Genomic DNA, 123,712 nt, shown 5'->3' with positions numbered 1-123,712 from the left:
GAGCCGGCCGGGGAGCGTTCTCCCGGCCTCGCACGCCGGGACACACGCACCCGCCCGCCCTCTCTCTCCATATCAGGACCGGAGCCGCCCGGGCTGGCCGCCAGATGTGCGTACTCGCCGCTGCGTGTTCCAGGCATGAGCCAATGGTGCCCAAGCCAGCGGCATGACTCCACCGCGCTGGCATCTCTCCCTCCGCTAAGTTGCGGAGGGGGGAGTTTGGAGAGACGGGTCCTGGCCGCTGCCCAGACTAGGTGAGGCTGGAAGCGAGCAGCGACCTTTCTCTAAAATGCGTGGTCATTTTCTGGCGCTTCGTGAAAATACTCCCTTCGCAGTCAAAAGCCTCCTTCTCAAGTAGGGGACAGGATAGGAACAGAAGGATTATTCCCCAGTGTGGGAGAAGTGCTCAAAGGCACCCCTACGGTGAACCCACGCCGTTACCCGCCGGGGGTGACCTCTGTGGCGGGGACCGTGAGAAGTCTGTGATTTAACTCAAGCGCGGAGAGCTCCGCGGGCTCTGTGCGCCCACGCCCGCAGCCCCGGCACACCCCACAGGGGCGCACACGCGGAACCGTCTCCCGGCAGGTTGGGAACCCGACTCTGAGGCCAGGCCTAGTGGTAGGACCCTATGGGGTTAGGATTTTTTTAACAACCCCAAAGCGTTTGAAATTGACAGCGAAACGAACAAGCCCGTGAAAAGATTAGCGACCTGGAAAAATCAGAGGCAACTCAGAGAGGGGCTAAGAGTAAGGCTGAAGCCTAGAGGCCAGGGAGAGGAGTAAAGAAAAGGTGCTTTAGTGTCCGCGGGCGGGACGGGGCGCGGGTCGCCTCGCTCTCTGGCAATGTTGAGGGAAAACCCATCTTCGGCTTTCCTGTGTTTTTCTGCGCCCAGAGAGGATTGGGTTGGGACCGGACGGACTGGACTGGGGACGCACTAACTGCAGCGGAAATAAGGCCCCGCAGCAGAAATCCTTTTCGCCCTAAAGCCGGTGGCGGGAAGGGCGGGGTCTTGTGGCCCAGATTCTAGCCGAGCCTTCAGCGGAATTGGATTTGAAACTTAAAATCGATTTCCCAGTTCCGATTCCCCGACCTCAGCTGTCTAGGCTTCGAGACCGGCAGAACCAGAGACCTTGTCAACTGCTCACGGACTAATATAGATGAACGCGAGTGTGGCCAGCCATGTTTCGTTACCGCCCGGGAGGGAGACCCGTGCGCGCCCGTGGGGTGTAGGGGCACCTGCTTCCAGCTGCCTTTAGGGAGGGAGACGGCCCAAGGCCATAGTTTGGTAATTTGGGGTAGGAACTAGAAGGCTCTCAGAGCCCAGATCTCTCCCGCAGCCCCGCCGCACCTGCAGCCCTCGGGTGTTAACAGTCGTGAAGGAGGGGGGCTGTCTGTCTCTGTCTCTGTCTCTCTCTGCCTTACACACACACACAGTCCCGCACCCTCGGGGAATCTGTCCCTCTCCCCAGCCTCTCCGATTGCCCAGCAGCCTGGCATAGATACCCTCAGAGTTACAGGTAAAACTGAGTCCCCCGCACCCAGGTTCCTCTCCCCCGAATCCGAGCCTCACCGGGACACCCCCCAAGCTTCGGGGCCCAGGACAACGCGGAGAGCCGCCTTGGAAGTCCCCCCGCCCCCGGGCCGTCCGGGAGCCCAGAGGTTCCACGCAGGATCCCGGGATGTTGCCCGGGACCTCACCGGGTTTCCAGCGAAGTCACACGGCCAGAGCGGGGCCGTTGTTTTTGCTTTACTTTTCACCCTGGTAACGGGCCTCCTGGCCTTACCCCACGCTCCTACACTCCGCCCTCCTAACCACGCACCTGCAGGTAAACCCCGGGCTGGCAGGTAGACCCCGGGGCGTGTCGGCACAACCCCTAGAACACCGCGAGAGCAAAAGGAAAGGCGTTTGTAAATTCACATGAAAGTTATTTGAGGTTATCTACATATCTTTCCTATCTACTTGTCCGCTGCCCTCGAATAAATTGCACCATTATAAAGCGAAACAAGGAAATGGGGGAGAACACTTGAAAGCTACCCCCGCCCCCCCCCCCCCGGCTTTTTTTCCTTTGTGAAATGCCTACAGGAATCTTTAACCAGTTTACATTTTAAACTAGGATTCCATTAATACACCCAAGCCAGATTTGTGGAGGTTTTGGTCCTGTCGTTAAGGGGAAATTCGGCTTCGGGTGTAGGTAAACAAACAGCTAGACCAGCCTCCACAAAACAATGCACGAGAAGGGTAATTGAGACAGAGAAGTTCACAACCGCTGGTATTACCGTGGTGCCTCCCGTTCCTCTTATTAAATCTGCTTCATTCTAATAATTCTTGGTTTTGAATCCCCAAGTCACACCTGGATAGAAATGCTGTCAGCTGTTCGCAGAAGTCTGAGCCTCGCTCTCCCACTGAAACTCCGAAAGCGATAAGAATCTTGACAGAGAAGTCAGTCCACCCCCTTGTGAATGGGACTCCTATCCAAGGAAAACAAAAACGGCCGCTGCCTGCCTCCCTGCCTCCAGCCCCCAGGAGAGCCGTGAAATCTGCCTAATCGAAGAGAGACTGGGAAAGGGCAGGGGAAGGGAGCCCCAAGGTGTGTGCCCCCGAGGCGTGATCAGTATGAGTTCTGTGCGTCCTCATTTTACCCTGACTTTGGACCCACGGTTGTCCAGCCTGCATACTCGGTATCATCTAGAGGAGGGGCAAGAAAAGCTTCCCAGACCAAACTGCTTCTCTACACAAAGGAAAAGAATGCCTCTCCCCTCCCTGAGAAGCAAGCCCTGGGTAGGGTTATTTCAGGGGTTAATCCTCAGTGAAAGAGGGTTAAGCAGAGACTTGAATATTGCTGAGGTTTTACGCTGGAGAACTGCCTGGGGAATCTACATTCAGACCAGCCCCAGTATGTTTTGCTGAGTGAGATAAGAATTGGAAACTTCATGTTGGGGCATGTGCAAAAGGAAGGGAAAAAAGTTAAAAGGGGAGGGGATGGAACTAGGCAGCTAAAAACAGCCCACTGTGGCAACCGAATCTCAACATCAAAACATTGCAGGGAGCCAAAAGAGGAAAAAAAAAAAAGTTCAAGAGATATTTAAAGGTTTTAGCAGTTTCTTAGTCCAGGGAACAGTCCCTTCCCACTCCTTCCCCCACCCCCATTATTCTTCATCAAACCTCAAGATTGTATTTGCTCACAGATCTCTAGAGAGGCAAGTGAAACACAAGTTAAAATCAGTCAGGGTACTAGCAGCTCTATCCTCCTGGCTCAACCCACTTCACCCCAGAAAAGGTGTGGGGTAGACTTTTTTTCTTCTTTCTTCTGCTTTCCAAAGCCCACACTTTCTATAAAGTGAATTTGAATGCGGGGATTACTAATTTAAGAGTCTGCTTCCTCAGGAAACATGGGGAAACTCTGAAAATGTGGAAGGTGGTGCTTTGATTCTGGATTCAGCACATAGTGGCTGTGTCATCTTGGATAAGTCATTTCACTGAGGCATCTAACACATAAGGATTCACTGAGGATAAGGCACACAGCCAGTCCTCAGTAGTGGTATCATGAATCATGAATCAAAGGAGGCATGCTGGGGATACCCCTGAAATCTCTCCCAGAGCCCATTCTGTCCCCGTAGTCAGTGGCAAAGAGTTGTGGATGAAGCTGAGCTTCATTCAGGAATGACCATCTTCACGGGAGTGGGGTTCGGACTCCACAAAGAAAACAATGAAAGCAATCCCCATTTTCCTTCCACACAACTCTGGCACACATCTGGGGCTCTCCTCAGTGCAGGACGGACCAGTGCTAAGTGCCCCAGGCTAGGATCTGGGAGTGCAGGGTGGGCTGGGAAGGGTGGGGGAAGCTGGGTTCTGGTCTGATTCTGCCTTTGGTATTCCTGAGCAAAGGATCTTCCCCTCTCTAAGGCCCCATCTTTTCTGAAGTGAGGAGCCCTGGGCTGAGCTCTAAGGGTCTTGAATGGAGACCTTCTGCAGAAGCCATCCTACAAGTCCCTGGCAACCCCTCCTAAGAGAGCTGGAGGGAGGGAAGGCGTCAGGAGGAAGGCATTGGAGAGCACGAGGAACAGACTCATTTCAATCATCTCTCTTCCCCTCCAAAAACTAGAGTCAAGAAAAGTTGTCCAACTTTACTCTCAAACACAGCCTGTGGTCCTGACAACCTTCCTTCCCCCCACCCCCTCCTCCTCCTTCTTCTTCTTCCCCTTCTCTCTGAACATCTCTAGGGAATTTTACCCACGGACTTGGTGCCTTGCTAGGTAGGAGGGGCTGTGAGAGGAGCACCCCAGGCAGAGAATGCATCTTTGGGGACCTTCTGGTGTGTAGTCCATCTTCTATGCCATAGAAACCCACTTTGGACCACAGGACAAAAGCCCAGGTAGCAGCTTTTCCCGTTTAAGAGTGGAGATCCTAGAGCCCTGGGGCATCCAATTCCCCACAACCAGGGGATGAGCAGGGCTCAGGAGACCTGGGAGCCACTCGAAGTTTCCCCTCCAGGCAACGGAGTGACTTGGTGCAAGTCATAAACCCTTCATCTGTGTTCCAGTCCATAAACTTTATTTCATATTTAATATCGACTATTTAATACTGACTCCCCCCAAAGCATTGTTGTAAGAAGTAATGAGATAACAGGTGTGAGAGTCATTTGAAAATAATTAAAAGACTCATACTTTTAAAGATTCCTTTGGGGGATTCAGTATAATGTTTTTTTTTTATCATTATGAAAATTTGGGAAATGGGCAACAGAAAAAGATTACCTGTAATCTCAACACTGTTAGCAATCTGGTGTGTTTCCCTCTGATCTTTTTTCTTATGCATATGATTTTTAAAAACAGAGTTGTGATCGACATTGCAAGCAGCTTTGAAATTTGCTTATTTCTGAATTATATGTGGTCCTTATTACCATAATTTTTTCTTCTAAAAAATGTTCATTTTATTGTGAAATGTAGCATACATACAGATGATTATAGAACATATATATTCATTTTAATAGTAAACCAAGGGCTTCCCTGGTGGCGCAGTGGTTGGGAGTCCGCCTGCCGATGCAGGGAACGCGGGTTCGTGCCCCGGTCCGGGAGGGTCCCGCGTGCCGCGGAGCGGCTGGGCCCGTGAGCCGTGGCCGCTGGGCCTGCGCGTCCGGAGCCTGTGCTCCGCGACGGGGGAGGCCGCGATAGTGGGGGCCCGCGTACCGCAAAAAAAAAAAAAAAGGATAATAGTAAAACAAACTTCAAGAACCTACCATTCAAGTGAAGAAGTAGACCACCACCTCAAGTACTTAGAAGCCCACATGCGACCGTTCCTGATCACACCTGCCTCTCTACCAACCAGAGGTCACCACTGTCTTGACTTTTATTACCGTAATTTTTAATGGGCTATGGTCGTGATATGATTTACTTAGTCATTCCCCTACTTTTAGCAGAGTGTTGCTAGAGTGCTGTACAAATTTAAATCTTTATTTTGGGGAGAGGCATCAAATTCCATCATTGCCCAGGTTGTTTACATGGAGTTAGAGAAAGGGTCTTGATATCTATCTTCAAGTGCTGCACGGGTCACAGTGGAAGATGGAAGGATCTCGAATGATCATGACTACCAGTGCATTTTCCTTGTTTCCTAACATCCAAACAAAAAACCCCTGCAGGCAATTTTCCCATGAAGCATCTCCTTTAATCCTTCCTCTCTCTATTTTCCCATCGCCCTTCATTTTCTGTTTGTCCACCTTAGACAATCTAGTCTGTGGCAGGGGTGAGTAGTACAGAGGCAGAACAGCTAGAGCAACGCTTCTGCCTGTGCCCTCCAGGCAAATGCTCACTGTGGTTCAGGTAGCAGCTCGGCTCTGGCATCTCTGTGCCAACTCGGTGGCATGGATGATGCCAGGTTGGTGGCCACTGGAGCAGGTTCCTGGAGCCTGGTGGTACTGATTCTCCGAACCACAAAAAGCCAGAGGCAAGAGGACCCTGGAAATCATCTACTTCCATCAAAATGGGCATAAGCATGTACACGGGTACGCCGTTGTGCACCAGAGCCAGGAGATACATACAGGACGTCTTGCTGGAGTGTTTGTCTTAATTAATACGTGCTTTGAATATTGTTTTATATTAAACAAATATGGATATGTTGAATTTAAATATGTCACACAAGACTTTTTAAGGAAAGGAAGAAGACATCAAATACATTTTGGGCTTGGGATGGGCTACCAAAACTTATACTCCTAGGACCCTGGGGGGATTAGTTCCCTCTCTTCTGCCTTTAAGTGTAGAATAATGTGAGCCAATGCCGTTGTATAGCACTCACAGCGTTCCAGACTGTAAGCTGAGCCCTTTACGTAGAGTTAATACCTGTAATCGTCATGACAATCCTATTAGGTAATTACTGTGGACATCTCCATTTTGTAGATGAGGAAACTGAGGCACAGAGAGGGTAAATGATTGCCAGAAGTTACACGGCTAGTGAGTGGCAGAGCAGGATTTGAGCTCAAGCAGTCTGGCTCCCAAGTCAGGGTGCTTGGCCACGACACCTACTGTCTCTCAACAAATGCTCACAGGAAAACTTGGGGAGTTCTGACACAGTTCAGTGTGCTCACTGGATAGGTGGGGATGTTGAGCTCACAGAGGAAAAGTGGCTCTCTTACAATTCTCCAGATTCATAAATTCTTTTTATTTTATTGAAGTTTAGTTGATTTACAATGTTGTGTTAATTTCTGCTGTACAGCAAAGTGATTTAGTTATACATGTATGTATATTCTTTTCCATTATGGTTTATCATGGGATTTTGAATATAGTTCCCTGCGCTATACAGTAGGACCTTGTTGTTTATCCATCCTATACATAATAGTTTGCATCTGCTAATCCCAAACTCCCAGTCCTTCCCTCCCCCATTCCCCACTCCTCCTTTGCAACCACAAGTCTGTTCCCTCTGTGAGTCTCTTTCTGTCACATAGATATGTTCATTTGTGTCGTATTTTAGATTCTACATATAAGTGATATCATGTGGTGTTTGTCTTTCTCTTTCTGAATTACTTCACTTAGTATGCAGAATCATAAATTCTTATACCAAGGGACTTCCCTGGTGGTCCAGTGGGTAAGACTCCATGCTCCCAGTGCAGGGGGCCCGGGTTCGATCCCTGGTTGGGGAACTAGATCCCGCATGCATGCCACAAATAAGAAGCCCAAATGCTGCAACTAAAAGGCTCCCTAAAATCTTCCCGCAACGAAGATCCCGTGTACCACAGCTAAGACCCGGCGCAGCCAAAATAAATAAATCTTAAAAAAAAAATAAACAAAATAAATTCTTACACCGAAAGGAAGCTTAGCAGCAGACTTCTGAGCCCCCTGTTTGCCCTTTGCTCCAGAAGATGCTCCATTTGCTAAGATGGGGCCAAGGTAAAGAACAGGTGCTTGTGAGAGGGATGGACCACCTTTCAGGGGTGTCCTGTGCTCGTGGCTGACCACATACAACATCCCTGGAGCTGAAAGGGTGAGTGGCAGAGGGGTGGGAGCCAGGGATGGCGGAAAGAACCTTAGATCTGCACTTTTGTCCTTCCTCATGCCTTACCCTTGAAGCTAACACATCATAAAGAACCCTGATACATCAGAAATGTCTAGAGACCAATGGAAAGCGCCATCTGTCAGGCCGACTTAATGACTGATTTTAAAACAAACAAAAAAAATCAATGCAAGTCTAGGTCATATTTAGTAATTACTATTTACTGAGCACATGCTACATGCCAGGCACAATGGTAAGCACTTTTAAAAATACCCAGTATCTTATTTCATCCTTGTAATAACCCAGTGAGGTAGGTATTATCATTTCAGTTTTACTGATGAGGAAACCAAAGTTCAGAAAGGTTAAGAAAATTGCTCTTAGGCACTTGATTCAAACACAGGTCTGATTTCCTTCAAAACCTCCGTTAAGGTCTACTATCCCCCAAATCTTAGAGAGCTTTACACATGCTTACTTTCCTTTAGCCTTGCCTTCTTCTTGAAAAGGGGCACCCTCCTTCCCTTTACCAAAGTCTTGTTGAATGCATGGAACCTTCTAGTATGCACCTTACCATACTCCTAAAGTCTCGGAAGACTCCCACGTGACAAATTCCAGATCCCTGTGCCCTCGTGATACTATCCTGTCTGCCAAATTTGCAATTATTCCATACTTTGCTTTAACCACAAACATAAGCCCTGCTATTGACTGAGTAAACCGAGTAGGGCTTTTTGGACTTTTATTCTGTTTCCCAAAATATGATGAACTGAAATCATCTGATGATGAACTTGTACTTGAAACTGGAGTGGCTGAGGGTGGAGTGAGTCACTCCGGTGAGTTTATACCTACCAGTCAATCCTTCAAATTCTGTCCTGTTGCCAGATCCTGTGCTCAGCAGTATGTTTAGACATCTTGGGGTTACAAGGGCAACATAAGAGCATCCTTTGCCCTTGAGGAGTTTAAAATCTTGTTTGGGTGGCAAACTAAGATGCATGAAACAGTATCCAGCACATTGCAGTCGCTATATATATATATATATATATATATATATATATATATATATATATTTCAGCAAGCATTTAATGGACACCTACTCTGTGCTGGTATGTGCTGAGTGGTATGTTGGGAGTTGCAGATACACAGTGATGCTTCCCTGCCTGGAAGATGCTCACAGGGAAATAGACTAGCTCATAGGGAGATAGACTTTTGACAGCAGGTAGGCTGATGTAATAAGGGCTAAAGTGGTGCAGGAAAGCTCTACCCAGGAGAGCTGGCAAAGGCTGATAGACAAAGTGACTTTTGAGCTGGATGTTGAAGCTGAGCATTTTCTGGGCAAGGGAGGAGGGCAGGCATTCCAGGCATAGAGAGAAGCATATGCAGAGGCAATGGGTGCCAGAAAGTCAAGGACTGTGCCCTGCTCATCTCTACATTCATTCCCAGCTCCTTGCACTGCTCCAGACACATGCTTGTGCATGTAAATGTGCATGCAATGTGAATGTGCATGCAATGAGTGAAAATACAGAATTGTGAAAACCTGTAGCAGGTCTGGAGAATGGTGAAGCAGCTGTTGAGCAGGTATATATATGGAGGGGAAGGGGATTGGGGAGCAAGTGGGAGAGGATCAGACTGTGATAGGCCTTGAAGGTTGTGATAATCAGTTTGAATTGTGTCCCAGGACACAGGGGAGAGGTGGGCCACAGGGTCTTTTGGCAACGGATGGACACAGCAGATGTTGTTTAGGAAAATTGCTGGTGCAGGGTTGAGGGAGGACTGGATGGGAGAGGAGGATGTGGGAGGAGGCGTCAGGAGGCTGCAGCACTGGTCAGGGGAGGCGATCAAAACCACATGAACTGAGGAGATGTTGGTACCCCACTCTCATATGTTGTTTATTCAAAGTAAAAATTATCCATGAAACATAATGCTTTTACGTGTGCTGAAAGTAAAGGAGCTGTTTGTCCCCTTGATCTTTTCATTGCAAAGTTCAAGATTCCTTTTCTAAAGTCAAGCTTCTCCCATTTGAGGGGCTGTGCCTCACTTTACCTCATATATATTATATATATATATATATGTGTGTGTGTGTGTGTGTGTGTGTGTGTCTGTGTGTGTGTGTCTGTGTGTGTATATGTATATATGTGTGTGTGTGTGTGTGTGTGTGGTGGTATTATAAATTGTGAAAGTTTTTCACAGTTCTTCAATTCTCTGATCTTAAGCTCTGTGTCTGCAATCGATGATGATGAAGATGATGATCATGATGGGGATGTTACACTTTAAAAGCCCCTTTTCTCCTGTTGTCATTCCCTGTTGACCAAGGGTTCTACAGAAGAGGCGTGTACCTGGTTGCATAAAAGTTAATCATGGAGGAAGCCCCACGTTACCTCCGTCAGCCTGGGACACACCTGCCTGGATAGACTATCTCTTTTCCTCAATTTCCAGCACATAGTCTTGGCCTCTGTTTCCTGATCTGAAAAGTTGCCATAGCCCCATTGGATTACTGTGGGGAATAAATTCATTCACTTATTCATCAAATATTTATTGAGTGCCTGCTACATGCCAGGCATTGTTCAAGGTGCTAGGAAGACAGAAATGAGCAAGGCCGACAAAGGCTCCACACTGGGCACTTAGCAGATACCCGAACATTAATTATTCCTCTTACATTTAATTTAAATTAAATTAAAGTAAGGCTGGTGTGGAAACCCAAAAAGATTCTCAATTCAGAAGGACCAGTGTTGTCGCTTTCGCACCCTTTTAATGAATTAGGGAAAAAATATTGACCTTTACCAGTTCATCGTCCATGTGTTAGAGGGAAGCCAACATCTTCTTTTCCCTTTCATTCTGGCCTTGAAAGGGGAGAGCCTGGGAGAATGGGGACCATGTACTTTCATTTTTACATATAAAGCTTTAGTTTTAATTTTCACATTCCCCACAGCACACTTCTGCATTGGCTCCACTTCATGTACTGACATGTAGAACTAAAAGGAAACACAAAATGAAAATGAAACAATGTTCCACCTGAGTCACTGTGTTTCTCCTTTATCACCAAAGCAATGTACTCCCACACAATTGAGGCTTGTTCTATTTAGGTTTTAAAACGTCATCTTTGTAATTAAAGCACACTATTATTGCTATAAAGTAAACAAGTGGAAAACACGTTCTTAGAAACATGTTTCTGATTCATAAATATTTGGATGGTGAAGTCACAGAGGTGGAATGCTAACCTTGCTAACACGCTGATGATAAGGATCAGTAGACGCTAATATTACACAGTGAAAAGTTAGCCTTAGTCTGGAGCAGAAAAATAAGGTGGAAAATTGGGCAGTTATTTTGTAATGCTCAGTTGGAATAATACAGGTTTTAAAAAATAAATACTCTTTTCTGATGTTGTAATTCACTTGTATTTATTAATTCATTTAAGGAGTATTTACTGAGTGCCAGCCTCCTGGCTTGACACACCAGGTCCTTCTCTGCCCCTCTTTCCAGCTCAGCGGGAGCCGCTCCCCACCAGCAGTACAAGCCTCAGCCACTTGAGGCGCTAATACTTTCAGTTTCTCACTGAGCCTTTCACATTGCTACATTGTTGCCTGTGCTGATCCTTCTGCCTGGAATTTCCTCCTCCTCCCCACAACCCAGCCCTCTCCGCCTGGAAAATTGCAATTTTATTTTATCTTTCAAAATTGAGTTCCAAAGTCACTTTCTCATCTATGTAATTTTAGTCACAACCAGGATTAGCTCTGTCATTTGTAATGTAAATGAAAACATGGATCCCCTTGTTCAAAAATGATTAAGAATTTCAAGCTGTTGACAGCAGCACATTAAACCAAGTGTGGGACCTTTAGAGAGTGGGACTGCAGATCACATGCTCATGGAGCCAGCCCTGGTCACACCTTTTCTGTGTTCCCATAATTCTTAGTCGATATTGTATCTTGGCCATTCAACATCTATCCACCCCAATTTAGGTACTGGTTTCCCAGTTTTCCACTGGGAAAGCCATTCCCCTCACACTCCTGGTCCATGTGCTTTGAGGGATCAGTTCGCAAACCATGCCAGGGCCCAGGGTGATTGGTCCAGGAACGGGCTTGGTATCCAGTCGAAGCCAAGGAGCTGCTGGGAGCATTTGGCTGGGGCTGCTGGAGACTCACTCCCTTTCCTGCTGGACTCGAATGTGTGAATGGGGGGGGTGGGGGGTGGGCTGTGAGCCAGAGGTTGCTGGGGGAGTCACATGGAGCAGGAAATAAAGGGCAGAGCCAAGACATGAGAGGCTCTGCCGCAGGGGGGCCTGCAACCACGTTTCAGTTATCTGAGCTAGTAAATCACCCCTTTTTGCTTAAGCCGTTTGGAAATGGGTTTTCTGACACTTGCAAACAAGAATCCTAGGGGATACACACCTATCTGGTCCTTATACATTTTTGTATGTGTTCCCTCACTGTTCTATGAGTTCCTTGCGGGCAAGAAGCTTGTTTTTTTCATCTTACCATCCCTGGGTCTTTGGAATAGTATTAAAATATCCTTTCAGTTTTAAAATAAATAGAATGATTGTGGTAGTGGATGGAAAAACAACAGTTGGTAACTTTATCTCCATTACCCCAATTTTTGTTGTGCAATAACTGGTCTTTAACATCAAGATATCTGTGGGCCCCTGCCACATTTTCATTCAGTTCAGTACATGCCGAGTCCAGGTGAACAGGTGATAGGTTGGTAGGTAAATTCTGCTCACAGGAGCTGGCCACACTCTCTTCTTTCTCCTAAGGTGGGAGCCTGTGAGGAGCCTACAAAGCACATGCACACTCATTAGCTCCAGCGTATCCCATACACCCTGAGAAGGGATCAGGGCAGGGAGAGTCATCTCTGCTTTAGAGAATGGAAGTTGAGAGAAGAGTCTGAGCAGTTTTGTCAAGAGCATCGCTGTCCGATACGATAGCTACCTGCCGCATGTGGCCATCGAGCACTTGAATGTGGCTAATCCAAAGAGAGACGTGCTGGAAGTGTAAACTACAACTGGGTTTCGAAGACTTAGGACAAAAAAAAAGAAACAATGTAAAATAGCACATTAAAAATTTTTACAGGGCTTCCCTGGTGGCGCAGTGGTTGAGAGTCTGCCTGCCGATGCAGGGAACGCGGGTTCGTGCCCCGGTCCGGGAAGATCCCACATGCCGCGGAGCGGCTGGGCCCGTGAGCCATGGCCGCTGGGCCTGCGCGTCCGGAGCCTGTGCTCCGCAACAGGAGACGCCACAACAGTGAGAGGCCCGCGTACCGCAAAGAAAAAAAAGAAAAATGTGTGCACAAGATTAAAATTTTTCCAATAGTTTGGGAGTCTAAGAAAACCAACGTTGTTCACCCCACACTCATGCCAGTTTTCAGAGACCGCTACTTTCACCTGCCTGTTTTAAAAATTATTTTAAAAAATTATTTAGATTAAAAAAAAAACCAATTTCTTGGTCAGTTTAAGACATTGTCTATTGACTCATCTCCATAAAATATGAGGATGTTAGCTTCTTACTTCCCTGCCCCCAGCTTTCTGATTTATAATTTAGTTCTGCTGGTTCCCTCTGTACACTTATATGATATATCCTGTTTCTCTTCCATCTATGCAGTACCTTTTAACTCCCCACTATGTGAGCTGAGGATATTAGCACAGTTCCCTTCTTTTCATCTCTCCCTTCTACTTCCCATTATCTGCCATTTGTGCCTGTACCTTTACATCAGGAAGGAAAGCATCTACAATCAGCTCTGTCACCATCATTGTCATCCTTGCTTTGTGGGTAGTTTGATTTCGAGAGTGAAAAGCTAATAGACAGGGTTTGCATTATTATGACTATGTAAATTGGGGTTACAGATCTTCCTCAACTTACGATGGGGTTACATCTCAATAAACCCATCATAAGTTGAGAATATCGTTAAGTCAAAAATGCATTTAATACACCTAACCTACCAAACATCATAGCTTAGCCTCACCTCCCTGAAATGTGCTCAGAATACTTACGTTAGCCTACAGTTGGGCAAAATCATCTAACACAAAGCTCATTTTATAATAAAGTATTGAATATCTCATGTAATTTATTGAACACTGTACTGAAAGTGAAAAACAGAATGGCTGTAAATGTATCAGTTGTTTACCCTTGTGATCATGTGGTTGAGGAGGTGCTGCGGCTCACTGCCAGGACCCAGCGTCTGGAGAGAGTATCATACTGTGTATCACTAGCCTGAGGAAAGATCACAATTCAAAATTTGAAGTACGGTTTCTATGGACTGCGTATCACTTTCAAATCATCATAAAGTTGAAAAGTCGTTAAGTGGAACCAACGGAAGTTGGGACCGTCTGTACTGCGATGCCCAGGGTCAGGCTAGGATTATATTTCCTTCTCTGCCAGGTCAAAATCACCACCTCTCTGCCATTAAAAGTAGAACATGCTTAGCAAAACCAGTCGCCTGGATTTTCTCTTTTGCTCAAAATGATGCTATGTTTTAGTTGGCTTCAAATTGGGACAATCATTTTCTTTTTAAAAATATAACTATGTCTACATATTTTTGAAAAGGAAGCTTTGACCACCTATGAAGACTACCAAAATGTGGCATTGTATTGAGCATTTGAAGAAGAGATTATGCAGATGGTGGAAGAAGAGAACTAAATCCAAAATGTCCAGAGTTGGAATCAGTAGATAACGTCCAAAAATGGAAAAATCAGGAAGTCAGCAGAGTAAGCGTATTATTTATAAATACAGAGAAGAAATGGCTAAAAGAATGGAAGACAATTGCCTTCAAGGAGTGGAAATCAGGGGTGGAGCTACCTGGTCTGGGAGACTGCTGCGTTTTTCATTTTGGAGCCTTGTAGTGTTCCTGGACTTTTAAAACTTTGTACGTGTATCACTTTGATAAGAATTACAATTAAATTTAAAAAGAGAGTAACTATCCCTTTCATCCCACTCCCAAGATAATCACTGCTGACCCAATCTAACAGCTGAGACTGAGACGTTAAAAAGAGGATGGGGGCTCTTTGTGTGTGGGTGAGCCTCATGGTCTGGTGGTAATGCCCCAGGGTGATGCGATGGGATTCTTCATTGGAAGACCTCAATGTCATAAACCCTATCTTTTCTCTAACTTCCCTTTGATGGGGACTGATGGAAACCTGCCTGGTTGGGGGCTGTCTGTGAGCAGGGTAGGAAGTGTGCCGAGCATCCCAAAGTTCAGAATGTGCAGAGTCTCGTTTAAGCCCCTCATTTTCATCCAAGTCCACACCCTGCCTGGAATCTTCATGTCCTGAGCCTCTCCAGTTTCAGTTTTCCTTCAAGAGAAGCTTCTCAGGGTGGGAATGTAGTCATCTGGCTGCAGAGGGTAGGGTAAGCTACTTAGGGGGTCACTCTCTTGATTCAGATTTTTTTTTAAACATCTTTATTGGAGTGTAATTGCTTTCCAATGGTGTGTTAGTTTCTGCTCTATAACAAAGTGAATCGGCTATACATATACATATATCCCCATATCTCCTCCCTCTTGCGTTTCCCTCCCACCCTCCCTGTCCCACCCCTTGATTCAGATTTATAAGTAGTCTCCCTGGTTTCAGCCTCACCCCTCACCTCCTGCAGTTACTGGTGCCCCCAGATCCTGAGCCCCACAGGGGTCTGTAGAGAGAGCTCCATCCCCCGGCAACAGGCACCTCAGTTGGGCTCCTTCTGCTTTGCTAAATTAGTTACATGTGCCCCAACCCATGCCTGCTTTTCCATCTTCTACAATTCTGCTGATATCTCTCGTCTGTTATCTATGCTCCTGTCCTTTCTGTTCTTATAAGTTAATACAACTTTTCATTTTTTATCCCTTTGGTGTTATTTTCAAGGAGCTTGTGGAGAGAGAGATACATGGAGATACCCATGGTTTTGGGGTTTTTTTTTTTTTTTTGGTTTCTAACAACAATCAGTTATTATCTCCTGCAAGTTTTCAGGGTTGGTGGAACTAGATAAGACAAGGAAGGGAAGTTCTAGTCCAACTCACATATATGCAGACAGTTGAAGATTGGCTCTCTGGGTTGGGTTGGAGTCCCTGAGTGGGGCTCGCTTTCATGTGTCTTTTTTTTTAATGAGTGTGTGAATGAACGAATGGTTAATGCTCCATTTTAACTGAAGTTGCAATTGATTTTAAAACAGCGAGGCTGGATTTTATTTACCATTTTTTGCTCTCCGTTGTGAGTTCACATTCTGGGATATTACCCTGTTAGCAATACTCTGTCCCTCAGCCTACTTCCCTGAGCTGAGCCTGTAGGCTACTAAACATGTGGGTTGGTCACAAGAGGCCAAGCTAGAGACTGTGGTTTGTGTCACGTAACCCACCCTTATGGAAGAAACCCTAACTTCTGTAAAAGTCCAGTTGAAGTCAGTTGTTTGGAATGCAAAACGTATTTTTCTATAGAAACAATATAATAAAGGAATATTTTAGTTCCCAGGCCAGCTTTCAAGAGTCTTTTTTAAGCTCATAGTTATGAATATTCTTTATTTATTAATGTACTCATGTCATAAATTTATTGAACACCAGTTATGTGTGATTTGAGCTTTATATTATTATAAGAGCCTATCAAACACAATCGTTTAAATACATCACTTTGCTCAATTATTAGCCTCCACTGATTTTAACTTCCAAATGGTCATACCTTTTCTAAACCTAACGCTCTTCATCTCTCCTTCCCCTGACTCACCCACCCCACCTTCAGAGAAAAAAGCGAAGCCTGTGTCAGAGTCAGTGCAAGTGTTCATTTGTCAGAGATGGAAAATCCCCACTGATGCTCGCTGCACCCAGAGGGCTCCTCTACCCAGGGAAGGGCCCTCCTAGAAAGTAATCATAATGCTTTCTCCAGGGCACTGCAGTGACTTGGGCGAAACTGGGAATTAGCTCTTCATCAACTGCCTTTGGGATTTCTAAGTCTGTAGCACTGACATGAACAAAAAATCACTTTTTGAGGCTTATCACCAGTAACTGTGGGTTATTTTTTGCTTTCCCGTAAAATTCAAAGGTGATTGGAGCATGTTGCCAGTGCAGCACTTCATATGTTTATTTTCTTGTACTCCGATTCACCCCTGGCTTGCAGAGAGCAATGCTCTCACTAAAGAGGAGAGGGGACAAACTATTCCGCAGGGGACATTTGAATCTCTCACCAAACTAAGTTCTTTGGCACTTTCTCCAAGGTTATTCTGGGCAGGAGTACCATCCAAGATAGAAAACATACTGATACAGTCATTTGTTCATGTGTTCTTTCACTCACCAAATACTCACTGAAGGCTTACTGTGTGCCAGGCACCGTGCTCAGGGCTGCGGATGCCCTCCTGGATCTACCTCTGCACCATCAACTCTGCACCATCGGCTCTGTACCATGTCTCAAGAATAGTGTTCCTTCCCACTGACCTCCCTCCCACCCCAGATAAAGCTCTACCAGCTTGGGAGAGAAGGGAGACTCAGGACAGGGAGAAATGGGGGGAGCTGCCTGTGTGGGTCTCCCTCCATCTCCAGTCTGGCTCCGGGCTCAGAAGATCACAGAAGCCCCATGAAAGTTTGAGTAACCTCAGAACAGAGGAGACTTGTATCTCCTACCACAAGTAACTTCCCAGAGAAGCCTGTGTGTGAGGGTAAAGAGGCATGGCTGAGTGACGCATCCAGGTAGATGGACCCAGAGCAGCCTCATGGCATGGTGCACAAAGAGTAGCCAAGACCCCCGCTGCCCACAGGCGGGACCCCGGAGAGTCGAGAGAGGCTGGAGAACCCAGCAAGTTTGGGGAAAAGGAAGATGCAGAGGGCATGGGAAGCCACAACGAGACCTGGGTCATTTAGGAAGAAGTCAGGGGGACAAATGCCAACGATCAAAGGCTAAGGGGACCCTACACCTTAGCAAAATCATTATTTTGAGAAAGGGACCCAAGGGCAGAATGTTGAATTTGACTGAATGGATAACCTGAAATGATTCCATAATCATTAATCTGGCCGAGTTCATCCCAAGAAGACTAGATTATGATTCCTGTGACAGATTAATAATTACAAAATATAATTGATTACATTTTATGCATAAGAGTATGAAATTTGCTCCTGCTTCACAAACAAGTAAATTGAAAAATCACACATCTTCATAAATTCTCTGGGGGAAACAAACAGGTGGTAAAAGAGAGGCTGAGAGGGAGGATCTATGTTGGATGGGTGGTGTGAGGAGGGCCCTTTTTTTTTTTTTTGCGGTACGCGGGCCTCTCACTGTTGTGGCCTCTCCCGTTGCGGACCACAGGCTCTGGACGCGCAGGCTCAGCGGCCATGACTCACGGGCCCAGCCGCTCCGCGGCATGTGGGATCCTCCCGGACCGGGGCACGAACCCGTGTCCCCTGTATCGGCAGGCGGACTCTCAACCACTGAGCCATCAGGGAAGCCCAGGAGGGCCCTTTAAAGAGGGCTCTTGGTAAGCTGAAGCCTGAAGGATGAGAAGGAGCCAGCCACACAAAGAGGTATAAGAGGCAGAAGGAACAGCATGAGCCAAGGTCCTGAGGCAGGAAAGAGCTCTTCTGTTTGAGGAACTACAGGAAGTTCAGTGTGACAAGCATAGTGAGCAAGGGAGGGAGCAAAGACGAGTTTGGGGTGGTGGATAGGCAGGTGGATCCAGCAGGGCCTTTGGGTCCTTCTGTACTTAGCAGCCCCAAAGCCACCACAAACAGAAAAAGTCCTTCTTCAACCCCTGGTTTCATTAATAAGCCTCCCTCTTTCCCCACTATGCTTGTGGTTCTGCCTCACTGTGGAGGCCCATCTCCCCTGTGCCTTTGGAGGCCTCCCTGGACCTCAGAACACACCTTCCCTTGTGGAGTTCTCTTCAGCTCCTCCTGTTGGTTTCCAGCAGGTTGGAGAGGGGGCACCATTAGGTGGTCAGAAGGATTAAAAATGGGCAGATTCCTCAGTCTCCCTCCCAGGCACTCTCATGTAGGAGGCCTGGCTGGGGCCCTGCAATCTGCACAATTGACAGGCTCTCACAAGAGTTTGATGCAGGTGGCCTGGGAGCCACACCTGGAGAAACTCCAGGTGAAAGAGAGGAGTCAGATTTAGGCAGGAAGGAGACAGAGAGGGGCAACTTAATTTTTGACCCTAGGGCAATGTGATGTTTAATTTTGTTTGTCAACTTGACTGGGCCACAGGGTGCCCAGATATTTTGTCAAACATTATTCTGGATGTTTTTGGATTAGTTTAACGTTTTAATTAATAGACTAATTGCCCTATTAATGTGGGTGGGCCTTATCCAATCAGTTGAAGGCCTTTGAGCTAAGACTTGAACTGACACATCAGCTCTTCCTGGGTTTCAAGCCTGCTGGCCTTCAGACTGGAACTATACCACCAGCTCTCCTGGGTCTCCAGCTTGCTGACTGCTGATCTGAGGACTGGCCAGCCTCCATAATTGTGTGAGCCAATTCCTTATAATAAATCTATCTATTTATCTATCTGTTATCTATTTATCTGTCTATCTATCATCTATCTATCTATCATCTGTCTATCTATCTCCTGTTGGTTCTGTTTCTCTTGAGAACCCCAACTAATACAGGTAGTAACAGCTGTTTTCTCTTTTCAGTATGGTCAGAACTTTGTAGTTCGGGGGGAAAACAATGCCTGATGGTAAAGGTTGTTAATAAATATTGTTATGAGAAATTGAGAAGTGCTATGTGAGATGGGTTCTTCGGGAGACTTTAAAAAATAATTGTAGCTACTATTTATGAATACCCTCTCGTGGTGTTTTATCTCCTCCCCCTTTTAAATACTTATGTAACGTCTGGCTTTTTTTTTCCCCCCCGGTACGCGGGCCTCTCACTGTTGTGGCCTCTCCCATTGCGGAGCACAGGCTCCGGACGCGCAGGCTCAGCGGCCATGGCTCACGGGCCCAGCCGCTCCGCAGCATGTGGGATCTTCCCGGACGGGGGCACGAACCCGTGTCCCCTGCATCGGCAGGCGGACTCTCAACCACTGCGCCACCAGAGTAGCCCTGACTTTCTTTTAAGTATAATCTCCATGAGGGCAGAGATCCTGTCTGTTTCAGTCAACACTGTACCTGTGGGAGAGAGCCTGGTACACAGTAGGTGCTTGGTAAATACTTTCTGAGTGTGTCAGTCGATTTATTTCTCATCTTCACAGCAATGCCACATGCTCGGTGCGGTGATTTCCATTTTTAAAAAAGCAAACTGATGCTCAGCTTGAGCGCTGTTGCTCTCTGATTACAGTGCCCCAGCCCCACCCCTTCCATCCATGTCCGCCCTGCTCTGGGCCCTGGGAGGCTGACCTCTACAGACAGATAACCTGGGCTCCTGGACAGGGAAGGAGAGGCCAAAGTTAGGACCTCTGTTCCAGGGTATGGTTCCGACAGTGGCTGCGTCCTCCAGAGCCACAGCTCCTTTTAGGCGGGCACTGTTTTATGGTTCCAGCTTTCAACAGGATCCAATAAAATATTCCCTCCTCTTTCCCTTCAGGCCTGGGGTGGTAATGGCTTCCCGCTATAACTGTCTCTCTGTATTTCATCCTCCCCTGTTGGTTGCCTTAATGCTGTCAAAGCCTCAGTTAAAATTCCCTCTATTAGGGCTTCCCTGGTGGTGCAGTGGTTGAGAGTCCGCCTGCCGATGCAGGGGACACGGGTTCGTGCCCCCGTCCGGGAAGATCCCACATGCTGCGGAGCGGCCAGGCCCTTGAGCCATGGCCGCTGAGCCTGCGCGTCCGGAGCCTGTGCTTCGCAACGGGAGAGGCCACAACAGTGAGAGGCCCGCGTACTGCAAAAAAAAAAAAAAAAAAAAAAAAAAATTCCCTCTATTAAACTCTCCTCAGTTAAACCCCTTGTCTCTGCCATCATTTTCCTGCTGGGATCCTAACTGATGAAGAGAAACTAGATAACAAAATCACACAGCTAAAAGGTGGTAGAGGCAGGATTTGAACCCAGGTGTGTCTAGGTTTGAAGCCTGTTTTCATTTTGTTATACTTCACGACCTTTCCTCTTCTCTCAGGAGTTGGTTAGAAATAAACCTGCTCCATGACATCCTATGATCTCTTCTAGAACATTCTACAAGCCTGGCATTCTTTAGCCATCCCTCCTCCCAGAGAGGAAGACTGGTGGCATGGAAATAGGGCTTGGCCTTCTGTGGCCCCAGAGACCCGAATTTGAATCCAAGCTCTGCTAGGAGCTATGTGACTCTGAGCAAGGGGCTTGACTTCTCTGAGCCTCTGTTTCCTGGTTTGCAAAGTGGGTCCATACCACAGCATGCAGGAATGAGAAGTAAATAAATCAGTGTATTTATATCACGAGCTTGGTAAAGTTGGTGTCTCCCGTCCCTCCTCAGTTCGGGTCTTGTGGCAGCGCCTGAATACCTCCCTGAAATCACTCAGTCTCTTTTTTTGGGTTAAAAAAAACTGCTGCTCAATCTCTGTGCAGGGAGAGCTGTCAGGGGTTCTGACTGCTAAAAAAATGTGGGCATGTTTCAGAAGGATGTTTCCAGAGTCCTCAGCTCAGGAGACAGATCTTTTCTCCCAAGCTTTCTTTCAGCATTTAGTTTAGTTTTGTTTTGTTTATAAAGATTTTTTTCTTTAATTTTTAATTTATTTTATTTTTGGCTGTGTTGGGTCTTCATTGCTGCGTGCGGGCTTTCTCTAGTTGCGGTGAGCGGGGGCTACTCTTTGCTGCGGTGCACGGGCTTCTCATTGCGGTGGCTTCTCTTGTTGCGGAACACGGGCTCTAGGCGCGTGGGCTTCCGTAGGTGTGGCACACGGGCTCAGTAGTTGTGGCTCGTGGGCTCTAGAGCGCAGGCTCAGTAGTTGTGGCGCACGGGCTTAGTTGCTTCGCGGCATGTGGGATCTTCCCGGACCGGGGCTCACACCCGTGTCCCCTGCATTGGCAGGCAGATTCTCAACCACTGCGCCACTAGGGAAGCCCCAGGCATTTAGTTTTGACTCTCTCGTGACATGGCCCGAGGTGAATCTCATGACCAGTGTGTTTTTTCTCCAGCGCTGACTGTGACTAAAGTAGGGCGTTATGGGGCCAGCCGACAGAGCCCTCCTCTTGGAGAATTTCTAGAGGTTGCACTGCTTTACAGGGGTGCAGTGGGTTTGAGATCCATTGGTTGGTGATCCTTGTCTCTTAATAAACCTCACAATGTGTAATTGAAAACACATTATTGCAAGCTCACTAGTACAGAATCCCAGAGATCGTGCAAAATGAGGGTTAAAAAAGTGAGGTGAGGTGGGTAAGGACTGCCAGATAAAGTACAAGATGCCCAGGTTAATTTTATTTCAGACAAACAACAAATAAATTTTAGTATAAGTATGTCCCATGCAATATGTGGGATATACTTATACTAAAAATTCTTCATTTTTATCTTAAATTCTCATTTACTTGGGCATCATGTATTTTTATTTGCTAAATCGGGAAGCCCTATAGGTGGGGGGAAGAGAGATGTTTCACCAGCCTAGGAAAACATTGTTTTCTGGCTCCTCACACACGTTTTAGAAGCTCTCTTTTACTCAGAAACCACTGTGCTTTTTTAAAATTGCTCCATTAAAAGATGACTCTATATAACATTCTATTAGCTGAATTCTAGTGTCTGTGTTCTTGAAAATAATAAAACTGTATTGCCTTAGGAATATGTAACCACAATATATTCCTTATCTAGAGGCCATGCATCTAGCAACTTCAAATATTAAAACACTGCCAAGCTTTCATTGTATATATGTGTAAGATAGTTCACATCCATGTATTAAGTATTCCTCGAGATACTAATTGTTTTACGCTTTAATTCTTATGGTTTGTATTTTCATAGCATAGGTCATATTTTGTTTACGCTGTTTATTTCCCTTAAGTCATTAATAATTATATCATAAAGTTTAATATTTATAGCAGGACAAACATCTGTGGAATCACAGTATTTTTTGCCTTTTAAAAGTAATGAATCAAAAAACAGCAACAATAACAACAGCAACAAAACAAACCTCCACGATACCCAGAAGAGCTGCCATGGCCTTTATGCACTTTTTTTCAGGGCACTGCTGAACTTTTTGTAGATATCTACTCAAAACTGAATTTTGTAGTCATTGTCTTTCTGCGTTCTTGGTTTTCATGTTTTCCACCTCGAGGGAACAGTGGGAAGCAAACTAGGAAGGTGGTTGGGCTTTCCACTGGAGGCCACACGCCATCAGCAGCATGAGGAAGAGCAGAAGCCCCACGGAAACCTGTGACCAAGAACTCAAAGAGTATCACAGTCAGAGGGCATTTCCTGTTGGGGCCAGTAGACCCAACACATTGTGTCGACCGCTGCTGCCATCACTGAGTCACTGAGGCTTATGATAATGTTGCATGTCATCATGCAAAAATTAAATTATGTTCAGGTCAAAAGTTTTGTCTTCCCATCTCCAGAAAGAGCACCATGACACTTCTAAAAATAGTATTATAGTTTTGAGGATTCTAGACAAATGTCACAGTTTTCTCAGAAAATTGGAAGACTGCAAATGTGGGATAATTACTGGCTTTTAATGTGTTTGTCCTTAGTAGTGAAAATAAAATACAATTATCATATTTACATACTAAACTGGAAATTGGGAAATAGTAGTGCAAAAAAGGGGATCCTCCCCTCAACAGAGCTCAAAATCTGTGGAGAGGAGGGATACAGGTAAGTAATTGTATCATCAGGATAACCAAGGTTACTTAGGTAACAACTCTAAAAATCTCAATGCCTTAAAAACAATGACTTTGTTTCTCATTCACACTACATATCCGTAGGCTGGGGATTTGCTCTGTTATTCTCACTCTGGAATCTAGGCTGATATAGCAAGACACCGTCTGGATAGAGCGTTGCCATCCAACCATTGATGTTTATTTTATAGAAGCGGAACTCTGGGTTTAAGATGATTGGGTAATTTAGCTAGGCAAGGAGCAGAGCTAAACTGAAACCAAGATCTTTTAACTCTTCCACCAGTGGTCCTTCTCTTGTATAGATACAAGTTATCCTCTGAATTAGATGATCATGCTCCAGCGGGAGTGGGAGTAAACAAAGCTCCAGATTCAACTCCAAAGGTTTCATCATGTTTGCGACATATTAGTCACCATTCATTCATTCAGCTTACTGTATGTTGGCATTATCTTACACAGTGGGTATACAGTGGTGATCAAAATACATACAGTCCCTCTCCTAATGGAGCTTATGATTTTATGACGGGGAGGTACATGGAATTGAGTTTCCCAGGCTTGGGAAGAGAGGCTGAGGTTGCAGAGAGTTGCCTGGACTTTAATTGCTAGAAGTTGCAGGCCTAGGGGTATAGGAGGATGCAGACACAGCCTGCTGATTGGGAGTGAGTCAGTGATTGTATCTGCTGTGTCCCTATCATCACCATGTGGCAGCAACCCACTGAAATGCCACCAGAAACTCTGGTTTGGGGTTGGGGAGCTGGAGGGCTAGGTGGGACAACTGTAATACACTAGTGGAAGAAAAGGGAAGTATGAGTGAGGAAGAGAGAGAAAGAAAACAGCAACAAAACAAGCATGATTTCCATCTGAAATGAGCCTGCAAACCAAATTCCAAAATACATGGAGAAATCTAATGCTTAGAAAGACGGCCAGCAAAGTTGATAATCAGGACAAGATTTTACTCCACGTTGAAACTAATTTTATAGATCAGCCTAACAAAGACTTTAGAATAAGTACATCTAAGGTGTCAAGAGAGAGGGATAAAAAATATTAGAGATTATAAAACAAACTAGGTGAAAACAATACCAGGTTTATTATTTTTAAAAATATTTATTTGGCTGCGTCCGGTCTTAGTTGCAGCACACAGCATCTTCATTGCAACACGCAGGCTCTTTAGTTGCGGCATGCAGGATCTTTTAGTTGTGCCATGTGAGATCTAGTTCCCTGACCAGGGATCGAACCTGGGTCCCCTGCATTGGGAGCATGGAGTCTTAGCCACTGGACCACCAGGGAGGTCCCTATTATTTTTTTTTTAAAGAGTCAAGTAGAAATCTCAGAAATGAATCATACAATCACTGAAATTTAAGATGCCCTGGATGAGAAAATTTCTGGGGTGAATAAAGTTGAAGAGCACAGTAGTGAGGTGGAAAGGGGTGCTAGGAACATGCCCAGAGTCCAGGCAGAGAAGAGAAAGTATTCAGAGATGTGGAGGATTGATTTAGAGACACCGACTGACCGTTATTTAAGGGGAATTCTGAAGGAAGAGAAAGGTGGGAAGGACAGTCAAGCAATATTTAAAGAGATCATTGCTGAGACGTCTTCAGATTTGAAGACTTCAAATCAAAAGTACATTTGGGTACCAAGCATGGAAATAAGAATAAATCCATACCTAAACAGATGGTAGCAAAATTGCGGAACATTAAGGAGAAAGATAATCCAAAGTTAACAGAGATAAAAGATGGATTCCCTACAAAGGAATGAAAATTAGTTTGATGGCAGCCTTCTCGTGACAACAATAGATTCTAGAAGACAGTGAGGATAATATGTTCAAAGTGCAGAGGGAAAGTAACTGTCAGTCCAGAATTCAATACCCTGACAAATAAAGACATTTCAGACATGCCAAAACCAAGAATTTACCAGTCATAGACTATCACTAAAAGAACCACTAAATTATATTTTAGCAAATATAGCTAACTATTGATTGTACAAAAAAAAAAAAAACTTAAAAAAAAATTTAAAAAGAGTGAAAGTACAACTCTGAAACAAAAATAACCTGATAAGAAGCAGGGTTCAACAGGTAACTAAAAAGTGCTGAAGCCTTTGTTGTGGTCAAGAGAACAATGGGTACTAAATACCTTAAAAATGTATTCAATAAATAAATAAAGCGATTGACTTAGGAAACTAGCAACAGTAGAAAAATATAAACTAGAAATAAGAAAATAATAAATATAAGAGAAAAAATTAAAGATATAGTGTTTAGGGAAGATGAATAAAACCCAAAGTTGATTTTTTGAAACAACTTACAGAAATAGACAAACCCTGAGCAAAATTTATCAAGAAAACAGAAACAACAACAGCAACAAAACCCCACAAACAGAAAATTGGAATAAAAAGTGGTTAGAAATAGATTCAATGGAGATGTAAATATACATAAAAGAATGCTATTAAAAACTTCTTGGCAATAAATATGGGAATGTGGAAGAAATGGATAATTTTTAAGAAAAAATAAAATTTTGGTAATTTATTCAGATGAAATCAGAATAAAGCCTTAACCATTAAAGAGATTAAACTGTTAATCAAAAGGTTTCCTTCTTCCAAAGACACAAGGCCTAAATGGTTTTACCAGATCTTCAAAAAATAAATAAACACTGTTGAGAAACAAAGAAATAAACTGTTCCACAGAATGAGGGAAAAAAGGAAGAGGATTATCTAACTTATTTTTTGAGATACTGAAGTCAGACAAGTAAAGTACAAGTAAAGAAAATTATAATTTAATCTCACTTTTCATGTAAATACAAAATCTTAAGGAAAACATCATGACCAAATAGGACTTAATCTCAAATTGAAAGTATAATTCGAAATTAGAAAACCTACTAAAGACTAAAAGAGAAAAAAATTTCTCCTTTTTAAAAAAAATTTTTAGTGTCGTTTTGATAAATGCAGAAAAGACATTCCATGGAATGCAGAATTTATTCATGGTTAAAGAAAAATCTTTGCAAACTAGGTATAGAAGGCAACTTTCTTTACCTGACAAAGGTCACATACCAAAATTCTACAAACAAATACTGGTTATATTCTAGAGGCATTTCCATTAAAGTCAGGAATAACATAAGGATACCAGTTATAAGTCTGTATTCAGCATAGTGCTGAGGGTCTTGACTGATCTTCTTTGCAATAGCAAAGAAAGGAGAGAGACAGGGACTGGAAAGAGAAAGAAAACTATTCTTGTTTGCAGAAAATGTGACTGTCTACATAAAGAATTCAAGAAAATTCACAGAGAAAATCTTAGCATTAAAAAGCATTAAGCTAGGATGCTAGATAAAAAAAAATCACACAAAAATCAATAGCACTCCTAGTAGTAGTCACTAATTCGAAAATATAATAGAAAAAAAAAGAATTCTATTCACCGTAGTAGAAATTATGTGGCACCTAGCATTAAACTTATTGAAATGAGTATAAGACCTCTATGAAGAAAACTATAAAAAGTATTATTGAACTATATAAAGAAAGACCAAAATAAATTTAGAGGAATATCATGTCCATTGTTTAGAGTATTCAATAACATGAAAATGTCAATTTTCTCCATATAGATCTATGGGCTTACTGCAATTTTTAAAAATTTAAAAATTTTAAAAATCCTCAAAATGTGTGTTTATTTGTGTGTGATTCTTAATAATTCTGAAATTCATGTGAAAAGGACAAGAAGAGTCAAGATAATTTTGAAGAAGAAGAGAGTAGGGAGACTTGTCTTATTAGATATTTATGTATTTTTAAAGACCATGCTGGTATTGACCTAGGGGACAGATATATAGATGAATGGAACAGAACAAGATCCCAGAAATAGCCTATACACATGAAGAAACTCTCTGTACAACGAAGGTAGCATCACAATGCAATGGGGGGAAATGGTAGGACTGAGACAACTGGTTATCCATGTGGGAAGAAAGAGAAATCAGACTCCTACTCACCCAACCATAAAGACTAAAGACCTATATGTGAAAGCAAGCTTGCAACTTTGAGAAGAAAATATAGGAAAGTACATTTATCATCACCAAGTAGGGAAAGATTTCTTATATAATATACAAACAACCATAAGGGGTATATATTTAATTACATTAAGACAAAAGCTTATGCACAAGAAAAAAGACATGTAAACAAAATGGAAAGGAATTATAGAACAGGAGAAGGTATTTGCAATGCATATAACCATAAATAGGAGATAATTTAAGATGCAGTAATTACACAAGCTTAATTCTTTCATCACAGGGCAATAACACTATTAATAAATAGAAATTAAAACAAAATAACAATTGAAGTATAAGAACATGGCAGTTAGAAGATAACTAACATAAGAACACCCTATATTAAAAGTTATGAAATGTTATTAAAGTATACTGAAAGGGGAAATTACAGTCTTCATGTTTTCATTATTTTCAAGGAAAGGAAAAATGAAAGTCTTCAACCCAAGGATTTATAACAACAATAAAATCCCTTAAAAATCAAGAGAAGGAAAAAAAATAAAGGCAAAAACAAAACTAAATGAATTAGAATATAGGAAAGTTTATAAAATTAATTCAAGAGCTTATTTAAAAAAACAATAAAATAGACAAACTTTAGAGAAAGTAAAGAAGGAAAAACACCTGTGAATAATAAAATTAGAAATATAAAAAAGGGGTTCAACATCAGCTGAGGAGGATATAGTTTAAAATAAGAGAACACTTAGCAAAATCGTTAAGTTGTAAGTTTGAAAATATAGATGAAATGATCTTCTGGAAATACACACATTACAAAAATTAGAAGTATTAAACCTAAATTCAGTAATCACAGCTGAAGAAACTAAGGGAAGAAAAGAACGAAAGAAATCCCTTCAGAGAAAATATGCTTAGGCCTAGAAAACTCTATAGGGAAAATCTTTCAACTCTTAATGAATAGATAATTACTATGCTTCAATAATTACTTCAAAACATTGAAAAACTTTGAAAGTCCATCTAATTTACTTCACAGAGATAACCCTGATGTCAAAACCTGAAAAAGACAGCTCAAAACAAGAAAATAATAAACCTATCTAAATTATGAACATAGAGAAGAAATCCAAACAGATAACAGAGTATCAAAAGAATAACCCCAAAAGGATTTAACCTAGAATGAAAAGGTTTTACATCGAATATTTGAAAAAATCCAATAGTATAATATATCACATCCACCAGTTTAAAAAGAAGATCCAAATGAGATTCTCTCTCAATCCAAATGAGATCCAATGAGCTAGTCCTTATTAAAAAATGATCATAAATTTAAGAACTCCTCCTTAACAGTAACAAAATATTTATTTCAAACAGTCAAAACCACCTGTGAGAATGAAATACTAAGGCAGTATTATTAAAATCAGGAATAAGGCAGGGATACAGTTTATTGCCAATTTTATTTGATTTTTAACTGGAAGTTCTGACCAATTAAATAGGATACATACTGGCAGAAAACTGCTGAATATACAAAGGAGAAACAAAAGTCAGTAGCTTTTCTGTATAGAAATACTATCTAGTTAGAAAGTATAATGAAAAAAATCAAACTGCAGTAGTAAAAATTAACAGTAATGACACTGAAAACCTCTATTAAATGCCTTGGAATAGCTTTAATGAGAATGTGAAGGATCCACATAACAAAAACTACAAAATGTTACTGACAAATACGGAAGAAAATTTGAATATTGTTCTGTGGCAACAATGTCAGTATTTTTCAAATTAGTTTGTATCTCAATATACTTTCAACAAAAATCTCAATAAGATTCTTTTAGAATTTGACATTATCATTCTAATGTTTACTGAAAGAATAATTAGGTATAAACAGCAAAGAAAATGTTGAACATGAAAAGGAATGATGGGACAGTGGCCCTGCCAGGTATTAAACAATTTTAAGAAGCAAGTATCAATAAAACTGTGTGGAACTGACAAAAGAACAAATGTATAAATGTTCAAATCAATTGCACAGAATAGATATTCTGAAACAATATTATACACAAGAACTTAGTCTATGATAAAGAAAGCATCACAAATCAGTAGGGAAAAAAATTATTACTTAATAAACTATCCTGGGTTAATTGGTTATTTAGAAAAAATAAATTTAGAGATTTACCTCAAACTATAATAAAAATAACTTTAGATGGATTAATAGGTGTAATTAGATATAAATACAAAACTATTAAAAAGACTAGAAGCACATGAAAAAATGTTCAGTAATTTAGGCATCAAGGAAATGTAAATTAAAACTGTAATAAGCTACCACTGCACACCCAACAGACAGACTAAAATGAAAAAGGTTGACAACATCAAAAGTTGAAGAGAACACAGGGACTTCCCTGGTGGCGCAGTGGTTAAGAATGCACCTGCCAATGCAGGGGACACAGGTTCGAGCCCTGCTCCGGGAAGGTCCCACATGCCGCGGAGCAACTCACCACAACTAGAGAAAGCCCGCGCGCAGCAACGAAGACCCAATGCAGCCAAAAATAAATAAATAAATAAATTTATTAAAAAAAAGAAAAAGTTGGTGAGAATACAGAGCAACTTAAACTCTCTTGCATTGTTGGTGGGAGTAAAAAATGATACAACCACTTTGGAAAAAAGTCAGTTTCTTATAAAACTAAGTATATGTGTATTCTATGACTCAGCAATTCCACTCCTAGGTATTTCCCCCAAAGAAGTGAAAGCATATGTCCACACTATGACTCAGCAATTCTACCTCTAGGTATTTGCCTGAAGGAACAGAAAGCATACGTCCATAAAAGTACATGTACAAGAATGCTCATAGTGGCCCCAAACTGGAAATTGTCCAGATGTCCATAAATAGAGGATTGATAAACAAACTGTAATATCAGCACATAATGAAATATTACTCTTGACAACCAAAAGAAACTTGAAACACACCAACACAGATGAATTTTTTAAATATTATGTCGAGTGAAAGAAACTTTACACCAAAGAGTTCATGCTGTATGATTCCATTTATATAAACTTCTAAAACAGGCAAAACTAATTGACAATGAAGAAACTAAACACTGTGGTTGCCTCTGGTGTAGAGTGGGAGTGAGGATTTATTGGGGAAGGACACTGGGGAACTTTCTGGCATGATGCTAATTTCTCTCTCTATATATACTTTAATAGCTTTATTTAGATATAATTCGCATGCCATACTATTCACCCACTTAAAGTATACAATCCATGATTAATATTATGTTAATATATTAATATTAATGATTAATATATATTCATCAATATATGCACCCATCAGCTCAAAAAAACCCTGTACCCTTTGAATTTCTAAATCTTGGTAGGTTTATGACTCTGTCATTCATCAAGACTCACTGAACAATCCACTTAAGATTTGTGCATCTCACTGTAAATACGTAATATACATAAACTTTACCTTTAAAACTTTTTTAGAAAAAAGAAATACTAAACAATTTTCAAAGTTCTATGTGGAAAGGGTCATTCTTCAGAAAAGAAAATATTGATTTGATTACTTTAAAACTAAAACCTTTGTGTGTCAAAAAGTATATAAATATAGCCAACATTAAAATACAAATATCAAGCCAGAGGATGATGATTATTTTTTTTTAAATATTAGAAAAGGAGGGTTTTGTCCATATATTTGATACATGCATAGAACATTCTAAATCATTGCAAATATTAAGATACCAACAAATATGTGGGCGAAGGCTCTTAACAGAAAGTTTATAAATAGGAAATAAAACCTAACAAACAGGTGGAAATTTCATGTTTACAGAAATTAAGATTAAAATTAAAATTATATCAAGAGCAATATATATATATCAAAGGCCCTAGAATTTGTATACTCTTTGATTTATTTTCCTTTGAGAAATATATTCTCCTTTGAAAAGAGATATTTAAAGTGAATAAGAATGGTTATGCACAAAGATTTAGCTACAAGAATATTTATTTATTTATAAATTTAATTTATTACAGCACCATTTGTAATATTGACAAACCTGATATTACCCAAATGTTTAATACAGAGTACTAATTAAATAAATTACAGTACAAAGATAATAAATTAACTCAGCAGTCCTGTACAACTATTTAAGATGATGTTGTAAAACACTTAGTGATGTGGAAATATGTTTAAACATATTTTAAACATCTTGAGTTAAAAAAAAAAGAAAAAAGGCCCAAACTTCCTTGATCCTGTTAAGCTAACCCATTCCCTTAATATCTGTGCTGTGGACACACAGGCATTTAGCTCCTGTCAACGTCCACCCTTCTCTTCTTCCCCATTTCCCTTTGGAGGCTGTTCTGGGAAGAAGAAATAGGCTGGTATCAGGATTGAGGGAAAAAAACATTTTAAAAAATGAAAAGAGAAAGAGTATAAAACACTGTTTTGGTTGACCATTTTTTTTTAATTGGGAAAAAGTATATGTGTACATGATTAGAAACTGAAACAGTCAAAAAATGCATATGATGAAAAGTCCCTATCCAGTCCTAGGTGCCTTAGTTAGTTTTTCTTATCTTCTTCTAGATATATTTTTTAAGAAAGATATCTATGAAAAGGAACAAACAAAACACAAGAAAGAGAAAAGAAGGAAGGGAGGGAAGGAAAAATAGAGGGAGAGAGAGAAAAATAGAGGGAAGGAAGGGGAAAAGATATAAAGGGGGAATATGGGGAAGAATTAGAATGAGTTTATTCTATGAGGGGTCTAAACAGCTGAAGTTTATTTTAGAATATACGTTAAACATTTGGATCTCAAATGTTCAGCAACCTGCTACTAACTTAATAACACTATTACATGAATATTAAATTATTTACAAATATTTATAAAATAAATCAAGGTCAAAAGTGAAGAGCCTTTTTACTTGAGATGCCTTAATGAACAGTGACTGTGTCATCCAACCCCAAATTAGGGTTCCTAGCCTGGCAAGCATTAGTGTACAGGAACGGTGGAGTTGAGCATGTGAAATCAAGACTGTCCTGGACTGGCAGCTCTGATAGAAAGAGCAATGGAAGTTCAGAACCTTAGAAGCGCTCCCAGCCTAGATTTACCCCAACTGGAGAGCGTGTCTAGGGCAGAAGCGCCAAATGACAGACACTGGGAGCCCACATGTTTTCTTTCCTAGCATCATCTTCATATGTTAGGTATAGGACCACATATCCTGACTCTCTTTTACAACCATTTTGGATTGATTAGACATGAATGTATTGGTTTATATTCACTGCTTGAAGTAAGCCTAACAATATTATTTCAATGGGTGGGGAGAGGAGAAATCAGTCAATCCAGATAGTCCACCAAAAACACATCTGGGCTTCTCAGTTGAGGGCAGGTTAGGATTCTTAGTGTGTGTCTCTCCCTGGGGGCCACCCCCTTTTTTTCCATGATGCAAATGTAGAACATTCAAAGGTAGTGTAGTCAAGGGATGAGATTTGATAAAATTAATTTTTACTGCTTCATCAAAGACATTCATTCCTAAGTGAACAGAAATATTTCTGTGTGTGATCAAGCTTGGTAGCTTAAAAATAATTAACTATTTGCAAACAATTTATTTATAAGTGAGCTTATAATTAGTTTAAGACATGTTCTTTTTACATTAAAAAAAAAACAAAAACCCTTACAGTATTGACCATTCACCATGAGAATGACAGTTGGTTAGAAACCGTAAGACAGTTTATGATATGAGAAGGAATGCCTGGCGGGGGGAAGCAACATGGGAATCAGAACAGAAGGAAGGAGTTAACTTAGGTATGGAGGGAAGAGGGAAAAGAAGGAGACAAAAGCCCTAGAAGCTGAAGCAGGAACAGAAAGAACAAGAGAACAGAGCTATCCTTGAAGTCCTTATCAGAATTTGGAAATCTGTTCTCGCATGTAAAATCAAGTGAGTGTTTTTCCCATTAAAAAAAAAAATAGCAGGGTTAACCTTTCCTGATTTCTCCTTTTCTTTTGTACCTTTAAGCGTGTATCTGAGTGGAACTTTTATTTTTCAAGGGTTTATCCAGTCCAACTACTTATCTTTCACCTGCCATCACAATGTCCCAAACTAGGTTGACTTTATTGTTATTACACCTGCAGTGATGATTTCAGTTCAAGGTTCAGCAGGTGAAATTAAGCCTGACAGTTCTCCTGATGTACCTCCAACATATAAACAAATTAAATTTACTGCCATGTTTTTGAGTGAGCCTTTTCTAAAGGGGTTTCTGACTTGAGCGTTCTACTTCCATCTGATTTTAGCAGTTAGTCCCAAGGATGTGAGCGGTTATTTTTCCTTATTAGTGCTGGTGCCTCAGTAGATGAGTCTCTAAGCGTGGCCCCACTTGCTGAGCCCCCCAGCCCTGGGCAGACGGAACTAAAGGCAAGAAGATAAAGCCAAGAAGACCAAATAAACAGAAGAACAGAGTTCTGATGTCCAAAGCTTTTGTGTCATTTATTAATTCTGCAGATACTTACTGAGCACTTACTATGCACAAGCTCCAGGTTAGACACTGGGGGTACAGTGGTGGGCAGATACTGTTCTCCTACCCTCCCAGAGCTCAAGGCTCATCCTCTCAGGTAGGCAAAACAAGTGTTATTAATATTCCCATTATGAGACCAGGAAACAGAGGCAAAGGACAGACACAGCTTTGGAACAGGAATGGAGCTCAGCTTTTCTCTCCTGAGGTCTAAATTGTTGGCTAACGGTACTCAATGGCTCTCAAACTTTTCTCTTACTAATTAGACAACGGAGCTTTAAGAAGGTATTCACCATCCACCATGGGCTTTTGCTCCCCATCTTTAAAATTCAGGAAATGATTTGTATCCCCATTCCTGTCTTAGAAGAAGTAGCCCATTTCTTCACACAACTTTAGACGATTATTATTATGATGATTAATACTGGCAATAAATCGGCTTTAAGAAATAATTTGCTGAAATCTTTAAATCCATCTTTCCCTAGAGTTGGCTATATAAAAACTAAGACTATGAAAAAGTTTGCTTTCATATAAAATGATCAGACATCCAGGTATTCAGATTAAAAAATGCCAGATCTGGATCCTTTCTCAGGGAACTCTGAGTTCACCTGCCTTTCAAGAAATCTGAATCCTTTCCAAGGAAGAGGAACCCAGAAAGAAAGGTTCTTTTCCTGAGAGCATTTTCTTATTCTTTCACTCCTTTCAGCTGTTAGCAGCAGCTGGTTCCCTCAGTGTGCTGAAATGCCCGCTGCCTTGTAAACATTCTCTCTAATACCGCGCATTACTCATAGTTTGAAAATCACTTTGACTCTTGAAACATAATTATGTTAATGTCAGATGAGTCAGCAGGGGGACAGCACGCTGCTCCTACGGCAGCGGCGCCTCCTCCCAGCCTCTCAGCGCCTGAGGCTTCAAAAACAAAAATTTCAAAAAGAGAGAAACGCCCTTTTGGTGGGAGAGAAGAGAAATTATGAATATGGCTCAAAGGACGGCTTCAAAGGAGTCGTCGATTTCATCTTCGCTGCAACATGAAAGGGAGAGTCGAAGTAAAATCGCCAACCCTAGGTTAATCCGTTTACGTGAAGAATAAACAGGAATTTGGAGAGTTTCTCTAGAAGAGCTGTGATTTTCCCGCAGGGATGGGTTGAGACAGGTCACTCTGGTGAATATACAGCGTGATGTTATTTCCAGGGTTCCCCTTGGAGCTGTTTTCACACGCATAGGAGGTGATGCCGGGCAACCCAGGAGGTGCTCGGCGCAGGACTATTACGCTGGGGCATCCATAGGAAATGGGAGGGGGCTCATTCGTACGCGGATTCCAGGCCCTGGCCCGGGTCCCCTCGGCCTCTTTGCTTTGGCGCTGTGCCCACCCCATCAGCGCGACCCCTCAGAGAAGAGTTTGCAGCCACTCTCTTGGGCTGTCCTCAGCATCACTTACAACCTCTCAATTGTTTCCCCGTCCCCGAGCTGCTGGGAAGTGAAGAGGAACCGAGCAGGACAGGGTTGGAGGTTTCAGGGCCTGGATAACCACACCACCACCTGCCCCTGTTCCCAGTCCCAGTCCCAGTCCCACCTGCCAGTAACCCCCACCGACCCCTTCTCGGCCTGCCTTCCCCCTGGGAACTCAGAAAATCATTTAAATACATTTACATGGTGCCTCCCGAAGAGGCTTCCAGGTTCATTATCTCACCCATGTCTCATAAATACCCCTATTTTATAAGTGGGGAAACTGAGGTTCAGAGAAGCGGTGTCCTTGTGCAAGGTCGCACAGCGAGTGGCAGAGCTACACACTCAGACAGTGGGGCCCTTTCTACTCCACCAACAACAGAGCAGGGAATCCACACCTAGAGGCCTGGAGAATGCCAGCTAGGGTTAAAGGACCCCCCAGAGTACATATCTTTACAGACAAGAAGAGTAACCAAAATCTACAGAGAGGCAGTGACTTGCCCAAGGTCACAGGCTCAGAATGTGACAGAAGCAGCTGCCAAACAGGGTCTCCTGACCCCTGGTCCAGGGCTTTTTCTCTCCAGCCTCCTTATTTCCTCACTCTGGACTTATTCCAGTTTAGACACACAGGAAGAGTCTGCTCTCCGCAGTGAACCTAGACATCTACGCTGCTGATACAAAGCATTCTGTTCCCAAAGCACAAGGCTGCACAAGAGGCAGAGACATCAAGGAGGAGAATTCACTGGAAGGAAAGGGTTAACCACATCCAGTGGCTTTCCATTATGGTATGACTGATCAGTACCCCAGATTAACTACAGCACTGATCAGTGGTACTGTCAGACCATGGCTTCATCCAGGCTCATTTCAAAGGCTGAGACAACATCACTGCCTCAGTGGGCTGCTGATTTGGCCCCAGTGTAGTTATGTAACCTGGGAGGGTAAAATGCCTAATCCAACCTAGAGATTCTGCAACACCCTAATTCCAGGCCTTTTAATACCCTACCCTCGGACCACTTCTTTGGGTGGCATATAGATATCATCTGGTGGTGTGCAGAACTCACTTTCCCACTCCTCTCCAGGGTGGGGCTGACCCTGGCCGTATTGGGTATCCCTCCAGCTAGAGGCTTCCTGACCAAATACCTTTTTCCCATGGCATTTCCCCTGCTTAGCCCCCCAAAACAAAGAAAAGTCAAGACTCACATTTTGAGGTGGGTGCCGAAAAGCCTTAGGAAGCTGTGGAACACCCTATTTAGGGGAGAATTTCTCCTCTTGTCATGTCTCCCTGTCTGGTCCCATCCAATTTATCCTTGAGGCATGGTTGGTCAAGAAAAGCTGACCCTGCCCCCTGCTCCCCAAAGCAACCAACAGCTGCTTCTATATTGAGTGGCAATATGATGTCATATCATAGGTGACTAACCCGTCGAGGCTTCCCTACGAGCCATCATCTAAATATGACAGCCTTCCATCATCCTGACCTTTTCACGGGAGAAAGCTGAGTGGGGGGCTTAATGTGCATCCCTGGGCTCAAGGCCACGTCTGGCATTCTGTGGCCAGCATCTGTGACTGAGCATGTGAGAACACACATGCCCACTCCCACACACAGATCCCCTTCCTAGTAGAAGGTCACTTTCACTCAAGGCAGCTTTCCTCCACTGGCCTGACTTTGAAATTAGTAACCATCAGAATGTTTAATAATCATAATCATTAAGGGAGGAATTGGGGAGGGGTTGTCTATATTTACTTGTATATCCCAAGTACTGGCTTAGACACTTTACATATAGTTTTTCATTTAATTTTCAGAATGCTCTGAGGAAGGCAGTACAATCCTGTGGAGTTAGAGAAACTGAGGTCAGGGGGGTTAAGAAACTTTCCCACAGTTACAGAGCTGGTCACGGTGGGGCTCAGATTCCAGCCCAAGTCTCTGTGACTCCAGTGTGGACTGAACTCTACATACAGAAGGGTGTTATCACCTCACCTGGATTAAAAAAAAAAAAAGACTTTATTTTGTAGAGCAGTTATAGATTTATAGAAAAATTGGGCAGAAGTACAGAGAGTTCCCATATGCCCCTTATCCGCCCTTACCCACACTCTCCCCAGCTAGATGTACCAGAGTAGTACATTTGTTACAACTTACGAACCTACACTGACACATCATGATCCCCCAAATCCATAGTTTACATTACAGTTCGCTCTTGGGATTGTACATGCTGTGGGTTTGGACAAATGTACAAAGACACATTTCCCTCATTGGATATCATACGGAGTAGTTTCACTGCCCTAAAAATCCTCCGTGCTCCCCCTATTCATGCCTCCCTCCTCCCTAACCCTTTGCAAGCACTCACATTTTTACTGTCTTCAAAGCTTTGTCTTTTCCAGAATGTCATGTAGTTGGAATCATACAGTACGTAGCCTTTTCAGGTTGGCTCCTTTGACTTAGTGATATGCATTTAATGTTCCTCCATGTCTTTTCATGGCTCTATTTATTTATTTTTGGTGCTGAATAATATTCCATTGTCTGGATGTACCACAGTTTATTTGTCCATTCACCTGCTGGATCACCTGCGGTTAAAACTTCATTCTACGGTGGTTCATATTAAAAATAGGGATAGCTGCAGGGCCCGGTCTTTCTTTTCTGGACCTCATACCTGCTTCCTCACTACTGCCACCCACACAGCGCCTGTCAGGGGGTGCCACTTTGGCATCCCTTGTCTATGCATCATTTCGGCAGCCTGGGAACCAGCTATTCCTCCAGGACAAGCTCTAGGGCAATCTAAGGAGAGCTCACACGTGCACATCTGCCCAAAAAATCACACATTCCCTTTTCCCTCCATGCCAGTCATACTCTCGTGTTTGCCCTAGAGCCCCCAATACAGTCATTCCTAATATGTCTCACCAGCTCCCACATGGGTTTTCTTTCTTTTTTTAATTCCAGCCATCCAACCACCCACAAGTATTTACTGAGCACCTACTATATGTTGGTCCTAGATAGTAAGTCTTCAGAGGACATTGAATGTCATTATGTGAGTTTGTATGCAGAGTCACACCCATCACAGCACCCCACTCCGTTAATAAAGATGTTTGATGGGGCGTGTTTGTGTGTGTGAGTGTGGAGGTAAAAACAAAGACAAACATAGTGAGCAAATCAAAATAAGCCTGTGAGACGATCTGAATTAGCATCATCAAATTATAATATATTTATTACATATAACATTATAATTATAGAATTATTATGATGATAAAAACCCTTATATAGCACTTTCTGTGTTTTGGTGCTTCTACATAGATGGTAAACCTACTTGTTGCCTGAAAAGGCTGTACAGGCTGAAATAAAAATAGATTAAAGAAAGTTTCAGATAAATTCTTGGAGGGCAGATCTATAACAAGTCATTAAAGTGGAGTTAGGAATAACCAGGGTGCATTCCTAACCAATGAGCATGATATCACGAAGGGCAAGGGCCATACTCTGGCCCAGCCATCTTAGTGGCTCCGCTGGAGGCTGGTGCTCAAGTGGGACAGAGCTCAGGACTAACCCCGCAGCCATTGCTAAGCAGTCACCATGGACTTGGGTCTACCCAGGGACCCCTGAACTTCCACTACCCTGGGAGCCTGCCCAATGGCTCCCTACCACGCCCCCTCCACCTCCGTCAGGCAAGAAGATGTGTGTGTTGTTCCCTGTTTCTCCCCCCACAAAAGAAGCGCTTTACTTTGTGTCATCCAGTGAGTCACTTGCACGGTTGGGAACAGACCCAGGATTCCTGCTCCTTTCTTTGCTAGGGCTGTTTGCTGGAGATCACAATCCTTCCACATTAGTGGCCAATTACATTTACGGCTCTTAACAACATTTAATGGGGCTTTGGGGATAGGAAAATGATGGGAAGTAAAGGCTGGGAGATAAAAAAATCAAAACCTGAAATGACACACAAGATCTTGATTACGGAATGTTTAAAAATGGCAGTCCAACTCATCATGTCGTTCCATTGGGAAGTGTTCCTAGGTCTGAGGAGGAATAAACCCCTCACCTATCTTGAGGCTGGATAGGAAGGAGAGGAAAGGAGAAGAGGAAGTAGTCAGAGGTCCTCAGAAATTGTATTCTCCAATCTGCCCTACAATTTTATCTCTATTTATTTCAAGTCACTATTTGTCTTCCCTCCCATCATGTATATGATGTATTACAGTTTCTCACACACATATATGCTCACTGTTCCACCTGAGGCTCATAACAGAGGTGTGATCCATGAGAAGAGCAGCGAGCTGGAAGTCAAGTGATTAGGACTCTACATAACAGGCCATGTGACCGCAGGCACATCACCTCACCTGGACCTTAGTCCCCTAGTTGTAAAACAAGGGCTGGCCTGGTTGGCCTGAAGGTCTCATACTGCTCTAAGCTTCCTTATCTGTGCGTCCAGGCCCAATACAGAGGGAGAAGCCACTGCCCACAGCTGAGGCCGCCTGTGGTTTTTTCCATCTCCTGCCAAGGCTGCGATGGGAGCACACACAAGGTGTTTGGTCACAGGCTCCAGGAAACCTGGAGAACAGGAAGAGCAGTGGGCAGTGACTTCAACAGCATGATTAAGGGGAAAGGCGCAGGGGACCCAAAGAGAAGAGAGCTTGGTGGTGGCTGGAGCCCTGGGATGCGGGGAGAGGGGTCAGTTCGAAATGTCACTGAGGGGTGAGCTGGGGGGAGGAAGGTACTCCTGGTAGATCTGGCAGGTGTGGCCTGAGGATGGGCTTGTGACACTCAGCCAAGGACCAGTAATGATTGTCCGAAGGTAACAGTGGCTTCATTTCCAGTACACAGGCAGCATTATTTTGCTCAAAACTTTAAGAAGCTGTTGTCATCTCATTTGTTCTTGGCATGACTATACTGTTCCAATAGGAAATTTTCTGTTGCTTTATAGAGAGGGAATTATGATGGAGGAGAAACAAGGTTTCTTCTGCACTTGGGTAGAACTGGCCACTAGTGTGCCAGGCCAGGGCGCAGTAAGCGGGATGTCCTCTCTAGTTTCAAGAGAGAAAAAAGTCAAGGGTGGGTGTGGCAGGGCTGGGACTAGGGTGCGGTGAGTGAGGTGCCTAGGGCGAAAACCTCAAGAAGGAGGCACTTGCTCTCAGGGTCCTGCAAGTACAGGACAGGCACTTGAGAGGCAGTGCCTTCTCACTCACCTGACTGTCTGCCAGGCCTTGAGGCCCAGCCCTCCTGCTCTTGGCATCTTCAGGCAGGGGTTACTTGTGAGTTACTTGTTCAGAAGCACTGGGATTGCACTAAAGGGTGAAAGCTGTTCTATGGGACTCAATACACCCAGAACAAAACATACATTTCACAGCTCACCTTTATCACCAGAAACATTGACTTGGAGTACAGCTGACTTGGAAGTGACTTTCAGTTTGCTAGTCTTTAGCTGTGTAACCTAGGGAAGCATACTTAACCCTGCTGTGCGTTGATTTCCTTCCTCATCCATAAAATGGGAACAATAACATCCACCTCAGAGAGGAGATATGGGAGGGAGGATAACGAACATATCTGCCACATAGTAAACCTCAGTGAATTGTTAGCTCCCTGTGAGGATGCGATAGTGCTGAATGATGAAGCACTGGACAGGGTTCCTACCTCTGGGAGCTTCCACAGGCAACATAGGCATAAAAGGAGGATTGGATACCAGTTCACAAATTTCACATCTAGAGTTTCTTGTTTCAGGTCACACAACTAATGAGAGAGTTTGGATAGAGTCAAAAACAGTGACAAAAGGGCCAAGCTGGCCCAAGTTGATGAATTACATCAATAAACATTCAAACCACAGCCTTTCTCATCAGTAGAGGTGTAAGCCTATGGACAGGGGCTATAAGTGAAGGGGTAGGAAGTCAAGGGCCACGGAAAACTTCCTGACTTTTGGGTCAAGATCAGATTCTGGTTAATCAAGGAGGGCTTCCAGGAGGAGGTTCTGGGGCTTCTGGGAGCCTCCAATGAGGCTCAGTTGCTCTCGTTTTTTCATCCCTATCTCAACAATCAACTTTTCTCAGTACAAAGGGATATAAAACGGGCTCCGACTCTACGGATGGGTGATTGGGGTCATCTCCCCACGTTTTTCACGATCTGAGGACTGGTCCCTTTAAGGCATCGAAACTCAGTGAACGTTCTACGGCCGGCCTAGCGGCCTTCCCGAGGCGCGCTTACGTCACCTTTCGGGGAAGCGGCTGACGTCAGCGCGTCCTCGGCGGGTGGGGGCGGAGCCATGACTCACCCGGCCGGCGGCCCTGGCCCGGCTGCGCACAGTGCACGTGAGCGCGCGTCGCGCTCGTTTCTAATTTTAGCTCCGGCGGCCCTGGTGGGGTCCGGCGAGGTAAAGGCGGGCAGAGGGTACATGGGGGCTGGGGGCGCGGTTCTCCCCGTCCCTTGCTGCCCCGCTGTTGGTCCTCCTGGAGGACGGGTCCCGGCCCGAGCCGCTGGAACGCCGGCGCTTCCTTAGGCCAGGGCGAAGGGTCTCCTCCGCGTGCCAGCCCAGACCTGAGCTCAGCGTAGGCGTTCAATAAACGAATTGGGGTTCCCTCCTAAATGAGACTCGGGACTTCCCAGAGAGGGCTAGGGTTCTGTAAAGTTCCCTGGTGGATGGGGTGCGGTGTGGACTGAAGTCAGAACGGGAGCGGGGCTCGGCGAGGGCTCGGGCAGGCGGTGTGGACCGAGCCCATCGGGGCGTCGGTCCTAGGTGACCTCGGTGGGGCGGTCGCTCAGCCTTTCTGAGCGGGGCCCTGGGCTTGTCCGGCGTCGCCAACAGTGGTTTGGGGGGGGGGCGGCCGGGCCCCCACTGAGCCGCCGTGTCTGAATCAGTGGCAGTGGTAGGGATGGTGCCTTCGGTGGTGTGAAGGCTGTCCAGGGGTCGGGCTAAGCACAGAGGCCTGAAGGTCACCGGTTGAGGAGACAGCGCCCAAAACAGGCGCTGCATCCTGAGCCCTGGGAGTACCGAGGTGACCTTCCAGGAATCAGATAAAAGCTTCATTTTAAAGGAAGCAAGGCCAGACGTTTTATAAAATCGACACTTTCCCGTTCTTTGGGGCGGGGGGAGGCCGGAGGCGGGGAGGGAGTTATGGAAAGAAGCTGTCAGCGTAAAGTGAACTACAATTTTGACTTTGCAGAGCGGTCTGACGTATCACAGTGACCTGCATTCTGTTGGTGTGGCATCCTCAGGTTTCACAGGGATTGTCTGTGTAGGCAGCTTATAAAACTGTTCAAGGAACCTTTGACCTTATTAGGTGAAGGGTGTTAGATGTTACAAAAGAATATTAAATAGAATGATAAACTGGGAATATCAGATGGTAGTAGAGGAACATTTTCTAATTGTTGGATCATTCAAATTTGTAATGCAAGTTTTTGAAGGCTATAACCTTAAAAAAAAACCTTTTCATATGCCCTTTTCTTAGAAAGAAATGGTGGAAAGTTGTGGAATAAAGGTAGCTTTTAGCATTATGACATGAATGAATGACAGAAATCCATAAATCAAATGTGTAGTTTTCATTTTTTTTTCCAGAAATACCACATTGGCCTTGGTAAATTGGAGATTTTTCAGATATAAATATGGAAACTGCAAGAGTTTAGGGCATTATTCCTTATTCGGTATCCATCTTAACAGTTTAAAAAGGACTAACAGTTTACAATCCAACAACTGAATACATCCAGAGGTATGTGTAGTGTTTTATATTGTTCTATAGCAACAATAGTCTCTCTGTCCTAATTTTGGCGAGTTGCTACCACATATTCCTCAGTGTAATGCGTATTTGGGGAGGGACTTAAATTGAGCAGGTGTGAATGATGATGAATCATGTTCTCAAACTGAGCTAATTTCCCTTTGTGTGGGTTATTGTTGTGTGTGTATATAATAGATTATAAGAACCTGAACGTAAAGTTTTCACATTCAGAAATTAAGGTTTTTAGTCTGGAAATTGAGTTCTTGCTTTAAAAATACTAACCTTGGAATGGACCACCTGCATCCTGAAGACAGCCTGTTAGCGTTTCTGTGAAGTCTTCTCTTTCCCCAAGTTGTCCCTGCTTTCTTTGAGTCACATCTGTTATTCGGTTGTTCACTGTGCTGTGATCGTTCACTTACGTGTTTCTCCCACTAGACTAAACTCTTGGGGCTATGAACTAGTATCTATCTTTGTATCTCTAGCATCTAGAATAGGGCTAGCATGTAGTAAGAGCTACAGTTTTTGTAGTTTTGTTTCATTGAGTAAATGTGAGTTTTCCAAACCAGATTGCCCATTTGGGGAAGGGAGAGTTTTTTTTTATAGTTGAGAGGACTGGGCAGTGGACCTATATTGCTGCTGTAGGGGACATGGTTCCCTTCTTTTCCAGGCCCACCTTAACCTCTCCCCCAGTCCCACCACCACCACCCATGAGGAAGGAGCCAAGGCAAATAAAACCAACGACCAGACTCTTAAGTTATTTTGGGATCTCAGTAGTGTGCTGTAGTTTTAGATGCAAGATGATAGAACTTTGTCTGCTCTCCAGGCCAGAACTAATCCACACACTGGCATTAGTCAGGTTCTTTTCACAGAGGAATTGGCCAGTCTTTACTCTTTTAAAAAATGGGAATTTCAGAACCTCCACTGCATCTGTGGATAGTTAAGACTGGTTGCTAAATGAAATGTTTACATTTGAAATGGAATCAGTTTCTGCACAATGATATTTCATGCTTATCCTGAGAAAAGATTTAAGAATATAAAATGAAGATATTATTCTCTTCCTTAAAATTGTCAAAAGGAGGGGATATTTACAATAAAGCGTTACTAGCCAAAACTCTTAGTAAACTGGAATTGATGCCACACTTAATTTTATGAAAGGCTGACAGCAAAATAAATTGCTATGAGAGATTTAGTTTTGAAAATACATCATGCATTACAGTGATTACTAGTATTTTCTGTAAAAACTCAGTACCACTGCGACATCCTAAATCAGAAGGGCCACATTTTTACATCCACTGTGTTTAAGTCAAGAAAAAATGATGTATATTTGGAAGATTTTTTAACAAGATTTTTTTTTTTTTTTGCTGTACGCGGGCCTCTCACTGTTGTGGCCTCTCCCGTTGCGGAGCACAGGCTCCGGACGCGCAGGCTCAGCAGCCATGGCTCACGGGCCCAGGCGCTCCGCGGCACGTGGGATCTTCCCAGACCGGGGCACGAACCCGCGTCCCCTGCATCGGCAGGTGGACTCGCAACCACTGCGCCACCAGGGAAGCCCTTTTAACAAGATTTTAATTAGGGTTTTAGAAAGTGGTTCAGCTGAATTTTCCCATACAAAGAGTTACATGAGAGAGATGAAACAGAGAAGTAGCTTTCGTGATAATAGGGGAGAACACTAGAAGGAAAGAACAAGGGACTCTTTGCTGTTGACTAGGTAAAGCTTTGACAATTCCTACACATGTTCCTACCACCCTCACCAAAAATACGTCTTTAGGTCCTGTTTTACCTGCATTTTTTCCTCAAAAGAGAGCCTTCTGTAATAATAAAAATAATGTCGACAACAAGTTCTATTTATTGATCACTATGTGTCAGATACTGTGCTCAATGCTTTGTGAAATTATTTCAGTTAATCCTTGCTACAATCCTGTGCTAAATGGATTTTTAATTATTTCCATTTTATAGGCTCAGGGAGGTTAAAGGGCTTGCTTAAGGTCACATAGTTATTAAGAAACAGCCATGATTTGAACCCAGGTTGTGTTAGGGTTCTCCAAAGAAACAGAACCAATAGGATGTGGATATATGTGTGTGTATATATAATATATACATATATAGAGAGATTTATTATAAGGATATAAGGAATTGGCTCATTTGCTTATGGAGGTTGGCAAGTCCCAAAATCTGCAGGGTGAATTGCAATCTGGAGACCCAGGAGAGCCAAAGGTATCATTCCATTCTGGGTCCAAAAGGCGGGAAAAAGCCGATGTTCCAGTTTGAAGGCCATGAGGCAGGAAGAATTCCCTCTTACTCGAGGAGTCAGCCTTTTTGTCTCTTCAGGCCTTCAACTGACTGAGGGCCACCTACGTTATACAGGGCAATCTACTTTAGTCGTCTACCAATTTCAGTGTTAATCTCATTGAAAACCCACCTCACAGAAACGCCCAGAATAATATTTGACCAAATATCTGGTTAATAAATAAGTTATCATTCAGATCCATTTGATTTCCAAAGCTCATGCTTTTAATGTTATTTCACAATGTCTCCCTCCCACTCTAGGTTTCGCAAAGTAGCTTTAACCCTGGATCTTTTCCCCTCTCACCTGGAATGTCTATCAAAGTTCACCCCACTCATACCAGATGAACACCTAATTAGTGCAGGTGTTTGAATATCAGTAACCAACTCAGAATCCCTTTCCCAATAGCACACACAACACAGCCATTTTCTTCCTTACAATAACTTCCCAGCCTCCTGATTATACTCCAAGCGTTCTGATTTTCTATGCATGTAACTCTGAACTAATTCCCACCACACTAGCAAGTCTTACCTGACTCCTTCTTCATCCTCTTCCTTGACATCTTTGAAGACACCAAGCCCTGATGGTACAGCCCAGCGAGCCCATGACCTTCCCTTCTCTCAGCTCCCTCCTTAGGACCAACCTTTCTTATCGTTTACTCTTGACTCCTGCCATCATTGTCACTGTCATTTTAGAACTCTAACCTCTACCCCTCCCCCCAAAAGAAGGAACTCACTGCAGGGATTTCACTTGGTTGAGTCTTGTGAACCCACATCCCAGAGATTGCTTATTTAAAAGTACTTCCATGATCTATGTACTTTTAATAAATACTGTTTATTAAATTTATTTACTTGGTTACCATTTTAGAAAGAATAAAAATTCTTAGGGTAATTTTTGCCTAATTGGCACTGTTCTCCTGCATCCTAGGACATCTTATACAGTTATCGTGGATATCATTATGCCAGTCCTTCAGCATTTTTTCATGAACAGTTTCAGAGCATTTGTTTTTAGCAAGTTAATTGTCCTTTAATATCCAGATAGTCATTCCTAACAAAGTAATGCTTTGCATACTTTCTGTCTCATAGATATTTATGCTGTTTTTCATTGTTACGTATTATTAAGATAAAAACATTAGAAAACATTCAAAAAAACACATGGACAAAATCAGATTTTTATTGACATTCAAGAGATACAGTCAAGCCTGACAAGCTTTTAAAACTGAAAATTTTAAGATCGATTTTGGAAGATGAGCTGCTTTGAGAGAGGGCGGTTGTTACAGAGAGTTGTCACATATTATCACTTAGGGGATAGTTCATTCTTCCAAAAGTTAATTTACCAAGCACAACACACTTAAAAGGGTATTTTGATCAAAGCCACAAATAAAAACACATTCCTCTCCCATATTAGAAAAAAATCAGGTATGTATTTTTTGATTGACAATTGACATCTGCCACAGATATATTACTTTAATCAAGGCAAGAGAACTCTTCTTGTTAAACAGTATATTTCTTCTAGGTTTTCCAGGGCTTGGAATTACATTACCTCTCCTAATTTAAATTGACTTGGTGGCCTTTGGTATGTCTGGGAGAATAAAAACAGAGGGTATTAAAGTAGGAATCATAAAAATCTGAGAAGTTTGATGTGTAATTTGGTACTATTTTTACAAGCCAAATTCCAGTGGCAGGGAAGTGACTTTGGTCTCTAAAACAATTCTGAGGCTGGGTCCTTTGTAAATAGTTTATTGGGTGTATTTGCTTCTATTGAAGCTTTAATAAAGAAGAGACATCACTTAATTACCCTTTTCTGTGTTCTTAATAGTGTTTTTTAAAACCCAGTTTTGTTGAAAACAATCATTTCTTTTTCTTTGCCTTTTTGGAAGCTGAGCTACAATTATGTTTTAGAACACAGTTGAATCTATCAAGTAATGAAGCTATCTGGTAATTTTTTGTCCTTAAGTATTAAATGAGGAGTTTTCAGCATACTATGAAAGCAGGATTTATGGTAGTATTCTGGAAGTTTAAATCTTTGAAATTTTTAAGAGACTTAGATTGTTATTTTCTGAGATTTTAAAAAAAATAGCATTGCTTTAACAACATTATGGTTATAATAAATGTTTTACAATCCAAATCCTTATTTTTTAAAAAATAACATTTTAATATCCTATTTTAAAATATTGATATATTTATTGAATTATATAACATTGGATTATTAGCATTATAAATAAATACAAAAACTTACTAGACCTGCTTTACTTATAAAAATAAAATTGGTCTTGTAACCTAAATTGTAAATTGTGTTTTAAATTTTGTTTTATTTTTAGCTGGGTAGTTAAGAGTTCAGGCTTGTTTTTTAAGTCGGGTGTGTACTGAGGTAATTTACATGTAGTAAAATTCATCATTTTAGGTATAAAACCTATGAATTTTGACAAACACAGTCATATAATCATTTCCACAATAAAGGCAGAACATTTCCGCCACCCCAGAAAGCTGACTTGTGCCTGTTGTAGTCAATCATTTTCCTGAAAATAGAATTTAAAAGTAAATTAATGAAATAAGACTTTAAAAAACATAGCTGGTACACTGGTTTGGGGGTCATTATTGTAAGCTGGATGATAACTTTAGTGGGAAGGAAAATGTAATGGAAACAAACCTAAGATTTTGAATATATTACTCTAAAATGATTGAGTAGAAGTGTTACAAACAAAACATAAAGGACTGATTTTATTGTGTTTTAGTCCATCTCCCTGATGTATGTTTACTTTTCTTCACTCTATGTCCATCTCCCCAAATATCCTGATGTGCCTAAATCCTTAAGACATTTTTCTCTTGCAAGCTTGTATTTTAGTCTTTTCAGTGAATATTAAAAGTGGAATATTGTTTCTGCCCACCTGAAATAAGCAACGGCAAGGACCATGTCATCTTCATTTGTTTATTACCATCTCTTCCATAGAAAAGAAGCTGAAATATTTGTTAAATGGATGAAATTTTACTTTCACTTGGATGGTTTCAAGCTGAGCAGAGAGTGATCTGAGAATGACTTGGATTTTCTCAAGTAAATTTTGAGAGTATTGTTAATACTAGATTAAAACTTAAAACTCATTTAAAAACCTAGGTTTTAGAGTTGGATCTAAATTTGAATACTGCCTTTGTCATTTAGCTATAAAACTTCAGGCAAATTCATTTCTCTTAACATTGGTTTTCCTATCTATAAAAGTTAGAATAAAAAAAATGAAACAAAATACATGTCTCATTAAAACTCTATGAGGGGGCTTCCCTGGTGGCGCAGTGGTTGAGAGTCCGCCTGCCGATGCAGGGGACACGGGTTCGTGCCCCGGTCCGGGAAGATCCCACATGCCGCGGAGCGGCTAGGCCCGGGAGCCATGGCCGCCGAGTCTGCGAGTCCGGAGCCTGTGCTCCGCAACGGGAGAGGCCACAACAGTAAGAGGCCCGCGTACCACAAAAAAAAAAAAAAAAAACCCTCTGTGAGGGAGAATTTGAGATTAAAGCACTTGACACAGTGTCTTGCTCATAGCCTAATTCTTTAAAAAATTTTTTTCATTGAGGTATATAGTTGACTATAGTTGTGTTAGTTTCAGGTGTACAGTGAAGTGATTTAGTGATATGTATATTCTTTTTTGGATTCTTTTCCACTATAGGTTATTACAAGATATTGAATATAGTTCCCTGTGCTATATAGTAGGTCCTTGTTGTTTATCTATTTTAAATATCTTAAAAAATATATTTATTTATTTACTTGGCTGCACTGGTCTTTGTTGCGACATACGGGATCTAGTCTCTGACCAGGGATCAAACCAGGGCCCCCTGCGCTGGGAGCGTGGAGTCTTAGCCACTGGACCACCAGGAAAGTCCCTATCTATTTTATATAGACTAGTGTGTATCTGTTAATCCCAAAGTCCTAATTTATCCCTCAACTACCTTCCCCTTTGGTACCATAAGTTTGTTTTCTATGTCTGTGAGTCTGTTTTTGTTTTGTAAATAAGTTCATTTGTATCATATTTTAGATTCCACATGTAAGTGATATCATGTAATATTTGTCTTTCTCTGTTTGACTTCATTTAGTATGATTATCTCTGGGTTCATCCATGTTGCTGCAAATGGCACTATTTCCTTCTTTTTATGGCTGAGTAATATTCCATTGTGTGTGTGTATATATGTGAATATATATATATATATATATATATACACACACACACACACACACACACACACACACACACACACACACCACATCTTCTTTATGCATTCATCTGTTAATGGACATTTGGCTTGATTCCATGTCTTGGCTATTGTAAATAGTGCTGCTATGAACATTGGGGTGCATGCATATTTTCGAATTAGGGTTTTTGTCTTTTCCAGATATATGCCCTGGAGTGGAATAGCTGGATCATATAGTAGCTCTATTTTTAGTTTTATAAGGAAGCTCCATACTGGTCTCCATAGTGGCTGCACCAATTTTCATTCCCACCAACACAGTGTAGGAGGGTTCCCTTTTCTCCACACCCTCTCCAGCATTAATTATTTGTAGACTTTTTGATGGCCATTCTGACTGGTGTGAGGTGATACTGCATTGTAGTTTTGATTTGCATTTCTCTAATAACGATATTGAGCATCTTTTCATGTGTCTGTTGGCCATCTGTATGTCTTCTTTGGAGAAATGTCTATTTAGGTATTCTGCCCAGTTTTTGATTGGGTTGTTTGTTTTATTGATATTAAGCAGTATGAATTGTTTGCATATTTTGGAAATTAATCCCTTGTTCACGTCATTTGCAAATATTTTCTCCCAGTCTATAGGTTATCTTTTCATTTTGTCTATGGTTTCCTTTGCTGAGCAAAAGCTTTTAAGTTTAATTAGGTTCCATTTGTTTATTTTTGCTTTTATTTCCATTACTTTAGGAGATGGATCCAAAAAAATATTTTTGTGATTTATGTCAAAGAGTGTTCTGCCTGTGTTTTCCTCTAGGAGTCTTATAGTATCTGGTCTTACATTTATGTCTTTTTAAAAAATTTTTATTTATTTATTTTTGGCTGCATTGGGCCTCATTGCTGCACTGGGTCTTTGTTGCTATGTGTGAGCTTTCTCTAGTTGCGGCAAGCAGGGGCTACTCTTCGTTGTGGTGTGCAGGCTTCTCATTGCAGTGGCTTCTCTTTTTGTGGAGCGTGGGCTCTAGGTACGCGGGCTTCAGTAGTTGTGGCGTGTGGGCTCAGTAGTTGTGGCTCGTGGGCTCTAGAGCACAGGCTCAGTAGTTGTGGCACACGGACTTAGTTGCTCCACGGCATGTGGGATCTTCCTGGACCAGGGATCAAACCATGTCCCCTGCACTGGCAGGTGGATTCTTAACCACTGCACAACCAGGGAAGTCCACGTTTAGGTCTTTAATCCAGTTTGAGTTTATTTTTGGGTATGATGTTAGAGAATGCTCTAATTTCATTCTTTTACATATAGATGTTTAGTTTTCTATTTGTAGACTTTTGTTGTTGTTGTTGTTGTTGTTTTTGGCGGTACGCAGGCTTCTCACTGTTGTGGCCTCTCCCGCTGCGGAGCACAGGCTCCGGACGTGCAGGCTCATCGGCCATGGCTCACGGACCCAGCTGCTCCGTGGCATGTGGGATCATCCCAGACCGGGGCACGAACCCATGTCCCCTGCATTGGCAGGCGAACTCTCAACCACTGCACCACCAGGGAAGCCCTATGTGTAGACTTTTTAAGATGGCCATTCTGACCTGTGTGAGGTGATACTTCATTGTAGTTTTGATTTGCATAAGAAATATATTTTTAAAATAGATTTTGAGCTAACCTTTAGAAAGATAAATTTTTGTGCTATTATCTCTTTTGTGTCCAGTAGAATATGTTTATTTACACATAAATAGCTAAATCACTGACATCCTAAAATTCAAAACCTTAAAAGTAGACTTCTGTTTGTATAGTATTATTAACTGTTCTTTTCCAGGAAGCTTATTAATAAGATTATTTTTCAAAGTAATAAACTGCCTGCCTGCCACTTACAGGCCCGTTATTACTGTGCTAGCATTTCTGTTGTCTTTAGGAGAGTCTAGAAATGTTTGAAATTGAAGCCTGGAAAATGCCACGGTAGTCCGATAGAGTCCTTGGTAACATTTTTATTCTCACTTGAAGTAAATTACTATATATTAAATGGAGATTCAATGAAATAATATTTCTTCACAGTTATATCTACATTTAGCATTGCTATAAAAACATATCTAGCCAGTTTTTTTATTTTTCATGACTACTATTAATTTTTGGCTCTCTTTAAAAATAGAAAAATGTTTTTCGCAAATTTAATATGACTTATAAACAATGGTCTCTGAAGTACTGATTGACATGTTCCTGTAACTATAACTCATAAATTTAGAAATAATCTTTGTAAGTGAGAAAATGTCAGATTTTAAAGAGCTTTTTCCTTTGTAAAGTTTTCCCCAAATTTAGCAAACTATTATGACTTCAGAAAAATCTATACATTAAAAATTTTCAGGAGTGACATCAGCAAGATGGCGAAGTAGGAAGCCCTGGACCCTTCTTCCCCTGCAAACAAACACACCAATTCAGCAACAGTTCATGAACAAATTCACTTTGTGAGAAATCCAGAAATTAAATGAAAGGCTCTTGTACCCTGGCTGAGTGCAAAACCAGGCTCACCTAAGCCAATAGGGAGATTCAGGACACCTTCTCACCATCATCCCTGCCCCCAGCATAGTGCCATATAATCAGGAAGAGACCCGATAGCTCCCAACTTCTCCCAGGAAAGGGAAGGCACTGGTTTGTGTATCCAGCACCCCAGCTTTTCAAAGCGGGCTCCCCAGAGGGGAGGACTGGCTTCTGTTTTGCAGGTCTTGGAACTCTGGGGGGTCTGGTACAGTCTAGCTACCCGATGGAGAATAGAGACAGAGGCTTGGGCTGGTAGATGTCATAGATCCTTTTTCCTCCTCAGCATAGAGTGAACAGATGAAATATTCTAGCTCTCATCTACCCCTTGGGAGGGAAAGAGTAGATCCATGTGTACAGAGAACCAACTTCTCTGGGGTTGATCAAAGAACTAGAATCTGTCTTGCCAGTCTTGGAACTCTGATAGATCTGATGCAATCTAGCTGCTTAGGAGAGAATGGAGATAGGCTGTGGTTTGGGCTAATAGATACAATTGCTACCCCTGGCACAGCACAGAGCAAGTGGACAAAGCTGTAACTTCCTGCTTCTTCTTGGAGAGGGAAAGCGGTGGTACAGGTCCCCAGAATCTCTGGAAGGGCTGACTGATGGGAGTCTTCTCTTGTACAGGGCCAGTCCATGAGGACTGGGAGAGATGCCTGCTTTGTCTATGCACATACACCAATATAGAGAGACAAGGAAAATGAAGAATTAGGCAAAGGTTTTCCAAACAAAGGAGCAAGATAAATCTCCAGAAACCAACCCTAACTAAATGGAGTTATATATTTACCTGACAGAGAATCCAAAATAACTTTCATTAATGATGCTTACTGAGGTCAGGAGAAAAATGCATGAACAACGTGAGAGTTTCAGCAAAGACACAGAAAATATTTGAAAGTACCAAACAGAAATCATGGAACAGAAAAACACAATGATTGAACTGAAAAATTCACTAGAGGGGTTCAAGAGCAGAAGAAAGGATCAACAAACTCAAAGACAGGTCATTATTGGAAATAATTCAGTCAGAGGAGGAAAAAAAGAATGAAAGAGAGTGAAGAAAGCTTAAGGGGCTTAGGGGACTTATAGGATAATCAAATAGATTAATATACACATTATGAGAGTCCCAGAAAGAGAAGAGATGGGGAGAGAAAGGACCAGAAAGCTTATTAAAAGAAATAATATCTGAAAACTTCCCAAATCTGGGGAAGGAAATGGATGTCCAGATCCAAGAAGCACCCTGCCCCCCCCCAAAAAAAGATTAAGATAAACCCAAAGAAATCCACACTGAGACACATTGTAATCAAATTGTCAAAAGTCAGAGACAAAGAGAATTTTGAAAGCAATAAGAAAAAAGTAACCTGTCACATATAAGACTATCAGTGGATTTTTCAGCAGAAACCTTGCAGGCCAAAAGAGAGTAGAATGATATATTCAAAATGCTGAAAGAAAAAAAAGAAAGCCAACCAAGAATACTCTTTTCAGCAAAACTGTGCTTTAGAAATGAAGGAGAGCTAAAGATTTTCCCAAATAAAAGCTGAGGGAACTCATGACTTCTAGACCTACCTTACAAGAAATGCTAAAGGGAATTCTTCAAGTTGAAATGAAAGTGTGCTAAATAGCAACATAATAGCATAAGAAAGTATGAAACTGTGGTAAACATAAATGTAAATGTAATAAATGTAAAAAATAATAAAGATACTTAGATATAAATTGTGACAACAATAACATAAAGTGTGTGTGGGAGATGTTAAATTATGCAGTTTTTGTATGTGATTGAACTTAAGTTGTTATCACCTTTATTTTTTAATTTTTTAACTTTTTTGTTCTGACAGAAATATTTTTCTCATAAAGTGAGACCAGTAGTATGCTACTGTGATTTAAAAATTTTTTTTATTAGATCTTTATTGGAGTATAATTGCTTCACAATACTCTGTTAGTTTCTGTTGCACAACGGAGCAAATCAGCCATATGCATACACATGTCCCCATATTCCGTCCCTCTTAAGCCCCCTCCCATCCCCCGATCCCATCCCTCTAGGTCATGGCAAAGCACTGAGCCGATCTCACTGTGCTATGCTGCTGCTTCCCACCAGCCAACTATTTTACATTCGGTAGTGTATATATGTCGATGCTACTCTCACTTTGCCCCAGCTTCCCCCTCCCACGCCATGTCCTCAAGTCCATTCTCTATGTCCACCTCTTTATTTCTGCCCTGCAACTAGGTTCATCAGTACCATTTTTTTTTTTAGATTCCATATATATGTGTTAGCATATGGTATTTGTTTTTCTCTTTCTGACTTACTTCACTCTGTATGACAGACTCTAGGTCCATCCACTTCACTACAAGTAACTCAATTTAGTTTCTTTTTATGGCTGAGTAATATTCCATTGTATATATGTGCCACATCTTCTTTATCCAGTCATCTGTTGATGGCCATTTAGGTTGGTTCCATGTCCTGGCTATTGTAAATAGAGCTGCAATGAACATTGTGGTACATGGCTCTTTTTGAATTATGGTTTTCTCAGGGTATATGCACAGTAGTGGGATTGCTGGGTCATATGGTAATTCTATTTTTAGTTTTTTAAGGAACCTCCATACTGTTTTCCATAGTGGTTGTATCAATTTACATTCCCACCAACAGTGTAGGAGGGTTCCCTTTTCACCACACCCTTTCCAGCATTTATTGTTTCTAGCTTTTTTGATAATGGCCATTCTGACCAGCATGAGGTGATACCTCATTGTAGTTTTGATTGCATTCCTCTAATAATTAGCGATGTTGAACATCTTTTCATGTGCCTCTTGGCCATCTGTATGTCTTCCTTGGTGAAACGTCTGTTTAGGTCTTCCACCCATTTCTTAACTGGATTGTTTGGTTTTTGGTATTGAGCCCCATAAGCTCTTTGTATATTTTGGAGATTAATCCTTTGTCTGTTGTTTCATTTGCAATTATTTTCTTCCATTCTGAAGGTGCTCTTCTTGGCTTCTCTATACTGTGCAAAAGCTTTTAAGTTTAATTAAGTCCCATATGTTTATTTTTGTTTTTATTTCTGTTACTCTAGGAGGTGGGTCAAAAATGATCTTGCTGTGGTTTATGTCAAAGATCTTTCTGTGGTATATGTTTCCTCTAAAAGTTTTATAGTATCTGGTCTTACATTTAAGTCTTTAATCCATTTGGAGTTTTTTTTTGTGTGTGTATGGTATTAGGTAGTGTCCTAATTTCATTCTTTTACATGTAGCTGTCCAGTTTTCCCAGTACCACTTACTGAAGAGGCTGCCGTTTCTCCATTGTATGTTCTTGCCTCCTTTGTCATAAATTAGGTGCCCATTTGTGCATGGGTTTATCTCTGGACATTCTGTCCCTTACCATTGATCCATATTTCTGTTTTTGTACCAGTACCATACTGTCTTGATTACTGTAGCCTTGTGGTATAGTTTGAAGTCAGGGAGCCTGATTCCTCTAACTCCGTTTTTCTTTCTCAAGATTGCTTTGGCTATTCGGTGTCTTTTGTGTTTACATACGAATTGTAAATTTTTTGTTCTAATTCTGTGAAGAATGCCATTGGTAATTTGATAGGGATTGCACTGAATCTGTAGAGTGCTTTGGGTAGTATAGTCATTTTCACAATATTGATTCTTCCAATCCAAGGACATGGTATATTTCTCCATCTCTTTATGTCATCTTTGATTTCTTTCATCGGTGTTTTATAGTTTTCTGAGTACAAGTCTTTCACCCCATTAGGCAGATTTATTCCTAGGTATTTTATTCTTTTTGTTGCAATGGTAAATGGGAATGTTTCCTTCATTTCTCTTTCTGATTTTTCCTTGTTGGTGTATAGGAATGCCAGAGATGTATGTGCATTAATTTTGTATTCTGCAACCTTACCAAATTCATTGATTAGTTCTAGTAGTTTTCTGGTGGCATCTTTAGGATTTTCTATGTATACTATCATGTCACCAGCAAACAGTGACAGTTTTACTTCTTCTTTTCCAATTTGTATTCCTTTTATTTCTTTTTCTTCTCTGATTTCTCTGGTTAGGACTTCCAAAACTATGTTGAATAAGAGTGGCGGGAGTGGACATCCTTGTCCTCATCTTAGTAGAAATGCTTGCAGTTTTTCATCATTGAGTATGATGCTTGCTATGGGTTTGTCATATATGGCCTTTATTATGTTGAGGTAGGTTCCCTCTATGCCCATTTTCTGGAGAGTTTTTATCATAACTGAGTGTTGAATTTTGTCAAAAGCTTTTCTGCATCGATTGAGATGATCATATGGTTTTTATTCCTTAATTTGTGAATGTGGTATATCACACTGATTGATTTTCATATATTGAAGAATCCTTGCATCCCTGGGATAAATCCCACTTGATCATGGTGTATGATCCTTTTAATGCGCTGTTGGATTCTGTTTGCTAGTATTTTGTTCAGGATTTTTGCATTTGTGTTCATCAGTGATATTGGTCTATAATTTTCTTCTTTTGTGATATCTTTGGTTTTGGTATCAGGGTGATGGTGGCTTTGCAGAATGAATTTTGGAGTATTCCTCCTCTGAAATTTTTTGGAAGAGTTTGAGAAGGATTGGTGTTAGCTCTTCTCTAAATGTTTGATAGAATTCGGCTGTGAAGCCATCTGGTCCTGGACTTTTGTTTGTTGGAAGATTTTAAATTATGGTTTCAATTTCATTACTTGTGATAGGTCTGTTTATATTTTCTAATTCTTCCTGATTCAGTCTTGGAAAATTGTACCTTTCCAAGAATTTGTCCATTTTTTCATGGTTGTCCATTTTATTGGCATATAGTTGTTTTTAGTAGTCTCTTATAATCCTTTGTATTTCTGCAGTGTCAGTTGTGATTTCTCCTTTTTCATTTCTAATTTTATTAATTTGCATCCTCTCCATTTTCTTCTTGATGAGTCTGGCTAAGGGTTTATCAATTTTGTTTACCTTCTCAAAGAGCCAGCTTTTCGTTTATTGATCTTTGCTATTGTTTTCTTTGTGTCTATTTCATTTATTTCTGCTCTGATCTTTCCTTCTACTGAGTTTGGGTTTTCCTTGTTCTTCTTTCTCTAGTTGTTTTAACTGTAGGGTTAGATTGTTTATTTGAGATTTTTCTTGTTTCTTGAGGTGAGATTGAATTGCTATAAACTTTCCTCTTAGAACTGCTTTTGCTGTGTCCCACAGGTTTTGGGTTGTTATGTTCTCATTTTCATTTATTTCTGTGCATTTTTTATCTCTTCTTTGATTTCTTCAGTGATCTCTTGGTTATTTAGTAGTGCACTGTTTAGCCTCCATTTATTTGTGGTTTTTACAGTTTTTTTTTTTCCTGTAATTGATTTCCAATCTCATAGTGTTGTGGTCAGAAAAGATGCTTGATGCTACTTCATTTTTCTTCAATTTTCTGAGGCTTGATTTGTGACCCAAGATGTGATCTATCCTGGAGAATGTTCCATGTGCACTTCAGAAGAAAGTATATTCTGCCACTTTTGGGTGGAATGTTCTATAAATATCAATTAAATCTATTAGGTCTATTGTGTCATTTAAATCTTGTGTTTCCTTATTTATTTTCTGTTTGGATGATCTGTCCATTGGTGTAAGTGAGGTGTTAAAGTCCCCTACTATTGTGTTACTGTCGATTTCTCCTTTCATGGCTGTTAGCATTTGCCTTATGTATTGAGGTGCTCCTATGTTGGGTGCATAAACATTTATAACTGTTTTATCTTCTACTTGGATTGATCCCTTGATCACTATGTAGTGTCCCTCCTTATCTCTTGTAACAGTCTTTATTTTAGTCTATTTTATCTGATACAAGTGTTACTACTCCAGCTTTCTTTTGATTTCCATTTGCATGGAATATCTTTTTCCATCCCTTCACTTTCAGTCTGTATGTGTCCCTAGGTCTGAAGTGGGTCTCTTGTAGACAGCACTTATATGGGCCTTGTTTTTGTATCTGTTTAGCCAGTCTCTGTCTTTTGGTTGGGGCATTTAATCCATTTACATTCAAGGTTATTATTGGTATGTATGTTCCTATTACCATTTTCTTAATTGTTTTGGGTTTGTTTTTGTGGATGTTTTTCTTCTGTTGTGTTTCCCACCTAGAGAAGTTCGTTAGCATTTATTGTAAAGCTGGTTTGGTGGTGCTGAATTCTCTTAGCTTTTGCTTGTCTGAAAAGCTTTTGACTTCTCCATCGAATCTGAATGAGATTCTTGCTGGGTAGAGTAATCTTGGTTGTAGGTTTTTCTCTTTCATCACTTTAAGTATATCCTGCCACTCCCTTCTGGCCTGCAGAGTTTCCACTGAAAAATCAGCTGATAACCTTATGGGGATTCCTTTGTATGTTATTTGTTGTTTTTCCCTTGCTGCTTTTAATATTTTTTCTTTGTGTTTAATTTTTGTTAGTTTGATTAATATGTGTCTTGGTGTGTTTTTCCTACGGTTTCTGCTGTTTAGGACTCCCTGTGCTTCCTGGACTTGGGTGACTATTTCCTTTCTCATGTTAGGGAAGTTTTCCACTATAATCTCTTCAAATATTTTCTCAGACCCTTTCTTTTTCTCTTCTTTTTCTGGGACCCCTGTAACTTGAATGTTGGTGCATTAAGTGTTGTCCCAGAGGTCTCTGAGATTGTCTTCAATTCTTTTCATTCTTTTTTCTTTATTCTGCTCCTTGGCAGTTATTTCCACCATTTTGTCTTCCAGCTCACTTACTCATTCTTCTGCCTCAGTTATTCTGTTACTGATTTCTTCTGGTGTATTTTCATTTCAGTTATTGTGTTGTTCATCTCTGTTTTTCTTTTGTTCTTCTAGACCTTTGTTAAACATTTCTTGTATTTTCTCAATCCATGCTTCCATTCTATTTCTGAGATTCTGGATCATCTCTGCTATCATTACTCTGAATGCTTTTTTCACGTAGATTACCTATTTCCTCTTCATTTATTTGGTCTAGTAGGTTTTACCTTGCTCCTTCATCTGTGACATTTTTTTTTTTTTTTTATGAGTGGGATTATGTTCCTGTCTTACTGGTTGTTTGGCCTGAGGCTTCCAGTGCTGGAGTTTGTAGGCTGTTGGGTAGGGTAGAGCTGGGTCTTGGTGCTGAGATGAGGAACCTGTGAGACCTCACTGAGATGAGGTCTGTGAGACCTCACTGAGATGAGGTCTGTGAGACCTCACTGAGACCTCACTGAGATGAGGTCTGTGAGACCTCACTCTGATGAATATTCCCTGGGGTCTGAGGTTCTCTGTTAGTCCAGTGGTTTGGACTTGGAGCTTCCACTGCAGGAGCTTCAGCCTGACCCCTGGCTCATGAGCCAAGGTCCTGCAAACTATGTGGGGTGGCCAAAAAGTAAATAAATAAAAAATAAAAGAGAACAATAACAAAGTAAAAAATAAAATTAGGCTAGGAAACTAACAGATATGTTAGAAACAATATAAAAATATAGATGAATCAACAACTGGAAGGTATATCAGTACCACAATAGTAAGAAAGAGGAGGGAAAAGAAAAAATAATTGGGGGGGGAAGGGCTTGGCTGTGGAGGGCGGGGCCTAAGCAAGGGCAAGTTTTGGGCAGTGGGAGGGGCCTATGCTTAGGACCCACAGGGCTGGAAAAGGCCCTGGGGGCTGTGGGGGTGGGGCTTAGGCTCAAGGAACAGAAGGGGCTCAGGTGTGCCCCCCACCCCTGGTCTCAGAGGGCAGGGGACCTCACCTGGGAGCCCAGCAGGCTTCCTGGGCTCGAGTGGGCAGGGCAAATGCCCTCCTCTCCTCTCCTGCTCCTCCAGTCTGAGAGGGCCCCTCCTGCTTGCCTCTCCTGATCTCCCCGGCCTCCCTTCTATGCCCTCAGGACCAGGGTGGCCAGAGGGGAGGGCCTTGGAGGTCGGGGGGCTGGCCTGGTAGCTCAGCAGGCTCCCAGGGCCCCAATGGGTGGAGCAGATGCCTTCTGCTCCTCTCTCACTTCTCCCAGATGGCTCCTCGCACCTCCTCTCCTGATCTCCCTGGCCTTCCTATAATGCCCCCAAGAATCCACTGTAAGATATTTTACGTAAGCACCAAGGTAACTACACACAGATAAAAAATTCCTATAGAAGTTACAGAAAAAAAGAGAAAAGAATCATGGCATACCAATACAAAAAATCCAAATACAAAGGAAGACAAAAAGAGAGGAAAAAACAGACAAAAGAATTACAGGACTAACAGCTAACAAATGGCAATAGTATATTTTCCCCTATTAATAATTATTTTAAATGTAAATGGCACAGAGTAGCTAAATGCATTAAAAAAAGAAAGACTCAGCTATGTCTATGTACAAGAAAGTCACTTTAAGCCTGAAAATGAAGGGAAGGAAAGAGTATTCCATGCAAATGGTAACCAAAAGAGGGTGGTGGTGGTGGTGGTGGGGTGCTATACATATATCAGAAAAAATAGACTTTAAGTCAACTGTCACAAGAGACAAAGGATATTATATAATGATTAAAGGGTCAATCCACTAGGAAGATATAACAGTTATAAATATATATGCATCCAACATCAGAGCACCTTACTATATAAAGAAAACATTGGCAGAAATGAAGGGAGAAATAAACAGCAATACAGTAATCATAGGAGACTTCAGTATCCCATTTTCAATAATGGATAGAACATCCAGATAGAAAATCAGTAAGGAAACAGAAGAGTTGAACAACACTATGACAAATGAAACTAATAGACATATACAGAACATTCTACCCAAAGCAGCAGAATACACATTCTTAAGTGCACACAGATTTTCTTTCTCCAGGATAGATCGCATGTTAGGTCACAAAACAAGTCTTAGCAAATTTAAGAAAATTGAAATTGTGTCAAGTTTCTTTTCTGACCACAATGGAATGAAACCAGCAATCAATAGTGGAAGGAAAACTGGAAAATTCACAAATACAAGTTTCCCTCACTATCTGAAACTATAGTGTTCCTATGAAACCTTTTGTAAGCCAGAATGGTGTAAAGTGAAGAAGCAGTTACCTTAGGACACATCTTGATAATGGATGCACAAAATAAATTAAAGCACAGATGCCCACAGGCACAGTTCAAAGCTGTGGTAGTTTGATGTCAAGATGCTGAATAAAGTTTACAGGGAAGAAGTTTTGTGGTGCCTCTCTCACTGCTTGGGGTGCACACTGCCTCTGTAATGGCTCACTGAAAAACAAATGCTGAATGCTATTTTCACTTTACGTTTTTTTGTTTTTGTAAAAGTGAAAACCCCCTTCAGATTTCTTTAGGTTAGTGAAAACAAGTACTAATGTAAGTCTTTCATAAAAGTGAAGTGGTGTAAAGTGAACTTTCAAAAAGTTGGGGATACCTGTATGTGGAGATTAAACAGCACATTCTTGGACAGCCTTTTGGCCAAAGAAGAAACCAAAAAAGGAAATTAGAAATACCTCAAGATAAACAAAAATGTAAATAATATACCAAAACTTATGGGATGCAGCAAAAGAAATACTAAGAAGAAAGTTCATAGTGATAAATACTTACATTAAAAAAGAGGAAAGATCTCAAATAAACAACCTAACTACACTTCAAGGAGCTAGAAAAAGAATAACAGACTAAGCCCAAAGTCAGCATAAAGAAGGAAATAAACATTTTATCAGAAATAAACAAAAGAGAAAATAGAAAAAAAAGAGAAAAGTCAGTGAAACTACAAGTTGGTTTTGTTTAAAAGATAAAATTGATGAATCCTCAGACTAAGAAAAAAGAGAAGAGTCAAATAGATAAAATCAGAAATGAAAGAAGAGACATTACAATTAATGCTACAGAAATAAAAAGGACTACAAGAAACTACTATGAACAATTATATGCCAACAAACTGGATTACCTAGAAGACATGGGTAAATTCCTGGAAGCATACAATATACCAAGACTATGTAATGAAGAAATAGAAAGTCTGAACAAACTCATGATTGGTGTGGAGATTGAATCAGTAATCAAAAACTTCCCAACAAGTTTGGTTTCACTGGTGAATTCTACCAAACATTTTTTATTTCTACAGCATAAATTCCTTTTATTTATTTATTTTTATATCTTTATTGGAGTATAATTGCTTCACAATGTTGTGTTAGTTTCTGTTGTACAGCAAAGTGAATCAGCTATAAGTAAACATATATCCCCATATCCCCTCCCTCTTGAGCCTCCCTATCCCACCCCTCTAGATCATCACAAAGCATCGAGCTGATCTTCCTGTGCTATGCAGCTGCTTCCCACTAGCCATACATTTTACATTTGATAGTGTATATGTATCAGTGCTACTCTCTCACTTCGTCCCAGCTTCCCCTTCCCACACCGTGTCCTCAAGTCCGTTCTCTATGTCTGTGTCTTTATTCCTGCCCTGCCTCAAGGTTCATCAGTACCGTTTTTTTTTAGATTCCATATATGTGTATTAGCATACTGTATTTGTTTTTCTCTTTCTGACTTACTTCACTCTGTATGGCAGATTCTAGGTCCATCCACCTCACTACAAATAACTCAGTTTCATTTCCTTTTATGGCTGAGTAATATTCCATTGTATATATGTGCCACATCTTCTTTATCCATTCATCTGTCGATGGACACTTAGGTTACTTCCATGTCCTGGCTGTTGTAAATAGAGCTGCAATGAACATTGTGGTACATGACTTTTTTGGTTTTTTTTTTGCGGTACACGGGCCTCTCACTGTTGTGGCCTCTCCCATTGCGGAGCACAGGCTCCGGACGCGCAGGCCCAGCGGCCGTGGGCCACAGGCCCAGCCGCTCCGCAGCATGTGGGATCTTCCTGGACCAGGGCATGAACCCGTGTCCCCTGCATCGGCAGGCGGACTCTCAACCACTGCGCCACCAGGGAAGCCCCATGACTCTTTTTGAATTACGGTTTTCTCAGGCTATATGCCCAGTAGTGGGATTGCTGGGTTGTATGGTAGTTCTATTTTTAGTTTTTTAAGGAACCTCCAGACTGTTCTCCATAGTGGTTGTCTCAATTTACATTCCCACCAACAGTGCAGGAAGGTTCTCTTTTCTCCACACCCTCTCCAGCATTTATTGTTTGTATATTTCTTGATGATGGCTATTCTGACCTGCGTGAGGTGATACCTCATTGTAGTTTTGATTTGCACTTCTCTGATGATTAGTGATGTTGAGTATCTTTTCATGTGTTTGTTGGCAGTCTGTATGTCTTCTTTGGAGAAATGTCTATTTAGGTCTTCAGCCCATTTTTGGATTGGGTTTGTTTTATTGATATTGAGCTGCATGAGCTGCTTGTATATTTTGGAGATTAATCCTTTGTCAGTTGCTTCATTTGCAGATATTTTCTCCCATTCTGAGGGTTATCTCTTCATCTTGTTTATGGTTTCCTTTGTGTGGAAAAGCTTTTAAGTTTCATTAGGTCCCATTTGGTTTTTTGTTTTGTTTTGTTTTTGTTTTTTGTGGTACATGGGCCTCTCAGTGTTGTGGCCTCTCCCGTTGTGGAGCACAGGCTCCGGACACACAGGCTCAGCAGCCATGTCTAACGGGCCCAGCTGCTCCGCGGCATGTGGGATCTTCCCGGACCGGGGCATGAACCCGTGTCCCCTGCATTAGCAGGCGGACTCTCAACCACTGCACCACCAGGGAAGCCCCCATTTGTTTATTTTTGATCTTATTTCCATTACTGTAGGAGGAGTCAAAAAAGATCTTGCTGTTATTTATGTCAAAGAGTGTTCTGCCTAGGTTTTCCTCTAAGAGTTTTATAGTGTCTGGCCTTACATTTAGGTCTCTAATCCTTTTTTTTTTTTTTTTGTGGTACGTGGGCCTCTCACTGTTGTGGCCTCTCCGGTTGTGCAGCAGAGGCTCCGGACGCGCAGACTCAGCGGCCATGGCTCACGGGTTCAGCCGCTCCGCGGCATGTGGGATCTTCCCAGAACGGGGTACGAACCCGTTTCCCCTGCATTGGCAGGCGGACTCTCAACCACTGCACCACCAGGGAAGCCCTCTAATCCATTTTGAGTTTATTTTTGTGTATGGTGTTAGGAAGTGTTCTAATTTCATTCTTTTACACATAGCTGTCCAGTTTTCCCAGCTCCATTTATTGAAGAGGATGTCTTTTCTCCCTTTTATATTCTTGCCTCCTTTGTCAAAGATAAGGTGACCATATGTGCGTGGGTTTATCTCTGGACTTTCTGTCCTGTTCCACTGATCTATATTTCTGTTTTTGTGCCAGTACCATACTGTCTTAATTACTGTAGCTTTGTAGTATAGTCTGAAGTCAGGGAGCCTGATTCTTCCAGCTCCATTTTTCTTTCTCAAGATTGCTTTGGCTATTCAAGGTCTTTTGTGTTTCCATAGAAAATGTAAAATTTTTTGTTTTAGTTCTGTGAAAAATGCCATTGGTAGTTTGATAAGGATTGCATTGAATCTGTAGATTGCTTTGGGTAGTGTAGTCATTTTCACAGTGTTGACTCTTCCAATCCAAGAACATGGTATATCTTTCCATCTGTTTGTATCATCTTTGATTTCTTTCATCAGGGTCTTATAGTTTTCTGCATACAGGTCTTTTGCCTCCTTAGGTAGGTTTATTCCTGGGTATTTTATTCTTTTTGTTGCAGTGGTAAATGGGAGTGTTTCCTTGATTTCTCTTTCTGATTTTTCATTGTTAGTGTATAAGAATGCAAGAGATATCTATGCATTAATTTTGTATCCTGCTACTTTACCAGATTCATTGATTAGCTCTAGTAGTTTTCTGGGTACCAAACATTTAAAGAAGAATTAATACCAATCCTTCTCAAACTCTCCCTAAAATTGAAGATTAGCGAACACTTCCAAATTCATTTTGTGAGGCTAGCATTACCGTGATGCCAAAGACAGATGAAGATACCACAAGGAAAAAAAAAAAAAAAACTAAATGAAATATCCCTAATGAATATAGATGCAAAAAATCCTCAATAAAATACTAGCAAATCAATCCAACAGCACAGAAATAAATCTATGCATATACAGTGAACTGAATTTGACAAGGATGCCAAGAATATACCGTGGCGAAAGGATGGTCTTTTCAACAAATGGTGCTGGTAAAACTGGATATCCACATGCAAAAGAATGATGTTGGACCCATCTCTTACACCATACACAAAAATCAACTCAAAATGAATTAAATACTTAAATGCAGGACCCCAAACTGTAAAACATCTAGAAGAAAACAGAGGGGGAAATCTTCATGGCATTGGTCTTGGCAATGATTTCATGGATATGACACTAAAAGCACGGCCAGCAAAAACATACATACATACATACATACATACATACATACAACTACATCAAACTAAAAACTTATGCACAACAAAGGAAACAATCAACAGAGTAAAAAGGCAACCTACAGAATGGGAGAAAATATTTGCAAACCATATATCTGATAAGAGGTTAATCTGCAAAATATATGTGATAGTTAATTGTGTCTACTTGACTGGAACAAGAGATGCCCAGATAGCTGGTAAAGCATCATTTCTGGGTGTGTCTGTGTGGGTGTTTCCGGAGGAAATTAGTATTAGAATCAGTAGTGTGAGTAAAGAAAATCTACCCTCACCAATGTGGGCAGGCATCACCCAATCCATGGAGGGCCTGAATAGAGCAAAATGTGGAGGAAGGGTGAATTCCTTTCTTCTTGAGCTGGGACTTCCATTTTCTCCTGCCCTTGGACATCAGAGCTCCTGGTTCTTAGACCTTTGGACTCATACTGAATTATACACCAGCTTTACTGGTTCTCCAACTTGCAGGGGGCACATTGTGGGACTTCTTGGCTTCCATACCCATGTGAGCCAATTCCTATAATGAATCTCCTCATATGTATCTATCTGTATTTGTATCTATATATCTGTATCTATATACTATTGGTGCTGTTTCCCTGGAGAATCCTGACTAATACAATATATAAGGAACTCCTACAATTCAATAGTAAAAAACTAATAACCTGATTAAAAAATAGGCTAAGGATTTGAATAAACAGTTTTGCAAAGAAGACATAAAAATAGCCAACAGACATGAAAAAATGCTCAATGTCACTAATCACTAGGGAAATACAAATCGAAACTACAATGAGCTATCACCTCACACCTTTTAGAATGGTTATCATTTAAAAAAACAAAAGATGAATGTTGGTGAGGATGTGAAGAAATTGGAACCTTTGCATACGGTTTGTGGGAATGCCAAATGGTGCAGCTGCTGTGGAAAACGGTATGGAGGTTCCTCAAAAAATTCCCAGTAGAACTACCATATGATCCAGCAATCCCACTTCTGGGTATCCAAAAGAATTGAAATCAAGATATCAAAGAGCTATAAGCACTCCAGTGTTCATTGTAGCACTATTCACAGTAGCCAAGATGTGGAAACAACCTAAACTTGTTCATCAACAGATAGATGTGATACATATATACATATGTAATGGAATACTATTCAGCCTTGAAAGAAATTCTGCAATCTGCAGCAACATGGATGAACCTTGAGAACATTATGCTAAGTGAATTGTCAGTCACAGAAACACAAATATTACATGATTTCACTAATATGAGTTATCTAAAATAGACTTACAGAATCAAAGAGTGGAGTGGTGGTTGTCAGGGGTTGGGAAAAAGGGGAAATGAGGAGTTATTTATCAACAGGCATAAAGTTTGTTAAGCAAGATGAATAGGTTCTAGAGATCCTCTGTACAATATTGTACCTATAGTCATCAATAATGTACACTTAAAATGTTGTTAAGAGCACATGCTGTGTTAAGAGTCTCATGTTGTGTTCTTACAATAAAAAATTTAAATGACTTTTTAAATGTAATTTTCAGTTGTTGGAATCTTGTATTTTCTCCATCAAAAAGTTCTGAAGCTCTCTGCTATATAAAAATTAGCACTTAAATCAGTAGAGAAACTAGTTAACTTGGATGTAAGGAGAAAATCTATAGCCATAGGTGCTTATAGCTAATAACTGACTCATTGCTCTCCACAATCCCATCAAATTCATAAGTATGTATTAACACTTTGGTTAAACTGGCTAAAGGCTCTCTTGTATGTCATCTACTTATGGGCAGAACCAATAATATTCTTTGTTCAACTGACTTAAGTTTCTCTGTTAAATTCATTTTGTGAATGGAATAGAAATAAAATTTTAGAAACTGGTAAATTGAAAAACTGTTCAAGTACAATGCTTTTTCAGATCTTTGCTTTCTAAAAATCAACTGACCAGCTACCTGAAATGTAGGCATGTGGTACCAAATCTGCCTGCTGCCTCTACTTCTCTTCTCTCCTAGATGGTGAGCTCCTTAAGTGAGAAGTTGTGTTTTTTCACATTTGAAACCTTAGAGCTTACGAAACAGAGACAGCACCCAGTAAATTCTTGAGTGAATTTGAATGACCAACAAATAGCTACAAAAAGTGAATTACTATCACCAGTATTTTGGAATGAATCAAATAAGGCTGGCTACTCTTATCCTTGCTCCTACAATCTCTTTCATATCCTTGAATAAGCATGGCTCGATTTTGCCTGGATGCTTGGTGTGTGTGTGTAACATGAATGTTTCAATGAGGTACCCACTTTTACATACCCACCCTCTCTTCCATCTCTAGTTTAGGATATTTCTGATACATAGTTTATATGTCCATTGAATAATTTCCGCAAGTAAAGATATACGATTCCTTTATATTGAATTTACAATTTCATACAATTAATTAGTAGAGGGAAAAGATAATCATAAACTACTTATTTATTTATTTATTTGGCTGCACTGGGTCTTAGTTGTGGCACGTGGGATCTTGCTTGCAGCATGCAGGTTCTTTAGTTGCAGCATGCGAACTCTTAGTTGCGACGTGTGGGATCTAGTTCCCTGACCAGGGATTGAACCCAGGCCCCCTGCATTGGGAGTGTGGAGCCTTAGCCACTGGACCACCAGGGAAGTCCCTAAAACTACTTTTAAAAGAGGGCATTGGCATAGGATGGAGCAAATATCAGACTGCCAGCAATAAACATTCTAAGGGAGTAGGGGCAGGAGTACAACCTAAGCATGGACTTGGGAGACCTGGATTCTGGTACTGGTGGCCCTCTGACTAGATCTGAGATCTATACTGGTCCCTGGGTCCCTGTTTGTGTCCTCATCTGGAAAATGAGGGGGCTCAGTGACCTTTAAGATTCCTTCCAATTCTGTGGTTCTATGCTTCAAATGACTTTTAAATGACAGAGTACTTGATTTGCCAAAACTTAAGCCTTAAGCCTTTTTTGCTTGGCTCTATTGTGCTTTTACCACATTATTGTGATGTAAACATGAGTTTTCAGAATTTCCATTTTTCAGTTGGGAGTCTGGGCCGGGTGACTTTGGGTCATATGATAGATTGCCTAACCTCATTTTAGGCGATTTCCTTAGATCATCATATGTTTAGGAGGAAAACAAGCTAGTCTCATCAAGACAAGAGAGCTTATTCTACCCACTGTTACGCTGGTCTAATCAGTTATTCCCTAACTTTTTCAGCCAGATTAAATTGAGTAATCCCACTTTTCACATTTCCCCCCAGCCTCTCTTGTTTGCAGTGTTCTTTAGAACAACTGCAAAGTAAAAATCCCTGTCCATGCTTCATGGTGTAAGGTCCTATCATAACTCCCTTTTTCCTCCACAAGGAGCTCCCAAGTTTTGTTCCCTTTCCAATATTAGAGCACTCTTCTGGATACTTGATGTTTACTCACCTCTTCTCCACCCTGAACACTGGGTGACTACTCCTTCCATCAGCATTTTAAAAGCTTTGAGGGACAGACCACTAGGTAAAACACAAGGACACCAAACATTGCCCAACTATCTACATATGTTAATCCTGGTCTTTCAAATAGAAGAATGAATGCATGTGCAAACAAATTCAGACAATGGAAGAAGTCTTCTTTTCACTCCAGACCCTGAGTACTTATTTCCAGAAGTAAGGCTTTTGAGTTTTTTGCCATAATTTCTATTTTTCAAATAAAACACACATTATTTTTGTTTTGAGCTACTTTCTCTAAGTGAAAATTACTAACCTGTTTCTTTTGAGCAGTAAACACACCTGTTACATTACCATTGTTTAACACTTTTACATGCTCTACTTTAATTTTTAAGATGAATAATAGATAAAAATCAAAATTATATTAGAAATGAAAAAGGATGAGAGGACACCAACCTGAAAGCAAAGCTTGGTTTTGGTACAGGCTTTACCCCTTGAACCAAATAATTTATAGGAGCTGTCCACTCAGAAATCATATAATTCTGTGACTTTCTACTCCGACACCAACATTTAAATAATAGAATCCTTCAGAATCACAGTGATCCATGTGAGTCTTCTCTTAATGAAAGGGAGGTATGAAGCTTTTTTTGGAGAGTCTGACATACCCCAGATCTAGTGCTAATAATGAGACATAATTACCTCATATAGCTTTTTTTTTTTTCATTTAATAATGCAATTCAGTCACTCTAAGTTTCAGGTTTTAAAAGGGCTCAGACTTTCTATACCTCATTTAGTTTTTAAAGAACTTTAGGTGATAAGCTTGTTCTATCTGTGATGAAATATCTTCAAGATAAATTATGTTTAAAAAAAAAGATAAAATACAGATGAGTGTGAATGACATGTTCCCATTAATCTTTTGTGGTTTTTTTTGTTGTTTTTTAAAGTAGGTCCTTGTACATGCCTAGAAAAATTCTGGAAATCTACACAAGAGAATGTTAACAATAGTTAATTCTGATAAATTTACTGGGGTTTAGGAATAAAGAAAAAGATTTTTACTTGTCATTTTATATTCTTTTGTACTTTTTTTGAAAACCAAGGGCAGGTATTAATCTAGTTCTTATATCCCCTTTAGGAGAAAAGAAATAAGAGGAAAATTTGAAGAGCTAAGGGAATCAGTATTTGTAGTACAGCTCATTTTATTGTTTTCTTCGTGTGAAGAAAATATTAAAGTAGAAGAAAAGATGGTTGCCTAAGTACAGATAAACCCATAAGGTTTTCTTATAGAGGGGTGAGAGGGGAGAGCCTAGGTTGTCTGCTCTGCCTTTGGAATCTAACTTCCGATTTTTGGCAGATGCAGCTCAGAGGTAATTGGAAGTGGGTGAAACAAAGGCTTGCCTGTGCAAGTATGATGCAGTCACAGTGATTCAGTTCTTGTTGCACAATGTAAGATTCATTCATTTCTTTATTATTCTTTGCTTTGGTGTGTAAAATGTGTTTTACATTTGAATAAAATGCCCTCAAGTATAAGAAAGAATTCTGAACCCCTACATGGTATTCATAATCTAAGCCAACTGTAAAACACAAAGATAATAATCCAGATATAGAGTTGTCTGAGAGACGTAGTATGTGATGTTTACTTTAAATAAAATGGCAGTCCCCTCCTTAGTCCCAGGCAAGAGAGGTCTCTGCCCTGGATCCTGGGCTTCAGAGGGCTTTGCAAACACACACACACACACACACACACACACACACACACACACACACACACTGTACTATAGGATACATGAGTACCTCTATCTCAGGATCTGGTGCTCAGCACAATATGGAATAACCTATAACCCTAAGTATCTACTCTAGTAACTAACACAACTCAGGTCCCAGGGAAACACCTCATCACATCTCCTGCTAGAAGTTTTGTAAATTACACTGCCACCAACATCAGAGTCAGACATTCTGCTGGGTATGAGGAGGATTTGAGTGGAAGCAGTAAGTTCATGAGGTAATAGAAAAGAAAAAATTCACTTGTCAAATCCTTCTCAGATACCACGAATACAATAGATTCTTCCATGAAGAAGTACCCTTTCTTCCCCTTCCAGATCCTGAGTCCTTCTTTCCAGAGGTAATGCTTTTGAGTTTTTTGCCACAATTTCTATTTTTCAGATAAGCCATATACAACTATTTACATAGCATTTATATTATATTTGGTTTTATAAGTAATCTAGAGATGATTTAAAGTACATGAGAGGATTTACATAGATTATATGCAAGTACTACACCAATTTATATTAAGGGACTTGAACATCTGTGAATTTTGGTATCTGTGGGCAGTCCTGGAACCGATCCCCATGGATACTGAAGGACGACTATATGTATTTTATTACTCATCCAGCATTGGCAGCTCCTTAACAGAATACCTAGGCATATCCAATAATAAGGAAATTCTGTTGTCTTTCATATTTTGCCCATATGAAAACCACAGATTTCACCTACTTTTTCAACTTGTGTGTTGGATTAGTCAGCTTGGGTTGTCATAAGATACTACAGACTAGATGGCTTAGACCAGGGGTCCCCAACCCCCAGGCCAGGACCAGTACCTATTAGGAACTGGGCCTCACGGCAGGAGGTGAGCAGCGGGCAAGTGAGTGAAGCTTCATCTGTATTTACAGCCGTTCCCCATCACTCACATCACCGCCTGAGCTCCGCCTCCTGTCAGATCAGCGGCGGCATTAGATTCTCATAGGAGCGTGAACCCTACTGTGAACTGCGCATGCAAGGGATCTAGGTTCCTTATGAGAATCTAATGCCTGATGATCTGAGGGGGAGCTGAGGCGGTGATGCTAGCACTGGGGAACGGCTGCAAATACAGATTATCATCAGCAGAGAGGTTTGACTGCACAAAGCCCATAATAAATCAATTGCTTGCAGACTCATATCAAAACCCTATCAGTGAGTGGCAAGTGACAACAAGCTCAGGGCTCCCACTGATTCTGCATTATGGTGAGTTGTACAATTATTTCATTATATACTACAATATAATAATAATAGAAATAAAGTGCACAATAAATGTAATGCGCTTGAATCATCCTGAAACCATCCACCCCCCACCCCCAGTCTGTGGAAAAATTGTCTGCCACGAAACCAGTCCCTGGTGCCAAAAAGTTTGGGGACCGCTGGCTTATACAACAGACGTTTATTTTTTCATGGTTTTGGAGGCTGGAAGTCCAAGATCAAGGTGCCACAGGGTTGGTTTCTGGTGAGGCTTCTCTTCTTGGCTTGCATATAGCTGCCTTCTTGCTGTGTCCTCACATGGCCTTTCCTCTGTGTACTTGCAGAAAGAGATTTCTGGTGTTCTTCCTCTTATAAGGACACCAGTCTTTTCAGAGTAGGACCTTTTTGACCTATTTAACTTTAATTACCTCCTTAAAGGTCCTGTCTCCAAATGCATTCTTATTGAGGGTTAGGGCTTCAACATATGAATTTAGTTGGGGACACAATTCAGTCCATAATAGGTGTTCTGAAGGTGTATTTGTCAAGGTAAAAATATAGAACATGCTTTAGTTAACAGTTTTTTAATTTATATAACTTTTACATATTTATACATATGGCACATGGTCCTCCATTTGAACTTTGGGGCCCTGCAAATGTAAGGGGCAGGCCTACAACAAAGAATATGCTACAATTTGTGCCTAAAAATGGCTTCCATCAAACCTAGCCCAAGGGGTATTTCCAGAAGTATTTGTCAATGAATAAAGCTGTCTTTCAAAGGGATGAGCTATATTATTATGTAGTAAGAAGGCTCCAAGGGAAATCCCTTTAAGATAAATACATGCATATCAAAAAATATAGGAAAACTATAAAACTTTAAATGAAAAAAAGAGTTGGACACCATAAAAGGTAACTTCATTTGCTAAACACAGACTGTGTAAGGAACTGAAACAGAAGGAAAAGGCACAAAAAGTGGAACTTAGGTCAAATCCACCAAGAAGAGGAATGAGGCAGAGCAGTACTGAAGGCTCAGAGTGATAAAAGCAGAAACCCCCGAACAGGAAATGAAAGTCAAATGACAAAAGATAAAGGGAAATTAAGAATTCTTTATATAAGGAACTAGAGGAATAAAAAGGAAAATATTGCCTTATTTGGTGCTGGAGGGGGAAGTGCACACTTACTAGCCTAGTCAACACAGAGATTCTGAGGGAGTCAGTACTGCTCCATGGAAACAGGCAGGCCGCCTGGCTCCCAAGAGGCCTCCCAGCCTGGCATTTGTTACAGGGAATTATCTCCAAAAGCCCCAGTTTCCGGAATTGTAAGTTGAAGGTAGTAACAGTGGTTCCTGAAAGATCAAATCAGACAATGTTCATAAGGTACTAAGCATAATACTGGTTCCTAATAAATGCTGGCTATGTGGTAGCTGTTATTAATGTCATTACAAACTTATTACTCCAATTTTTTATTCTTTCCTTATGCTATTATTTATTACAGATAATAGTATGGTAGTTATATGACCTTGAAATACACACGTAATTACCGTCCCACTAGATAAGGCCATCATTTGTAATAATCTGTTTTCATCAACACCCTTGACAGTGAGCCATTAGTGACAAATTTTACTAACTCAAATTTATAAAAATGGAACAGAAGCAGCTTAAGCAATATTACCAATGTGATACAGTAAATCAGTGACTTAGCTGAATACAAGACTTGCATCTCAGAGTCCTGTACTCTAGCTAGGATGTCCTGCTAGGATAAAAATAGCTATTTAGTTATTTTACATTCTTATTTATAAGCAATATCATGAAGCGTAATCTCAACAATGATTTAGACTGATTTAATTATAGAAAAATCTATATTTGCAAACTAAGGACAGCCAACATTGAAGGTACAGAAGCATTTAATAAGTAATTATTAAATATTTTAACAAAAAATATTATTACAAATTTTTCACAAGTTGATACACTTATTAAAAAAAACCTCCTGATCTTCCATACCTATCACACTAGAAGTGTATATGTTTTATATATTTGGCCTTATTTTCTGCCCCTCCATAATACTAATATAAATACTAGTGATATTAATAGCTAATTTTATTCCTTTTTCCTTACACCTTCCCTGCCTTGAAGGTCTCCAGCTTTCACTTATAAGACATTACATAGAAGAAGGATATAAATTGGTGAAGAGTCTACAGAGTGAACATTTATCCATCCCAAATACCATAGTAGGAACCAGAAAGTCCAGACAACTAGAGGCAGTAAACATCCAGACTAGGGGTTCCCGGATTTAGGGTTCAGGGCTCAGTAAATTTTCAAAAAATTGGGGGGATGGGCATCGAGATGCCACCATCTAATTTGCCAAGTAAGGACATTTAAAACAGCAACTACTACCATATACTAACATTCTTTACTAATAGAAAAAATGTGAACTTTAAGAAAAACCAGGTAGGTAGGACAAAAACATCAGAGTAAAGGCAATTAACAAGAAATGATAAGTGATAACCCTAAATTGTTTTCTCATTTTGTTGGAGACCAGTGAAAATGAACTGGCCTAATTCCGTGGACTGGTCTCTGAGAGCTGCTCCAGAGACTTCCAAAGAATCATTTGGGGGCCAAATAAGTGTAAAATACAAACATAACCAGAGGACATTTATTGAGGGGTCACGCTGTTCCAAACCCTGTGCTAAGGAGAGATGACCTACTGCGGCGTTTGCATAGAGGGGCCTGCCCCTGCTGCTTTCTGACTCTAATCACCATGAAACCATTACGACCCAAAAGATCTCACTGCTGAGCTGGTGTTTCCAAAAACATGATCTCTATATGACATTTTTTTTCTTTTTTTTTTTTAAACATCTTTATTGGAGTATAATTGCTTTACATTGTGTTAGTTTCTGCTGTATTCTGGATGAAATTTTAAAACTCCAGTATAACAAAGACTTGAGTGTCTCTTTGGAGGCCATTGCAGCAGGATCTAGCCACAACTAGGATTCAAAGTTCTTTCACAAAGGGACAGAAAGTTACCAGACTTTTTGCCACAAGCTTCTGTGCTATGACAAAGCACTGCTTTGACCAGTGTACTGGCCCTGGTCTGAGACCACAAGAGCCAGCCAGTTATGACAAATCAAAAATAGCCCCATAATCTAAATCAAGACACACGGAGAATGATCCCCCTGAGTCACCCAGACCCATTTGCTACATACTTTATTTTTGGATAACTTTAGTGGGTACAGAAAGTGTTTCATTTGCTGGTTTTTCCTCTTCAGATAAGAGTACAAAGAAAGGAACTAAGTCGTGTGGTTTTGTTTAACTTACTGTGAAGGTTGCATCTAGTATGGATGATGTGATTCCTCAGCTTCGGAGAGCCCATGGCTAATTGGTTGGGATGATGTGTCTCTCTGGACTCCTTAAACTGCCAAAAAGATCTTGGCTCATAATCTGTTGCATAAGAAAATTTTGTTCCGAGGAATACGTGTTTATCGTTCCAAGATCTTTGTTGCCATTCAGAGTGAGAAAACACAAGTAAATGAGAATGTTGATGAGAAACAGAACATGGTAGAGAGCTTGTTTGCCTTATTTAGGCTTATTTCCTATTTGAGATTTGAGTTAGTTGTATAAGTGTTTATAATTTGCATTGTAAATCTTTTTTATTTATAAATTTATTTTTATTTATTTACTTTTGGCTACATTGGGTCTTCATTGCTGTGCACGGGCTTCTCTAGTTGGTGGCGAGCGGGGGCTACTCTTCGCTGCAGTGTGTGGACTTCTCATTGTGGTGGCTTCTCTTGTTGTGGAGCACAGGCTATAGGCACGCAGGCTTCAGTAGTTGTGGCACGTGGGCTCAGTAGTTGTGGCACAGGGGCTTAGTTGCTCCGTGGCATGTGGGATCTTCCCGGAGCAGGGCTCGAACCCGTGTCCCCTGCATTGGCAGGCGGATTCTTAACCACTGCGCCACCAGGGAATTCCCTGTAAATCTTCTAAATGTTTCATTTTAGCAAATGTATTATTATCCTTGTCCTTAAAAATGATTTCCGTGTTTCTTCACCATCATCTGGTTTTCCTACCACTCCAAACATATCCTATAGTTCTTCTTCCATTCACTGCTGCTCAGCCTTCTCTTTGTTCTTGTAAAATGCCAAGATCCTTCTCACCTTAGAGCCTTTGCATTCACTGTTTCCTCTGCCTGCAGTGCTCTCCCTATCATCTTTACATAGCTGGTTCCTTAAATCTCTGTTCAAAATAATTCATTGGAGAAGCCTTCCCTGACCACCTTGGCTGAAATAACCCATCCCTATCAGTCACTCTCTAGTGCATTGCCTTATGTTATTATCTTTACAGCTCTTATGAATGTCTGAAAAGATCTTGCTCACTTATTTGTTAGCTTACAGTTTATCTTCTCTAGAATGAAAGCCCTGTGAGAATAGGGAGTTTGTCTCGTTCGTTCTTATAGCTCAGCCCTGGAATAGCGTCTGGCACATAGCAGCACTCAATAAATATTTGTTGAATAAATGAACAAAAGGATAGAAGAATTCACCAGCTTTTTCATATTTTGTGACCTTTATCCTGGAGAGTTCATGACTAAATGGCACAAAGTCTAAAGTACGTTCCTCCGTTCTCTTGATAATTTTATCAGTAAATATAGGCCAAATGACTGATGATGTCAGTTGTCTGGCATGGCTGTCTGTGATTGGTCATATCACTAAACGGTTGTCACATCTCCACTTCACTGAAATTATGTCGCTTAGTCTGAGAGAGCAATCAGATAAGAACACAAATAAACTTTAATATAAAAAGGAAAGGTTAGATACTGTGATTTAGGATAGATAAAGACTTCTTTTTTTTTTTTTCTCAGCTTGCAGGATCTTAGTTCCCTGACTAGGGATGGAACCCATGCCTCCTGCAGTGGAAGCATGGAGTCCTAACCACTGGACTATCAGGAAAGTCCCAAGACTTCTTAAAATAAAAATATCTAATTTAAATCAACAGCTAACCTGAATATTATTTGTAGAAAAAAACCCACTGAAAGCAAAAGGCCCATTCTTTTTCATTTGTAAAATATTGATATAGAAGTTCCAATCAGTTAGAAAGGTAAGAAAAAGAAATAAATGATATAACTATTTTAAAGTAGAGACAAAATTATCTTTATAGATAACAATTATCTACCAGGAAAGCTTAAGATAATTTTTTAAAAGGACTAATAATGGAGTTCAGCGAGGTACAGTTAAGAAATTATAAGCAGAAATAGTTATTTAGGAAACATGAAGGAAAAAAATAGCTAAAGAATGTTATAGATATTACTAGACTAGCTACAGTTTTTTTCTTTTTGTAGTGTCCAAACATGGCATTAATCTTAGACTGCAGAATATATGACTGTGGACTTTAATACAATATTGTGTTTCCTATGAAAAAGCATAAATTATCACTTGTTCATTCTGCTAACATTTATACTTCTACTCTATTTATAGTTGTGTACCAAGAACTATGTAGAAAATAAAGGTAAAGGAAGAAAACATGGTCCGTGTTCTTGAAGACTTTATAATCAAGTTGGGAAGAAATAACGTACACATGTGAAACTACTAGAAAATTTCTTCTGGTAACATTTATTTAGTAAGTACTTATTCAGCATCTAATGAGAAGGTCCCTTTGCAAGTTGTATGTGGAACAGTGGGTGGACTTACCATAATTATGATTAGAACTCAGTCATTGCCATCTGTGCAAGCCATTGGGGGAATAAGGCAGAAACCATTATAACAATAAAGCAATTAAGCTGAACCTTGAAAGAGGAAGGAAGGCTTTCCGTGAATAGAGATAGACCAGATGGCATTCCAAGTGGAGGGCATGACTGTGGGTAAGAAGAGAAAGTATAGGACATGTTTGTGAACACTGAGTACTCCTGTTTGGCTGGAGCACAGGCAGAGAGGAAAGGGAACTGGCAGGTAAGACCAGAAGGAGAGATTGGAGTTCAGGTCTCAGGATGGGGGTCTTGCATTCCGAATTGCAGAGTTCAGATTATAATTTTTGAGCCTTCAAACATTTCCAAATAAGGAAGCAACCTTACAGCTCAGTTATAGGAATATTTGTCTGATGGCAGCGTATGGGTTGAATTGAAGCATTCAATTCAGGATGGAGGGTTTGTTAGGAAGCTTTGGAAAGATAAAAGAACAAATAAAATTTTAACGTATAAAGGAAAAGTTAGACATGATTTAGGATAGACAAATACTTCTTTAAATTATCTACTTTAAACTAACAGCTAACATGATAATTACCAGTAGAAAAAAATACAATACTAAAGGCAAGAAGCCCATTTTTCCCATTTGAAAAGTATTGATCTGGAACTTCTAACCAGACCTGAATTAGTCTGGAGTAGACCCGAGAGACACTGCAGAGGTGATACTGAAGGACTTTGGCATCCAGAACAGTGCCTGGCTTTTAATAGGTATTCAGTAAAAATTCATCAAATGAATGCTTTTCTGTCCTCCCTTTGTAAGTTCTCAGGGGTAAGACCAATTGCCTCTCTCTCTCTCTCTCTCTCTCTCTCTCTCATTCTCTCTCTTCTTTACTTTTTCCACACTACACCCCCCAGAGTCTGGCATTCAATGAATGCCACCTCCTAGAGATGTTGCCTCATTAGAGGTGTGTCCTTAATGAATGTCACTTCATTAGGTATGGGATTGAGAGAGATGGAGGAGTGCAGAAGTATTCAGTTTTGAACTTATTTCAATGTTAGTGGCATGTTTTCTTTCACAAATATTAATAGGGAATTTAGGAGAAGGGGCTGGTTTGGGGGAGATGATTTGTAAACTTTTAAACCGATGCATTTGAAGGACTAGGAGAATTACCTAGATGATGCAATCCAGTAGGTGGTTGAAAATATGAAGATAGAACTCTGTAAATAAGTTGGACTAGGGGTAAAGATCTGGGACTATCTGCATGGAGATGTTAATTGAAACAGTAGGAGTATTTGAGACCACCAGAAAGGAGGTATACAAAAGGAAGAGAAACTGAGTTGAGGACAAATCTTGGGACATACCCGTGTTTTAAATGAGGCAAAAGAGGAGCCAGCTGAGGAGATAGAAGTAAGTTAGAGTTGGGAGGCAAACTGTATTCCAGTTGCCCCACAAAGGGAGAAAATTTTCAAGAGTAGTTCACAGCTGCATCAAATTCATTAGGAAGATTAGTGAGGCTAGAATTCAAGAAAAGCTGTTACATCTGGCAGTTAGCGTGAGCATTTCAGCGTCTACATATGTGTGGAGGGAGTGTAGGAAACAAAATCAGATTTGAATGGACAAGGTATGAGATAAAGGGAGTAAAGATTACTCTCTCAAGAAATTTGGTGGGCAAGGGAGGGAGGAGAGAGAAAAGATAGAGGTGTCTTTGTAGATGCCCCACCATTAAGTGAATAACTTGCCCAAATTTTCAAACTACACACTAGTGCTGTTTAGCGTCTATCTGTCTATAAAGTCCCGTGATATAGTCTGTTGCCAACAAATAGTTGCTGCTGACCTCCTGGAGCAGCAGCATGGACTGGGTTCCATGGAAGAAGACGCAGAAGTGTAAATATAAGGACAGCAAGTTGAGAGAAACTACATATGAAGCAGCAAAGAACCACACAAAGAGCAGAGCCAGAAGTAATCAGCTTGGTTCCTTAACATCACTGACCCCGTGTTCTGTGCCAGGCACTGGGATCTGGCTAAGGGATGAGTCTGGAGGGCGAGTATGGTCTCTGCTTCATGGTGGGATGAGTCTACTAATAGCTTCTAACCTGGAATAGTGAGGGGCTGGAATAGGGAGAGATGTCCCTAAACTGAATTTGGTTTTAATGAGTCAGAGGGGGGAAGAGGAGGCAACTTTCAACCTGTGGGACCCACTTGAAGACAACACAAGCACAAGGACTGCCTTCCTGTGGGCCAGCGAAATCCCCTTCTGACCGCAGTGGATGTGGAGGGTTTAAAGGCGCACGAGATTACAAAGGTGATCCTGAAAGCTATTCGTTGACCGTGAATAGCTACCCCTCCTTAAAGCCTGAAGAAATTGTTTCTTTTCTGCTTGTTTTTGTCTCTCCCCCACTATTTCTCTGAGTTGAAAGCAGAACTATTCTTCTTTGTCATGGTCACACCACTGGTTAGGAAAATCATTTCCTGCCAAAATAAAAAATAAATACATGTTCACAATCTATGATTTTCACGTGAAAGTCCCTCCCAAGATCGGGCAGTGCTTGGCCGTTCACCTTTTTGGAATAGGAAGAAGGAGGAGCTCAACATAGTCATCAGAATCCACCCACTCTTTTACCCACAAACTGCAAGGAGGGTACAACAGCCTCCCCAGATGCCTTGTTATCTTTTGTCATCTTTGTCATGAGACCAAGACTGTGCTCCTTGAAGACCCACGTGATTCAAAGAAGTTGGTTGAACTTTATCCTTCTTAATACCACTTGATATCAGACCCTTTTCTTAAGAGCCATTTCATTTTTAATATTAGGGTTAAGCAAAGTGACTGCTAAGATCCCTTCCAAGTATAAAAGACATTAAGGGCTGGGTGTTAACTAGTGAACTCTCTCTCGAGGGGCACTATTAGCTTGTTTACTCCACTAAGTCTAAAATACAGGGAAACGAGGCTTCCAGAATTCAGGAGAGCATGGTTGTAAGGAAGTGACTGTATAATATTCTACCACAGGCCCTATTTCCTCAGGATAAATGAGAAGCAGAGATGTCCACTGAGACTGAGGACTGTGGGTCTAGGCAGTAATTTAGAGGACTCACGCGAGTTCTTTCACCTGTGATATTCCAGAATGACATCCTTGAGCTTAATGCGGTACTTTGCACATCTTGTTTGATTAAAAGTTTACCAATAAACACAAATTTTCAGGAAAGTTCTGAAGGCTTGGAAACTGTGTAATTAGTATGAGATATTCAGTGAAGAGTGGCAAAGAATCCTGTCATCCAATCAGTCTTTAATATCTGTGAAATGGATGTGCTAACAGCTGCTGTCTAGAAAATCACAACCATTCCAATGAAGGTGTCAGGTTAATGAGTTTTGAAGAATCCACAGCATGACATTTCTATTCAGTATGGATCAGATAACTAACTTTTGGGATTTCTCTGGGGTCATATGGGATTTTTAATGTATAAACTCAAGGGGTGGATCTAGGAAAAGGCCTAATGTCCAGCAGCAAAAACAACATAGTCTTCTTAGGCATCTCAGCATAATCATCTCAACTCTGGAGAAGGGACTAACTAGGTGGATGTGTGTTTTTGGTCTTCAGTTTTACCCCCAAATTTGTATCACATAAGACTGTAGAGCCCATCTGGCTGGAGTCTCTCCCTTGCTGGCTGGAATGGCACGTTGCAGGAATAGTGGGTGAACCCTCAGGAGGAGCTGAGGGTCCTCCTGAGCCAACAGCTCGCAAAGAAACTAAAGCTCTCAGTTCTATAACTGCAAGGGATGGCTTGACCACATGAGTGGTTGGAGAAGCAGATCCCTCTCCAGTCAAACCTTCAGATGAGAGCCAGCCCTGGCTGACACCTTGGCTGTACCCTGTGATACCATAAGCAGAGAACCAAGTCAAGCCATGCCCTGACTCATGACTCACAGAAACTGTGAGATAATACATGCGTGGTTGGATGCTGCTAAGTCTGCAGTTATGTTGTTACACAGCTATAGAAAACTAATACATATTCCCCCGATGTCTGCTGAACCTCCTCCCTCAGGCCTACATTGACACTAGAGTCCCCCAGGGTATGCCCAAGGGGATTATGGAGAGAGAAATAACAGCCGGGGGGGGGGGGGGCAGGTGAGAGAAGGGAAGCAATAAAGGTTAGTGACCCACTCAGCTTTTCTAAAATGGAATGGGTTAGAGCATACTTTTCTGAGGCTGTGAGAACAGCCTTGTCTCACCTCAGGATTACACTGAGCTCCAGGCCATGACTAACTGCTCCTCAGAGGCTTATCTCCATCTACTCCCCAACAGAGAATTAGGAACCTAAGATCACCCAGTTCAGAAAAGGCTAATATGTAACACTTATATCACCACTTTCTAATGCAGCACCCGTGGCAGACATAACTAATCAATCACAGTCCTTCCAACTGAGCCCCTTCACAGAGGACCACAGAGAAGATGGGATTTACTCAAGGTCACCCAGCAAGTCACTGAATGATCTAAGACAAGAACCCAAAATAATAAAAACAAACAAAAAAAAACAAAGTAAAATAAAATGATTTTTTAAAATTAAAAGATAAGACAAGAAAAAAGTTTTTGTATCCAAGACTCAGAAGCAAATGGTGCAGTTGTGCTATGGTGATGAACACCCTGGAGATAGAGAAAGATTTCTTTTGGCATCATTGTTTCTGGCAGCTATGGGCTCATGGTTCAGGTAGGCAGGTTGCTGTCAATGAGATGAACCAAAACCATACATTTTGAGAAAAGTGGTCTCTGTTCCTGAGTAGAATCTAGATTCCCTTAGCAGAGGCTAAAGCCAGGAAGAATTCTCACTTTCGTTTACAATGGGGCATTTTCTGATTCCTCTATTTTTTTCTTCCTCCTTTTAAGTTAAGTGTACCACAAAATATTTGGCAAGAGTCAGCCGTAGTATAGGGACTCAGAGCTCTCACTCACTGTGTGTTACAGGTTTCTCACAGGCTCTCTCTCCGTGCTTTACAGAGAAAGCAGGACCAAGGAGAGGGCCTTCCACCCTCCACCCTACCCAGTCGCCACTGGAGACCTTACCCCTCCCTGTTCCAGACTACCTGCTGACCTTGTGTTGTTTATTTTCTCCTCCCAATTGGTGCTTGAAGCTTACTTTAATTCAGTTTCACCTGGATACAAATGTTAATGGGACTACAGCCCTATTTCTAGACATGAGAACTTGAATCTTTCACTCTGTCCAGATCTAACCAATGGAGATGTGGCAGGGGAACAGTTTGCTTTGAGTGAAGCTTTCCTTGTTCTCTTAGAAGAAGGTGACTCTTGGGTTTGCTCTGGCCACCTGATCAAGTCTGGAGTTCCAGGGTTTCACCTTGCCACCTATTTCAGTGTGAGCTTGATAAATCCACATGAATTCTGAGAGATTACCGTATTTCTAAGATACTCAGTTACTACCAGTGTAAAAGGGGGAATAATGTTCCTCCTCTTCTGGGGTTGTTATGAGAATTATGAGGTAAGGTACTGGAAAGTGCCTGACACAGTGCTTCTCAGGAGTTTGGCTTTTGTCAGCTTTTCTTTGAGCTTCTGAAAGCACTCTTTCTCCTGAAAAATGCTCGAGGATGCAAGTTCAGAGTGACACATTCTCTTAGTATCATGAGGAATACAGTTAATGAGAAATGACTTCAGTTTACTGCATCTGCTAGTAATCCTGTGATGCCATCGCAAAACAAAAAGCACATGACTACTCGTAAGCCTGTGGTACCTGAAAAAGAAATTGGATTTTGACTCAGAAAATCAGGCTATACAGCTAAGCGCTCTGATCCAATAATGCGGCCCTGCAGAATGGCATCATCAGCCCTGGGACACAGAGGAGGAGGGAGGGCGAGCAGGGAGAGTAAGCACTCAGGGAAGGGAAGCAGCTGCCCAGTTCTCCAGACACACAAGCCAATTAAAAATTCATAAGGAGATGTTTTATATCCAATGTCTAATACCACTACTGGGTCACAAGCTGATCTGAGCCAATCAATAGTATTCATCATCCTGAAAGGAACTAGTGATTGCATGTTTATGAGAACTGGGATGTTTTCCAAGCCAAGGCCAGTTTCTGGTTACTTGGAATGTGTCACCCTTAGAAATATAGAACTTATTGTGAAAATGGAACCCAAGACCTTTTAAAAAATTATTCAGAGAAGAGGAGGAGAGGTACTTTTCAAATCTAGGGGGAAAGTGTTTAAATTCATTTTTAAGTCAACTGAAGGACTAGTTTTTAAATTGAAGCTACTTTTTTGTTTCAATCTTTGGTGGACAGTCTTTGTATATGATTCCTTTTTACTTAGATCTAGAATTTTTTCTTTTTCTTTTTTTTTTTTGGCGGCGCCGTGCGTGGCATGCAAGATCTTAGTTCCCTGACCAGGGATTGAACCTGTGCCCCCTGCAGTAGAAGCACAGAGTCTTAACCACTAGACTGCCAGGGAAGTCCCTAGAACTAGAATTTTAAAAATAACACTTTAGCGTACGTGTTCAACTCCTCCAAATACAAGTGGAAATGTATGAGAGTGAAATCACAAAAAGAAAAATAAATGGAGTCCACTTTATCATTATACATCACTAAGTTCCAGGTTGGTTTGATTTTAAAAAGCTTTTAAAGATCATAGAACTTCAACTTGAGTTTCATGGTTTGCTTTTTACACAGGCAATGATTTAAAGGCAGAGGGAGGTAGAGGCAGCAAGATGAGTCTTAAAGGTTATGTGCTCAGAAGTCTGCTGAGGATTTCAGGGGAAACCACACCACAGTCTGGTTAGATGGGAAAAGCACTGAGAAAACCAGGGCTTCCAGGTGTGGCTAAATGAGAGCACTTCCTGAGGTCTTCAAAGTAGATCCTATTAAACGCCATCCCCCCACGCTCGCTCACAGGTGCATTAAACATCAAGAGCTCACAAATGGAAAGCCTTGGAAAATCAACTTATGAAGCAGGAAGGTAGGAAAGGAAGAAGGTCAGAATGGGATAAGGCTTTCATCCTCTCCCTGGTGATGGTGTCAGGAAAGAAGCTGTGCCCTTGCATCTGTGTAAATAAATAAGATTTCTTTTAATGGCTGTGAAAATAACAGAAGACCATTGTAAAACAAAGAAAAAAAACGTAAAAAATAAGAAAAGAAAAATCATCCATAATCGTACTGTCCTGAAAAGTCTATTTAACAAGATGGAGTATTTTCTTCCAGTCTGTTATATCTGTCTTGATATAGATATAGGAAAAAAGATATAGTACATTGGAATTTTTCTGTAAATAGTTTTATATCCTGCATTTTCAATGCATATTTATTTTGTAATCATTTTCACATGTCAGAATTTTCAGATGTGGTATCTTATTGTTCAGTTAGGAGTCTGTTAAAAGGATATGCCATGCATTTGCAATCCCCCAGAGTCAGTTCATGCAGGCATTTATAGCCTGCCCATCTCTGTGCATTGAGCCCTTACTTGACTGTTTATTTCTGTTGCCACCACTGAAGCCTGCCCCTTTCCCCACTTACCAATTACGTGACCTTGGGAAGCTTCTTAACTAAGCTTCAGTCTCCTCACCTATAAATGGGGATAATTTTATAGAGTATTACATAATGATCGAGTAAAAGAATATATGTGTTAGTTTCCTCCCCTCTGCTCTTTCTTGGTTTTCAGGCTTCTCCCAGAAGCAGCTATAGAGTAGTGTTTAAGAGCTTAAGCAAGTAACCTAGGCTCTCTGTGCCTCAATTTCTTCACATGTATTTTGGGAATAATGGTACCCATCTCTGCATTCATAGGTTTTCAGGGAGGATTAAATTGATGATCAACATAAGGCACTTTGTGCCCGCACAAGTAGGAGCACAATAAACGTTGCTTCTTCCTTTATAATCTTACAGGATCTTTCACGAACGTCACTTCATTGTTTTCACCAGAGCCTGAGCTCCTCTATGGCGTCACAGTGGACGGTAAGTTCCCCCCGTGGGCTGCCTCTTGGAGTCACTGTCTAGTGAGCCTCCAAGCAACCCAGAACCCAGGGCTGGGCCCCTCCTCACTGTAGCCACACCTTGCGGTGGGCTCCAGCCCCGGAGTCCCCTAGCAACCCCTGCTTGTCCCGTACCGGAACAGAGGAGCCCTTTGGAGGGAGTGGCTTGAGAGGGAGAGACCACCTTAACCGCAGATCAGCATCCAGGTATTAGCCAGAGGGAAGAAAGTCTGGCTATGAGAGAACTTCTGAGAATTGATTGAGTCAATTTTCAGAAAAGGCCCTGAGGGAGAGATAACCTCAGGGAAAGGCCATAGCGACTTTCTCTTCTTCTTGGGCCTTTCTTGGGGGAGGTCTCTTTCTGACAAGAGGTGGTAACAACCTTGCTTTGGTGCCACCAGGCAAGATCACAATGAGAGGACAGAATTCACCCAGAAAGCAGGGTGTGGTAGCAGTCTTGAAGGGTGTCTGCCCTGCCCCCAGCCTGCATGTTGTACTCCAGCAGAGGTTCTCAAAGCATGGTCCTTGGGCTAGCAGCATCAGCGTCACCTAGGAACACATGAGAAGTGCAAGTTCTCTGTCCTGCCCCAGACCTGCTCAGTCAGAAACTGGGGGAAGATGGGGAGAGGAGAGGAAGTCTGGATTCCTCTTTCCCAGGCCCTCTCTGAGGACTGGCTAAGTTCCTGCCGGACATTCTTATCTCCACTTCTTTTGTTTGCTTGAGCTGATTTCAGCAGATTTCTGAACTAAAGAGTTTTGAGTAATAAAGCAGGGGTCATTCAAAGAAAAACAGTAAGAGAAGCAAAGCTTTGAGGTGCCTATGCCCCCTGCTTCAGCATCCCCCCCTTTGGGTGCCCCAAAGCCGCTGATCAGGAAGCCTGGTCGTGACTAGTGCCCGCTGTCCCTTCTTTCTGGGCAGAGAGACAGACCATGCCAGAGTGGTTTGTCCCTCAGAATTCTGCCCAACGAAAAAATCAGGTATGGGCACAAATACTTATGTACAAAGATGTTCATCTCAGTATTATTTATACAGGACAAAATGGAAGGGTGGAACAACCCAAATAGCCAAGAGTGGAGGTCGAACCAATTATGGCATGTCCATATAACGGAATATTATGCAGCCACAGAAAATGATGTTTTTATAAAACACTTGGTGTCAAGGGGGAAATGGTATCAAATAATGTTAAGTGATAAAAGATGAATACAAAACAGTATGTACAGACTAAACCCATATACATGCATAGAAAAAAATCTAGAGGTAAACACAGAATGTTAACGGTGGTTATCATCTCTGGGTAATAGTATCATAGAGTCTTTTTATTTTTTTCTTTATACTATTTGGTATTTTCCAATTTTCCACAGTGAACATGTATTACTTTTACAAATAGGAGAAAACGCAATGACAGTGTGTGAACTTGGTTGGCCATTTTACCCCTGCAAGTCTCCGTTTCTTAAACCTCCGTGGCACCTGCCTAGGAACCCTCACCCTGCCTCCTGCACCCAGGGGAGAGAGTGTGATTATTGGCAGCTCCTCCCTGACAAAATATATTCTTCTTTAATCTCCACTTTCACCATATTGTTTATCAAGAATCAGCTGGATCTAAGCGCTGTTTCATTTCTTTCCCATCCTCTGACCACCTTACTTTGGTGACAGCAGTGACTAGCTATGTTGTCATAATTGGAACAGGCTCAGATGTGACCATGCCAGGCCCAGACTGCAAACAGATCTGGCAGAAAAGGAAAACAAGCAAGGCACGAGTGGGCCATTAATGCACAGGGGAAATGGAAAGAGGTTCAGCTGTGCCACTGGGGCTGGTCTGAGTCGGCCACAGGCAGCTCTGCCATGGTGCCCTGAGGACCGAGCAAGCTCTGGCAGCCAGTGATTCTTGGAGGTCAGCTGGCCCAGCCATAGGCAGATTCAGGCAACCAGAAAATAACACAACAGCCCAGTACAACACCTTGCGTATGGGGATACTCAAATATCTGTTGAGTGGAGGAATAAATGAAACTTCATCACAGACTCTGGTGATCAAGACCCTCCATCAGAGGATGCCGTCAGGGCCAGGGGTCTGGGCACAGACAAGCTTGCAGGGAAAGGGGGCTGGGGAGAGAGCTCGGCTATGTATAGAGAAATGGTGCCGGTGGGGAAAGCAGGAGCCTTAGAATCCAACCGAGATTTGAATCCCACCTCTATCACTAAGCGACTGGGTAATCCAGGGCAGTTTACCTAACCTTCCTTGCCTCACTTCTTCGCTGGCTACCTGGGGATAACTCTCCCCACCCTGAAGGACTGTTTTTGGATGTTTCCATGAGATAATGGAAGGCATGTGAAGGACTGTTACAGGTGTGCTCCCGTGGCTCAGCCTGAGAGCAGATTAAGGCAGGAACTCTCCTGTGCTCCAGGAGACATGGGCTCTCCAGGAACATGGGCAGGTCGCTGGCACCAGGCACCGGCTCTAATTGGCCACAGAGTCCACAGCCTCTGCACTGCCTGGTTCAGAGGCTGGCCAGGTCCAGGCCTGGAGAAGGATCCAGCAATGCGCTGGGGAAGAGGGATGCCAGAAGCTGGGAAATGAAGAGGGGGCTGGCTTCTGAGGCCAAAAGAGTAGGAAACAAGAGTAAGGTGAGGGCGTGGGCACCCAGCAGGATCCTCAGGCAGAGGATATAAATTTGGTTTACTCTTTCTCAAGGGTAGATTTTGAATCTCGTTTACTTGAGGTGACGTGTCTCCATGAGGAATTTGTACAGCTCTTTGTTGGGTGTGCTTAAAGGCCACTCAGACCTCCTCCTAGACACATGCTGTTTTCGGAATGGCTTCCTAATGTCATAGCAAAGACCTGAGGCAGGTTGTCTTCAGAGATGAGAGGTACTTACCCCCACACACGCAGTCCTTCTTCTCACACCCACTGGCCCTTCTTCCCAGAGCTTTCTTGTTGCCAAGTCCTGCCCTCACATCTCTGGGTTTATCCTTACTTGGAAAGCACACTGTATTCATTGTTACCTGGCTAATCCACCAACCCTGTCATTCCTACCTGCATCTTGGGCAAGATATGACGACGCAGCACTTCCCACTCTCTCGTGGCTGCCTTCTGACATAGCCTGTACCAGACCATGAGCTTCCTCAGCGTGGGGGTCGTGTCTTATTGTCTGTCTGCGCTTTGCAGATTTTAGCGCAGTGCCTGTTGCACAGCAGGCGCTCGACATCGGCTGGGTGAAATAAAGAGCGAAGGGGTGTAGCAGACGCTGTGGATCGGCTGCCCAAAAGCCTTTCTCGACCTTCTCCCCTTGGTTTCTTCTACTGAGGGGTTGGAAACAAAATGCATACTCAATTTTCCTAGCTACCCTTACAGCAAGGGGTGGCCATATGAAACAGTTCTGGCCAACGAGATGTAAGTGCATGTCTTCAAGGAAAGCTTTCTCTCCAGAATAAGAGGCAAACCTCTCTAAGAGAAAGCCTTTGATCCTTTTGCCCTTCTCTTTTCTTCCTACCTGGAATGCAGACATGACGTCTGGAGGCACAGTAGCTATCTTGCAACCTTGAGGCAACAAGCAACAGTCAGAAGGGCCAAGTGAAAAAGAATGAAGTATTATGATTCCTGATGGCATCACTGATGACACTGATGATTATTGCTAGGCTGACCAACCTCATGGTTTGTTTGGGACTGAGGGGTATCTAGAGATGCAGGACTTTTGATGCTAAAACAGGAATGGTCCTGGACAAATCTGGACTTTGGTCACTTATCCTATTCTATCCTAGCCCTGGACTGCTTATTTACAGAGACTTTTTATTATATAGTGAGAAAAATAGGCCCTATTTACCTCAGACATTGTAGTCAAGTTTTTCTGTTATTTGTAGTCAAAAGCATTCCAGTGGATGCACGTGAAAGTTGGTATTTCTAAGATTCAACAAACAAACATGTACAGAGTTGCAGGTCATTAAGTGCTAGCTGCCTTCACAGAGGTTATCTCAGTTGAGTTTCATTATGATTCTTCATGGTAGGTTTTGTTATACCCACTTTACAGATGAAAAAACTGAGGCACCCAGAAATTTAGCCCACCTGGAATCCAAGTCCTGTACATTAATGCAATGCCCTTTTCCCCCATAGCCACTCTGGCTCATTTTCTTTTAACTCAATGTGTGATCACTTAATGTTATTCTACGAGTGGGCATCATTCTTTTTGAATGAATGAAGTCACTGTGAGTTGCAGTATTGCCTTCTCTTTATGGTTTATTTCTGGATAAGTCAAAAAATCCTGGTGATTCGGCTTGTTTCTCCATCATTACCGTTAATGAATAAGAGAGAATTGGTTTGCATAGATTTAAAGAAGTTTTTAAAACTATTCTTGAATGATTCAAAAGGTACAAAGGGGGGTGTAGTAAAAAGTCTCCTTTCCACCCCTGTTGCTTTATAGATGAATATTAGCAAAACTTCCATCAGTTTTAAATTGAAGGTTTTGAATGTGGACCGTAATGAATAGTCCCTTAAATTTGTATTCAGCTTTTGAGATTACAGAATACTTTCAAAGGCACAGTCTCGTTTTCTCTTTCCAGCTGAGTGGGGAAGTTTTCTTTAGACTCCATTCACAGTCACAGCTCTTGGCAGATCTTCATCCCCACCCAAACCCCTGCCCTTCCCTATTCCCAGAGCCCAGGACTTCCCTCTGGGTCCCTTGCCCCTTTTGTAGGCTATCTGTCTATGACCAAGGCCACACCCTGGCTGGTGCTGGGTCTGTTGGGGCCTCCTGGGTACAACCATAGGCTCTTTATGTGTTCTTTGTATCACTCACTGCACCTGGAAGAGGCCTCTCCCAGAAGATGCTCTGAAAATGCTGTTGGTGGGCCCGCCGACTGGCCAACCTGCTCTTGCACATGTGTAGCCTATGAAATACCCTCTTCAATCAGCATACCTGACTTATTTTCTCTGACAGTTTGCATATTTATTTATAGCTTGCCCCTTATTAAAAGTGATGCTTATGAGGAGTCTGTAATATCATGGGAAGATGTTATTACATTAACTGAAAAAACATAATATATCTATATCTATGTATACCTACATCTATATATATCATATAATTAAGACTCTCATTACGAAGTCTACGTATAGAACAATTTCTGGAAATAACTCAATATTTCCTCCCTCTCAGCTCAACTGTACCTCTTCCCCCAAATTTCCTCATCTCAGTTGGGATCTGCCAGTTCCCAAGCCAGGCTCCTTAGCGTTCTCATCCTCGACTCCTTTGCCTCCACCCCCATGACCAGCACAACTGGCTACCTGTCAATCACAGCTGTCACTAAGTCCTGTCCATTCTCCTCCTTAGCTCTCCCAAATTTCTCTGCTTTTCTCCACCCCCACAGCAGCCTCCCGAGTTCAGCCCTCACCATCTCATACCCAAGTTTTGGAAACATCCTTAAAACTAGGCTCCTGCCTTCTAAATCTTTCTCTACCTTGATCCATTCTCCGCATTTCAGTCGGGGTCCTTTTTCTTTAAAAAAAAGAAGAGTTTTGCAACACCCCCCCCCCCCCCCCGCCCCGCTTACAGGTCTGATTGTATCCCATCGTCCTCAGGAAACCGCTGAATTCCCTTCACAGTCTGGCTCCGGCTCCCTTCTCCAGCCCCTCGCTTGCCTTTCCAGACTCTGCCCACCGCCCTCTAGCTGTTTCTGAACCCCTCGCCTCCAGGTCCTGCACAGCTGCTCTGTACGCTGTGCACCCTCCCCTGGGCTGACTTCTGCTGATGCCTCAGGTCTCAGCCTCACCAACTTTCAAGGAATAAGGTTAAGACAGAAAAAGTCAACCAAGTTAGCTGAATAATGATCCTGGGTTTTCCTCATGATGTATATAATGACCCAGTCAATCCATCAACCATTCATTCATCGAAGAATCATTAATTCCGCTCAGATTTATTAGACATAATACATCTAATGGCCCAGGGCACCACTGGTTCTAGGTATCAGCCCATATGTCTCTTTCTGCAGGTTCGTTCATTCAGTCAATCTGCATTTCCATCTTTCATTTGTATTTACTCAACAGATGGCCATGAAAAAATGAACAGAAGGGTCCTCAAGGGTCATGATGGGGAGGAGAACACAGGCTTACAAACACATCACCATGCAGCATGGTCAGTGCCATGAAGAGGAAGGCAAAGCACTGCAGGAGATCAGAGACAGTCTCACAGCAGAAGTAAGGCTAAATTGACAGGTGTTAACAGGGAGGTAGGGCATGAGAGATCAGGAGACAAGGAATCAAGAGAGGGAGGTTCTTTCCAGAAGAGGAAATAGCAGGTACAAGGCTTAGAGATTCATTAAAACCTGGCTCTACCGGGACCCGAGTAATGTGTGCAGGATGACTAGGGTGCTGGGAAACATCCATCCCCTACATCCTGCCTGCTGCTGGCACCTCATCCTCCATCAGAATGGAAACACTTTCTCCTTCCTCCTTCTCCAAGTCCTATCCATTCTCAGCCCACTCAAGACCTACTTCCTTCATGAAGAAGCCTTGTTGGACTGTGAACCAAAAAGATAGGCATTTAATTCCATTCTGTTTTGTACATTGCCCTTTAAAGATTTCATAACAAATCTCAGCTTCCTACCAAACTGTAAAGTCCTTGAAGAGAGGGACTGTGATTTATACTTATTCTTAAATGCCTCTGGGCGTGCAGGCAAGAAACCTAGAGCTTCTCTGTGAAAGCTCATTGAAGCAACCTTCCAGGCCTGCAAAGGCAGCCCTAACCTCAAGCAGTTACTGGTGAGTCTCTTAATACGTACCTTCCGTCATCATCTGCTGTGATATCGATTATAGGCTTGTGCTGAGGGCTGATTAGATGCCATTAGCGTGCTTTTATGATTCTTGGAGAAGAGGCAAGTAATGATGCTACCAGGAATTTAGGGGGATTCCCATTAGAAGTCCCTAGTTCTAATCATCCTTTGAATTTACTGTTAATTAACTTCTCACCCATGGGAAGTAAAAAGTGTCATCTGTGAAGCCCTGAACTTGTAGATAGAAGAACCAGGTCTTTTTGTTCCATCTCTACCATGTATCAGCCTTGTGACCTTTGACAAGTCACCTATGCAATTTTTAACCTCCGTTTCCCCCATCTTTAAAATGGGAATAATAATACCTCACAGGGTTATAACTGCTCTCACAGGGCTATTGTAAAGATTAATTGTGGTAATAGATGTGAACTTGATTGGTAATATGTCATTTAAAAATCAGAAAGCACTTTTATCTTTATTATAAATGAACGTTCTCTTCCCTCTGTTTCATTCTCAGCATTCACAATCCAAACACAATCTCTCCACAGGGAAGTAAGTGAACTGTACTGATTTTTAAAAATATTTATTCATTGATTTATTTGTTTGGCTGCACTGAGTCTTAGTTGTGGCGCGCCGGCCTTAGAGTGCACGAGCTCAGTAGTTGCAGTGCACGCACTCTCATAGTAGTCACAGCGCACAGGCTCCAGAGTGTGCGGGCTTGGTAGTTGGGGCACGCAAGCTCTCTAGTTGTGGCACACGGGCTCTAGAGCATGCAAACCCAGTAGTTGCAGTGTGTAGTCTTAGTTGCCGCACGGTATGTGGGATCTTAGTTCCCTGACCAGGGATCGAACTTGCATCCCTTGCATTGGAAGGCAGATTCTTAACCACTGGACCACGAGGGAATTCCCTGAACTGTACTGATTTTAAGGAGAGAGTGTGTCTTTCATCTCGTATCTAGGAGATCTACTGTAACAACCTTCTCAGGCCACCATAGATGTTGGGATAGTTGTGTCTGCCTTACTTGGGGTTGTAGGTCCTCAGGGCAGGCATGCTGCACACCATGTGAGCTGCCCTATCACGCTCAGACCACAGTGGAATGGCACCCACTAAGGAAGCTGACCAGGCTCAGCTCTTGGAACATTAGTTTTTCCCAGGGAGAATTCTCTATTCCAGGCTATCCTCTTCCGAAAGAGAGTTCTGCTTAGATTTTTCAGGGAATGTGGTTAACAAATACAAACAACAAAAGTGGGCCCCAAACCTAAGACCCTAAATGAGAAGGGGAGGAGGGGACTCTGGAGGGAGAGACAGTCACGTCTACACAGCCGGCACTAATCTAACCAGTAATCAGAGGCCTGGACTCAAAGCCTATCTCTGATACAGACTGGCTGTGTGACTTTGGGAAACTCACCCAACCTCTCTGAGTCTCTAAAATTATACCCTGTAAAATGAGCATAGTAATGCCTATCTTTTGGTGTTATTTAAGGATTAAATTTGTATGAGTTTTACCAAATGGAAAGTGCTATGTGACTACGAGTTGACTATAAATTTATCTGCCTAAAGGAATCATTCACAATAACCCAAATGAATTGTGTGTCTCTAGGCCTCCATGAGGTTGTCCGTTAAGGGGCTTTAAATGCGACTCTAAGAACCACCTCAAGGTCTGAAAAGGCATCTCTTGCAGATGAGGGGCGTGCCATGAAAGCCAGTTGGTTTCCACAAGAAGCCGAAGGCCACCCCCGGCTGCCTTTGTTCCCTGTACACAGCCCCTCCCTGGAAGAGCACCGTTGCATCCCCTCATGCCTACCTGTACTCCATGCTTTATGGTTCCTAAGGCCCTTCCACTTTTTCATTCTTCCAATAAACCTGTTAGGTTAGCAGAGCAGATACACCGTCTCTTCGCCCACATGCACTTTTTATGGATCACTTGCCTGAGGCCACAGAGCTCAAAAGGATAGCTCCTCTGCAGCCTGGAACCCCCAGGTTGGAGGGTCAGCTGGGATTTGAACCCAGGTTTCTAACAGCCTTGCTGCCCATAGCCCAAGCCATGAGCCCAAGTTTAACAAAAGCCCTATGAGCCACAGTCTTGAGGGTAAACAGACCCCCTCCATTAACACAGAGTTCCTTGGCAACCCTGGCTAGACCTGGGCACCTGCTTCCACCCATGGGTTTTTATTTTCTTGCATTTGTTTCCCAGGGAACCAGCAGGCGCTTGCTCTCCCCGCTTTGGTCCTTTCTCCCCGAGTGTAATTGGGAGCGCCCTGCTGGCCTTGCGCTATGATGAATGGGCTTCCTCAGGCAAGCGGGCAGTGACTGAAGCCCTGCCAGCATATGGGCCCTCCTCTGCAGCACCACACTCAGATGCGATTAGCTCCGAGCGTCACAGTGCTTGGCAACAGTTCCAGGAGGCAGCAAGGCCTTTGTTCAGGCCACTGTCCTGTCAACTGGCTACAGTTCATTTGGCTGCCAGCCTGCTTGGCCTTTTGCATCATCCTGGCCTGCTCCCTCCTCCCTCAGCTAGTGGTTAGTCCATCATCCCAGATTTTTCAGGGAAGATTTGGGGTGTGCCTGTGAAGTTCCTGTGCCTTCCCCTAAAGCAGCTTTGGAATTATCTAGACCATGAGCAAATGCTGCATGGTTTAGGAGGGCGGCTCCTGGGACTTCTCCTGTTTGCCAGTGCAGAGGAGGAAGGACCAAGCGTGGCAGAATTTGGCCGAGCGCCAGGCACTTGGATCTGTACAGCCAGTGTTGGTGGGCGTGGGGGGTGCTCAGCGTTTGTTGCTTCAGCATGTTTTAGTGGAGCACGTACTATGCGCCTGGCACGTTCTAGACCCTGGGGATAAAGCAGTGAGCAATGCAGATGAAAATCCCTGCCTTACGGGGCCAACATTCTGAGGTGGGAAGGGGAGTGAGGAGAAGAGACAGACAAATAAACTTAAAAATAGCTATGTGAGGTGCTTCCCTGGCGGTCCAGTGGTTAAGAGTCAGCACTCCCAATGCAGGGGATACGGGTTCGATCCCTGGTGGGGGAGCAAAGATCCCACGTGCCAGGCCACGCAGCCAAGTTAAATAAATGAATGAATGAATGAATGAATGGCTCTGTTAAAGGTTGCTATGGAGAAAATTAAAACAGGCAAGAACCTGGCCGTAGGGGACCCTCTTCCCAGCACCCACACAGTGCGTCCCTGACTCTGATCTGTCCAGCTCGTCAGGGCTGGGTCTGAGTCCCACACCTTCCAACTGCAGCTGATGGGGGCTGCTAGGATGGGAAGCGCTCCTAGAATAACCCGCCAATCCTGCCGGCAGGAGTTATGCCCCAGGAGGCAGACTCCACCCAGTGCAACTCCCTCCACCCAACCCTGCCAGGATGTCCTCTTCTGCTATATTTTCTCCTCCTCTCTCCCCCAAATACTGACTATCTGAACCCAGCCATTCAGACCTGCATAGTCCAGTGCAGGGACTAGTGGGGAGACCAACTAGCAAACAGACCACGATAGTACAGAATGCTGCGAGATCTGGCAGGGCCTGTGTAGGGTCTCTGGGAGCCCTGAGGCGGGGCTGGGGCAGAGTTTTCTGTAGGGGGCTGTTCTGTGTATTGTAGCACGGTCGACAGCATCCCAGGCCTCAACCTGCCACATGCCAGTACCACCCTGCCCCCAAATCAGGACAACAAAAATATCTCCAGACATTGCCAAATGTTCCCTTTTGCAAATTGCCCTTCACTTGAGAACCACTAGTTTAACTCAACGTCACTCAACTTATTTGACCAAGAAGCACCTTTTATTTTGGGGAACATCTGTTAACACTGCACGTGACTGTGTTATTCCGAACACTCCGGGAAGTGCAGCCCAGGGGAGGGTGCACAGCATACAGAGCAGCCGTGCGGGATCTGGAGGTGAGGCGTTCAGAAACAGCTAGTGGGTGGTGGGCAGCGTTTCCCAGTTACTTCCCTACCGCAGAGTCAGGGACTTGGGATCTGGGCCCTGGGTGGCCCTCTGGCCATACCCCGCACCACATCGGTCTCTACTTTTTACTTCAGTAAAACCCAACAGTTGGCAGCTGCCTGTGTGCACTCTGCATTTTATGCCCTGGGCCTTTGCTTGGGCTGCTCCCACTGCCTAGAGTGCCCTCCCCACCTGTTCTTGCCTGGCTCACTGAGTCATTCTTCAGGATTCCACATGGGCGTCACCTCCTGCAGGAAGCCTCCCCTGATGCCCAGACAGGACTGAGGACCCACTTTGCTCATGAACTCCCTCCTCTGAGACCTGAGACAGGACCTGTGGTCCTCTAGTCCTCCAGCCCTATAGTGTTGGTTGTTTGGGGTTATGGGCCCACTTCTCCCACTTGACCTTCAAGACAGAGGCTCTGTTTTCATCTCCAGAACCTGGCAAAGAGTCTAGCACAGAGTAGATGCTCCATAGATGGCAAAATGAATTGACAAGTAAACAGAGCACAGAGATGGATGAGATACAGAGAGTGAGGACAAGAGAACACAGGCTTGGAGGAGGGTCAGAGCCAAGGGGCAATCATCCTTCTACAGCAGAAGGGGCAAATGATGAAGTGGCCTGCCCCTCATTCCTCTTTCCTTCAGGCTAAACACTTCAACTGCCTTAACCTTTCATCCCGCATCCACCTCACTTCCCAGCCCTCTAATCATCTTTGTCGTTCACATTCCTCCGTGCCTTCTCTGCACTTTCCAAAGGCCACTTTTGTGTTTAATGTGACGTGTTCAGAGCAGCAGGAATACGAGCCTGTTTCCCCGAGAGCATCACTTCCACTTAATTAGCTTGGGATTCCACAGTTCCCGAAGCCTCACCGCCACTGGCCTGGTGGCTGTGGGAGCAGCCCTGCCTCTGGGCACCAGCAAATTGTTCACACAGAGAAGTGAATGGAGAGAACTGAACTGGTGATTATGCTAATGATTTCCTTTTCTGTGTCAGGACTGCTCCACAGGGAGGCCGGGCTTCTGGGTCTAGAGGGCAGAGGTGCAGGATGTGGAGGGGGTACCAGGCCTGGAAAGACTTGGTGCTCTGAGCTGGGGGGTGGGAAGTCCACACTAGAGGAGACATCTGAGAGATGTGGCATCTTGGCGGAGTTAGTGCCCTCAGCTGTGACGGGGGCAGAATAGGGGTCCAGGGCCTTCACAGATTCAAGGCTCTCGAATCCACAGCGGTCCTGTGAAGCCGTGATGGCAGGTGGAGGGACAGTCCCTAGGTACCGGCTAGGAGCTAGAACACAGGAGCAGCGAGGAGGTCATTCCAACCCAGATCTTGTTAACTCCCAGTCCGAAGGACTTCCATTACCCCACAGCCCTTTCTCCTGGTGGACTCAGTGTCAGAGACAGAGGAGGTAGTGCTGGGGGCAGAAGCCCTTTAGCAGCCCTGATATCACATGACAGAGGCCCAGTGCGTGGCCAGCCAGCCTTAGACTCCCAGGCTGCGGCACCCTGGCCAGCCTGTCGGCCTCTCTCGTTGGCAGTGGCTTCAACCAGTTGGAACCTGTGGTTTCTCCTCATGTGCCTTCTGTCCAACCTGCCTGTGCCGCCCGCCTCGGCTCGCCACACGGCAGCTGCCTCGGGAGCCACGTGGACCCCTCACCCTTTAACAGCCCAGCAAATTCCGGCCACATTGACTGCTGTTCATCACTGGGGCTGGCTGGTGTTCGTCAATCAGACCATCATCGGTCAGTCAGTCCGTCAGTCAACAAATGTCTGTTGAGGGCCAGGCACTGTTCTGGGTGATGGAGATACAGAGGAGAATGAGGCAGAGCTCCTGCTCTCGGGGAGCTTGTTCCCATCCTCAAGGAGTGGGGTGGGGACAGTTTAGTGCAGGGAGAGGCAGAGGACCCTGTGGGCTCCAGGACCTGCCTCGCTCTTTAATGAAGTCCAGCTCCACTGCAGACACTCAGAGGTAGCTTTTAGGTGGGCGATCCTGAGCAGGCTGCTGCCTGGGCTAATGCCCCCTGGTTCCCCCAGGATGCATGGAAGCAGCAGGAGATGCCTCTCACTCACACACGCACACCCACACACACACATACACTCTCACACACAAGCTCAAGTATGCTTAGTAAGAGGCCTAGGGGTTCCTGAAGGGACACAGGGTCTACCAGTTCTGCCCCTGGTGGTGGGTTGAGGTCATTTAGCCTGGAAGTGGTTTCCAAAATTGACTGCTCTGGCCAAACTTCATGCCACATTGATGGGAGGCACCAGGTGGAGAGATGAACAGCACAACTGGACACCCAGGTGCAGGATGGGGCGAGTGACCTGAGCCCTCTGGGCCTCATTTTCCTCTGTGAAGTAGGGACTGCACTAAGCCTGCCTCACAGGAGGGTGTGTGTGGATTAAAGATGCACAAAGTTAGCATGGAGGGCACATGGCAAGGGCTCAGTAAATGGCAGCTCAGTTGCCTCCCTGCCCCCTCCAAAAGAAGCCTTCTCTCTACCTTCTCGTTCACACCTCCTTGGCAACTGTCCAGGGTCCCAAGAGTGTGCTGCCTGGGAAGAATTCAGTTACAGAAATACTAGGCCACATCCGGAACTTCCCTGCTGGCAGCTGGTCCTGGATCCTGTGCCTCCCCTGGGAGCGCTGTGCTGCGTGTTGCTGGCTCTGTCACGCCCCTGGTGGTGGCCTCGGGGAAGTCACCCAGACTCGCCCAGCCTCAGTTTCCACCCGGTCAGCTAGGGATAAGAGTATCTCCCTCAAATGCTAGTTGAGAGTATGAAGTAATACAGTGTAGGAGTGGCCACCTTTCTTTATTCTGAAGAAAGCATGAGAGGACAGAGCACCAAAGGAGAGGACAGCAGGAAGCCAAGTGGAGGAGCCAGGAGCTGAGGGGGGCATGTGGGGCCCGACCAGAGTCAGCACAGAATCCTAGCAGCCGCACGCGGGAGCTCTCACTGCCTGCTGGCGCTGTGCTCAAAGCTCTGTACCCACCGTGCCTCACCGAATCCTTACAAAAGCCTCATGGGTTAAGTATTATCCCATTTCACAGGTGGAGAAATGAGAGGCTAGAGAGGTTAAGGAAGCTGCCTAAGATTGCTCAGCTTGGAACAGGCAGAGCCAGGATTCAACCCCAGCTGTCTACCACCACGGTCCCTCCACAGTGCTGCCAGCTCGGGTAAGGGGCAGGGTCTGTCCCAGCTGGGCCTGGAGGCCCTGAGTCACTGCATCCCTCATCTGTGAAGTGGGTGTGAGCATTCCAGCTCTGAATGGAATGTGTGACATTGACTTGAGGGTCCTTGCCCCTCTCTAGCCCTGAGAGGGAAGCACTTTGTAAACAGGGGATTACCTATTGGCCCTGCCGCCTTGAGCCAGATCTCTTGTCCTGCCAAATTGTTGGAATGGTTCAGTGACAAGTGTGTTCTTAGGAAGAAATTTATGATGCCTTTTTCAGAGTGAGTCACCGAATCCCTGTGGTGAGAGGCACGGGGGAAGGGCCTTCTGCAAAGATAGGCTAACTCGCCCTGGGCCTGGCTGCCTCCTCAGGCCCACCTGAGGGTGAGTGCTGTCCAGTGAGGGTGAGGGCAGGGGGGAAAGGGAGGAAGCCTCCAGCTGGGGAAAGTGGATGCCTCGCAGTGGATTTGTATAGATCTCAAAGGGCTCCAGAATTCACTTTCTGCCTGCCACCGAATTTCCTAGGGTGCTTCTGAGTCAGGCTCCGGGTCACTCCCCGAGTCCTTTCCAAGGCTTTTGCATAACCCTCCCAAAACAAGGTCAGCCAAAGAATATTTCACAGTTTGGGTGAATCCTCTTCTCTCTACCTTTGAATCACAAAAGAGGAAGGTGATACAAATTTAAACTTAAGAGAGAGGAAGATTTAGCTTAGGTGTTGCAGTTCTGTTGGGATTGTTTTTTTTCCCTTAAAAACTATACACTGCCATGTTCATGAGGAAAGCTCCAGCCTTAAAAGTTGACTCTTTCGGTCATAAATGTGACTATGTTAGAAGGGCTAGTATGAGAAAATGTCTGTTGAAGAATAGCAGGTAATCTCCTTAGACAGATGTCACTGAAGGTCACCTGACAAGGCCGACCCTCCCCTGTCTGCTCCTGGGTGCAGCGTGAGGACTTCTTTGATGTACCCAAACCCACAGATTAGGATGGAGCACACACACAGGGCTCAGGATACTTGGTCTGCAGACGTTGAAATGCCCATAGCATGGACACTGTGAAAACCAGCTCCCTTCACTGGTGGTCACTTGTCTAGTCATCCATATTTTGCAAACAGCTAAAGGTCAGGATGCAAAAGCAGACTGCTGGGCAGCAAAAATTGGAGTCCATAGTGTCGTTCACTGTGAAGCTCACCCCCTCTCCAACAGGAGAGCCCATCTGGCTTTTTCAGGTACTGTTGACTCCTACTTTAATCGTAATTCTAACATGATAAACACTTCTATTTCTCAACCCAAACCACATTAGAAGGGTATAAGTTCGAAGGACAGAAGAGCCTCTAGAGCTGAGATGTTCAGTATTTTGAGGGTTAATGACCTCTCTGAGACTCTAAACTGTGAACTCTAGCCCCAGAAAGATGCTTTCACATCCAGTGTGTTCTGTGCAGTACCAGGTGGTTCTTAGCCCCTGAGGCTCAACCATAAAACCCAGATTAAGAACCCCAGCTGTAGAGACTGGCACACCTGTGAGCTGACCGCTCGGACCTTGGAGAGCAGACCCAGTGACTCTAACCCTGCTGCCTGTCCCCCGCCTGATGGAGCAGACGCTGCCATCCCTGACAGGTGGTGGTGGTCCTCACAGTGGCCCTGTCAGAGCCCAGGTGTGCTTGACGCACCCACCTAAGCAAGCAGGGGTGCACGTAAAACACTTGCTGAGTGTGTCTGATGTGTCAGGCGCTCTTCTAGGTGCTTTATCTGTTTTAATTCATTGAATCCTTGCAACAGCCCTGGAAGTTATTTCTGTAAAACCCTGGACTTAAACTCTTTTTCTCAAACTCCATCTCTAGTGGTTAAATCATTAGAAATGTAATATTTTTCCAGAAAAATCACTTACTGATACTATTGGACACTTGCTTTGTATCAAACACTGTGCTAAGTATGGATTTTACATGTGTTAATTCATTTATTTTACATTTTTATGGATAAGGAAATTGAGGCTCAGAGAGTCTAAGTAATGTGCCTAAGGTAATAGGGCTGTAAGTAGTGGAACTGGGATTTGATCCAAGTTTCTCCATTTCTAAACCCTTCGATAGGAGTTATTGTGCTCTACTCCTCTCTCCATTGTGGGGTTATGGTCTGTATACTCACAACTACCTAGAACGATGGAGGTTTGGTTAGCAAAGTTCTGAAAAGAGTGTCTTGGACAGTTCCTTCAATGGATCTATCGGGGCCTAGCATTAATTTGCCCACTGCTCACCCATGCTGTATAATCTGCCAGTCCAGGACACAGACCCTGGTGGTGTGGGGTAATACAAAGAGCAAGGAAGACTTCCAGTTAAACATGGAGGCTTGATCTCCTGCATTTATTTTCTCTCCCTCTATCATAGATTTTTTTTTTTGTAAAGATGACTGCAACAATTTTTCTTATTCTTGCATACATACCCCTTTACAGTGCAACTTTGCCACTCTTCCCATCAAGAAAAAAGGTCTTGAATCTGGGTTGACTTGCTTTGACTGATAGAATTCAGTGGAAGTGATACTGCATGACTTCTGAGGCTCGGCCTTAGGAGATCTTGCAGCTTCTGCCTTGAATCTTTTGGAACGTTGCCCTGAGATTCATGTCTTAAGGAAGCTAGTCTAGTTTATTGGAAGATGAGGGGCCAGTGGAGGAGAACCAAGGCATCCCTGTCAACAGGCAGCAGCAGCCACCAGGCTTATGAACGGTCCAGCTTGTATTTTCCAGCCCAACCAACTGCTAACTGAATGCAGCTGCATGAGCGAGCCCAGGTGAAACCATCAGAGGAACCACCCAATTAACCCACAGCATAAAGAAAAGTAGTAAATTATTGTTGTTATAAGCCACTAAGTTTTGGGGTGATTTGTTATAATGATCATGGATAACTGATACAGCCCTCCTAAATTCTACGTCATTCACCTCTTTCCCCAAATAGCCACTAATAGTGGAATTCCAAAGGCTTTAAGCCAAAAGGCTGAAGAGAAGAGAGAAGACCATTGCAGGGGAAAGACTTCCAAACGCTTTTCAGATGGGCATGTGGGTAGAGGAGCAGTCTCTGAGTGGAGCTGGGAAAGTCAGAGTCCACATGTGTACAAGAGAGGAAAATGATGAGAAGTGGACCAAGGAGCCCCACAGAGTCTACGAGGGTTGGGTGCTAAGAGGTACCAGGTACCACAGAAAACAGGAGTGAGGCCCAGGGCTCAGAAATGCAAGCACAACCCCCTCCTGGTCTCTTTTTCCATGCAAGAGACCAAAAGCCATTATCTGGAGAAGATGACTTGGAGATGCTCTGGACTCCAGGACTAGTCACAGCAGAGGGTGACAGTGAGGTAGGAGCTTGAAAACTGGGAGAGTAATCAAAAACTAAGTAAATTATGGCCCCTTAGACTCTCTGCCTGCTCCCAGGACACCAGCAGCTAAGTGTCACTTCCCTTCCAGGCAGACGATGGAAGATTCTTCTCTGGATAGATTGAATGCTTCATCACCCCCATCCTCTGTTCCTAGGAAAGGATCTCCACAAAATGTTACTTGAGGTTTCCCAGTAAAACAGCCTTCTAGCCATCTGGTCACCCTACTGTGAAGCCTACTAGACTATAGGCTTGCCTTGCTCTTTAATATGGAGGGTCATCGGACATTTGAAATGAAAGAGAGGTCAAAACAAACAGAAAAGAAGGAAACAACATACAGCAAGCCGAAAAACCTTAAAATAACTTTTTAGAAGAACCTATAAAGTAGTAACCTCAGGAAAATATGACATAAAAGTAGAACTCTGTGAGAAAGGAACAGAAAAGAAAGAGTTCTTGAAAAATTTAAATATGATAACTAAAGTAAAAAAAAAAATCTCAACAGAAGGTGCCCAGCACAGTAAGCAAAAAACCAGTTCACCCCAGAAGCACATCAGTATCAAATTTTAGAAGACAAAGGATAAAGAGAACATCATGAAAGCCCCAGAAAGAAAAAAAACCCTAACAGACAAAGGAATGGGAATTAGAAGGGCATCAAACTTCTCTCCAGATACACTGGATAGAGTGTAATGGGAAAATGCCCTCAAAATTCTGAAGGAAAATTATTTCAACCAGGATTTTATATTCAGCCAAATGATCAATCAAATGTGACGGGAAAGTAAAGACACTTTTAGACATGCAGGACTCAAAACCTGGGCTCATCATGAAAGAGGAAGCCCATGGCATCCAGGAACAGGGGCTCCAGCAAAGGAAAGGGCAGAGGGAAGTCTCAGGACCAAGAGCAAGGAGCCAGCCCAGCCTGAGCAGTGGAACCAGCACAGGGAAGGGAAGTTTCCGGACCAAGGGACACAGGGCAAGGACTGGCAGATTATACAGCATGGGTGAGCAGTGGGCAAATTATTGCTAGGCCCCGATAGATCCATTGAAGGAATTGGGGGAAATTGTTATACGTAGAAGAAACTAAGAAGTGGGAAAAGGGTGGGGGATTATTTTTGAAAAAATGCATGAGAAAAGGTATTTAGGTGGATATTTTGAAATCTAGAGTAAAAAGCAGAAAAAAAGAAGCTACTGAGTTGGAAGTGGTTGCTTCTGGGGAGCAGGGCACAGGAGTAGAGAGGGTTGAACTATGGGCCACTGGCTTTCACCATGCCTTTTAGCCCTATTTGATGTTTAACTATGGGAATAGGTCACTTTAATCAAAGAAACATACATTTTTATGCAGAAATAAAGAGCATGGGCTCTAGAGTACAGTTACCTGGGTTCAGATCTCTCTTATTCTCTTACTGATGGCAGGGCCTGGGTTGAGCCAGTGGCTCCTTATCTACCTTGTTTACAAGGTAGATAAGTTTCCTTATCTACCTTGTAAAACTGAGGTGAGGGTTAAACATAATTTCTGTAAAGGGCCTGGCACAGAATGTATGATCAATAAATCATAGCCATTATGATTTTTAAGACTTCTGAGAAATTCCATGGTAGAATGAAAGCAAACTCCACTGCCCCATGTTTGGGAGGAGCTGAGAAAACCTGGATAAATGTCACCTTTGCATTTGCTAGTATGTTCTCCAGCTGTTGTAAAGCTGCAGACATTCTGCGGGCTCCCACCCCATCCCCTCGCTCTCTTGGTCATTAGTGTCGTCACAGTCACTTTCCAGAGTGGCTTAGGAGAAGCTGGGCATGCAGCAGAGAGTGGCTTTTCACATAAAGGCCCGATTCATTCCCAGGGGCTGCTTGCAGGTTTTCCTTCTGAAACAGTCGTCCCACACAGCAAGTTGCCTCCATGGGAGGGATCCAAAAGCAGCTCCAGGTAGGGACATTGGTGCAGGGCAGGCAGAAGGCAGCTCCAGGCTCAGCTGGGGGCGGGGAGCACGTGGGCATCAGGCAGAAAAGTCCAGTGCCTGACCTGCCAGCGTCCTGGGCTCAGAGCCACCACAGTGATCTGGTGCCCCACCCAACTAAGGGGGCCTCCAAGGAGGGCCTGGGGCTGCGTTTGCTCACCCCCTGGCCTAAATATATACACATACTTATTTAAACAAACATATTGAATGGGGAGAAGTCTGGAGAGAGAGAGGTACCCTAAGATGTTAACCAGAATTCTCTCTAAATGGTGGCATTTGCAGTGATTTTCATTTCTTCTTACTCATCTGTATGTTTCAATTCTGGTAAAATGATCATACATTCCCTTTGTAGTTTTAATTAATAATAATGACAATAAAGAACAAGGTGATGAATCCCTGAAAAGGGAGTGGGTACATGAGGAAGGAAAGTTCTGTGGCCCCTAAAACGCACAAATGACCTTCAGCCTGAGAGACTTGGTAACAGCAGGGAAAACGCCAGCCCCCTGCCAGCCAGTGTTCCAAGAATTCAGAGACCCCCGCTTTGGGAGGGGTGCAAATGGGTGGTGGCGGGGCAGAATGACAGAAAACAGCTAAAGCCTCAATAACCCCTAATGCACGCAAGGTGCTGCTCTACGCTCGAACTCACTTAATCCTCACAGTGACCTCTTGAGGTAGGGTCACTTGTCATCCAACCTTAGTTTTTCCTTTTCTCCTTCACAGGTCCAGCCAAATAAGAGTGACTTGCTGTCTCCCATACGTGACCCTTAGTTTCCACTTCCCTGGAATTTTGTCTCCATGCCTTTGTTCAAGCTCTTTCCTCTTCCTAAACGCTTCTTCTCCTGTTTTCACACGCATAATGTCTCTCTGAGAGGGAGAGCAAGGCAGGATACTAACTCTTTCCTCAAGTAACCTCCGTCCCCTCTGAATTCTTAGAATTCTCACTTGGTAACACCATTCTGCCGGCTTCATAATTAGTGCTGCAAGTTATGTTATAGTACATCAACCCAGGTGCTCGGAAGAGGCATACAGAGTGGGGCAAGACGTGGTCCCGGCCCTGAGGGGCTTTCTGCCAGCCTAGGGAGAAGATACCAACACAGCCAAGTACCCACAATAGAGAAAGGCCTTTAGACTAAGTGCTAGGGAGAGGAAGAGGGTCTGGGTTCTGCAGGGAGGCCTCCCAGAGGAGGTCAAGTGAACCAAAGGGGCCTTGAAAGGTGCCTGGGATTCCAGCAGGTGGAGAGGGAGAGGAAGGGGCCCCAGCGAGGGAGGCAGGAGGGGTGATGCTGCGCTGTAGTTTAGGGAGCGTGAACTGGTAAGGGCAGGGTTCCTGCTGGCTCATCTTTGCCTTCCCGGAACAGTTCCTGGCCACAGGACACGTCTCTCCTGGCCCATGGTGAGTGTCACAGGGCCAGCCACAGTGAGCATCAGAGACACCAGGCTGATGCACTGCCCTGGGAAGAGCCTCCCTCCCATCTCACCAGGTAGTGCCCATAGTGTGTAGGCAGAGAATATCTATAAGTGAGTGGTGGGCAGCCCATGAAAGGACTCCTGGGCCTGTTCCCAACTGTCAGGGCCCTCTGTGAGCTGCAGCAAGGCACTTCTCCTCTCTGATCCTTTGTTTCCCCAGCTGTCAGGTGAGATGACCTTGAAGGTACAGGGAATCCTGTGGCAAGGGGATGAAGCCCATCGGCCATGGAGCCAGGATGCCTGGGCACAAATCTCCAGCTTCCTGAGTGACATCAGTAAGTAAATCTCTCTAAGCCTCAGTTTCCTGCGTTGTAAAAGGGAACAGTAATACTGCAAAACCTGATCAGAACATCATATGTAGGATCCCAAGAATTCCACTGCACAAAACTTGGAGTCTCATTACAGTGAGGATTAAGAAAAGATGGGGCACTTGGAGCTAATCGCATTGTGTCTGTTCAATTATTATGAGGTGTTATAGTAGGATTCTTGTGGATTAAATGTGTATATATATATATATATGTATATACAATATATTAAAAACACACAGTACATGTGCAATGGAAGTGACTAGCAGTAGTAGAACAAGAGCGCCCCAGCTGGCTAAGTGCGGGCTCTCGGAGAGAGGAATAGTGGGCTGGCTGGGAGCACGTCAGGGTCGGACTCTGGCAGGGCTGCTGAGCCTGCACTCCCTGAGGCCAGGAATCCTGACAGCCTGGCTGCTTCCAGGGCTGGTTTCGCTCTTCCCAAGGTTAGATCCTAGAAATCCTGGGGAAAACTCTGACTGGGACATTACCTCTGGGCAGGCAAGAAATGTTCTTCAAGTTCCCATGAGATAACTGGAGGACAGAGATGTCAATTAGAAACCACTCTCCCCTTTTTGTGTGTGTGTGGCGGGGGGGGGGGGGGGGGGGGGGGTACGCGGGCCTCTCACTGCTGTGGCCTCTCCCGTTGCGGAGCACAGGCTCCGGACGCGCAGGCTCAGCGGCCATGGCCCACGGGCCCAGCCGCTCCGCGGCATGTGGGATCTTCCCAGACCAGGGCACAAACCCGCGTCCCCTGCATCGACAGGCAGACTCTCAACCACTGCGCCACCAGGGAAGCCCCACTCTCCCCTTTTTTGTTAAAAATACTCAGAATCGTGTGCGTTGTTAGTATCCCAAGCACTTATTCCCCTGTTAGCATCTATCACAAGAGAGAAGTTAAGCTCTTTTTCCACGGAAGGAAAGCAGTGTCAGAATAAAGCCAGCTCCTACCTCTCCAGCCCTGGCCCTGGCCGTCCCCCCTCCCTGGGCGGGGACTGCAGAAGGCTTGCTGCGGGGGGGGCAGGGCTGCCAGCCTCCCCACTCCCTACCCCTCACTGTGACGAGCTACCTCAGGCTATCGCAGATGCCCCCATGCCAGGGGCAGCTCAAGTAGGAGGCTGGATCCCACGTGCATCCTGGACAAGAGCTAGGAAAGGGTTTCCTGCTGCGATCTGGGCACAGCTCCATTCTGCATCTTATAAGCACAGGTATCAGAGTGGGAGAGGACCCTGGAGAGCCTCCCATTTTACTAAATGAGCTAAAGCCTAGAGAGAGGTTGTCCATGCCTCCCTGGCTCTCTGTCCCCTTTGCTGGTCCCTTCTCACCTCCCAATCTCTAAATGTTGGTGTGCCCTGGAGCTCAGAGCTTGGATCCCCCCACACCATCTCACAGACCTCACCCAGGCCTGCAGCTTTATGTACCATATGTATGTGCCTGCTGACAACTCTCAAATGTACATCCCATTCCAGACTCTATTCTGACCTCGAGATTCATACATTCAGCTGCCCACTCAGCTTCTCCACTGGGATGTCTAATAGGCACCTCGCTCCTCATGGGTCCAAAACTGACTTCCTGATCTTTTCTCCTCCCATAGTCTTCTCCATTTGAGTTCATGACAGCTCCATCATTGCTCAAGCCAAAAACCTTGGAGTCACTCTTGGCTTCTGTTTCTCTCATACTCACGCCCAATCCATCAGCAAACCCTTCCACATACATGTAGATCCTGATCACTTCTCCCCATCTCTCCCTCACCCTGCTCCAAGCCACCATCAGTCCTGCCTTGTTTGCAGTAGTCTCCTTAGTGGTCTCCCTGCCTCCACCCTTGTGTCCTGTAGTCTGTTGTGAACCATCCCAGGAGGCAGACTATCCTGTGAAGATAGAGGTCAGCTGAGGTTTCCCCTCAGTGCAATGCCCTCCAGGGGTGCCCCATCTCATCCAGAGCAGTGGTCCATCTTATCTTTCCATCTACACTCGTAGGGTTCTCTGCCCGCTCACTCCACTCCAGCCCCAGTGGCCTCAAACCCACCAGGCGTTCTCCCACCTGAGGCCTTGGTGTGTGCAGCTCCTCTGCTTGGGACTCTTCCCCCAGGTTTCCGTGTGCTCACTGCCTCCCGTCCTGGGCACAGCCTCGTTCCTGTCTGTATGCAAATGCCACCTTTTCGGTGAGGTCTTCCCCAGCCTGATTAGTTACAATTGCACCCCCTCCAATTTCTGTCCCCACTTTTTACTTTCTTTTTCTCCATGACGCTTATCACCGTCAAACATACTATAAACTTTATTTATTTTGTTTATTATTTATCTCCTCTAATGGGAATGTAAGTCCCCTAAGGTTAGAGATTTTTATCAGACACACAGTAAGTGCTCAACAACTGTTTGTTAACTGAGCGAATGAACAGGAATCAATGGTTCTGGTGCGTCTGCATCAGCTTTTCCCATGAGGACCATTGCACTTAGCCGATGAATGGAAGAGCAAGAAAACACCTAGATCATCAAGTTCAATACCTTCTTCACTTGAGGGACACTGAGATTTAGCAAGGAGGAGGATATCCCAAAACATCACAGCACATTGACTTTAGAGCTGGGGCTGGGAATGGATCCTCCTGTCTCCCAAACAGAGCCTGTCCTCTGGTCCCCCTGCCACCCACGGAGGTCACTCCCTTCTGACAGCAATTTCCAGTCTCCTGAGCTATAAAATTAGAACAAGGAAGCTACAGAAAACAAGGAAATGAAGTATGGGGCAGGGGTATTTTTAGGCTCGCTGGTTTCTAAGTGCATACATATATAGAAAGGTCTATACACATGGCTATATATAGGTATTAAATCAGGAAGTAAGTTGAGTGGTGGGTTAGCTTTTCTGGGGGTGGCTGAGTGAGGCTGCTGCAACACGGACAGTTTTGAGCCAGAGCAGCTGATTCCAAGGGAACTGGCCCTGCTGAGTCATCTGGAAGCCGCACACCTCACATTGAGTGTTCAGAAAGAGTCTGAGGAGTGAGAGCCTTCTTTTTCTTCCCTTCAGTCAGCCAGAAGTACCAGTGAAACTCCAAGGCCCACCCAGCATCTTATGGTGAAAATCTCCCCAGTGCTGGCTTGCCGTCTTTGGGGGCAAATGGGGATTCTGAAGGGGGAGTTTGAGCAGTAACCTGGAGCCTCTGTGTCCCCAGTTGACCAGAGACACCTCCTGGGCTCTGGTCCCTTTGTCCACCAGGAACTTTCCAAGACTTCAGACCAGGCCTAAAAGATGAGACCTGGATTAGCATAACGCACTTCCTAATGGTCAGACGTTCTGTTTATCATGTATGGATCTCATTTTATATAACAACTTACTAGGAAGGTACTTTTAAAATTGTCTCCATTTTATCGTTGGAGAAACTGAGGCACAGTGTGAGTAAGTGATGTACCCAGGTCTCTCAGCTTAAGTGGCAGACCCAAGTGGTCTAGCTCTACAGCCCATGCCCTTAGGCATCAGGCTGTGCTGCACTGGCAAGAGGGCAGGAAACCTGGGTATGTGTAGAGCATTTGTGGGGCTCTGAGATTCATGGCTGCATCCAGGTTTTGATGCTGCCGATCTTTGACTGGACTTTGAGCTAAGCAATGAACATGTAGCAAGCACATTGTTTGCTTGTGGAAAGTGAATGGGGGCAGGCCTGTTCCTCCCACCTGGGGCAATCCAAGGGAAGTATCCTGATTCATGCTGTAGAAATAGGAGCTAGTGTCCTTTTGCAAGGCAGGAAAAGGACCAAGCACTAAAGCTGGGGCAGATCCCTGCCCTCATATAGCTTATGTTGTAGTTGTGGGACACGGACAATGACCACAAACAAATAAATGAGATAGTTAAGATGGTTATAAAAGCCCTAGGGGCTTCCTTGGTGGCGCAGTGGTTAAGAATCCACCTGCCAAGGCAGGGGACACAGGTTTGAGCCCTGGTCTGGAAAGATCCCACACGCTGCGGAGCACCTAAGCCCGTGCGCCACAACAACTGAGCCTGCGCTCTAGAACCTGCGAGCCACAACTACTGAGCCCACGTGCTGCAACTACTGAAGCCCGCACGCCTGCAGCCCGTGCTCCGCAACAAGAGAAGCCACCACGATGAGAAGCCCGCACGCCGCAATTAAGAGTAGCCCCAGCTCGATGCAACTAGAGAAAGCCCGTGCACAGCAACGAAGGTCCAGCGCAGACAAAAATAAATAAATAAATAAAATTGTAATAATAATTTTAAAAAAAAAAGCCCTAAACAAAATAAAACAAGGTAATGGAATGGTTATGGGTTCAGCTGTGTTCCCCCAAAAGTTATGTGTTGAAGTCCTAAACCCCAGAATATGACTTTATTTCGAGATAGGGTCTTTTACTGAGGTAATTGATTTAAACTGAGATCATTAGGGTGGGCTCTAATCCAGCATGACTGGTATCCTTATAAAAAGGGAAAACGTAGAGATAGGTACCCAGGGAGAACACCATGTGAAGTTGAAGAGAGATCAGAGTGATGCGCCTACAAGCCAAGAACACCAAAGATCGCCACATGCCACTAGAAACTAGGAAAGAGGCATGGAACGAGTTCTCCCCACAGCCCTCAGAAGGAACCAACCCTGCTGGCCCCGTGATCTTGGAAACTTCTAGCCTCCAGAACCGTGAGACGATAAACCTCTGTTGTTTAAGCTACCAGTCTGTGGTGCTTTGTTATGGAAGCCCTAACAAACTAACACACAGACAAAGAGTGTCTGGGGGAGAAGAGGATTAATTTAGCTGACAGATTGGGTTAGGTCTATCCGAGGAGGTGACAACTGGGCTGAAGCCTCAGTATTGACAAGGAGATGCTCATGTGAAGATACACACCTCAGACATGGAAGCTAACTTGGCATATCTGTGGGAGAGACGGAAGGCCCGTGTGGCTGGAGCAGGGTGAGTGAGGGCAGAGAGGTTCAAGGAGAGGGAAGACAGGATAGAACCTTCGTGGAACGTGCTGGGAATTGGCATTTTACACTAATTGCAATGGGAAACCACTGGAGGGAGTGACGTGAGACCCGACTTTCCCCTTTGAAAGATCCCTCTGGCTGCTCGGTGGAAAAGAAATTTGAGGATCGGGTTAGGGGAGACCAGTTAGGAGTGTGAGGTTCACGTTCAGATGAGAAATGAGTACCCTTGGCTTAGGGCACTGGCAGAGGATGAGGGAGAAGTGGTCTGGTTGGTGATAAAATCTGGAGAACCCCAATAGGACTTGCTAGTCCTGGGATGAGAGAAAAAGAAAGGTACCTACGATGACCCCTAGGACTTTGGGCTAAGCAGCTGAAAGAGCAGTGGTGCTTCTTACGGTGGGAGTGGATAGAGTAGGGAGTTTCTTGAAGAGAAACAGCCAGTCAGCTCCCACCCAAATGAGATTTATAAGATGAGGCCAAAACAAAGATTAACGCGGCATAGTCCCTGTCCTAGAACTCGGAGCCTGAAGGAGGCAGACACATAAACAAATAATACCAACACACCGTGTGAAGTAGCTGGCAACACACAGCTACAGGAGTGACTCTGGGGAAGTCGGACAAAAGAGGAAAAGGTTTCTGTTTTACTTTTTCAAAATAATTTCGGACTTATATAAATGTTGCAAAAACAGTACAAAGAATTCCCAAATACCCTTCACCTGGTTTCCCCAAATGTTAACATCCTACAAATTTACAGTACAGTCATCAAAACCAGGAAATTAGCCTTAGCTACAGACCCCATTCACATTTCATCAAGTTCCCCATTTGTGTTCCTCATCTTATCCAGGAGCCAAACCAGGATCACCCATAGCACTTAGTTATCGTGTTTCTGTAGTCTCTCTGGCCTGGGATAGCACCTTCATCTACTCGTTCATGGCCTTCATACTCTTGAAGAGTACTAGCCAGTTATTATGTAGAATGTGCCTCAATTTGGGTTTGTCTGGTGTTTCCTCAGGTTGTGCATTTTGACAAGAACACCACAGAAGTGATGCTGTGCCCCTCTCAGTGCATCATATCAGGCGGCACATGAGGCTGATATGTTGTGGTACTCGTTATGTTGACTGTGATCACCCGAGTAAGGTGGGGTCTGCCAGGTTTTCCACTGTAAAGGTAGTCTTTTCCCCTTTGCTACTAATAGGCATCTTGTAGGGAACTACTTTGAGATGATGTAAGCATCCTGTTTCTCATCTTATTTTTACCCACAAATGTTTGTTTCCGTTGATGAGTCTTGCTTAAAACAACCACGACCGTGGGTGTCTGCCAAATGGTGGTTTTCTATTTCCTTCACACCTTCTAATGTTCATCAATTGAAATTTTTCTGTAAGAAAGGCTGTCCCTTTTCCCTTACTTGTTTATTCAAACATTTATATCAGTATAGACACATTATTTCCTATTTTTCTCTTGTTCTATAAGTTATAATCTGTTGTGATCTTTTTTTTTTTTATTTGCTCAAATTATCTCAGATTTGGCCATCGGGAGCTCCTTCAAGTTGGCTACTGTGTTCAACAGGAAAGTTTTGAGTAAAACTTATGACAAAGTTATGATAATGAGGCATAGGGACTTGTAAGGAGAAGGGAGAGGAGAGGCTTCCAGGCCTGGAGGGCAACCATGGGCTCTATACCCAGTGCTCTCTGAGGATGCTTGCCAGCCTCTGGGCTGGCTACTCCTGACCGTGAGGGTCAGGAAGATGCAGCCACGTGCCTTGCTCAGGTAGAGAGACCTCCACTGAAGGTGCCCCACCTCTATCACGACCTTCCCAGGGACCAACCAGCAGGCTGCAGCTGCTACGGCACTTGGGCTGTTAATGCATCTGCCTGGCTTTGCCCAAGAGGGGCCCTCCGCCATGTGCACGGACACCTCCACCTCCAGCCACCTGCTGCCTGCTGCTGCCCCACCAGACCTGCCGTCACCCAGGGGCGTGGGGTCCCCACTGCTCAGCCCCTAGCTGACTGAAGCGTGTTCCTTTGACCTCCTTGCCTGAAGGGGTTGTATCCGGGGAGGTGGCGAGGCTCTCAGAGCTGTGGAGTGACAAAACCACTTGGCCTGGAGACCATCTAGGTGAGACTGGCTATCGTTTTGACTGGCTAGCTGTCGTTTTTTCAATCTAGGGCCTCTGTGAAGTCTTGAGGGGATGCCCAAAAGGTAAAGTAGGTTGGAGCGGGCGAAGGGTCGGGGGACTGGCAGTTGGATGACCATCCTTCTGGTCCAGGCCCCTCCCCTGTTGACAGGGATGGAGCTGAACCCCAAAGGGAAAATGGCTTATCTAAGGTCACGGGGACACTTGGTGGCTAGGCAGGACCAGGACTCAGTGCCCAGAATCCTTGTGTCCTCCTCACCATTTACACATTCCCAATCTGCTCTGCTTCTTGTTTATCAATGGCTGATGAGGCCGTAGTCTGTGTTTCCTTGTCCATTTCCCTTGTTCCCATGGCAGGCGGAGAGACGGAGGCCAGTCTTCCAGCCCCTTCTGAGGCAGGGCCTCTAGGCACATGAGCAGCACTGACCCTTCACCCCCAGGGAAGGGGAGCTGTCCTGGGTCATTTAGCAAAGCAAGGCTGAACTCACCTTGTAATCTCTCCTGGCTGGAGGCCCATGACCTCACCCAGACCCATCACTGAAGGGCTAGAATCTGGCCACCTTTTCTTCCTTCTCTCCCTTCTCTTCCTTCAGTTCAGAATGGGAAGCCTCCTTTTTTTCCTCTTTTAAATTTCATATTAACCTTTAAGATAGGGTAAGCATTCACGTGACTCAAAATTCAAACTTTACAAAAGTTACACTGTAAGAAGCCTCCTTTCCAATTCTGTCCTTTGGACTTCCCCTCCCAGGGGCAGTCACTGTGGTTCATAGGATTGCTGTGAATTAATCCACAGAAAGCACTTAGAACCGTGGCGGGCACATGTTACACACACAGTGCGTGCTGCATCATTGTTTTTATTTTTAAACTCAATCATAGCTTTATCTCCCACACCCAGCACCCGAGTTTCACCTCCTCAGGCTCCCAACACTGTAGCCCTACTAGTTGTGACCATTTTGAACTGGGCCCATGCCTGGTGACCTTTCTGCATCCTGTCCCTGCTACTCCTCCAGGCTGGGCAAGCCCTCCCCACCCTGCCCCCTGCTGAAATGCCACCTATTCTCCAAAGCCCAGCTCAGATGCACCTTCCTTTCAAGGCCTCAGTCTCCTCCTCCTTTGTATTTCCCCATCCTTCTCGACTTCTGTGGTTGACTTTCCACAACCTCCTGCATTCATGTGAGAATCATATATGCTTTTGCCGTCCCCCAACTCAGCTGTCAACTCCCTGAGGGCAAGGCCGGGATCTTTTTCATCTCTGAGTTCCCTGCAGCACTTAGCACAGAAACTTCCACGTGGGAAGTGAATAAATGCCTTTAAATTTAACTGCAAATTTGAACTCATTGGGGATGCAGAATGTGGGCATGTGAAGAAATACGTACGCTGCCCAAGGTAGGACTCATTACTTCTCCATGGTCTAGAAGCCATACTTTTATTTTTTTTATAAATTTATTTATTTTTATTTTTGGCTGCGTTGGGTCTTTGTTGCTGCGCGCGGGCTTTCTCTAGTTGCGGTGAGCAGGGGCTACTTTTCATAGTGATATGCGAGCTTCTCATTGCGGTGGCTTCTCTTGTTGCGGATCACAGGCTCTAGGCGCGCAGGCTTCAGTAGTTGTGGCTCGCGGGCTCAGTAGTTGTGGCTCACGCACTCTAGAGTGCAGGCTCAGTAGTCATGGCGCACGGGCTTAGTTGCTACGCAGCATGTGGGATCTTCCCGGACCAGGGCTCGGACCCATGTCCCCTGCATTAGCAGGCGGATTCTTAAGCACTCCGCCACCAGGGAAGTCCCTAGAAGCCATACTCTTATAATCAGAACGCACCAAGTTTTTCCCAAACCTCACAGGTGGGTTGGAGACCTGCTTTCTTCTGCTCACTCATTCCCTGTCATTCTGCATTTGATTTAACAAATCCTATAGTCCTGCAAACAATGTTTGCTTTGCTATAGCATCCAACTGTCTTTCATTCCTCCCAAAAGATAAGGAGCAGGTGACAGAGAACCAACTTTAGTGCAGGACCTCATTAGCTTTGGGGCACAGACACACTACATGAATCAGAAACTTTCTACTCCTCACATAATGTGGCTCCAACAAATCTAGTTAGGCTACTTTGCTTATAACCAAAATCTTCCTGAATACACTTGTGACCGTATGTGTGACTGGAGCTCAGAGAAGAGGGCAAGGTCACCAGTCTACATATCCATAGGGACTGTGTTGGGTTACATGTAATAGAAATCCTAAATAACTAGTTTCTTCTTCCCTCATGTAACATAAATCCTGACGTCTGGTGGACCACACCCTCCATGGCAAAGACTTCCTCTACTCTTCTGCTCTGCCATGCTTAGGATGTGACTTCCATCTTCCAGGTTGCCATATGGTCATAACATGCCACTGTGGCTCCAGACATCACATTCGCATTCCAGACAAGGAAGATGGTAAGGGGCAAAAGGGCACAGTTGAGTCAGCCTCCTTTAAAGAGGTTTCTCAGAGCCTCTCCCAGCAACTTCTATTTACATCTCACTGGCCATACCTGTGACCCATGCACACCCTAACTGCAAAGGAGCCTGGGAAATGTAATTTCTTAGCTGGGCACATTACTCCCCCAAATAAACTTGGGGTTTTGTTAGTAAGGAAAAAAGGGGGAGTAGGGATGGGGTTGGTAGTTAACTGTCTCTGCCACAATTGGGACAACTAAGGAAGACTTCATGGAAGAAATGGGCCATAGTAGGATGAGATAAGAACTTAACCACATGCCAGGCACTTTATTAAAACAGGTTGGGGAGGGGAAGCTTCTGGTATCTTCACATGCCAGGGAGCGGTTCCAGTTTCCGTTTTAGAGATAAGGAAAATGAAAGCTAAAGCTATTCAATAATTCACTCAGGGTCATGTAAATGGCAGTCTAGATTCAAATTCCAGAATCTGCCAGGCTCCCTTGTCCCTGCCAGCCTCACCTGTCATCTGCCAGACTCAGTACATATGTAAGAGGAAGGAAAGAAGAGGGTTCAGAGATGGGGAGGCTCTCGGTGTGTTTCCAGGACAGAACTCTGACAGAGTCAGAAGGAAAAGAGAATGGAGAGGCCCAGATTGTTCCAAGTGGGTGTTTTCAAATGTAAGGATATCTTACTTACTTATGGGCTAATTGCCAGAAGAACTTAATCTGTTTTACACTTAGCATTAGCATGAAATAAAAGTCAAAAATCAAATGGAAAACTGAGGAGACGTGTGGGGAATGAGAGCACCTTTTGTTGGGGACCCCAGAGACAGGGAAAGGGAGAGGATGGGAGGCCCATGCCAGGCTGGAGGGCGAGTGGGGCAGGGGGTCTCTGCTCACGCCAAGTCCCTCCTGCTCTGGGCAGCAGGCAGCACTCTGCCACCTGACAAGAGCTGGTGAGGCCTGACCGGCGAAGAGCGTGCCGGGCTGCTCTGGGTCCCGGGAACATTCCCGCCTCAGGCTGGCGGACTGCGCGCAGAGCGAAGGGGTCAGATGCATCTCTGCCCCTTAGGAGCTGGGTGCCCGAAGCAAGTTACTTCTCTGACTCTCACCCTCTGCATCTGAGAACTGAAATAATCCTACCTTGCAGGACTTTAGGGAGAAAAAAACAAGGTGTACATAGCCTGGCAAGTGCTTAGAAAACAGAACCTGCTAATTTCGTTCACATAATTATTATCATTGCTTTTGTCATTGTTGCTGTCTAGTAGATGATGGCACCATCGACTAAAGCCTGGAATATAGAAAGAGGAACGGCCTGGTGGAGGTAGCAGGGGAGGCTGAAGATAATCAGGTACAGTATTGCCCTTTCAAAGAGAAGCTGGATCCTGGCCCTGGCCTCGATTAGTTAATGCATCGAAGGGTTAAAAACAGGAAACAGAAAAAAACCGTATTCCAACCCTGTATAAATTTATCAGTAAACAGTCTGGTAAGCCCCTGTGATGTGCTCGGCATGGTTCTAAGCTCTCTGACAAATATATAAAAAGTAGAGTAAAAACTCAGTTAATCCAACCATTGGGAAATTGTGGCAGGTGAATTTTCTGGACGCCTGAAAATTTACCAGCCCCACACACTTTAGGCACTTTTTTCTTAATGTTAAAAATTGTGGACGGAAATATTTTTTAAGCGCACTGTTCTCATCCCTGGCTTCCTAGTGACTATCGAATACATCGTCATTGAGAACGACATGTGCTCTGCTGTCTTGTGATAGCGTGATGACCCTGGAGGCTGTGGGGTGAGGCTGGCTGTTTGCTTCTACCCTTATGGTCCCTGCACGCTATTTTGTTTTTACATTTGCTTTTATAGTTTTTCTAGGTGTTCTCTCACTGTCAGGCTTTTGTGTGTTAATTTTCCCTTCTCTTTTTGAGCCTCCCTTCTAGTGCTTTCACTTTATTGCTTCTGATGTGCTCTAGGTTTGGAGACCAGACATAAATGCTTCATCTTTTATAGCCCATCTCAGCCCAAAAAGGAATTAAGGGAACTATTACAGTTTATCAAGTACCTACTCTGTGCTGAGCATTTTACCAGCTGTTTTGCAGCCATTATTTCATTTTTTACCACAGCCCTGTGAGTTGGAAATTTTTATCTCCATTTTTTAGAAGTGTAGACTGGGGCTCAGAGAGTTTAAGCACTTTGCCCAAGGTCACACAGCTGCTGGTGAGTGGCCTAGCTAGAATTCAGATGCAGTGTGTCTGGTACAGGGACCATCCATGCTTTTCCCGGTGTGCTACACTGCTTTGAGTCTGTGGTAAATCACATGCTGTTCGCTGTTGCTTGTTACTGTGTTGCGTTGTGATAGCGTTATCTTCCTAAATATTATAGAACGTAAGCCCCTTGAGGGCAGTGACCTGCCTTCCCACTTACATACTGCCCACACCATTGCCTAGTGCCAGGATCCAGGTGGTCAACAGCTGCTTTACAAAGAGTGGGAGCCTGGAAGAATGGGGGCAAGAGAATGGAGTGGGCCATTGCCCCTTGGCACCCAGCACCTCATACCTCCCTGCTACCTAAAACCTTCAGCTTGCCCCAGATATTCGCTCAGCATTTGCTGAGCCCAAATCTCCCTTAGCTTGAACCAGCAGCTGCGGAAGCAGCCCACGTGGTCCACTCTGGGTTGGGAAGGAGGAGTGGCTACCCAGGCTACTGGCCTCCCCCTGGGGACCGACCAACATGGAAGCCAAGCCCCGGTGAGACACTGCAGGGAGGTAGCAGCCCAGTGGGGAAGGCTGGTGTTGGGTCCAGGATTTTCACTAAGAAATTCTAGAGCAGGTACCTCTGAGTAAACTCCTACAGAACTTCTTCCCTGAAAGGAGAGTGACTGGAATTCCAGTGGATCCAACTTTCCAGCCCAAGCAAACAGCAGACCAGTATCCAGGCAGGGCCTGATTTTGCTAGGTAATGCTGGCTCTGAGTCTTCGCTTCTGTGACTCAAACTTTGAGGCGAGAAACTGCCCCATCACATGACTTACGGATTTCGCCCTGACAGGACAGTTTCTGTTTGTGTTTTGGTTCTTTGTCAGACGCTCTGAGCTCAGAGGGGAACCCCACCCTCCGTGTGACCCGGGCACACTGGCCGTGTCACGTGACCACAGTTGCCTGCGAGCCAAGCATTTCTCTGGGTGACATCATGCCCTTGCTGATTGCCCAGGTGTTTCAGGGCCTCCCGGGGCTGACACGGAATTTGCATCACTTCTGATACTTGGCTCTTGATTTGTTTGTCTTTGGTTAATAGCAAATCTGGATTGGGGTCGAGGGAAGTTGTTGAGACAACCAGACAGCAAACACGTCCCACAGAAGCTTGGCGGGACTTGGACCTGCGGCTCCTGCCCCTCCTCAACCCCAGGAGCCATCACAGGTCTTCTGGGCTCAGGCCTGAGGCAGAGAGGTTGCTGGTTCAGACTCTCTAGCACCATCCCGGGACTTACTTCAGATTCGGGACCTCTCTGGACCAGCCTCGAAGGCTCAGAACCAGGCGTTGCTGAGACTTATGCTTTTACGTGGCTCTCTCCTCACTTGCCCCCTCTTCAGGGGGGCCAGCGCCAGAGGACCCTGGATTTCTCTTCTTCCCTCTGCTCTGGCCATTTGCCTGGAGTCAGAGCTCAGCCTTCCCACCTTCCACTAACCTTGGGTCCATGGGCAATCACTTCCCAGACCCATGGAGGGCCAGGACTGAGGGACTCTGCAGAGACCCCCCCACCGCCATTACTTTATGGGGAAGGAAACCCAAGCTGGAGGGTTTCTTAATCCATTTTTCTCACCCACCAATTTCCAGCAACCTTCGCCTCTCTGGCCTCAGTTTGCCCATCTGCCGAGGAGTGGGAAGCAAACCCCATTCTCCCAACCGCAGGATGAAGACTGGGACCCGCTGAGTTTGTGAAAGGGCCTATTACCCCATTGCTCCAGAGGTTCTCAAGCTTGAACATGCATCTGAATGCCCTGGAGGGCTTGAAAACAGAGGGAGGCTCCTCCTTCCCACCCCAGGGTTTCAGTAGGTCTGTGGTGAAGTCAGAGAATTTGAACATTTTCAGACGATGCCGATGTGGCTGGTTCAGGGACCACACTTTGAGAAGCACTGCTGTAAATCTCCGGAACTCACCCCAAAGAGAGGCGGTGTGTGCTGGAGCCTCTCACGCTGGCTCCAGGAAGTCGGTAGCTTGAAGTCAGCCACAGTGGGAGTATTCACACCTCGGGAATCAGTAAATGCTGCAAACCAGTTTTGTTTGGTTTTTTTTGCCAGGGAGCTAGCTGGTAAACATTTACCGGCACACCGCTGGGTAAGAGGGCAGCCTTTCTCTCCCTCTGTGCCCCAAGACTGGGGTGCCGTGCCTCAGAAACAGGACAGGAAAGCTCAGTCAGAACTCTCTGCGCCTCCATTTCATCGTCTGTAAATTGGAAACACTAATAGCATCTACCTCACTGGCCCACAAGAATTAAGTAAGAAGATACCCGTGAATCACTTAGCAAAGTACTCAGCATAGAGTAAGTGCTCAAAAATATTCGCTCTTGTCCTTAAAATCCTTCGGATTATAGGGAATCTGTATTTTGTTCCTACAAGATTACAAAGTTCTATATAACTGTACTCCTGGGAGGGGTGGAGACCATGCCATTCTGAGCTTCACAGCTTTGGGGTGCCTGCTGGTACCTAGTCCTCCTTCTCTGGGGACCCCCCCATTGCATAGTGTGAGCCCCACCCAGCCCCCGTTTGTAATGTGTGACACCCCTGGCCGTAGCTGCTTACAATAGACACTCTGGGGTTCTCACAGTCTCTTTCCTGGGAACTTGGACCTGGAGCCCAGAGCCAGCCTGTAACTCACCACCTCAAGGTCAGTGGGGCAAGCAGGCTCTGCCAGCAGCCAGAGGGACCAAGGAAGGGCTGCACAGAGAAGGGGTGGAGCAGGTGGGCAGACGCAGGCACGGGAGTGAGGTGGAGAAAGAGGCCTGAGGACACCCCCGCCTCTGAATCTGGGCTCGTCTAGAAGTTCTGCTGCCCTGCCCTGGGCCTGCATCCTCTCAGCCAATGTCCACTGTGCTTAAGTCGTATCACGTTGGCTTCCGTTAATTGCAACCTGAGAGTCCCAGCTTCTCCACTGACTCTGCTCTTTGCTCACCCCCACCTGCCCCAGCACAGGCTTGGGGCCCGTGCCTGCTCGGCCCGGCCTGCTGTGGACCTTGGGCAGGACTCAAGGCCTCGCTTCTTCCATCTGCTCGTTGAATATGGACTTGGGCGGAAGTGAGCCTCCTTCTGAATTTTCCCCGTTATATGGAGAGAAATGAATATTCCTGACATTACCTACTCCGTGTCACCCCTGCTTAAGACCCTGCAGCAGTCCCACCCCACCCCCACTGCTCTTGGATTGACTCCAGGCTCCCTTCCTGCATTCTAGACACTGTCTGAGCCTCTCCTGGCCCCTCTCAGACCTCCACTCTCACCTCTTGACTCTGAGGGATATGGACCTGCTGGCAGTTCCCCAAGACCGCATGTTCTCTTTTGGCTTCTCTCTGTGCAGAACAGAATTTCCCCAAGCCTACAGCCAACTACCAAGCATTCTTCAGGCTCCCCCTTCGGTGTCACTTCCCCTGGGCCATCTTCCCTAGCACGGCCCTGGCTGTGCCCCTGTGCCTCGCACCCTGTGCAGTCTCCCATTGGCGCGGCCTGTGCCACACCACAAGATCCCGAGTGCAGGGGCCAAATGCAGGCCCCTCTTGTTTCCCCAGGTTCCACGTTGTAAGGGCTCAGTGGATGGTTAAATAAATGTTGTGACCTGAGGAAAGGGGGGCTCCAGAAACTCAGGGGCCATCACCGTTGTCCGTGGTGACCTCCAGAAAGTCAAGTTTCCAGAGGGAAGAAAAGGAGAGGAAGGGGTGAAGGCAGCCCTAAAATGGGTCAGGTAGAGTGCCTGCTGGGCGATCAGATAGAGAGCTCTCCTGGAAGAGAAGGTGCAGATTGAAGAGAGAGTGACATTGGCAGGACGGAGGCAGTGTGAGGTGTAGCGGGTAAAAGCACAGAGTCTGGAGGGAAGGTGAGGAGGAGAAAGAGGAGCACGAGCCCTGGACATTGGACTCCCCTTCCTAGACCTCAGGCTGTGCTTGTTCCCTAGAGGCTCGGGCCGCCGTTGCCCATGGACTTGCTGGTGGCTCAGCCGCACGATCGACACGTGTGTCTAACCTGAAGGAAGTCCCCTGTAACCTGACCTAAAGGAAGCTGCTTGGAAAGTTACCGCAGATACAGTTCTCCAGGGATTCCCTTGCCCTACTCAGCTCGCGAAAGCCCCTCTCCAAAGCCAGCCCTGCTCGGAGGCCCTGGACAGGGAGTGGTCACGGTGTCCAGTGCCGGGCGGCGCGTCAGAAGGCCCTTGGCTTCCCCCTCACCGGCTCCAGGCTGGCTCCTTTGCGAGGCCAGCCAGAGGGCTGGATGGCTCACCTCCCTTGGGCACAGGTCCCATCACAGCATTGCTCCAGCCATGGACGTCATTCCCCAGTTACCGCAAAATAGGGTTACAGTTTCTCCCATGGTGTGGAAATCCCAGGAGCCCTCTCAACCACCTGGGCCGAATGCAGAAGTTGGGCTTCTGGTCCATTAAATTCCCAGTCCAGGAAGCCTCCGGTATGAGGCTTCCTTGTAATCTGTGATCTATTTTCAGGGCTGCCCAAGAAAGACTTCATTAGTTTAGACATTAGGACTTTAATAGATGATTCTACTAAAGTTGGGTACACAAAGAAGAAGCTGAGAGAGTTTAGAGAAAGCCTACATTCACCTGCCTTCCCCAGCAACTTAAGAGCTAGTTTTACCCCTAAGAGCTTATAATCTAGATGGGAAAAGAAAATGAAGGTGCATTACATAAAATTGTGGAGAACAATTAAATATTAACTGGTGTGGTGCTCGCTGATTGCAACAGGACTATGATGTGGCTCAGAGAGCCAGTTCTGCGTCAGAGAATTCACGGAGAAGGGAGACTAGAGCTGGGCCTGCAGCGGGGGGATTCGGGTCAGTGGAGAAGAGAAGGCAGGTGTTCCGGGGAAGGGGACCTGCATGAGCAATTGCCTGTAGAGTATGCGGGACAGGAGGCCTGGATTAAGCAGAGGTTGTACATTAAATGCAGGAAGATAAGATTAGCGAGAGGGTGAGAGAGGGGATGCGTGTTGCAGGAGGTGGAGGCGGGGGCAGTTATGAAGTGTTTGCACGCCTGGCCTGCTCGAGGAGCTGGGGCTGATGGAAATGATGGGAGGAGGGCAGGGTGAGGGAGGGGAAGCATTGGAGGGCTGAGGGGTGGGGAGGGAGCTGAGGAAATTTCCAGCAATTGCTGGCCACCAGCAGGCATGGGCGGCTGACTTGAGGGCTGAGGGAGCGCTCTTCCCTCCGGGCCCCGCACCCTGCCTGGGCGGCAGGGGCTCTACAGGCCCCTCTGATAAGGGTTGCCAGCAGATAGGTCACCCGCTGCCCCAGGTACCCAAGGTGGCCAGCCTTTCACAGGCCCTGGGGAGCCACTGCAGGATCCGGCACTTCAACAGGCATTTTGAGGGTAGCTGCTAGGCGCAGAGCACCACAGGGAAACAGAGAGAAGTGAGGCGGGCTTCCTGCCCTCCAGGGAGCCCAGTGTGCGGGAAGAGAACAGATGTGGCCGACAGCGCTGACGGAAGGCCAGGTGCAGGCTGAGTTCCCAGGCTGCGGGGGAAGCAGGGAGTTCAGTCCTGACTGGAGAAGGAGCCTCTGCGGAGGGCGTGGGGTTTGTACACCTCAGAGAGTGAATTAGAGGCATTCTCTGCCCGGCAGGAAAGATGGATAGACAGGGAGGGAGAGCTTCCAGTGAGAGAGCAAAGAGAGCTCAGGCAGAGGCTGCAGACCTTGCGACCTGCCCGCAGGAAGGTCCGGCGACCTTGTAAGGGAGGCTGGGGACAGAGGTGGAAGTGTGGCTGGAGGCAGATGCCGTGCCAGGTCGGGAGAAAGAAGGTCTGCGGGTCCAGGGATCCGCGCGGCATTCACGGGACGCCTGGTTTGAGCTGTAGATGTCAGGGCACAGGGAGGAATAGACAGGCCCAGCACCAGCAGTCCCCAGGCCAGTGGAGGAGGCTAGAAACAGGGACTTCTGCTCAGTGTGGAGAATGCTCGAATTCTGTGGGTGCACAGAGGACGGCGTGGTGAATTCTGCCCCAGACCTGGGGTGCTGTCGGGCTGGGAAGATACGTGGGCTGGGCTCGGGGCCCTGGGGAGAGGTGAGGGTTTCCTGGGTTGAGGGAGAGGGGGTTTCGGGCAGAGGAGTCAGCACGACGAAGGGGTTGAAGCTAGAAAAGAGCAAGGCACAGAGACCAGCAGGGTAGTGTAGCCAGAGCT

General features: G+C 43.9%; 2 long non-coding RNA genes across 4 annotated transcripts; one reads left to right on the top strand and one right to left on the bottom strand.

Moving 5' to 3' along the window:
• The first annotated feature begins 41,219 nt into the window (after positions 1-41,219).
• Positions 41,220-122,595, top strand: LOC109552919 (uncharacterized). Of its 3 annotated transcripts, XR_012331059.1 has the most exons (7): positions 41,220-41,336; positions 42,519-42,669; positions 76,770-76,911; positions 84,840-84,908; positions 105,720-105,834; positions 116,592-116,677; positions 118,616-122,595. It is a non-coding gene; the product is annotated as an uncharacterized lncRNA (long non-coding RNA). The 3 variants fall into 3 exon arrangements; XR_004525862.2 differs by lacking the exon at positions 76,770-76,911; XR_004525860.2 differs by lacking the exon at positions 42,519-42,669 and having other exon boundaries at positions 41,246-41,336.
• LOC141278385 (uncharacterized) lies at positions 79,366-85,399 on the bottom strand. Its single transcript, XR_012331061.1, has 3 exons — positions 85,308-85,399; positions 84,474-84,522; positions 79,366-79,442 (listed from the first exon to the last, which is right to left on the bottom strand). It is a non-coding gene; the product is annotated as an uncharacterized lncRNA (long non-coding RNA).
• Positions 122,596-123,712: the final 1,117 nt, after the last annotated feature.

Source organism: Tursiops truncatus, chromosome 1 (genome assembly GCF_011762595.2).
Source record: "Tursiops truncatus isolate mTurTru1 chromosome 1, mTurTru1.mat.Y, whole genome shotgun sequence".
In the NCBI taxonomy this organism is placed as follows: Eukaryota; Metazoa; Chordata; class Mammalia; order Artiodactyla; family Delphinidae; genus Tursiops; species Tursiops truncatus.
Note: the sequence above shows the minus strand (reverse complement) of the source record. Positions and strands in the feature narration are given on the sequence as shown.